Below are 121,896 nucleotides of genomic sequence, written 5' to 3'. Positions count from 1 at the left end.
AAATTTATGCAGTGGGTTGGAAGCTGTGTTGACGGGCAGAAACTTCTTCCTGTCATGAAAACTTGCGTTGCTTCTGCTTCACATAAAGCGTGGCTTGCCAACCAACCATATACTTCCTTTCAGTTTGGTTTGATTGACAGCTAAAGCTAGCCAATGACAATCGGGATGAGGGGGGGCGCAGATGCGCGTCCTTTGGCACACAAATCTACTTCCGGGTTAGCCAGCGAGCGCGCGCTCGCCCGCCGGCCGAATGACCGCCCACGTCATGTTTACGAAGCTTGCAAGCTCTGCGTCTGCCGCTGCCTTTTCGTGGATTAAAAAAAAAGTGATGCAAAGCGACGTATTTTAATGGGAGCCACCAAACGTCAAACATGGATCCAGGCGGACAGTTGACATCGCTGGAATTCCTGTCAGTCCTCACCTCACGTTACAACGTTGACAAGTGAGTGGGAAACTTTTATTTTAATAGTCGAGCAACACACACGGTGGACAAAATTGTAGAACAACACACACACACAGTGAAGCGGTTAAACACACCCACAATAGACACGCACTCAAACACAACAACAACTCATGTTGCAGGATAAAATTATTTATCACACTGCAGTACAATATGAGTTCAATTCTGTTTTTATTGCCAAGATTGTTAATGTTGATGACTGTCACCAAGTTCTAATAAACAATGCACATTAGACATAATCCTTTTTAGATATTAAATGAGATATTTTGCTTAGTTTTCACAGAAGCCATCGTTCTTTTATCATTATCACTCTTGCAGGAGAAGGCAAGTGAAGTGAAATAATACAAAATAAAATTAACATCACAAGTAGGTAGGTTTACAAGTAAATAAAGGTAATAATAATACATTATAATATTAAAACATTAATAAAAAATAAATAGGGACGTGAATACTTGTAAGCAAATAAGTATCAATAGATTCAATTGTGAAGGTTTCGGTACGTAAAGGGGCGGAATTTTCACTTTTCCATGAATGTCAAAAATGATGACGGAGTGCCTGTTTGGAAGCAAAATGGCTTCCTTGCGTCTTTTGGAGGACTGCTAGAAAAGCCGACCGACTTTCATGTTGCTAAGTGCAAGTGGCTTCGGGGGCGGAGTTTTCCCAAACCTCCAGCGGCTTGTGTCGTGCTCAAGCCCTAATGAGTCCAAGATGATTCCAGAGTGATGGCGTTCTGCAAACTCAAGCGCTTGACTCCAGTCCCGCAGCAAAGGCTTGTGGGTAAAGGGCTGTGGGGGTTTTAAACGGCTTGTAAATGCACAAGTCTTGTAGACGCATTAAAGATGCAGCGAAGCGGGCCAACTCGACACGACAGACATGATCTTAACCCGGCGGGACTCCGGCAGGAACAACAAGAAAACTAAGCGGCGAGAGGAATTCCCTCATGGACCGCCGCATGAAGAAGGAGAAGAAAAAGAAGACCTGCGGGGCCCTGGGGAACCCCGGACCTCCTGTCAAAAGGAAGGACGCATGCGGAACTCCCGGGAATCTCGTGCCGGTCTCGTGAGCACTTTGTCCACAACAATCTTCCCAAGTTCATAAGCACGACTTGGCAAACTTTGTACGCTGCATTCAGAAAAATGTATTGTTTCTGTTATTATTGTGTCTCGATTGTGTATCTTGTTTGTTGTTGTGACTTGTGCTCAATTGTGTACGTACAAAATGGCGACTGTCTTCACTGTGTCACTATTGTATCTGTAGGGAGCTTGAAATATCTCTACTGTGTCGTGCATTTCTTATTGCGTACACTCGAAATACAGTTGGGTCAAAAGTTGTTCATTTATGCTTCAAAAATGGACGGATCCAAGTTATCGCTCAATTTGACCCAACATTGTTGGTTGTTTTATACAAAATTACCCTTTTTTTTTTTAAATTTTTCAAAAACGACCCAGAATGTTGGGTCAAATTGACCCAAGTAGACGATCTGACCCAACTTTCTGGGTTTCTTCTTCGAAATGACCCAATTTTTGACCCAAATTTGGGTTAAATTAACCCAAATGGAAGATCTGACCAAAACATCATGGGTTGCTTTTTTAAAAAAAAATTTTTTTTTTAACAAAATAACCTTTTTTCTTATATATATTTTTTGGGTGGTGCAAAAACAAACAAACCAAACAAACCTGAAAGTTGGGTCAAATTGACCCAAGTAGAGGGTCGGACCCAACTTTCTGGGTTGTTCTTTAAAATGACCCCATTTTTGACCCCAAAGCAGGTCAAATTGAGCCAAGTAGACAATCTGGGCTGTTATATAGAAAATGACCCAAGTTTTGACTCATAGTTGGGTCAAATTGAGCCAAGTAGAGGATCAGTCCATTTTTGACCCATTCATTTTTGTGTGTGTACGAATAACCTCTATTGTGTTTTGTTGCGTTTACTGTGTTTCTATCGACGGCATTTTTCATTGTCTACTCTCTGTTGTGTCTGCGCTGTATTTCTATTTTGTCTGTTCTATGTCTCTATAGTGTTTCTACTGTGTGTCTATTGCTCCTCTGTCTCTACTGAATGGTCACTGTAACTCTATTGCGTCTTTACTCTTCTGTTTCTACGGGTTTCTTCAGTCGTTACCAGTTTTAATTGTATCTCAAATATGTCTGTAATGTGTTTTTATTTTGTCATTCGTGTCTCTCTATTGTGTTGCTACTGTTGTGTCCCCAACGCGTCTGTGGGGTCTCCACTGCGTGACAAGAGTGTCTCGACACTGATTCGGTGCCGTGTGTCTCTGTTGTGTCAATATTGCTTTCGAGTCTTTACTGTTTTTTGTTGTGTCTACTGAATCACTGGAGCTTCTCGATTGTGTCGATAATGTGAAACTACAATCGCCATTTTGTGTCTTTTGTGTCTGCAGTGTGTCTCTATTTTGTCTAATTTGTCTTCATTGTGTTGTTACTGTTTACCGTCTCCCGACAACTGCGGATCTATTGTGTCAATATTGTGTTTCTACTGTGTCTTTACTGCCCCCTGTTATCGATTGTACCATCTATTGTGTAGATACTCTAATGAGTGTATTGAGTGAGTGCGTGATGTCGCTATCGTGAATGTAAAATGTCGAGTGTGTCGTTGCTGTCTTTGGTGAGGACTTTTCGTTCTTCCTTTTGTCTTCGTTTGTCCCCAAGTTGCGCTAGCAGGCTAAGCAACCGTTGTTGCTCTTTCTCTCTGTTGATCACAATTATGACATTTTGCTTTCGTTTCTCTCTTCTGTCCTCGTTCTTCCTCAGATTTCTCAGCACGGTTGTAACAGACCTTGCGGCTGTTTATTTACTTGTGAATAGCGATTCTTTGATGGAGCTCTTGTACTCGAATGTATGCGATGGTGTACCCAATGGCAGATGAGTGTCCTCGTTTCTTATTGTCCAAGAAACATGAAGTGGAGAAAAACACATGTTGCAATTATGTAGCAATCATAAAATAAATGTACTCATCAAAAAGTGCAATTATAGCAAAATGATTGTTGTTTTTTAAATAGCGCAGACCTGCAACATTTTTTTTTATCTGAAGCTGTGTAGTGCAGTAGATGAAAGGATGTTGTGATGTTGTTGCCACTCACTAATTGCATTTTATGTTCCTGCAACATTTCCTCTGATGACTTTTGAGTGCTCATTATGTAAAAAAAAACATTTTTTAATAATAAGCTCCAGACCCCGCAGTAAGTACAAAGTGAGCTCAGGCTGACACCGACTAAAAGTCTTGCGTTCGATTGGTTGTGACTAGACGACGTGTTCTTTATTTGGTCTGCCAGGCGACGAGTGCAGAAGGAGGACAACGTTGAATCACATCTTAATCGGAATACAGTTTATCACAGTGAATGTATTGTGTTGTGACTGGAGCGACTCAAATCGATATTGAAGTGAATGCTGTGGCACTTCACTTGAAACGTATCGTAACTTTAAGTGAGTCGTATTGTAACTGGAATGGGTCGTATAGTAGCTGACAGGAAACTACCCATAATTTGAAGTAAATCGTATTCTAATTGCAGTCAATCATGTTGTCAATGAAACTCATTCTATCATAATTTCATTACAATTGTCACAATTGAAGGGAATCTTATTGTGATGTAAGTGAATCATATAATTTGAAAACAATTATGTCATAATGAAAGTATTGTAATTAAAGTGAATCGTCAAAATTGAAGTGAATTGTATTAGTTTTGGAAATTACAAAATTGTAATTGGAGTGAATTGTATCATTAAGTGACATGTAATAAGTGTATTTGGGAGTAAATCGTATTCTAATTGGAATGAATCATATTGTAACTGAAGTTAATCTTATCGTAAGTTGAGTACATTTTGTCACAATTGGCGTGAATCGTATCGTAATTGCAGCGAATTGTATCTTAACCGTATTGTAATTGGAGTGATTCATTGAAGTGGAAATCGTCATAATTGGGCCAATCATATTGCCCATGTTACATCGTAATTGGAGTGAATCGTATCACATCATAAATGCAATGCATAATATGGTGGTGGTGTTTTGTAATTGAATGCATTATCTGTAAATGTGAATGCATTGTTTCGCATCATAATTGTCCTGAGTCATTTTGAATCACAGTCCAAGTGAACTGACAAGGTTCGAACTGGGGAATCCAGCTGTTAGACAGCGCAAAAACGATTCCTAAATTTAACCTCCGTCAGTCTTCGGCTAAATCCATCAGATCGGATTGGATTTTCCCACTTGGACGTTTGTTATCTTTGGAACTCAGCGGGTCGTCTTTGTCGGCTCGCGTGTGTGCTTGCGCGTACGCGTTGGTGTGTTCCCACATGCGTGCTCACAACCGATAAGTGGTCGGCGCTGGCAGCAAAATGAAAACATCAAAGGCGGAGTCACGAGGCAGATTGTTGTGGAAATAACCGCTGACCGCCCACTCCAAAGTAGGTCGGCCAGGTTGGCGCACGTTTAATCGCGTCTGGTTTTTAATTGCGCCCACCACGCTACTCCTTAATTAGCCAGCGACAGCATCATCAGCACGTTCGGCAGGTCGCTCCTTAACTCTGCTGCCAAACGACCAACGATTATGCGGAGGCGCCAATTAAAGGAAGTCGTCCCTCCGACGAGGAACCACTTGAGAAAGTCAAAGATCTCTACAAACTTATTTGGACAAAGGATGTGGGAGAAAATTATCAATGTATTGTCTTAATTGACTACAGTGCGACTGATCGGTTTGGAAAAAGTGCCACAATTATTCACAGAATCGATAACTAATCAACTTGACAACTGTTTTGATCCCTGATGAATCATTTAGAGACATAGTTGGACTTAATATTGTCAAATATTTTCAGATTTGTGCAGTCTTCCATAGCATTTAGCATGACTCAAGCGCCGTTAAAATAACGGTGACGGACCAACAGACAGAGGTGACAAATCCAGGTCGAGAAAGTAGAAAGTAAAAACCCTGCCACAGTTTGGCTTTAGCCCCGGGTGCTAGCTAGCTAGCTCCCATGGCGCTCGTTTACCTGTTAGGGGGCTAGCTAGCACCCGGGGCTAAAGCCAAACTGTGGCAGGGTTTTTACTTTCTGGGCCGGGATTTGTCACCTCTGTCGACAGATTGACGATTACAGTTTGGTTCAGCTCGACGTTTGCTGAATAGCAGACACTCATAATTGATTGACGCGCCCATCCTGGTAATTGCAGTGAATGGGATTTGATCATATGCTGATCAGAGCAAAATGTAGCGATATTCCAACACTCGACCATTTCATCGTCTACTAACATTGAACACATCTGAACTTTTCAGACCTTTTTTTTTTTTTAAAGAGATATCTAGTTCTTAGTTTCTTTAATATATGTTTTTAATTTCTTCAATAGGTCACTGTAATAATACCAATAGGCAAAAAAAAAACAACAATAACAATTTTAAGGACTAATTCCAGCTGTGGGTGACTCAAATCTGTTGCTTTATGGCAAAAAAAATGACCCCCCCCTGTGTCCTCCCCTCACACCTGGCTCATAATGAGGTCACTTCCTGCTTCATCTTCTTCCACTCTGTCACGCTTTTAATCAGCGCGGCCGTGTTATGCTGCCGGAGCTCAGTGCTGCCGGAGCTCAGTGCTGCGACCCCCTCCAAAAAAAAAACACAACTTCACGGCTAGGATGTTCAGCGGCCGGTCCGGCGTTGGCGGCCATTAGCCATAATTCAGCTCTCAGCTTCCCATCACGCCGCGTTCGCTAACTGCACCTCCTGCCCCGCGGCTGGCAGCTAAAACAAACACTCCAGAAAGAGAAAATGAGCTGGAAAAAAAGCCAGCGCGGCTGTCGGTGGGAAGCGTCCTGCATGATGCACGCGGCCGGGAAGATGAATAATGAAAGGATGCTTGAAATGTTGTCTTCATCAATGCTAACAGGAAGTGTCAGGGGAGACAATCTCCTTGATGGAGAAACACGAGCAACAAGAACATTCACGTAAAGTTCCTCCGGTGCTTCGGGAACTGGAATCTCATCCTTTGATCTCGTTTCACACCTTTCTTTCGTTCTAGATTGACCTTCAAAACAGCGAATGAACACAATTTGATTGCAGCCCAGCAGAAATGAATGGAAGCCTGTCCACACCCACTTCCTGTCTTTCAAGAAAGTGGGTGTGGCTTGCCAGGCTTGGTATTTGTCGCAGGGCTTCATTAGCCAACACGAAAACCTTCTGTCATCCCAGACATTCCCACACCGTGTGAGAACACAACAATCCAAACTTCTATAATAGCCACACACTAACATTGCTCAAGAGTCGCCTTCGATTTCACACTTCAACTGCGGCGCCGGCGTGAAAATTCAGTTCACAGCGGATCATCAGTGGTGTCTAAACGGCCTTGGACAGCGGCACAGCAGCGAAGCCCAGTCGCTCCTTCCCTCCTTCCTTCCTTCCCTCCTTCCCTCCTTCCCTCTCTCCTTTCCCTTCCCTCCCACCCCAGCGTCACCCGTCAGAGTTGGAGAGTTTAACACGGCGGCAGAGGCCAGCCGGCGCTATTTGTTTGACAGGTACATGTCTCTATAGGCCACTGCCTTTCCAATTTAAGAGGCCCTTAAGCCGGCAGCAGCCGCCTTAAAATTACTCTGCGCAGAGACGAGACGGAAAAAAAGGAAAAGGTTTTCTCTTCTTCCGAGCCACTTTTAACACAAAGGCCCCGTCGACCCTTCAAGGACACCTCGCTGCAAGCCTTTCATCATTTTGCTTGAATTTTAATTATTTTCGCTGGCTTGTCAAGTCCCACCAGTGAGCGGAGCGGGGAAAGCGAGGTGACGCAAAAGGCAGGAGTGACGGGGATCCGGCGGGAGGACCCGCGCGGGACCACAAAATATTTCATTACCCTTCGAAAGCGTCAAGTCGCCTCGTGGGAAGTTTTGGCCAAGGCAGCGGACCTCGTCCTCGCGCTTGACATGTCAGCTGACGTTTTGTTTCTTCAAAACGGGCGGGGATGTGAACGTTAAGAGAGGAACGTCATGAATTTGGGTTCATTATTTCTGCATGTTTCCAAGGAAACAAGAACGTCACCTTCAGAGGCAAAAGCATCACTGCTGTCACATGCTGAATGTCTTTGATATAGACCTCTAACTAAAACCCTAACCCAGAGGTGGGCATTGAGGGCCGGAGTCCTACAGGTTTTGTATGTTGCCTTTCTCCAACACAGCTGATATATGATCAGCTCATCAGCATTCTCTGCCTAAGCCTGTAAACAATCCTGTTGATTGGAATCAGCTTGTGTTGGAACTGAGAAACCTCCAAAACCTACAGGACTCCGGCCCTCGAGGACCGAGATTGCCCACCGCTGCCCTAACCACTAAATCCTGACCCTACCCCATCCTTTACCTAACCCTAATCACGAAACCCTAACTGTAAACGTAACCTTCAACCCCTAAAACCACAACCCCCCTAACCCATGGTATTGAACAGAAAGTAGGTTAGGTTTATTTTGAGCTCCACAAAGCACAAGCACCGACTTCTGAACGTTCCCTTAATTGAACTTTAACCCAACCCAAATCCCTAAACTAACTTGGACTTTAACTATGACACTCATCCAAAGGTAATCCTAAATGTAAACTATATTTACAACCTCTACCCCGCTAACCAAAACACTGAACCCAACCCCAAATCGCACCCTGGTGCATTCTACGCCAAGCTTTATGCTAAACCTCTCACTAAGACAACCCAGCCTCAACCCAGTGGATGCAAAGGCTTGAAAGTCTTGTCGTGTAATTGATGTCATCTGCACATCACCGTGACCGTCCTCCATCTTGACCATGTGATCAACTACTTGCCACTTCAAATGCACATTCTCAATTGAGAGGTGACCAATCAGCATTCTGGGCACAAATGCTCATTTCGAAGCCCGCCATAACGGGACGCCTCACAATCTCCGAGCCAATTTGGCGTCATCTCCATCACGGTCGACCCCGTAAATCTGCATCGGCGGAATGGCTTTGGCAAGCAATTACCGCCGCGTAGGACATCGCTAATTTGATGAGAATCTGCTTTGACAAGTCTGGACCAAGAGGAGGGGCGGGGGGCGGCAACCCCGCGGGACAGAAGGGGGCGGAGCGGCGGCCGACATGGAAAAGCAGGAGGATCATTGCGGGAGGGTCAGCGATACATGCAAACGCTGAACCTCATGTCAAAACATGCTGCGGCGCGCCAGCTGAGCCCAGCGGGGGGGGGGGGGGGGGGCACTCCCACCCTCACCCCCACCCCTGCTTGCCGTGGTCACGCTCCTGCGAGACATCAGAGCAAGCCAGACAAACATGGGTTGGCTTTGTACGGTCAATACCTTTTACAAGATCTCATGCCACAGAGTTTCGGTTGTTGCTTTTTTGTGACCTATTAAATCCTTGTTTCAACCCCGGAGCTCGTGTGTTGTTGTTGTTCCCCAACCGGGTTCCAAACAAGCAACCAGGTGTTGCTGTCGCTATTTGTTAATAATAATAATAAGACATGAAACTTATTCAAAGGCACTTTACTCAAAAAAGAGATTAATCAACAAGGGATCAGTTCCCGAAGTGATCCCACTCGCTTTGTTTGAATCCATCTTTCGTTTGTGAACGACGCGGCACTGCAACCCGTGATGTTGTTGGTTTTCGCCATCAAGTTTGTTTTTGTTTTTTGCTTATCTAGCCATCCCAATCCGGTTGTTTTCTCAGCTTGTGGGTCCCTCAACCAGGTTCCAACAGGTGTTATCGTTTATTGCGTTATTGCTTTGGTCTCTGGTTTGCTCCCCAACCGCAGTCCAAGACATGTTGCTTTTGGCTTCCTCTTCTTTCCCAACTTCCCCATCCAAGTTCTTTGTAGTTTCTAGTTGCTCCCTCTACTTTTCTTGCCCCACAACCGGATTCCAACAGATGTCTTTTTTGTTGCATGTTCTTTTCTCTTTGCTTATGCTCGGGTTCCGATGGCATTGTTGTTTTCGCTTTTCTCAGTTCTTTGGCAGATATTCCAACCGTTTTATTGCTTTGGTCTCTCTTTTGCTCGCCAACCACAGTCCAACGCGTGGTGCATTCCATGTTCCCCATCCAGGCTAGATTTGATTTCTCCTCTCATTCATCCTCAGGTTACAAAGCCCGGTTCCAACAGGTTTTAGTCTCTTCTGTTTTTTCTTTTGTTCTTTATTTTCTCTGTCTGTCTGTAAGTTTTTCCAAAGTGTGTTGTTGCTTTTTGGTCTTTCTCATCTCCCTGTTTCCACCAGATTTCTCAACTAGGTACAAACAAACATACACTGTTGCTTTTTTTTTTTTTTTTTGCTTTCTGTTACGTTATGTTCCCTTGCCAATTTTCAAAAGGCAATCTTTTTTTTTTTTTGGGTCGTTTTCCGTCACTTCATTCTATTTTTCCTGTCCTGTCTTAAAAACGTGTTAATATTTTGATCATTTTCCTAATAAATAACCAAATAAAACTGATGAAGTGTTCTGCGCTCATCTGTCACCCAGCAAATAAAAGCAAACATCATGAAAGATTCTACATTGAATCTATTTGAACATTCCTGCATCCACCTGCTAAATGAGGCTTTTGACTCTCAGCTCTTTGCCGAAGGTCGCTCCAAAGTCAGAAATAATCACATTTTCAACGCTTTCAATTGAGCCCTTAATGAATTTCACTTAATTATGACTCGCCATTGCTCATCGTCAACACTTTGGAGCTTCCAAGGACACTTATGTGATCCTTTTTTTATGCTTTCATTTCTATTGCTGTTTATCTGCTTTGCACACAAACATGCAATGAATGAGAGGTCGCTCTGAAATTTATTTATCGTATATTTACGTATAATTTGCTCCAAATGAGTATCTACAAAAGTGGCCGACATCATATAAGTTCACTGTAGCAGGCATAAAGTGTGGAGGGTGAAGGGCAGATTGGGGTCCAATTGGGGTCAGAAGACGATCAGTGTAAATTGAGCCTTTTAAATGTAAATGTAATCACGGAGGAAGTGTCCTTTAAGGGTGTTGCAATTTCTTTACCGTCACGCCTGATGCCATCCATCACACGTCGACGCAACGGCTGAGACGTTTACGACTTCTGCCGTAGACCCTCGGCCTCACCTGCAAGAGGTCGAGATAGCACAGAAAGGACACCCGTAACCAAACTTCATTGGCTTTTTAAAAGATTTAACAGGGCCTCTCTCACTGTAGCTTTACATGAAAAAAAAAAGTCCTAATATTGATTCACGATGAACGCTCCTTCAGGTTCTGCTAGTCATGCAGTCATGTTTCCTGTTACTGGCAAAGACCTAACAGTCACTTGCAGGAGGATGAGTCATTGTTGAAATAGAAGGACGGGGAGGCCACCTGCAACTAAACCTCAGGTTTTTATACGGAGCATTTTCACTCCGTTTGGCCGTTGGGATTCATTGTAATCGTAATACGCGGTTCCATGTAAACCAGGCTATTGACTGACCACAAGTGCTCCTTCTGATACTGGTACTCGCGTGCATGCTTCTTGCTTCTTGAAATGCACTTTCTGACAACTAAAGCATGAATGACAGAAAGATGAGACATCACAGGCCCAGAAGCAACAGAAAGGCGGCCTGCAACCTAAACCCATTGCCATTTTAATCAATTCAACCGGGCATCATTCACCAAGGCCTCACATTGTCAAATATTGCAGCATGAATTCATGGCGAATGCTCGTTGGGGTTCTGCTAGCGGTGCGGCTGTATTTCCTACCTTCGGCCGACCAAAGAAGAAGAAGTTTCTGTGATGAAAGAAAAGAGAAGTTCAGCTGGTGCGGAGGAGACCCTGAGGACAGTATGTAGCCAACAGTTCCAAGTTTCTTTTTGGCTGAACATCTGCTGCATGTTTGTCAGCACAGTTGTTATTCGTCGCAACTTTGTGAAAAAGGCAGTTTTCCTTCGACCCTCCTGTTCATTGAAATCAAGTTGTGACGGCAAGAGAGCAGGTCGGGACGCTAAGCAGGTGGTGCTGTCCTCGTCCCCGGCTAAGTGCTGCCTCCTCCGCGTTCCCGCTTTTGCACGCTTGGGCGCCTTGACATTTCGTCGCAAGACGCCGACTCTTTTCAGGGCCTCGCCGGCGAAGGCTCCATTACTTTGTCGCGTGCCCCCCAAAAAATAGAAGGTAAAGGAAGGTGAAGTCAGGTCGACGAGGTTGTTTATTGAATTTACGGCGTCGTTATTTTGCCACTCAGCATGATTGTGTTCATATTACACCCATCACGCCAAGGTCGCCGCACGCCACCCGCCTGCCGACCTTGCGCCCCGTGCGGGCCCTCTGCGGAGGGCGGCGTAGCGTTAACTGGAGACCCTTCAGCTTTCAGCTTTGATGGACAGTGGAAATAAAGGCGGGAGCTCAATGACACAGCAATCTGCCGCTGTCAGCCGCCGCGTAAAACGTTTCCGGGCCGACAAAGGCCGACGCCCTCGCAAGGCGGCCCCTGGCCGAGGCCAGGCGGCGCCCAATAGACGCATTGATCAGACGCGAGGACGCCGCCACCCTCGCCAAGTTTGTCGTCGGCCACCGGCCACCAATCACTGATGAGAGAGAGGCTGTCTTCTCACGCTGAGGTCACGGCTGCCGTTTGGCTCGGTGGCCATGACACGGGGCGGGCGGGTCGCACTTTTCATCATATTGGATCCATATGTGATGTTAAGGTGGCGCAACGGAATGTCCTCATGTCACATTTGACCTTGTCTTTTCTTTCTCATGTTTTTCATATCACAATCTCAAATTAAATAATCGGTAGAAGTTTGTTCTGATCCAAAACGTGAGCCTTTAGTCCCCATCTGCTGCTTAAAATGGTAAAAAATAATTTAAAAAAGCTTATTTTACAGTGGAAGCTTGTAAATGTTTTTATGGAGTATATTTACTGTAGGCGGGACTGTGGCTGACTGGTTAGCACGTCCGCCTCCCAATGCAGAGGACGTGAGATCGAGTCCAGGCTTCGGCCTTCCCGGGTGGACTTTGCATGTTCTCCCCGTGCTTGCGTGGGTTTTCTCCGGGTACTCCGGTTTCTTCCCACATTCCAAAGACATGCATGTCAGGTTAATTGAACTCTCCAAGTTGTCCATAGGTGTGATTTGTTTGTCTCTGTGTGCCCTGCGATTGGCTGGCAACCAGTTGAGGGTGTACCCCACCTACTGCCTGAAGCCTGCCGGGATGGGCTCCAGCGCCCCCCGCGGCCCTTGTGAGGACTAGCGGTTAAGAAAACGGATGGATGGATATTTACTGTACGTACTCTAGAATTGATGTGGTGGATGTGTGCCTTAAACGGGCGTGATCTATTTAGTGTCATCGAGTCCTGGAGTCGAGATGTCGAGTCAGTTAGTCTGCCTGTGAGTGATTTGGGTGTCCTTAAAAGTGCTTTATAAGTTGTTCATTATTTGAACGTCATCTTGGCTTGGCAAATTTCAAAACTGACCGCTAAATCGAGTATGATTGCTCTACCATTGGGTGTGCTACTTGCTGATAAACACTTTCATCCAATAATAATTCAGCTCCACCTGTTGCCTGGTAAGATTTCTGACCTGCCCCAACGCTGCAGCCATCCCGAATGAATAACTACTGATGTGTAATGGCATCATGATTTTGAGTCATTTGATTGGACACCTTTAAACTAGTGCTAACGGACCAAGTATGACGTTTTGAAACTGTTGATTGACAAATGTACCACCCAGTCAGAATGTGTGTTTTTGTGCCTTTTGATTGGTCGGTGAGCTAAGAACAAGCTGGAAGCCATTTGCATTTACTTTTGATATATTTGGTGTTGAGTAAATAAAAGTTTGAATGAGAAATGCAGCAGATGGCTTCAGACTGTAGAAAGGAAACCAAATTGTGGATGTGACACATATTTATATACTCAAAAGAGCAATTGAAGTCTTCTCAAGAGGATGCGAGAAGGATGCAGGAGGGAGGCAGTCGCCAAATAATGTCCTCTTTCAGTGAGCATAATGAACTTTATTCATATTTGATGTGTCTTTGTCCCATTTGTCACTTATTAGTGCGGCTTGTGTTGGATTGTGGAGATGATGAGTGTGGCACAGCTGTGGCTGTGCTGCTCGGAAATGCCTTCAAGTGTGTGCTCATTTGTTGCATTGTTTTGTATTCTGTCTACGTGAGATGGCTGCTTGTGATGTAAGAGATTTGTTTTATACGATTGTTTTCGTAGTTGTGGTGAGGAACGATAATAAGGATGAAGTCCTGGAAGGTGAGGCTCATGCTAGGTAATGACATGTGGTTGATTATACTTAAATGCTCGGCTACTTGGCATCCCAACAAAATTGGCAAAAACTTTTTTTTTGTCGGGAAATGAATCAAGGGGCCACTTAGAGTGGTCAAAATACAACCTTAAACTAAAAGTGGCTGCCTGCCTGCCTGTCCATTACACAGCATACAGTAAGTTTGTATGCTGGATTTCATCTTAATATTCCATATTCCCTTTCGTGATTTGCATGCGTGCGAGATTATTTTGGGGTCGGGCGGTGGGGTCAACGCGCACAAGCCGCAGGTTGATTTTAGCGGGCACTCTCGCACCGGCGCCAAGCTAATGGATTTCATGGAGGAGAGATCTCGCTGCACACAACAGGCAGGAAGCTTCAAAGTGTTCTCCAAAATGAAGCCCCCCCCGACCCCCCCCCCCCCCAACAAATCACACCCTCGAGCCAACCCTTCTCTCCTTTCTGTAAAAGGCAATTACCAGTGGCAAAATGGCAGCTCCATCTGCGTCCATTTGCCACTCACATCACACGCGGAATAACATCTATGTTTGCTAATTATCCGAATTAGCATTTCTGCTGGCCGAGGTGCGTTCAAAGGCGAGCCCGTGTGTCGGCGATCATATGGCCAACGACAGATGATGTTCCAGCGAAATAAGATGATAACTTATTAAAGCAAAAGAAAAAGCAAAGGCCAACGATTTGACTGCTGCCATGAGTGAAATCGGTCGGACGAAGTCTCGTGAGATTTGAGGACGGCTGACGTGATTTTGCAGAGGTCTCCTGTGACGTCACGAGTTACAAATTGTGACCTTTTTTCTTGTGTGGAGTTGTTTGGTAGATTGCTGCAGCCAATTTTGGGTAGATAGTTGTACAGGATCCTCGTAGGAAAGAGGAGAAATTGTGCAGAGCAGCCGCTCAGAATGCAGCACACGACAAACAGGTGGGGGGGCGACCATTGACAGCAAAGGAGACGAGTGACGTTTGTGGCAAGCCGGCGACAGGATGTCGGAAAACACCACTTCCTGTTTGGTGGCAGGTTACATATCCTGGCAGTCCCCCGGCTCGACCCGTGGACCCTCCTCTGGCCTGACCCGTCACCTCCCGTCTATGGGCCGACGTACGACAACACTTGCTGTCGGAGCGTGACGTCGCCACGGCAACAGAGGGGTGTCATGTGGAGCGAGCAGGAAGCATTCAAAAGAGGAAACCGAGTCAATTAAAACTAATAGGAAACAAGAGGGCGCGCGGGGTCGTGTGTGTGTGCGCGCGTGCGCGTGTTGCTGTGTGCGACTGTGCGGGCGCCAATTACTGTTGGAGAGCGGCAGACATTTTGCGTGATTGTCACTTTTAAGCCTTCAGAGGACAAAGGAGCTCGTTTGATGTACAAAATGGAGGCCGCGCACCTGAGGCCGTGACTCACAAAAAGTAACATCGGATTACGAAATCCAGTTATGAAAAGTAGAAAGATAGAATTCAAGGATATGTAAATATGAATGCATTGAATGTTGATTACAAAATATACGATCAGATAATAGTATCGTTGTTGCTATTCTAATGACACCATGAAGGAAAAGTGTAGTCAATTATACGGAATGATTTACAGATTGTTGCGTAGATTTTAATGCAAATTGTTGTAACGGATGTTGAGTAGATTGTTGGGTCGATCGTTTTACAGAATGTTGTGTACATTGTGGTATAAAGATTGATGTATTGATTTTTGGCCAGATCGTTGTGCAAATCTTTTGTATCAATCAACATTGTTGTAAAGGATGTTGAGCATCTTGTAGACCAGGATGGTGGGAAGATTTTTGCATAGGTTGTTATATTGATTGCCGAGTAGATTGTTGGATCAAACACTGTTTGTTGAACAAACTGGCAGGTAGATTGTTGGATGGAATGTTGCTTGGATTTTTACACAAAGTCTTGTGAATAATGAGGCACAGATTATATTTGGATTTGTGGGTAGATTGTGGTTAAAAATGTTGTCGACTATCGTGCTGATTATGGATGGATAGAATATCGGGTGGATTGTTGCACTGAACGTGCGTTGGGGTTCAGGTGGTCAGAGATGTGATTTTTCCGCTAATTCGCGGAATTCCGCTTTTTTTATCCCCCCCCCAAAAAAAAAAAAATCTGTTTTTTTTTTGGTTTTTTTTAGTAGTAGTAGTTCATTGTGTATGCACATGACTCCGACAGATAACATCTTCTGCTATAACAAAGACATTTGTGGTATGCTCTAATATGAGTTACTTTTCATTTGGTCATGATACAATTATTTGTTCATGAAATTTGAACTCTTCAACATTATTTATGTGTTAACTTAGTAATCACATTAGTTAGATATGATGATATTCTCAGTGATAGTTTTTAAAAGCAAAGGCAGTCCAATGTTTTTGAATGTGACTGATTTTGAGTTGACTAAAACTGCCATTTTATATGGGATAGTTCAATATACATTGAAAATTTATGCTGTTGTTTTGTCTATTTCTTTGTCATGTGAGTGCATTGAAAGTACTTAAAAACACGGAAAACCCAGGAGCTCCCCCTTGTCCCCCCACCAGGGCACTGCCCTGGACCTAGCTGGGTGCCAGCGGCCCCCAGAACCCCGGCTAAATTTTCAGATAATTTCACTTTGGTCAAATCACATCCCTGGGTGGTTGTTCTAACGGAATATTGTTTTACATACCATTGGGTAGATTGTTGCATACAGTGTGTTGTAAGGATATCCCATACAGAATACCGTGTAAATTGTTCAACCACCAGCATTATTTGCAAGTTATTCATTTTCTTTTCACAACGTTTGTACGTGTGTGAGCGTCACTTTGGTTGACTTGATTGTGGAGTGGAAAAATGTTTGTCAATAGCGGCGGCGAGCAGCCGACTGCGATGAGACGACTGATAGGTAGAATCCAAATATTAGAGCTGGCGTGTGTGACGGTGCTGAAATGTTCATAGGAGGAGACGGCTCATCAATTATTCATGTTGCTTGTAGTCTTGTAGTTAAGGTTGGCGCGCTGCACTCGTCACACACACGCACACACAAAGTTGTGCAACTTTTCCTTTGCAGGCTAATGAGACTCGAGCGCTTTATGCCAAGGTTGCCGCCAAGATCGTGTGATGTTAAAAAACTAATTGTTTGCAAAGGCACACGACAGCAAATACAAACTGAACCCCAATGAATGAATTTGGTTTTGTTTTACTCCTTAATTCTTCTTTCTAAGGATTAAAGTTTGAGACAGATAGAAAGAAACTTTTTTTTTTTCTTGATAAACAAAGAGACTCTGAGCTTTTGGTATGTTCCATGTTTTTATAGCAATAGAACAGAATATTCTGTGGGCCTTGCAAAATTGGTCAAAATCCAGTAAAACAGTCGCTGGGGTTGCTTCGGTCAAAATGGCTGCGAGTCAATTAGTTCAAATAATGATTTGCTGGCCTCCTGTTCTACATTAGCATCCGGTGCTATACTGTGCAGTTAGCTAGCTCGCCATCTAGCTAACTGAGCATATGTCCCGAAAATGCACTTTTCTTTCATACAGTAATAATAATAATAGATTCTATTTGTAACACACTTTACATTAATAAAATAAATCTCAACATGCACAGTATAGGCAACAATAGAAGCACACAGTAAATTAATAACAGTTGATTAAAAATCAAGTAAAAAAGAAGTCAAGACTAAAAGTCAAAATAGAAATCAAGTCCACTGGCATGACTGCTTTAGAGTGCCTCATTGTCAGCCATGAGTGCATGCAAGAACAGGCTGTGGAGAATAGTTTTCATAATCGCAGACGGCTGTGGAACATTCACACACCTTTGGATCAAGTCAATATAGGACAACTAAAGGCTACTTTGATGATTTTGAGTTTTACATATCAAAGTTGCTATTTGCAAAGCCAGCGCGCAGTCAGCGGCGTCGCAGCTGAAGATAATGAAGTCTTGTTGGCAGCGGGGATGATGATGATGATGATGACGCTCCTCTCTGACTCCTGTGCCAGCGCACAGCTGAGTGACTGTATCCTTGTTACGTTAGCAGGGAGGTTCAACCTGGTTGGGGGGGGGGGGGTCGTGCAGGCAGGTGCCGGCGGAATTCCTAATAAGCACTTCATTTCCCCGCCTTGGCACGAGACCCACGGCGGCCGTCAGAACGACTCAGACGCTGACACTAATGAGGGGCTCCAGGAGGCCACCCAGACGGATTACAGACACGCCGCTCGCTCGCTCGCTCGCTCGCTCACTCGCTACCTTCCCTTTCCCTTCCTCAACCGCCTGCATTCCTTCCTTTCCTCCTTGACATTTCACAGAGATGGCAATTCAGACAAAACGGGCTTCTTTAGTAAACATCAGAGACAATTTAGTCATCATCGAACCTAACATACTGTTTGTGTTTTGTAAACATAAAAAAAAAAAGTCATGGTAAACATTGCTGACAGTTTTGAACCTTTCAACTAGAACAGCTTTGTCCATTTCAATTATTCAACATGAGTTTGTTTCGCCCCAAGTAAACATCAAGCACAATTTAGTCTTAAGCGGCCTAACGTACATATTTTGTAAACATCAAAAACAATGAAGTCATCAATGAATCTTTTTTTTTATTTTTATTTTTTATTGAGAGCTCAGTATTATTCAGTCGGCAACATGTCGCCATCATCGTTGCTCTTTTTTGTTGTTGGTGCATGCGTCTAATGGACACTTCAAAGTCCCACCAGAGGTTGTCAGGAGACAGGAGGAAGGATCAAAGGAAGGAAAGATGAAGCAAAATGGAATCCAACACCAACCAGGCATCACCCTCCACCCACAGCGTTACAAATCCAGAATTTTTCACCAACCCCAGATACATCTGAATTCCAACAGGATTAGGGTTAGGACATCAAGAGACCAGAGGAAGGACTAAAGGAAGGAAGGAAGGATAGATGAAGCAGAGTGAGATCCACAAACGCCAACCTCCACTGATCCAGTGACCAGTGTTAAGAGCAAATTCTTTTTGAGAACCTCCATCATAGAGGGGAGGCGTCGACCTTGGCCTTACAAGACGAGCACCGCCCCTCCAGGGTCCCCCAGGCCACGGCAGCACCAGGGCACAATCCGCCGGGCCCCGCAGGAGCCACCGGCCGGAGAGCCAACCCAGGAATCCGGAGCCCCCCCCACCACCGGTCATCAATGAATCTAAGAAACAGTTGTTAACGGCAAGGACAATTTATTCGTCAATCAACCTAAAAAAATTATTATTATTTGTTTTTTTAAACATCAAAGACTACAGGCGCTCCCCAACTTACGAACGAGTTACGTTCCGAGTGATCGTTCGTAAGGTGAATTTGTTCGTAAATTGCTTCAGTGCTATATTTTGTATTATAATTGATGTTTAAAGAGAATACGTACAGTACTGTACTACGTATGTTAGAGAGAGAGAGCGAGAGACACACACAGTATGTACATGTACGTAATAAGATAAATAAAATGAAGTTTAACTTACTTTTGGAAGATGTACTCGATGCTTAAGGATTTGATGGAGGAGGAGGAGGAGGAAGAGGAGCATTTTATATCATCGTCGCTGGAATGGGCTTCAAAAGTTGCTTCCTCCTCCGTAGCTTCAATGTGGGAAGAAGTTGCGGGTCGAGGAGAAGAAGATGAGGGTTGATGAGTATCTTCCTTGGAGGATTTACTAGAAACTGGCCGAAAGAAGCGATCTAACGACGATTGCACACTTTTCTTCTTTTTTCATCATAAACGATGCGGTAGCACCGTATGGCATCATTCAATTGATTTGCAACCTTTGTGCAACGTTCAATATTTGGGTCTTGCTGCTCGAAGAGTGCGATGGCTTTATCTATGAGCGACAGGCGTTTCTTCTTCTTCCTCCTCCTCGACACGTTGCTGAGCCTCCAATGCTGGGTGAGCTCTCACAGCGCCAAGCGTCGCTATTAGCGGCGGGAAGAAGCACTACTCGGAAAAAGGCGCGCAAATACAAAATCGAACTTACAGCATCTCTTTCCGAACATTTTTCGACATACGCGCAGACATGTTCGTATGTACCGTTGTTCGTAACTCGAATGTTCGTAAGTAGGGGAGCGTCTGTATTTAGATCAGGGTTCATCATCCTTTTGAGAGCTACTTCTTGGGTACTGATTAATATCAACATGTTTTTTGGGCAAATATCAAGGCAATCTTAACCAGACAAACGTACGTGCTTTTCTAAATATCAAACACAATTACTTGTCATTAACCAAAAGTAGGCCGTCATGTGTTGTAAACACCAAGGACAATTTATGCCTCTGTTTTTTTTTCTTCTTTCTGGCAAACATCAAAGCCAATTTGGATTCTTCGCCGACACGACATCCAGATTTTTTGGTAAACATGAAGGACAATTTATTCTTCAAGCCACCTTGTAAACATCAAAGACAATGTAGTCATCAGTGACTTCCTCGCCACTTCAGAGAGACGAGGAAGAGGAAGAGGAGTTTGCGTCTTATAAGGTATTCTGATGGCGTATCTCCTCCCCATCAGTCACGCGCGGCTGCTAATCCTCCACAAGGAGGAAAGAAAAAAAAAAGCCAGCCAGAAAGACGAGGGCGGAGGGCTAGTTAAAAAGATGTGACAGAGCGGATTTGCATTTGCCGGCAAGGCGGCGGGGGCAGCGACGAAAAGAAAAAAAAAAAAGAAAAAGTTGAGGAACGAGGGATGAATCCTCAATGGGGTCCACCATTATCCCCCCGGCAGAGAGCGGAACAGACCCACGCAGGCGAAGGTGAACGGTCGCCGCGGCCCATTAGCGACACTCTTTAACCTTCTTTTTCATTCGCTTTCATCGCAGACGCCACACAATTTTTTTTTTTTTCTTTCCGGGAGCCACAAAGAGGATTTTGGATTATTTAAAGATGTCTTTCGGATCCAGTCATTGGGATTTTGCCGTTGTCGTCACTCTGTTGCTGTTTTTGTAAACAGCAGAGACATTGCAGCTTCTCACCAACATATGTGACATCTTTTCCAAACGGCGATGACATTTTTGCATAACTGCACTTGGACAAATGCTAAATGGCCCTTAATGACACAAAAATGCTATGAATGGTCGCCCAAATACAAATGTGCATCTCTACTCAGGTCAACTTCAACCTCTGAAAATATCAAAAGTATTTTGGATTTTATGGCCATTGAACCTTTTTTCTCACCATGCAGTTAGCCCATAAGTTTATGCACAGTTTATGATGACTTCATTTCTGTTGGCAACTTATTTTATTTGCGTGCAGCCTTGAAGTTAAAAACTGCTTCACCATGTTTGCTTTAAAGCCTGGGATCCACAGTGGTCCCCAACCTTTTTTTCACCATGGACCGATTCATACATGTCCACAACTTTGGCGGACCGGCACCCCAGTGGGTTGGGGGGGGGGGGTGCTTGGCTGTTCGTCGGCTGATTAATAAAAGGCTACGACAACAAACGCAAGTCCACTACCATAACAAGGGTAACAAAACTGAGATAATTAGCATCTTGACATGTGTCAAGAGTCCGTCGTAAACAGCGAGAATCTGCTCACTTTTCAAAATAAAATATTTTTAAGCCTCGGCTAATCAATTAACCGGAAGTACAGTAAGTTTTTTTTATTCTTTCAACTGTGCGGCCCGACGCGGCCCGGTCCAAAGGTGTCCACGGCCCGGTGGTTGGGGACCACTGCACTAATTGACCCGAGTCTGTAGACCTCAGAGCCCTTGTGTGTGTGTGTGTGTGTGTGTTTTAAATTCAAGTAGCATTTCCCTTAAGTATTCAGGACTCAACATATTCTGTGATACATTGACAAGGGAACCAAACTTACCTTTTTTTTCTGAACATCAAAGACTCTTTAGTTGTCCTTCAACCTAGCATAATTGTTTTAGTCAACATCAAAGGCAATTTACAATAATCAATGAATGTAAAATGCATGTTTTTGTAAATGGTATAGAAAAATTATTTGTCAACAAACCTAATATATTTTTGTAAACATCGTCATCTTTAGTAAACCTAATTTTGGTAAACATCAAAGACATCGCCAATGGACCCAACATACCTTTTTGCAAATAACGACGATTGCTCTTCATCAACAAAAACGTAACGTAACGTTTTTTTTTGGGAAAGATCAAAGGCAAACAAGTTTGAATGAGGCTGATGTGTGCAATTTTGTAAACATCAAAGACAGTTTAGTCTTCAACGTACCACACATAAATATCAACAATGGTTCAGCATCAACAAAAATGCAACTCAAGATTGATGAGGCCCAACACATGCAATTTTGTAAACATCAAAGACAACTTGCTCTTCGGTTCGATTGGCGCACGTGTTTTTAAAGAAACACTAAATACAATTGGGAGTCTTCAGGGCATTTGTTGGATGGCGGGAGGGGAATGGACTTTTGCTGGTTCCGCGTTCGAATCCCGATATGCGCCTCACTCAGTGCAAAAAGACACCTTTGTTGTTTGTTGACGCCGCGTCAATGCGGCGTCCTGCCGTCCATTGGAGCGCCGGCTCACAAATTGGGATCACAACAGCCGAGCGCCGCCCGCTCTCGCCGTTTCTCGTGTTGTTCTCCCGTCCTCGCTCACCTCGGCGCAAACGCCGACCAGGACAATTAACCGCCACTCGGCCCCAGGGACAAAATGGATTCCGGGCCACTGCGAAGAATGCGCGCATGATGAAATTGGCAATAATTGCTGCGATATTCGGCACGGACAAATATCACAACACACTCAGAGAAAAGACTAAACAGACGAGGCAAAGCGCAATGCACAAAATGCAGGCTTAGGGATTCAAATGAGCTTTTCCAGCCTGGATTATGTCTTAAATTTAGGGTTGGGGTTTCAAATAAGGGTTTAAATCTCGCTTAGGGTTTCAAGCCAGGAAACAAGGTTTCCTAATGCAAGTGAACGCATCAAAATAAGGCTGCAAATCCGCATTAGGGTTCGAAGTGAACAAAAGGTGATCGTTTCTGTCTTACTATACATCTGGTAGATTTATTACCTAATCTAAGACAATTGTCTTTGACATTTCCAAAACTATATTTGTTCTTTTCAATAAAGACAAAATTGTGGTTATTTTATATTTGTCTACTGTGACTTTGATGTTAACATGCAAGTTAGCTTCAATGGCCGCTTGAATGGATTTGAAGTTCCCCCAAAAGTTCATTCGATCGTCTTAGGTTCTTAGCACAAATTGATCACGCCGTCTTTGATACTTTTCACAGCACGTGTGGTAGGTTTGTTGATTACTCTTGTCTTGGGTTACAAAACACGTTGTGAAAACCCGCATTTGCCTTTGATGCTGATTAAAAGGCCTACGTTAACTTCATTGACAACTTTGATATTTACAAAATCACTTTCATTGTTGACCACAACATTTTTGTTACGATGTTGTCGTTGAAGAATCAACCTTGGATTTGATCTTTGTAGAAAATATGCACATAAGCTTGATTGGCGACTAAATTGTCTTTGATGCTTCCAAAATCTCCTTTAAAGCCTAATTTGCGCTTGATGTTTATGAAAACATGTACATTATTGGCAACTTTGACTTGTCTTTGATGTTTACATTTGATGCTCCCCTTCTTCCATCTCTATCCACTGCACTGCACTCCGCCGCTAATTAAACGTGCTGCACCCTCATTACCCACAATTCCCTCTGCCACCCGGGACACTTCCTGTTCCCGACCTCCGATTTTCTTTCTTCTTCTTTTTTTTTTTTTTTTTTTTTTTAAGAATAATTGCCTCTCTGATGGGTGATGTGTTTTCATCTCTCTTCCGGGACAGCAGTTAAGCGACGCGCCATCGGCCGGCAGCTGCAGCAGGGCCGGCCGATGGCGCCGCCTTCGCATGACCCGCTGAGTCAGCAACACACGCGCTGAAAAGCCCCCCAGAGACGGACGTGTGTGACCCCATTCTAACGTCGCAAGAAGACTTGTCAGCTCGCGTCCCAATTTAAAGTAATGAGGACGTCTTGGTCAATTATTGATCTCTTGAATAATTGCTTGGCGTCTGCGATTACAACAGCTCTGAAGTTCTCCTCCGTGCGTTCCGTTTCTACGACATTCTCTTCATGTCTGCTGTTTTTATTTTATTTTTTCGTGAGGGGAGCCCCCCGAATGGCCTTAAAGCTCATTTTGCGCTTGCTGCAATTTGCACACAATGTGCAGTAATGTGCTGCCATCAAGTTCATCATCGCGCTCGTGTTTAGTCATCTAATTGCCTCGTTATTACCCTTTTACTGGAATATGACTACAACAGCACCACTGAAAGTGCCGTAATTGGACTTGTTGTTATTTTTCCCCACACGAAATGCGATGCCGAGTCTTCAGCAAAGCAAACACGCCGACGCTTTTATTGAAAGTCGAAGACAATTATGAGCTGTTTGGGGAAAGTGAAAAAATATTCACGTGGTCAAGACCCAAACACGTTGGTGAAGTCTGTACTTTTTAACTCTTTTTTTTTTTTTTTTTAACAGGAGTTTAAGGAGCTCCTTGTTGGAAAGCCAAAGCCTTCTTTGAAAACCTCACTTTAAAAACTCAAGGTCACACATTCTGACAGTTACATTTTAGCTCAAGATTCTAATAACTTAAAAACTGTGACCATACTTGGAAAGCCAAACCCTCCTTTGAAACCATACTTTAAATGCCTGACTCATTTCCTGTCATCGACAACAAAATTGTCTTTGATGCATACAAAAATGAGTACGTTACTTTGATGGAGGGCATAGTTGCCCTTGATGTAAAAACAAAACGTTGATTCAAAATGTTCTTTTGCCGTTTATACCAAATATGTACGTTAGCTTCATTGGTGGCTAAATTCTCATTGATTCCTATAAAATCAAGTATGCTAGGATGCTTTGAGACTGATTTGTCTTGTCTTGATGTTTTTGTAAACACTACATACAGTATGTTCGAAATTGTCCTTGATGTTTATGAAAAATATTTTCATTGGCCCCACTGACAACTACAATGACTTTGTTTATAACTCATTGACTCACAGCCATTTTCACTGAAGCAACCCCCTTCACCCCAGGCTGGTTTACTGGATTTTGACAGATTTTGCAATGCCCACACAATATTGTGTTCTATTGCTGCAAAAACTTAGAACCTACCAAAAGAAAGATTAGAGTCTCTTCTTTCGTCAGGAAAAAATATGTATTTGTATCTGTTTCCGTTTTGCAGCAATTAGCATTAATATATACCTAAGTTTCATCGTTATTCACTTTCCTGTTGAAAACACTGGCAAAAAGAGCTTGTTGCAACATGGCCCTGGTTGATCTCTTATACTCTGCTGCCACCTGCTGGCCGTTTTTTGTAATAACTACCATTGCTTTAAGCGTTTGTTTCAGTTCAGGGGCAAGCCTTCTGTATGCTCTAGCATAAAGAAACTTTTAAATACGTTTTTGGGACCATAGCAATATTTAACTCTTTGACTGCCAGACGTTTTCCGAAACAGGACGTCGCCAGTGCCAGCCGATTTAAGCATTTTGACTGATCTTTCAAGGTCCACAGAAAATGTTGTGTTTGGACTATGGAAACACACATACTACCAAATGAAAGATTGGACTCTCATCTTTCATCAGAAAGTTTGTTTCTACCTTATTCCGTTCTTCAGTAATCAACAATAGAAAATGGTTACTTTCACCGAAATTCAAAAATGCAAAATACGTTTATTTCCATTCAACAGTGTAACAATTTGACAAAACAATTTCGCAAACTATTTACAAATGTGTGCAACTTTGGTACTACTTACAATTATGTGGATGTTTCAAATACAGTTTTTCTTTTTGTAACGCTCTCCTGCGTGCAAGGAGACACCGCTGGACTCGCACAACAGTTTACTTTCACTTTCGCATTCTTGACCGCCTTTTTTTCCGGGGAATAAATAGCAAGTAGCAGACTGTACACACTCCTCCGATGAATATGCATTGGACTCGGGGCACTCTCCGTCGTCCGATCGAACGTCCGCCTGTGCAGAAGAGCTCGGTTGTGCTGCGCGTTATGACGCCGTCATAGCCGCCGCGTCAGCGGATTCACCTTCATCATCATCGATGATGATCATGGTCGTCATCAATGTGCTCTTTTAGCGTTGGTCGATGCCTTTCGTCTTGTAAGTGTAGAGCTGCTTTGCAAACGGGAACCACTTCCTCCTCAGCCATCTAGCTCCCCCCCACGTCTCCTACTGCCGCGTCAATGCTTTCCATCCACGGAGTCATCACCCTCATCTTCATCATCGATGATGATCATCGTCGTCATCAATGTGCTCTTTATGCTTTTGGTCTTTGAAAAAAACGGCTCGGGCGTGAGCTCCTCGCAACCGGTCGCCATTTTTCCTTTGTTTTCCATTCTCATCTCCTGCTCGACGCTCTAGCTCCGCCTCTACTGACGCCCACCCGATCTTGTCAAAAGACAGTCATCGCTGCCCTCTAGGGGCCAAAAATAGTCCTTAGGCACAACAGACCCAATTGAAACTTTCACCACAGATGCGGAAGGCTTCCCCCCACCCGTTTAAAAAAAAATAAAAATAATTGGATGACGTCTTTTGACGTCATTGGCAGCCCTCCGTAGGTTTTTACCTGACGTCTTTAAACGTCAGTGGCAGTGAAAGAGTTAAAATAGAATGTTTTTTTTATATATATTTTTGGGAGCAAGTGAGTTAGACTGATTAATAAAAAAATATATATTTTCATATTTTCATTAGCATGTTAGCTCTTTTGATGACCACAAACCCAGTCAGTCCTAAACCTAACAACAATTTTTTTTATTTTTTTTTATACATACATGTTTTTGACATTTTGAGTCAAGTAATCAACTTTCTGTGTTAAGGTTGGGGAAAACGAGGTTTTACTTCTTTGAATCGTTTCTCAACCTTTGCCCCTCATCTGATTGTCAATCAAACGCGTCAGTCGGTGCTGATGACGAGCTCCGAGAGGCCGGAAACCTCGGCGGGGGCGTCGGTCAAGGCGGGCCGGGCCGCCGAAAGCGCCGATGCCACCGGCGCATCCGTCTGCCTCCGGGGAAATCAGTGCATGCGTAATTACCGAGCGACCGCTCGCCCGCTCGCTCGCTTTCTGCTGATTGATGCCTCTTGATGAAGTGGCGACGTGATTGAAGAGTGAAGACGCTTTGGGAAAAATCCAGGAGAGCCCTTTAACTGGCGGCCGAGTGGACAGGAGCTTTGGGATTGGTCGCCGTCCTTGTTTGTCCCCTTGGCGTGACTGGAGAGACGCCTTATCAATTAGATCCATCAAAACATTTTAGTCTTTAACACCACAGACATTTTGTAGTCTTTCATCGTGTTTTCCTTGCGGCAGTTTGTTTTCAAATTTGTGGCTGATGTTAGGCAAAATCATTTGTTTTGACTTTTCATAATTGGCAGTTCTTACCTATTTCACCTCTCAGTTAAAATGTTTTGCCGGTAACAAAACTGCCAACGAGTTTCAGCAAATGCAGCAAATTCAAGTTATTTTTAATCTGTTTGAAGAATTCACGCTGGCGTCTCGCCTTCACTTGACTTTCTTAATCAAGAAGGCAGCTGCGGTCCCGACTCGAGCACCCGCCACCCGCCACCCTCACCCCCCCCCACCACCATCCTGCCCGCCTTCCCTAATCGCACGCAAGCTGCCATGACAGGTAGGAATTTGCTCCAGATTACGGCTGTAATATTTTGGCATTAAGGTGAATTAATGCTGCGGTGAATGCGGCAAAATGCGGGTAATTACTCAATCTGTGGCGCTCTTAAGACATTTTCGGGACACCTCAGCGGATTTTCTCCCCCCCAGAAGGCGCCGTCCCTCCCCTGCTGTCATCTTTAGCTTCCGCTCAAATGTCGCACGGATTTGTCGCGTCCTTCCTTCCAGAGTGTTCAAAAATCACTCATCACTGGAACTAACTTTTTTTCTCTAAACAGCTCAGACTAATGTGTTGTCCTAAGTATATGTTTTGATAAACATCTAAGACACATTGTGTGTTTTGAGCAACATTAAAGACAATTTACTGTAAGTCTTTAAGCATCCTAAAGTACGTGTTATAATTTGGCTACCACTACAAACTAAAACTGAATTAAATCAAAGATGATTTCAATTTGAAAGAAACTCACGCACGTTTTTGAAAACATCAAAGACAATTTGATCTTAAATCAACCTTAAATCTCAACTGACCTGTTTTTACAAATGTCAAAAGTTCACTGATGATTACTTGAGTCGTCAAAAACAAACCTTAAGTTTTTTTGTTTGTTTGTTTTTTAAACATCAGACAATTTAGTCATCCCAGAACCCAACAAACATGCTTTTGTGTCTTCAGTCGACTTCAATTTTGTCTTTTGGCGAAGATTTTTTATTTATTTTTGCAACCTCAGACATTTTAGTCTGTATGCTTTTGAAAGCATCATATGACCCGAAAGACACAATCGCCTCTTGGGAGAGAACCGCACTCTTGCGGACACATTAAATCAAACTCGATATCATTCAGTTGACCTACCAAACTTGTTTTTGGAAATCAATTTTTGGGCAAAAGAAGCGCGGGCACACTGAACTGGTCACTGGTCAATCGCGGGTCTCATATTAAGTGAAGGAGGACTTTAGTGTAATTGATTACACTTTGTGGATTTTGACCCAAGAGTGTCATCTTTGATTTCGGGGCTGGTGAGATTCTTTGATTTGAGAATGGAATGAATAAGTCTCCTTTTAGAGAGTTTTTAGAGAGCTTTTAAGGACCAAAAACAACGTTTACATGAGCAAGAAAGGCCAAGTCGCTTCGAAAAATCTGCCTTTTGGAACATATCTGACCATGTGGGGGTTCATGGTGTACACGGTGAAGGTGAAATAAGCCTTGCTGTCAGGCCCGATGCTTCCCAGGTGTTTTTTTTTTTTTTTTTTAATTCAATAAAAGTGGATATCAGCTGCCAGGCATTCGCTCGGAGTCACGGCTGCTACACCTGAAAGTGGATTACTGCGCTTCCTCCTTCCTATCTCGTCTTCCATCTTGTATTCCGACTCTGCATTCACTCAAGGGCCAGCAACATTTTGACACCTCCCAGCGCTAGCATACTTCCAAGTGACCTGATCTGAAACAATGATAATAAAACTTGTGTTTGAGGTTGCGCAGCCACAAATACTTCAACGTTTTCATTGGCAAGATCCCACACTAAGGTGGTATTTATAAAATGTTTGGTTAGCTTGTTGTATTGCGTTAAAAAGGTAACGTGAAGTAAAAATGGAAGTAGTTGTACTGCCACTGGATGGCATTAGCGTTTCATGTTGGCGAAAGAAAAAGCACAGCATGCTCCCACTGAACCACACTTTCCACTGTCACCCTCTCCTCTTCCTCTTCCTCCTCCTCCTCTTCCTCGTCTCTTGTCTCCTGTCTGCTTTGAAGGCCCGGAGGTATGGGCTCGGCCTGCTGGGACGTCGCGGATGAATATTAAAGCGGGAGTCTCAACGGGAGGACACTCTCTGGCTGCAGATGCAGGCAAATGTATTCCCTACAAAAAGGAACAGACATTTTGTGACATGGCGGCTGTGTGTTTGGAATCATGTTGCTCCATGTTTTAAGGAGGCCTAGTACATTTTGACACAAATTAAAGCAGTTCCCAAGTGTCTTGCGGGTCAGGATCGAGAACCACAGCCTCCTTTTTTCAGCGTTTCTAAACGTTCTCTTCACACCTGCAGCTGTTTTTTGGAGGCTTGCGCTGTCTCAAGCAATGGAGTCACCACCCTCCCTAAGTCAGGGTTCCCGCTAGGTTTCCGCTACGTTCGCAAGCATTCCTTGTGATACCAGCTTTATCTTTACCTTCAGATTCATAAAAAGACCGATGGCGATATTTGTCAAAATGCCAAATATCGGCACCAATAATCGGCATGGCTGATAATCGCTCTATCCTTTCTCTCCCCCCATCGACTGTGGGGTGTCCCAATAGCTTTACAATGATGACTCCAGAGCCGCAATGCTGGAGAAAATGATGGAAATTGGAAAAAGTTCGCCATAGAGGACGCAGAGCCAAGAGGGAAGCCCAAACAAATCAGACATGATGGAGCATCTCAAAAGTCACTTTTCTATCACGTCGCTTTGAAACAATCCTATTGCTTTACTTGGACTTTGTTCTCCTTTTCGAACCTTTTTGAGCATCTTACAACTTGGTGACTGGCACCGTAACTGCTGCTATTTTTTTTTTAGCTTTTCTGTACCTACTTCCTGAGATCTGTCCTTTTAGCTGACATTTGCGCAAATGCTAAAGGGTCTGGGGCTGTTTGCCTTCCCCCTCCCCGCCTACCTCCCACGCCCCCCATGACGGAGGACGAGGAGTCTGGCTCGAAGCGCTCGGCATATGAATTCAGCTCGGCCCTAATTCATGCCGGGGGATGAAATCCATCTCTGTGTGATGAGACAATGATTTGCCCGGCTCCATTGTGGCGGCGGAGGGCTGAATTTGCATGTAAATGTGTCGGGGAAATGATTTGGCGAGATGTTGTTGCCCCGCGCTCACCTCACGGCGAGTTTTTCCGCGTCGGATAAAACACATTTACATTTTAGATTTCAATTGAAGCACAGGTGAGGCTCGCACAAGCACAGATGATGAGGGCGATGCAGATGGGAATGAAAGGGAGGATTTCATTTTCAAAGGAAGCTGCATTGAAGGATATTTGTTGTTTATGTCGCCTTCCTGTCAAGCAGCTGCTACCAAGTTTTGCTTACTGGGAAAATGATTATAAAGCCTTCAAGCCCTTCTGAAATGGGTTCCCTTCTTTGTTTGGCGAATGGTTTCACTTACTCAAAAAATAAAAAAAAAAATGGCTTCTCAGCAAATTCATCCTGGTGAAAATGTAGCTACTTTTGTTGAAAATTTTGTCTTGGCAACAAGAAATGTGGTCGGTTTCGAGTATACCAACAAAACGTCTCTAAACACCATGCCTGAAACCATTTTGATTTAAAGCTCTCATTTCGGCTCTTTTGGCTCAGTTGCACCCGTGTTTTATTTTCCCATGTTTTAAACGACGCGACACAGGAGCTCTTTTGGGATCACTTTCACAATTTTCAGGGTCCTTTCAAAGATGAAGTCATCTAGTGTCCGATTGTTACCAGTTCTCAACCTTGCATACGAGACAGACGAGTGCCGCTATTTTTTTTTTTTATTTCCGTGTGGCCAGTGAGTGAATGGCAACAAGTTAGGTATGATCACTTGCCGAGAGCGCCAGATTTTCATTAGTTGAATTTGAAAATACAGCCCCCCGAAGCCAGTTGCCCAATTTGATATTTGCTAGTCGTGTCTATCATGCATAGACACCCCAAAAATTCTCCAGAAGGCGTAGCCCACAATACCTGCATTAAAGCTGCCATTTTAGGCTTAATTTGCACCCTCATTGATTTTCACTTGAAAAGATTTCACATCTGGCATAGGATCCTTCCAGTCATTTCATTTTTTAGGACAAAAATGTCAAAACAACAAATGAGAAATTATAACAATGTTAAGTTTTTTAAGGAAGCGTTTGTGTGCGTGTGTGTGTGTGTTTTTTTTGGGGGGGGGGGGGGGGGCACAAAACAGGTTAGCCTTGCAGCGGAAGCACTCCAATAATGCAGCAGATGGATGCATGATGCTAACATAATTAGCCTGATCAGCTCCCAGCCGCCCTGATTTGAGTCGGATCGATTGAGGTTGGATCAATAACAAGCCGCGAGATCTTGTTAGCCTCAGATGTGCTGATCCTCCATTTATGGGCACGTTAATTATCTGGTTTCTGGCGCAGGAGTTTAGCTCATGTCTCTGGACGCTTGTCATTTTCATTTGAGGCTGTTATTTACGCTAAGATTAGAAATTAGCCTCAATCAAAGGCACTCTTCAGGCTCAACAATCAAACATTGGTGCTTAAGCAGTAAATAAAAAAAATCGGTTCCCATCCACTCCTTCAGTAAAAGCTCTTGTTTTCTGGTGATAATGTTAATTAGCACCTGACTAATTGCTGGACTAGCCATGCTAACTTTACAGCATAACACCACTCACAGCTGTAGCTATTTGTTTTCATCATCTTAGTGTCATACATTTGCATGCTAAGATGCTAAGACTTAATTGAAGTTGCTGTCAAACTGCAATTCATTGGCTGCTGTACTACATTTTTTGTAGTACAAAAATTACAGTCACTGTTGTCACATGATAATGTTGATTACATCTTTGCAGACTGCTAATGGCTATGCTAACTGGCTACCTTGTTTACTCGAGGATTTTAGTACAAAATGACATTTTACAGTCACCGGTCGCTGACTAGTAATAATTGCTGTCTACTAATGTTTGTTGGTGGCTTCGTCACCTACAGTATGTCAAGGTACAAATTAAAACCATGTCACTGATTGTTCAGTAATGCTGCGTTTAACTGCTAACCATGCTAACTAGTCAGCTGGTTTTCCCTGCACACAGCTGAGGTTCTTTGCCTTTTTCATCCTATTGAACATGTTAGCGTGCTAACATGTCTTTTGAGCAGCTATCGAACGACAACTTAAAATATGTACTTGTTGACATTTTTGTGCAGGTTTTGAATAGTGCAAAAACAAAGTCACTTGTTAAATGAGAGTTGTTGATGTCAGGTTACAATATTGATTACTATGCTATGCTAACTTAATCATTTGAAAGGATTTCATAGTGCAAAAGTCACAGTTGCTGATTGTAAAATAATTCTATGCTAAGTTGCTAACCATGCTAACTTATCATCCGAATATCCCCCTCAGCACGAATCACGTATCAAACATGTTTGCAAGCTAAGATGCTAAAAAGTCATTGAAACTGCGAGCAAATGACAAAACAATGACAAGGAGGGAATCGTGACCACGGAACATCGTAGACTTCTTCCTCTGGCGTCGTCTGTGGACTTTGCAGCAGCAGCACTTTGACTTTGCCAAAGCGTTCCCGCGAGGAAGCAGCACTGGAGCGGGAAGGCCGTAAAAGGAAGCGTCAAAAGGACATTTCTGTAATTCACCGGCGAGGTTACGATTCCCGGCTGAGTCCGAGGGAGCTTGCGTTAAGTGTTGCGTCCTGGCTCTCTGACTTGGAGCCCGTTGGCTTAGCGCGGCCTGCCTCGAAATGGAAATGTGGGGAATGATCACGTTTTACGGCAAGGAGACGACGCACTTGACGAGGGAATTCTCCGGGAAATGAGGAGGCTTCTCGAGGGAGGACTTTCACCGGAACACACTCGTCGGAAGAGATCATCATAATGATGTCCTTCTTGAGAAAAATAAGTCATAAATCTACCAAAAGTGTGAACCTGTGATTAGAAAAGATGTCTTGGTAGCATCCACTTGAAGTATTTGAAAATTCAAAAACATCTCAAGGAAACATGCTTGAAAAGACACTAGAAGTCTGGAAGTCTAGAGGTCTGGCTTTGTCTGTTCAGGGTTGGCTTCTTGAGACTTGTTGTTGTTGTTGTAGTTTCGACTTGTAGGCATGTCTATCGTGTTGACCAAAAAAAGAAAAAAGTCATAAGACGCTTTGCATGAAAAGACCACCATTTTGGTTTAGCAGCAATTCTTATGTTCATTTATGGCACTTTCCAGTGATGAACTCCTCCTAGAAAAGTCCTTTTTGTGTTGGCAAAGTTTAGTGACTCGGCTCCACAAGGTCAGAACAGACAATGTGACCAAACTGCCATATTTTTCACAAACCTTTTGGATCTACTCCAAATTGTACAACATTTGGCACCATTTTTTGTACTCCTGTAATGAACAGCAGGGGTCAAACCTTTTTAAACTGTCGATTGCAGTCAAATGTGTGCAATTTTCTGCAGTTCCCATGCGGACGACTTTGTTTTCTTTGACTTTTCCATCAAAGACGGTCTAAATAATCAAATCTCGCCGTCGTCAACTTGCTGGCAATTGCGCCTTAACTCGGCAGGACAGGTGTCAGCTCCCCCCCGCGACAGGCACTGCACAAAAAAATACCTTCCTCCCTCCGAAAAAAGTCCCATTTTGGCGTCAATGCGGATGAATATAGATGTGCGGCGCCTTCTGTCGCCGGCTGCCTCGTCCATTTGTCTCCATTAGAGGTCTGCGGGGTGAATTAGGCTGCGCATCTGTTGCAGGTCATGTCTGCAACCGTCACCGGCAGCGTTACAAGAGGGGATTGTTGTTTGTGGTTGCCAGCCAAGTGGTGCGCCGCCGCCGCCATTTACACCTGCGTAGTCTTCGGGATGTCCTTCCCTCGCACCTTTCGTCTTCGGTCATGACTTTCTTCCGGTTTACGTCAGCATTGGATCTGCTTATTCACAGAGTGTCGTTGATCTGCTACACAAGCACAAAAACATCCCATGTCTTTATCTTATTAAAAGAAAAACTGCCTAATATACAGTAAAATGTTAACTACCTACTTGTATGCTATTTACTTTTTAATGTTTTCATTATTCCATACAATCTGATTTGTGCAGTCGCTGCTTCACTCTGTACTACTTTAACACTTGAAATTCCCCTCAAGGGATCAGTAAAGAATTCACTTGTCTTATCATAAAATAAGGCCACTGATTAGATTTTTTTTTTGTCCGACTTTAATTTTATTGGCTTATATTTTCCCCATTTTTACTTTACATCAACTTCCGCAGCACAGAATTAAAACAAACGTATACAAACAAAGCAACTACAGGTCATGTGAAATGAATGGCTTCCTCTTGGGAATATGTTCCTTTTGTGCATCAAAACAAACCTTGATAAATTCACATTTTTAATCTTCAACAATTCAATATCATAAGCCGGGCTGACTAATCGCATAACTTCCACCAAACCCCAGCTCAGTTGAGTCTGAGTCTGTTTGTTTTCTGTGCCTTGTCTACATAAAGTTTGCGGTAATAACCTCACTGAGTGAAAAATGCACATTTTCCCATATGCTCTCCAGTTTAGTCAACAGAACCCTTGATGAGTCCCTCTTATTTATGACGCCGTCAAAGTGTGCTGGGATGTTGTTGCAAAGTACTCTCTTATTGCTTAGTCAGTGCAGTCGATAAGCTAGTGCAGCGTGGCAATAAAAAGTAGTAAATCATCCACATAATTAACTCAAGTCGAGCCCCTTGAAGTCGTTAAAGCTCAGACTGCTTTCACACCGCCGAGTATTGGACCGGCGACGTGGTCCAAATCTCCTTTCACGGATTCCATTTCAAATTCCGCCCGATTCACTGAGCAACACGGAATGTGATGAACGGGTCTCTCAAGTGGACAAACAAAAATCGTTGCAAGAAATCATGCCTGGATAGAGAAAGCAGACATTTTGAGTCATTTCTTGATATCTTTTTTGGGGGGGGAAACAAAAACAATTCTGAAGTTGGTCATGTGTAGACCGACAGACAAAGGTCTCAAAAAGCTCCAAAACACGCAAGAAGTCTGCCATTTTCAAGCACCCATTAAAGGTTAGAGCTGTTTATTGATTATGTATTATTGCTTTAATTGGAACCACCTGTAGTTTTTGATTTAGGCCCCGTCCACACGAAAGCCTGTTTCAATCAGGGATGTGATTTTTCCGCTAATTCGCGGAATTCCGCTTTTTTTATCTCCCCCCCAAAAAAAAAAAATATATATATATATATATATTTTTTTTAGTAGTTCATTGTGTATGCACATGACTCAGATAACATCTTCTGCTATAACAAAGACATTTGTGGTATGCTCTAATATGAGTTACTTTTCATTTGGTCATGATACAATTATTTGTTCATGAAATTTGAACTCTTCAACATTATTTATGTGTTAACTTAGTAATCACATTAGTTAGATATGATGATATTCTCAGTGATAGTTTTTAAAAGCAAAGGCAGTCCAATGTTTTTGAATGTGACTGATTTTGAGTTGACTAAAACTGCCATTTTATATGGGATAGTTCAATATACATTGAAAATTTATGCTGTTGTTTTGTGTATTTCTTTGTCATGTGAGTGCATTGAAAGTACTTAAAAACACAGAAAACCCATGAGCTCCAGGGGGCTTTGCCCCCCCCGTGTCCCCCCACCAGGGCACTGCCCTGGACCTAGCTGGGTGCCAGCGGCCCCCAGACACCCGGCTAAATTTTCAGATAATTTCACTTTGGTCAAATCACATCCCTGTTCAATGTATCCGCACAAGTTTTTTTTTACCGTTTGGGCAGTTCGTCCACACGGCGGCGCCGTTTCCGAGCTTGAAACCGATCACTTTCGAAACCGGGCTCCAGAGTGAAAAGATTTCAAAATGCGTTCCAATGTGGACACCATATGCAGGACACTCCTCCATTTTGATGACGTATGCTCTAACCGCCAGTCTGTCAATAATGGTGGAAAGCCGTGTTGTCGTCATTTTGCGCAACCTTCTTGGCTTTTACAGCAAAATGTTTTGTGTGATGTTGTACTGGAATCACGTCTCGCTGATCTGTATATACGACTGAATAGCCGATAGCCCACACACGTCCGTCCGTGCAAGGCGTTGAAGCGACAGGGCGGCCATCTTACTCCTCCCATCTCGCGAGCAGATGATAAATGACACGTACACGTACCGATTAGACATGTACAGCTCGTAGGCTAGTACTGTAAATGTATAGGATCGTATGCCGAGAAACGTTTCTTGGGAGGAGTAATATGGCGGCCTTGCGGCTTCATCAGTCTTGGCCTATCAGAACAAAAACAGAACAGTGGATCGTCTTCTTCGCTGATTTTTCTTCTCGGCTTTCCGTTAACTTCCTGTGGCTGCGCTACAGCGCCACTCCAGACTTGGCATATACATTACAGCCATTAAATGTCATTAACTCTTTGACTGCCAAAAACGTTAAATAACGTTTCGTAAAATCCTATGGAGGAGTGCCAAAGACGTTAAAAGACATTTTTTTTTCAAAACAGAGGTGAAACTAACCATTTTCTATTGTTGATTACTGAAAAACAGAATAAGGTAGAAACAAACTTTTTTTTCTGATGAAAGATGAGAGTCCAATCTTTCATTTGGTAGTATGTGTGTTTCCATAGTCCAAACACATAATTTTCTGTGGACCTTGAAAGATCAGTCAAAATGCTTAAAATCGGCTGGCACCCACGGCATCCCTTTTCTGAAAACGTCTGGCAGTCAAAGAGTTAACGTCTTCTTTTGGACACACGCATGTTTTAAAACGTTTCTGTGTGTACAAGATTCTTTTGAGCAACGAAGCCAGCTTTGCTTCCGGGAAAACAGAGTTTTTTTCTTTTTTCTTTTCTTTTTTTCCCTTATTTTTCTTTGAAGTGGCCATTTTAGAGTCACTTGATGCATGGGAAGTCTCGCTTCTCGCTCAACCATCGGTTTGGTAGATTCTGCCGTTGACCAATTCAGGAAAAAAACATGTTTGTACAAGCGAGTTCACAGTGGCCAGCGTCTATTTTATGCAAACAATTGAAGTGGCTCATATTTACTCTGCAGAAAGCCATCAATGACTAACGTCTGAGAGCCAAATTGTGCACTACTATGACCATATTGGACACCTTAAATAACAAAACCTTTCGTTTCTGCCTCAGCCGAGTTCATCTCCTCTGAGCTTTGGCTTTGTCTTGGCTCCTCGTTCGATACTTTTGACGCGGACGAGCTTTCCTTCCCGTATGGATCGGAGGCAACGATGCAGAGGGAGGAAACGCCGCAATGAACTCTGAGAGCTTGTCGCTGGAGAAAGGTGGGAGTCGTCGGGCGAGTCGTTCCGCTTCGACTGGAAGGAAATGCCACCGAGCTGCCAGGCGGCTCATAAATACTCTCAAGGACCGCCGCTTTACGACAAGTCAATAGTTGCTGTTATTAACGCACGCGCAAGCGCACGCGCGCAGGCTTAAGTCAATAAAAGTGGTCCGTCAGCACAATATGCAGATGTCTGCTGTCAAAATCGAAATCACCGATGGTGGCACAACATCAACGCGAGTGCCAGGCCAGCAGAAAATGTGAGGCGGTGGCCGGCAAACGCAATCTTCATTCGAAAGAAACAAGACTCCAGCAGCGCTTCTTGAAAACGTCACTCCGTCAGGCGCCGCGGCGTCTTCCCTGGCGTGCTCGCTGAAGCGTGAGGCCGAGCTGGACTCTATTTGCTGTGACATCATCATTCTTCTTCACACTGCTTGCTACGAGCTGTTGACCACTTCACAACTGCTGCAAGCAAACATTTATGAAAGCATAAATGAGAAGGACATTTTTCACCCTGTAAAATGACATTTGGGAGGAGTTTGAAAATTCAGCCCTTGAGGCCAATTCAAATCAAATATTAGCTCTTTGACTGCCAAAAACGTTAAATAACGTTTAGTAAAATCCTATGGAGGAGTGCCAAAGACGTTAAAATACGTTTTTTTCAAAATAGGTGAAACTAACTATTTTCTATTGTTGATTACTGAAAAACGGAATAAGGTAGAAACAAACTTTTTTTTCTGATGAAAGATGAGAGTCCAATCTTTCATTTGGTAGTATGTGTGTTTCCATAGTCCAAACACATAATTTTCTGTGGGCCTTGAAAGATCAGTCAAAAATGCTTAAATCGGCTGGCACCCACGGCATCCCTTTTCTGAAAACGTCTGGCAGTCAAAGAGTTAACATTCAGCAGAATATTGGGTTCTATTGCTATAAAAACATGGGGGGGGGGGTATATTTCTATCTGTTTCCATTTAGCATTAGAATATAGCTAAGTTGAATCATTATTCACAAATCAGTTTAAAATACTGAGGAAAAGAGCCTTTTGTGACATGACTCTGGTTGATCTCTTATACTTTACTGCCACCTCCTGGCCGTTTTTGTAATCATTTTCTCTTCAGGTCAAAGGCTGCATCAAAGCCTGTTTCTGTTTGCTCTAGCACTTGGATGGCAAGATCCGGTCCTCGGGGGCCGGCGTCTTGCAGCTCTTGGATAGTTCCCTTCTTCAACACAGCTGATTCATGATCAGCTCATCAACGAGCTCTGCATAAGCCTGATAACGATCCTGCTAATTGGAATCAGCTGCACGTCGAGTAGGAAAACCTCTAAAACCTGCAGGACTGCCATCCCTTCTTTAGCGTTAAAACAAACAAACGTATAAATACGTCTTTGGGACCATACTAGATATTTATGTTTTTGTGAGCAAATGAGCTAAAGCTAATGTGATCAAATGTGTTATTTCAGCAGTGTGTATCAACCTGGAATGATTTGCCATAAAAGAGAAAACTCTTAATAGCGTGAGTTTGAAAATTCGGCCATTTTGCAGTCTTTTTCCCATTTCCAGGGGTCCTTCCAAGATAAACTTCCTCGCGTCCTCGCATTTGTCCAGCTGCTTTCAGCTTATAATGTTGCCTGTGTGTGTGCGCGCACGTGCGCGTGTGCGCGCACGTGTGTGTTTATGCCAGTGTTTTATATTCATCTTCCCTCCACCTGTGGAGAAGACGCCTCCTCCTCACCTCGCCTCCATTTTTAATCTGCTACACTTACTCATTATTAATGCAACAACTGTGGGGAAACACACAAAGCACACACACACAGCACAAAGTTATAGCCACACACAAACACGTACACTTGCTGTATAGCAAAGTCTGTAAAAACAAACGTTGACTTTTTACTCCTGACTCATTTTCAAGTTACAGTTTTAAAGTGAGGGACAGTTTCAGCTTCAATCTGCATATTTTAGAGGATTTGGGTTTCACTTTCAAGTTTCAGGTATAAATTTGAAACCAAGGTTAGGGTTGCCAATTAGGGTTTCAAGCTTGGATTAGAATTGCAAAGGGAAGGTTTGGGTTTCAAATGAGCTTTTTAAAAATGAAGATAGGGTTTCAAACGTGTTAGGGTTTGAAATTTGGATTTGAAGCAAGGGCGAGTTTTTTTGCTCGTCCCTGTGAAATGAATCCAAGCTCCTTTTTCGAGTCTCTTGTGTGTTGTGTTGTGCACTTAACTCTTTCACTGCCACTGACGTTTAAAGACGTCAAGTAAAAACCTACGCTTCACTGCCAATGACGTCAAAAGACGTCATCCAATGATTTTTTTTTTTTTTTTTGAAACGGGTAGAGGAAACCCTTCCGCATGTCTGGTGAAAGTTTCCAGTCTGTCTGTTGTGCCTAATGACTATTTTTGGCCCCTAGAGGGCAGCGATGACTCTCTTTTGACAAGATCGGGTGGGCGTCAGTAGAGGCGGAGCTAGAGCGTCGAGCAGGAGATGAGAATGGAAGACAAAGGAAAAATGGCGGCCAGTCGCGAGGAGCTCACGCCCGAGACGTTTTTTTCAAAGACCAAAAGCATCGCTGAAAAAGCACATTGTTGACGACGATGATCATCATCGATGATGAAGATGAGGGTGGTGACTCCGTGGTTGGAAAGCATTGACGCGGCAGTAGAAGACGTTAGATGGAGCTCGATGGAGGAGGGAACGGGCAATGGCGAGCGTTTGCAAGCAGCTCTACACTTACAAGACGAAAGGCATCGACCAACGCTAAAAGAGTACATTGATGACGATGATGATGAAGGTGAATCCGAGCTTGACGGCGAAATTGGAACCGCTGACGCGGCGGCTATGACGGTGTCGTAACGCGGAGCGCAACCGAGCACGCGCAGGCGGACGTTCGATCGGACGACGGAGAGTGCCCCGAGTCCAATGCATATTCATCGGAGGAAGTGTGTACAGTCTGCTACTTGCTTTTTATTCCCCGGAAAAAAAGGCCGTCAAGAAAGTGTAACGTTTGCACGCAAAACGGACCAAAGTGAAAGTAAAGTGTTGTGCGAGTCCTGGCGTCTCCTTGCACGCAGGAGAGCGTTACAAAAGGAAAAACTGTATTTGAAACATCCACATAATTGTAAGTAGTACCACAGTTGCACACATTTGTAAATAGTTTGCGAAATTGTTTTGTCAAATTGTTACACTGTTGAATGGAAATAAACATATTTTGCAACCAAAAAACACAATTTTTCATTGTTCGTGGTAGCGTTTTATAGAAGTAAAGCACTATTTAGGTGTTTGTGGCATCATTCATGGACAAAAAGAAGTGTACAATTCACTAGAGTGCATGAAATAACATCGTTTCACAAAAAGCTCTTTTTCTCCGTTTTTTGTTTCAAAACAGAGCATTTCGGTGAAAGTAACCATTTTCTATTGTTGATTACTGAAGAACGGAATAAGGTAGAAACAAACTTTTTTTTTCTGATGAAAGCTGAGAGTCCAATCTTTCATTTGGTAGTATGTGTGTTTCCATAGTCCAAACACAACATTTTCTGTGCACCTTGAAAGATCAGTCAAAATGCTTAAATCGGCTGGCAGTGGCGACGTCCCGTTTCTGAAAACGTCTGGCAGTCAAAGAGTTAAGACAACATATAGACATGATAACGACATCCGATGTCCTCCCTGACTGAGGTCACTCCTTCTTCTTATCACCTCTCGCATCTCCCAGCAGCTGATTTTGAAAGGCTGGGCTTTTATTTGAGCTTTTTCTACGTGAGACGGACGAGGACGGCCACGCCCGCGTCTGAGATGAGGACGACACGGACCGCGTCTGAGTGCTCCGCGAGCGCTAATGTGATTTGGACGTCACGGCCGGTCCATCCGCCGCCACTACATTTCCTGGCTGCAAATGGAGGCTAATGGGGAGAAGGTCTGCGTAATTGGCTCTCCATTAGCCACTGCGCTCGCACCTAATTGGCCGGACAGGCCCGGACAATTTGGTTAGCCGTTGCCGGGGTAATTACGCCGGCTTTTGGATAAGAATAACAGCTGCCCTTGTTTTTCCATTTTTTGTTCACGGGCCGAAGCGTGTCGCCGTGGCAACAGCGGTCTTGTTTCATCCGGACCGTCACTTGAGTGAGATCTTACAATTACAAGTGCAAACTGCAGCTGTTTGTTCACACCTCAAATTTCCGTTTCAAGCCAGGCTTAGACTTTCAAATGAAGGTTTCGAGCGTGGCTCATGGTTCCAAATAAAGAGTTAGAGTGCGGCACCAAGTTTAGGCTTTCACATTTTGGTTTTGAGCCAGGGTTAGGGTTTCTAGTGAGAGCCATGTTAATTGAAATTAAGGTTTCAAATCTGCTTTATGGTTTCAAATTTGGCTTTGAAGCCAAGTTTAGGGTTTGAAAATTGGCTACGAAGTTAGAGTTAAGGTTTCTAATTAGGATTTAAAACTAAGATTAGGGGCTCAAATGAGCACTTTGTAACACTGGGTTAGTGTTTGGAACAAGACTTCAGATTTTAAATGAGGGTTTCAAGCTTTATACAGAAAAAAATAGTAAAAGTACAATTGCATTATTATCATCAACCCTGGATTTTGCCCCTTTGATGGCACCCGTGGGTCCGAAGCGTGTCACCGTGGCAACTGTGATGATGTATTTTGTTTTGATGCTTCACGCCTGCGAGATTTACAATTAGATTGAAACAAGTGCAAACAGCATCTGTCGGCTCTCACCTGCCTCGCGGCCGATTCTGCTTCCGTTGACACACAAAACATTCAAATAGATGCCAGATTCCCCATCAAGAGACCAATTGGACTCATTTGCGCATCCGGATTCCTCAGACGGCAAATAAAATCCAATGCAAAACATATCAAACATTCTACCTTTACAAAGATTTCTTGACTGCGTCGTCAGGTGCTGCAATCGTGTACATTTTCATTTGCTAACTTTGCAAACCACGATACTCGGATGAGTAATGCGAGTTTTATTTGTTGCAGAGTTTTGCAGTCCTTTGGGCAGAAAATTGAAAAGATGTTGGAGCAAAAGGTCTTTGGAAATGATGACGCCGATAAAAGTGCGGGTGGTGGTATGCATGGTGAGCAGAGAGGCAAGATCAGACCAGTGATGCGACGTGTTGCAACTCCTGGAGCTTCTTCTTTTTTGAAGGTTTGTCAAAAGTTGTCCTAAATGAAGACTTTTGTGGGATATTGCACACCATCGGTATCAAGGAGAGATTAAAATAAAAGTACATAGCAAAAAAAAAATAATTACTCCACTTTTCCTAACCGGCATTAATGCGTGGCGGCAAGTATTGCTGACGTAAGTCTCTCGCGTAAAATTACTATTTTCCGAAGACAAAAACTAAGTTGGTGTATTTATTTCCATCGTTCCGGTGCTTTACAAATCTGAATATCACAGCTGAGCTGAGGCTACCTGTTGAATAATGTTCTTGAAAAAAAAAAAACCTATATATATATTTGTTGGTGAGATTCCATTTGACGAATATAAACGTCCATGGCAATGAATGATTTAAATGTGACGGTGTCACTTATGGGTTTTGAAAATACTTTGTCGGTGGCTTGCTGCTTTAAATGCCGTTGCCGTAAAGGATTATGGGTAAGATCCTTTGGTAAAGGTTGGCGGTTAGGAGAAACCCAGTAAGTATTTTTAGAATCCTAGCAACCTTTCTGCCAACTACTTCCGGGTCAACTGACTTGGATATGAAAGGAAAGAAAAGTTGCAAAGCAAAAGCCACAATCCGAAGAGGTCTGATAAGTCCAAACTCCTCCTGAGGGGACACGTTGAAGATAATACGTAACAATGCCATCTAATGTAATAATTTAAAGCATCACTGAATCAAATAATTAAAGGTTAAAAAATACCAAAAAAAAACTTGATTTGAATGCTTTGGGGTATGTTTTGGGACAAGAGCCGCACAGCTCTTCTGTTTTTCGTTCTTCTTCTCTAAATGAAGCATTAATATGCGAAATGCATAATCGACCAGCCGTCACTTTGAGTGCTCTTCAAGAAACTGGCGGCAAGGTACGAGAGTAAACAAACAGGAGGGAAAAAATACATTTTTATTGAATTAGCTCAACCTTTTTCAACCTGTTTTAATTCATCTTTACCCACTGAGTGAGTTTTTTTTCTTTTCTCGTGGTGATTGATTTGTACTAAAAAAGTAATTAATAACGTCTGATGGATACCACGGAAATGAACACATCAATGGAAGCTAAGGTTTTGGGTTACAATTTCATGTCAGGGTTAAAGTGTAAAATTAAAAATTGCAATATGGGTTAAGGTTTCAATCAAAGAGTTGAAATCGCATTTTGAACCAGGTTTGAGTTTTCAAATGAATTTTTAAAGGAAGGATTAGGCTTTCAAATGAGTTTTATGGCAGGCTGGGGTTTTAAATAGGGTTTGCGTTCAAAGCTTTGTTCGATTTCTCCATTTGTTCATCATTCCCACCAAACACAACCAACCTCTCCCCAAAAAAAGGACAACCCACAACTCCTATAACGCTTTGCAACCCTACCGGCCTCTCACATCGTCTTGCGATTGGCTGCCCAAGTGCAGCCAAGTTGCCAGTACGACCACAAAGCGCTCTGGGAATTGCCAATTCACCTGCCACCCTTCTTCTCCTCACCTCTGCCTTGCATCCCCCCATCTTCACCCTCCTCATCCTCGCCCAACCGCTTCACTCTCGCTGCTGCTGGCGGAGAAGCCGTGTTAAATTTTACATGGATTCTCTTTCAAGTGTCAAGAGATAAAAAGAAAGCTGCCTTGTGTTTTTTTCCCCCTTACGTGTTCACTGAAGAAGAAGAAGATGAGGAAGAAGAAGAGTATGAAAAAGAGGAGGAGGAAAAGGGGGCCAGGTAAGACAAGATGATGATGTAAGAACAGCGAGATGAAGCGCCAACAAGTGAACTATCAAAGTGGCTCATGTGACGGATGTGTCATCACTCATTAGCGGGTCAACTTTGACCCCAAGTCCTGAAATAACCCTTGGTGTTAAAGCATTCAAAAGCATTCGGATTCTTGCTGTGACGTCTGAGAATTTGTTCCAGACAGTTGCGGAGAGGCTCCGCTGAGAATTGTGACAAGTACAAACAGAATCGCTACCAAAAAGTAAGAAATCGGGTCATAAATCATTCAAGATCAACAGGATTCTTGCTGTGCCGCAAAATAATTAATTCCAGCCTGTTGTCGAGATTTTAGGCTGAGAACTGTGACATGTAAAAACTGAAATTCTCTTTAAAAAAAGATATACTTGTATATTAATAAATAAACAGATTAGGGGGTCAAACATCTTTCAAAGACTGTATGATTCTATTTGTGACTTTTAAGAAATAATTGCAGACTGTTTAAGAGCTGGCACACAAAGAATTGCAAACAGGATTGCTGCTCAAGAGCGGGAAAGAATCATCCAAGAATTTACTCCAGACCACTGTGAAGATGGCACATTGAGAATTGTGACGACTGCAATCAAAAAGGCTAATAAACAGTAAGAGTTACAAAAAAAAAGGGGGGGGGGGGTCATAAATCATTTTGAATCAATAGGACTCTTATTGTGACATCTGAGAAATATTTCCGAACAAATGTGAAGATGAGCCATTAAGATAAATATCATTTGCAAACAATTGTTCCAGAAAAGTCTACGGTCATAAATCATTCAAAATCAATAGAACTCATACTGTGATGTATGAAAAATAATTTCTGACACTGGGGAGTTGATCCACAAAAAAGTGGTAACAAAAGTGGTGGCAAACAAATTGCTACCAAAATGTAAAACAAGTGTCAGAAATTATTCCAAATCAATACAATTCTTTATTGACGTCTGAGAAATTGGTCTCAAAAGAAAAAGAAAGAAAGATGATCATTCTGTGGTCATAAATCTTTTTTTTAAATACATTTTTATCATGTCTGAGAAATATTTCCAGAATATTTTGGAATTTATTGACTGACAGTTGTGACAAATACAAATTGCTCCCCAGAGGTAAAAATAAAAATAAAAATCTGGGGGTCATATACATACGTATGATTTAGATATTTAGTATGAAAAATAATTCCAGGCAATTGTGGATTTACAAAAAGTAAAATAAAAATCAGGGGCATAAATGATTTCAAATCAATCCAACTCTTCATGTGAGTTTGAATGAATCGGATCCTTGCCCAAATGTCTGTTTGCGTACCTTTGCATGTTGAATAACAAGCCCCGCCTCCGTATTTCCTTTCTAATGTGCACTGGGTCCAATGTTACTATTGTAGCGACTCCATCCAGCGCAAAAGTGACACACTGTTCAATATTTATTTGAAGCACCCACCGTTTTCTTGAACTTAAAAGCATCCTCCACATGATATTTCCTGACAATTGTGTTTTTCTGTCCGTTCATGGAGCAGGAACTTCACCGGAAACTCATATGCAGATTAATAGCGAGAGCGGAACTGTCATGAATCTGGTAGTAGTCGAGAGGGACCCGCACACAATTGACATGCGGAATTCACTTTTAAAACTAAATCATGAAAAAAAAAAAAAAATAAGAGCCTTGAATTTAACAAAATCAATAGAATCCTTTGCATGACTCAGTTTGAAACACTCGGAAGACTCTCCATTGTCGTCTTGAACGGCTCATCTTGGCCTCGGGGTTCGGTTTTGACAGGAGGAGGAAGTGGCGGTGGCGTCACGACATCCCGTGGAGAAGAAGACGATGATCCGCCCCCTAACTTCCCAGGCCGGGGCTCCCCACCTGAACCCTCGCAGGGTTTGCCTTCCTGTTGATGGATCGCTAACGGCTTCTCGCGCTCAGCTAGCGCTCAGCTAGCGCTCAGCTGGCGCTCTGCTAGCGCTCGTCTTGCCCGCCGCTTGCATCATCGCCTCGGCGGCGGTCGGCCTTTTCCTCGTCTTTTCCTCTCCTGCATCGCATGCAGATGATCCTCAGCGGGAGAATGAAAAGAGGCTTGAAGGAGTTGACCCTGACCCAGATACAATCGCACCGGGCCCTTGACCTCCTTGATGAAGTCAAGCAGGGAGGATTACGGCACACTTTGATGAAAGCCGCCAAAAGGAAAAGTCATTATTGTGCGCACGCGCGATCAAAGAAACAATGTCAACGCTAATTCAAGGTCGCAAGCAAACATCAACATGTGTTTATACATAAATGACGCTCACCCGCTTTTGTCCCAAGATTCCAGTGATGAACAAAACAGGAGTTTAGCGAGTTTGGAGGAGGAGGACAAAAAAAAAAAAGATCTTTGTCATGTAGCCGGTGCGATGGTGGAGCCAACAAGTCGAAATGATATTCAAATGAGGGGGCGGTCCTAAGCGTGTCTTGGGTTAGGCTTGCATTTGAATTTTGAATTACATATACATTTTTATATGTTTTTCTTTTCACTTTTATTCATTCATTTATTTAGTCATTTATTATTTTGGCCGTTTTGGTCCTCCATCGTCAATAACTCTTTCATGTAAAGGCGCAAAACCCAGAATATGCTCTTATTGAAAGTTGGCGGTTTTAGCCAAGCGGTACTTCTTGTCTGCTTTCACCAGCGTCCTAACGTCTCATGGGAAGATTCGTGAAGATTCTCATGTCCTCATTTCACACAAGAAGTGTCCACTAAGGATCTTTGCAGACCGCCAGTGCTTGATTAGCTTAATTCCTTCCGCAAGTCTTTTGTTGATCTTGCACAGAAAGTCAAAGCGGTGCCGCGTTTTTTTTTGCTTTCCTGAAAGTCGGCTTGGAATCATGAAGTCAGTCAAGGTTCTTCTTGACGTAACTGACAGGAGTAGACCCAGGTCGCTGGTCCAGATCCACTAGGACTTGGTCCGTGTCGGCATCCTGTCAATCAAAAGCTGCGTTATATTCTGCTCCTGTCAGCCATTTTGTTTTAACACCCAAGGTGATGGCTGACTGAGATGATGTGAACCCGAACACTGAGAAGGATTTTCTTCAACGGTCAATGTTGGAGAGTTGCATTTTTCCACTCACTTGACATATTTTGCTTTTAATGGGACCTCTTCATCTTTTAAATTGCTGTAGATGTTCTAATACAGACATATAACAGTTTTTGTTTAGAAAAAAATACAATAAAAATGGTGACCCCATTTGAGGTGCGAATGCCCGTTGGCAAATCTGCTTTGTGTTGATTTGTCCACATTTTCTTTTCACTTCCTGAATGTTTCTCAAGACTTTTGTCTTATACTTCGACGCATTTGATCAAATGGAGCATATTTCCTTTTTGCTCACATTTTCTCACTCGTGTGACCCAAAACATTTGTCTGATATTTGGCCATATTTTCTTCACGTTAGACATTTTTGTCATTAAAGCAATGCCTTTGTTCAAACGCCACATTTCTTTTCACTTTTCACTTCCTTCCTGTATGTCCCAATAATTGGGTCTACATTTTCTGTACGCTTAACTTTTTTGTAGTTGTCCCAAAAATGTTTCCACATTTTCCTCACATTTCACTTTCCGGTATTTTTGTCAAAACTCCACATTTTCACATCGTCCCAATACTTTTGTCTCCTTTTCAGTTCCTGTTGGTGTCCCAATACTTTTGATACTGCCATGTACTTTTGGCCACATTATTCTTTGGTGTCCCAATACTTTTGTCTCCACTTTCACTTGCAAAGCATTTGTCCACATTTTCTTCAACTTTTTACCTTCTTGTGGGTGTCCCAATACTTTTGTCTCTGCAACTCACTTCCCCTCAAATCTTCCCAAACTTTGTATTTGCAACTTTTCTCCACATCTCCTTCCCATTACACTTCCTGTATGTTTTTCCCCCAATCCTGCTTCCTGGCCCAGTGTGGAATCCGGCGTTCCTCCTCCGGGGTCCGGCGGGCGTCCAAACGCGGGCGCCCAAACGCGGGCGCCCAAACGCGGGCGCCCAAACGCGGGCGCCGGTCCGATGGCGAGGCGGATCACAGACGAGACGAGCGAAGCCAAAGAGGCCGCCGGCGCCGGCGTAGCGACGGATGGCAGCAACTTGTTCAAAGGCGGCCGATGAAAAATGGATGCTAAATGGTGTGGAGAGCCGTCGGGGCGCTCCGACGGTCGCGGGCACATCAAACACCTCTGCTGTATCTGCGTCTTTTTGAAAAGTGCTGGCAAATCCTTTCGAGGCGAGCCACACAGACGCATTAAAAGCACTTTGAACTGCTAAATTGTTCCCAGCGACGTGGACCGAGCGAAACATTTCTTTTTCTTCTCCTCGGCGTTTGAGAATAGATAAACAGCGGCGATGTTAAATTCATGTCTTGTTTTACTTTTTGAAAGGGAGCCGCATCAAAGGCAGCGCGTCCCTGCAGCGGGAAGCAAATTAGTGTGGAGAAGAACGCGCTGTGCAGACATTTTATATCCGTCACCAGAGAATCCAGGCTTTGACCCTCTCGTAACACGGTCCAAATATTACAAACGTTCACAGAGCGACAAGAACGACAAGAAGCGCAACGTTAAAATGACGTTCGCACGGATAAGTCCGCTTCATTATGGTTGTTGTTAAAGTGGAATGTAGTTTGAGGAGCTAAAACAAGGCCAAAAATGCAAACCATTTAGTGTTACCACATTTTGTGTCCTGGACAGATGGACGAGGCCAAAGGGCAAAACATGAGCATTTTGGTCATTGCATGCAAGGTGGAGCATTTCAACGTGTGACGTCTGATGAGACTTGGGAGCACTTCCTGGATTTTATTATTTTTTTAAATTCAACCCCGAAAGCCAATTTCACTCCGCAACATGACATTTGGCAGGCAGGCTTATAGAGCAGACTCTCAAGAAGTCTCAAGAAGTCTCAAGAAGTCTCAAGAAGTCGTGCATGGAAATGCACAGGAAGTCGGCCATTTGGTTTCAAGCGACTTCAAGATCCTTTACAGGGAATTTTTTCTTTCTCTTTTTTAAATTCAGCCCCAAAATCCAGTTTGACTGAGCACTGTAAGATGTGCTTGTCATGTTTATCATGAGCAGCATAATTTGGTATTTGGAGTGTTGAAAAGTATGACTTGACAAACAGAAATAGAATCTGTTTCCAAAGTCTTCACGTAACGAGTTTACGAAAAAAAAACAGACAGGGGAAAAGAGCATTTTAGTGTGAAGCAGCAAAAACCTCTCCAATGTCAACTCGCCAAGATCCCATCTTGGCCAAATGTCTTACGTGGGCTGGAGTTTGACGGAGACGGAATTTCTCGGCTCCCGAATCTCCGGCTTCCCTCAAACTTGCTTGAAAATCCTCCGTCTGTCGCCCCTCCGAAAGTCAGCTTGTGGCCACACTTGCGTCTCGTTTGATTGGCTGTGAAAGCCGGCCATTTCTTCTCCACTGATCACGCCAAGTGGCCAAGTGGCGCTTGCGAAAGCCCCGCGTGGCGTTTGCGAAAGCCCCGCGTGGCGCTTGCGAAAGCCCCGCGTGGCGCTTGCGAAAGCCCCGCGTGGCGCCCGCGAAAGCCCCGCCGGGTCACCGCAGCCTAACTGAGACCCCAGCTGAGACGGGAGAGGCTGCAAAATGCCTAAAAGCTTCTAATCTCCTAAGAAGTCTGCTGCATGCCGACTAGAGAGCAAGCGAGTGAGAGAGGGAAGGCGAGCGAGCGCTGCAACTCCAAAGAAAACTTTTCTTCTTCTTCTTCTTCTTGTGCTGCCGCGTCTTTATCGCAGACGGGCCACGCGCTCCAGGCTGAGCGTTTCCTGGCAGGAGAGCCCAGTGGAATCATGGGAGGCAGGAAGAAAGCGTGTGTGTGTGCGTGTTAAATAAAACAATACTAAATATTTCATGTGCGGAATTTTCTGTGGAATAAAGCAGCTTTTGTTTTCATGCGTTCTCCCGCACAAGCCGCACCCGCAGCCCTTGTTAATATTGAAAGAGTCCGGATGGAGGCGGCACGCAGGCCGCCCGGCGCCCAGCAGCCTTCACTCCCGCTGACTTTTAAGAAATGTTTTAATGGCAATTTTCTTCCATTGATGGCACGCAGCAGTCCGAGGCTGCGTACGACTTTTTCAAAAACAAACTTGTTGACTGGCTGTCAATTGATTTGCTGCGCAGAACAAGGCATCACAAAGTGATGAGGATTCTGGCTAAGTAGAAAAAAAGAATCATTTGCCCCCAGCGCCATTTTCAGTCGGCAAAGTCTCAAGGACCAATGCCGGAAAAGGAATGAAAAGTCGGCCATTTTGATCATAAGCAGCCATCTTAGGATACATTTCAACATTCATCTGGATTGAAAAAGTGGCCCAGGCATCGGCGTCTCCAATCATCAAGAAATTTGGTGGACATGTCCATCATCCCGTTTGCATTCAGAGGTCTCAGGGACACAATTGAAGAGTAAGTCAGCCATTGTGGTCCGTCGCAGCCATTTTGGGGGTCAGTTTGGCAATCAATCAACATGAAATTGGATAGACATGATGATTGCGGTTCCTTGATTCGATTCTGGTTCCTAATGATTCTTAATTTGGATTCTTAAACAAGTTTGCATAGTTTAAAATATTCAAACTTCTTTTTTTTTTAAATCATGATTTTTTTAAATGAACTTTACTTAAACCAGCATATTAGTATCAAGCCTAATTTACTCAAGACGGCTTTATTTTAGAGAACAAAAAAAAAAAAAAGCAACACTAAGAAACTTTCAGTTTATGTTGATTATGGCGGCGCCATATGGACAAAAGTGGTAATGTTATGCCTAAAGGAAGATCACATTTCCCAAGAGGGCATTGAGTCGTTTTTTAGCTCAAATTGACTTCCGTCTTTGTAACGAATGGTGAAAGGGGGAAGTGACGTACGCCATCAAGCAGTCAGCACGTTTGTCGTTTTTTGGTGTTCCTACCAACCACATCAAAGTTGTTTCGTGCCAGTAACAATGATACAAACCCCGTCAGGCCATGGCAAAGGCACCATTCAGCTAGTTTGAAGTTGTTTCATCAGAACAGTTATGGAAATGTTTTATTAAGGTTGAAAAGTTCTTTAGTGCGACTTCAATGAGTGAATTTATGGGCTAAACTGTCGTTTTTCCGTCAATACAGAGAAAGATGTTTGATCATTTTTTGAATTGCAACCTCCGTATATACAGTATATTATTCAAAGTGCCGTCCACTGTAAGTCAGCCATATTGGTTTGAAACAACCATTCGAGGGCCATTTGGCAAATTTGAGAATTGAGCCTCCAAAACAGTTGATGGCATTTTGTGGACCAAAAAGTGGGCTATTTGAGTTGGAAATATACTATTTATTGTCGGTTTTAGTCAGGACATTCAAGAGAATACAAATTTCAACACGAAACTGCGAGGATATTTCTAATCATGAAAAAAAAAAGTCTCAAGGACGCGTGCGACGATTGAACAGGAAGTGAGTCATTGCCGTTTTGCCATTTTACTGGAATTTGGCCCTGAATGCGAAATAAAAATACAACAAACAACAAATTGCCCCTGGAAGCGGTCACCCATTGACTGTAAATTAGGAAGACATGTCTCATAACGGGTTGCCCGAAAAAAGTCCCAAGAGCAAAATTGTACGAGATTTGGGCCATTTTGGTTTGAGCACATTTTTGTTTGGTCCAAAGTTGCTGGTGGCTTCCTCCGGAGATTCGCCGCCTTCGTTTTCTTCTCCTCCTTCATCTGGCAGCCTCTCGACGAGCTTCTCATCTGCTTCTTTTGCCCCACTTGACTGCGATGATGATGATGATGAGATTACGGTCGCCGTGGCAACCGGCGGGACTCTCGCAAGCCTCTAATTCGGTCCGCGTTCATTTGCATAGAAATAACATTTGGGGGATGAATGAGCGATCCCCCTCCGGTGCCGACACTTGTCTCCCGCCCCCCGTCAACGGCGCCGTTTAGCTCGTGACGGGAATGATGAAGATGACAACGCCGGCCATGTGATGCCGTCTCCGCCGGCGCACAGCGCTTCCTTTTAATACGACTTTTATTGCGCTCATATTTCATCAAACAATCTCCACAACAAGCGGCTGACGGTGTAATTAGCCTGCGGGGGAGGGAGGGGCTTGGGGGGGGGGGAGATGCGGATTTTATCCCGGTTAATTGAGGATGCTTGAAAGCTGAGAAACGGCTGAAGTGGCGAGAAGGCAGGAGGGAATCGGCTGCTAACATGGCCGTGCTCACGCACTACAAATTGTCTGCTTTAATGCGGATTCTTCTTCTTGAGAAGCACTTTTTCACTTTTTGCGTTCAGTTCAAACAACTTAAGTCATGGTTTACACTTTATAGTCATGAGTGGGGTTTCCATCCGATGATTTTGAATTTTTAAGCAAATTGACTGACTCCATCTGTTCTTCTTTTGCGAATATCGAGAGGGGACTCCGCCGCTGTAGGTGGCGCAATACACCACAGAGATGTGATCCACCAGTCATTTAAAAGAAGAAGAAGAAAAACAGGAAGTGAATATCCATGCGATGACGTCGTACGAGCTTGTTTTTGTCATCCTTGAGACACCGAAGCGTTTCTTTGCGGTTTTCCATCTAAAATTGCATTCATATTTGCTTCTTTCATTGATTCCCCCCCAAAACATGTATATAAAGAAAAAAACAAATTGATTATAAAAGTACATGTGCAAAGACAAAATCTATCAAACAAAACAACCGACACAACATTCAAGCAACGAAAGCAACATAAGAAAGTTCCGCCGTGTTTGAGCCAGTCAGTCGTGAGCGACACGTTTACACCGACATGTTCCGAAAGGAGGGGGAAGAAGCATCAGGTCCGAACCCTTTTAACATACGGCACACAATAAATAAAGAAAAACTGCTAGTATACAGAAGACTAGTTTGCAGACTAGTGAAAAAGCCGAAGCGCGATTGTTCTTGACAAATTCTTGCTTGATTTTCAGTTCAAGCAAAACCTTTTAATGCGGAACATTTCAGTCTTGAGGCCAATCAGCAAAAGTCCATCCGGGCCTTTTGTTCTGATGAAAATGCAGATGATCTTTCGTGGAAAACATTTGTGTTGTGTTGAGCCACTCGTCAAAAGTCGCAGTTTTTGTTGTTTTTGCCAACTTTGATGTGGATTATTCTTGAATCCGTTTTATGTTGAGTTCAAACAAGTTGAAAGTCATTGATTGCTTAAATGAAACGAAGCTCATATTGTAGAAACCGTCTGCTTTAATGCGCATTCTTCTTCAGTACAATCCTATTTTACTACCTTGTCTCCTAAAGGATTTTCATTGATGAAAGTCGTTTCCTTGTTCAAGAGAAACGTTTGTCATTTTAGAAGGTTCAAATATTCTTGAGCTCAGTTTGACTGCTTTCACTTTTTCCCTGTGAACAAATTCATCGCATGGATTTAGAACAGGATGACCTCATTGTGAGAGGAAGTGGTCATGGCGTCATGATCGTCCCGTGACGTCATCAAATATGCACACGCACGTCAGGCTTTCAAACTGCCGCGCGGGTCAGAGCCGCCATCAAGAGAATTGAATCCCGCCAAGAAGGGTCTCGCCGAGAGGACATCAATTGTCCATTATCTTCCCGCTCGGTCGCCGCCAGTCTTTCAGCCGCTCTCGCTTAGCCCGACGACCGATCTGCGGGAGACGCTCAACGTCCCGCTGGGATGAAAATGGAGTCGGTGTGAACGACGTCCTCTTATTTTTTACTCCGCGGCCTTTTTGTTCAAAAAGAAGCGAGCGGCGCAATCAAGCGGCGGTCGGCGGGGAAGCGACGTGACTGACGCGCGTCTTGTTTTTCTATTTGCCGCAGGTTTGCGTTAAGCTCTGAAACGTCACACTTGACTCCACCATAATGACGTGCGCGGCCGTTAAAAGGTAAGCGGATTGTGGACAATTCTCACTTGGAAAGTCATCAATAAAGGTTCAAGTCTCATGAAATATCCAAAACTTCTTTCATACACGATGCCATATTTGTGGGGGTGGCGTGGAGGGGGTGTTTCTAGGGTATTGCCAAAATTCACATCACGGTTTAAACGCCATCCCTTCACAATAACAATATACATCCCGTTATAGAATTAAGTTGAAAAATAATAATAATTTGCTGACTGGTTTACGTAGACCTTTATAGGAGCTAAATGGATTTTTAAAAAACTATGAAAGAATAAATTCACTTTAGATAACAATTTTTTTGGTGCAAATCTCAAATCCAAATGATGCATTTGCAGTATAGCTTGCGGCGTGCAGGCGAGCTGGATTTGATCAAAAACAAAAGTGTTGCGTTTATATTTTTGTTGAGTATAGTTTCAAATCAAGCTAGCGTTAGCGGGTTCAAAGCAAGGTTATTTTAGTTAGCAATAACTAACAAAACAACTAAAAACAAACCACCCCAAAAGTTCGTCTGTGTGTGTTCTGTTTTGTGACATCTTGCGAGGACCATATTCTGGGTTTTAACTATCATTGTGGGGACCCTCAGCTGCTTTGCGGGGAGATTTTGGCCAGTCAGTCTTCAGAACGCAAGACCTTTTTTTAAAGGTTAAAACTTTTTAGATTTGGTTTTAGAGTTTAGATTTGAATTGAGTTCTGATTGTTAAGGTTCGGGTAAGGGGCTCGGAAATGCATTATTCCCCACTAGGAATTGTGTGTGTGTGTGTGTGTGTGTGTGGCGGTCTGTGAGGAGCACGCACAGATGTTTTTGTCGTATTTCCGTTCAGTTGCGCTCCCACTTGGCTCGGCGGTGGCGATAAACACGGCAGATGCATGCTGGGAGAATTTAGCACAGCTGCCACGCCGACGCCATCTGCGTCCGTGCCTTTTCATTATTCATCCTCCATTTTGAGAAGTGTGGCGCGGGAAGCCCAAAAAAAAAAAAAACCAAACTCTTCCATCATATGCCCCACGTGAACGCTCGCGCATACGGCGTCAGCTTTCCTCAACTCGGCGACGACGCCACGCGTCGGGGGGGGACGCCTGTCAGGTTGGCACGTTTTACACAACAAGAACAAGATCATATGCAGCAATAACAACACAACATGAACACAAGACATTAGCAAATAATAACTTGATTGGACATCTTTTTGAACGTACGCTCGTTTCGAGATCATTGAGAAAATCCATCTTTCTCAAAAATGTGTTCCTTTGCCCTGGCGCATCTTCCCAGTTTGTCAAATTTGGCAACATTTCTAAAAACGAAAGCGCACAAAGCCAGTCGCGTCCTGTCGCCGATCACGTCGTCCATGTTGAGCAAATGCGATCAATGGTCGTCTCCAGATGGCCGTATGATCGGCCGCCACCAAATTTGTACTCGGTGGCATCGACAAGAGCACTTTTGGCGGGCGGCGGGCTGGCGTTTTCTGCGTTTCTCGTGCTTCCTCTGGTCTGTGTTGAAATGAACAAACAAAAAAGGAAGAAGAAGAAGAAGAAGCACCTGCGAGCTGGCGGCCAAACACTCATCGACGACTCGAAACGCTCGCCAAACTTCCCACTTGCCGTGTGTGCTTGTAATTACACGTGCGTGCGTGCGCGTGCGTGTTTGTGTTGACCCTTTAAATGTGTGCATATGGACAAATTGCTTTTTATGTTTAATTGTACAAGAACGTCGCCAAATCAATGCTGTGCAGTCTGCCAACATTGGACCAACAGATGCAGTTGGCGCGTTGATATGCTGACGTAAACACAGGGAGCTTCTCACGTTGATTTTTCAAATCATATATTTATATATATTCCGATGATCTAAGCATTTTTACTGAAATGTTTCCTTTTTTTCTCTAGTAAATTCTATTTTGCTCTCCAAATCTGCTGTCTTTTTCCCATGGACAAAAAGTCCAAAGTGGAGCCCAAGAGGTTATCCGCTTTTGATCTTTATATGCGGCGAGTGTTTTTTCCCGGATGACGTCACGTGATAATCATCAGCAACTAATAGGAATTCCCGTCTTTGCTTCTTTCGGCGATAAGGCCAGTGGCCGGCGTGATGGATGGCGCCGCAACAAGCGGCTGGTTGGCGCACGTCCGCCCGGGAGGACGTTCTCGGGTTGCGGCGCTGCCGGCGGACGCGCGGTTGAATGCTGGCTCGTTTGTCGTCTTTTTGTAGACGGGTCGGTCCTCATGAAATGCGCAGCTGTCTCCTTTTACCCAATCTGACCTTTGACTTCTGTCATTGTCTCGTTCATAAAGCCAGTAACCTGAAATAACCCTAAAAGCAACCCGAAAGCCTGATCTTCTACCAAACCTTAAGCCCGTTAGCCTCCCTGACCCAAATCCTTTGCAGCTGTATTCAAAACAGAGAAAGTATATTTTTGTTTTTGTAATACAGCGTTCCCTCGTTTTCCGCAGGGTTGAGGTTCCAAAAAATACCCGCAATTCATGAAATCCACGAAGAAGTTAGCTTAATGTTTTATATTTATTATAAATCTTTTATTATGATCTATTATTATAAATCATAAGGTTCTAAAATCCCTCACCACACAGATTATACACTTTTCTCATCGAGGCGTTTACATTTTCTCACATTTCTCAAACATTGTCAATGTTCAAACCTTCATCAATTTGATCAAATATGCACATTACTGTAAAAAAAAAATCCATGCCAAATTGCACCCAAAAAATCTGCAAAACAGCGCGGCCGTGAAAAGTGAACTGCGTCTTTTTTCCTGAAAAAAAAACAACAATATTTATTTGTATAAAATATATTTATTATAGTTTTTACTATAATGATAATTTTTTTATTATTATGAAATTAGTTTTTTTTAGATCATTTAGAATTAAAATTTCCCCCCCAAAAATTACATTCGCCCTTTAAAAATCGACAATTTTACTTTTTTGTTGGTAAAATACACGATTGATCCTATTATAACATTTTTCTTCAAAAAAAGTTCTTGTAATGTTACTTCCCCACCCAAATTTTGACTATAAATGTAATATTGTCCCCTTTTGTCTAGAAAAAAGGAGGACTTTAGCAATATTATGCATGTTGTAACATTTCACCTAAAAAAAATACTTTTCTTATGTATTACCATTTTTTATCTTGAAATACACATCAAATTTCAAATCTAAACTTTAACTTTAATAAAAATGATGTTCTAGATTATTTTTTTTTGCATTTTAATGGTTGTCAATTATTCATGTATTTTTGCAATTTGCATGTCTGGCCGGCCTGTCGCAATACGTTACAAAGATTCGTAATCCCTTATTAAAAAGGCGTTTGTCTGTAATGCCCTGTTTCGGTCACCTGTTGCTAGGCAGACTTTTTCTGGTAAAAGCTTTTTAAATAAATGACAAGCAGGCAATTTGTGCTGATGCGTGGACATGGTCGTGTTTTCACGTGCTTGCTTGGCTTCTTACGCTCGACTTGCTGAAAGTTTTTTGTTGTTGCTCGCTTGTTTTCCCGCCCGTCCAGAACCCCCGCCCGGGCCCCCGCGTCCCCACGTTGTCCTTTCCTAGCTCATACAGCGCAGTGATCGGACATACATTTGCTTTTATGGTAATGTCAAAGGTTCCCCCACGGGACGGGACGGCCGCGCACGCCAGCAAAGACGATCGAAAGCGAGCCGCTCGGGCGTCGACGGCGTCATGCGGATGCCGCACATTTCATGGCAGCGGCACATGAATTATTTGTGTTTTGGGGAGCTCGGCAGATGCGAAAGGGCTTGATGAAAGGAAATAAATCAGGCGGCGACGGCACTGAGTCATCATCCCCGCTGACTGAGCCAATCAGCGACAAATAACTCTGCGCTGGTGAGTTTGTCGCGCGTGTTCCCCCACCGGGCCAATCACAAGTCTTTCACATTCGCCCCACGCGGGATACAGTCACGCACAAAACTTCATTTATACTTGCTATCTTTTGGATTTGATCTCAAAAACCAAACAGCTTCATTCGAATAATAAGTGATGTTTGTTGTTGTATTTGTACAACTTATTCCTCAAAATACAATCGTATTGCAGCGGACCCTCGGAATTCGTTGGAGTTCGGTGCTGTCGTAGTTCTCCAGTTCAGTCTCGGCTCTCAAAATCAAAGGTATTTTTACTGGGTCTCGGACAGGGCGAACTCAGGATTTTTGATCAAGAGGGGGACAACCAACATCAAAAGGCAACCCAGCAAATGTTGGGGAGGAAAAAAACTGCCATTATGGGAAAAACACATGTTCTCATTATACATTTGTTCCTAGAATAAATATTCTTGACTATTCTTACATGACTATATCATTTTATTTAAAAAAAAAATTGTAAAACACTTTTTCTAGAGTAAATGTGCACGTATTCCTGTAACGTATGCTTTATTCCCCTCCTCAAAAAGAAGTTTTTAAAAAATCGACCTTATTTTTTTTAAAGGGTAGAAAAATACATATTTATTCTCAAACTTTGTACTTGATAAATACTTTTTCTTTCTTTTGTTGAACTTGTTTTTCTCAAAAAAGTGTGACTACCTTGTGGTTTTCTAGCTCTAAAAAAAGATAGTGTTTTTGAAAATCCTTATCCAATTGCTTTGATGTAGCAGCATATTTATCGACTCCCTCAACTTGTCGGAACACTAAATCGCTTTGTTGACAACGTGGAGAAAGAAAATAAAAAAATCCGTCAAGTCAATTTGAGGCCTCAATGGCCTGTTTGTGTGCGAGCACGTCACGCGGTGAAAATGATTTGATCCCGTCGGAGACGTTTGTGTCGACGTCCTCTAAGGAGAGCTGTCAGCTCGTTCCCGCGCCAATGAAGAGAAATGAAGCCTCGCCGTTAAACGCCGGCCTGGAAAATTGCGGGTGACAGACGGACAAACAAGGCTAAATTTGCTGTCTTTCAACGTGTTTCATCACGCCGCCGCCAAAGCCGCCGCCAGAGCCGCCGCCAAAGCCGCCTTCTCCACGCCGACAGCATCCATGTTGACTTTTACTTTGTGCGCTGCAACGACCCCATTTGGAAAGGATTTAATTTTTTTTAAATCCCTGCATTCAAATGAAAGGAAAAACACATGAGCACAAATATTCCTGAATATTCCTTTATTCCAAAGAGTTTTCTTCCTTATGTTTCAAGGATCCGCTCCACGACTAAGACCCAATCTAAGCCTTAACCCGAACCACAAGCTCTTATCTGCCACCCTAACCGCTAAACCCGAACTACAAAATTACTTCATAAAGACTATCCCGATCCTCCCCCTGAATACTAAACAGCAACACTAAGCAAAACCCTAAAGCTATCCCTAAAGCCCAAATCTTGAACCATAACCCCAAACCCTAAACTCATCCCTCCACCCTCAACCTATCGCTATTTTAAAACGATCACAAATACTTTGACCCTAAACCCCAACCTCATACTGAAAACCCAGATTAAACTCTACCGCTTCAACGCTTATCCACTACTAAGCACCAAAGCCGAACTTTAACCCCCAAATACTGGCTGAAATCCAAACCCATCCCGTTCCTCCACCTGAATTGCAAACAATGTTAATTACGTAACCATCAATCAACCCCGAACCCCAAATCATCACGTACTGATGTCAATCCAAATCAATCTTAAACCCTGAACGCTTCCTTAACCCCGAAATCTGAAATCTTTGTCAATTGGTGCTGGAAATCCATTTTCCTAAAGTCGAGGTTTTATGACAGAAATTCCATTTTGACACACGAGACAACACTTCAATTGAATGTGAAAGATTGTGTTGTTGAGCAGGAGAGCGGAAGGTCGTTGTCCATCTTCAGGCCGCTCTTTAATGTTCGCGTCTATGATTTGGTTGTTAACAAAGTGGAACAATTGAGGACAAAAGGAAATGTTGTTGCGCTGCTGTAAACAAATCAGCGCAAAGGTCAGAGGGTGTAATTGGTCAGATTTGTCTTGGGGATAACAAACACTGACATTTGTTAAGATTGGTTACAGATGCCGATTAACGACGTTGGCATTTGGCCCTCGCCAATACGCAGCAGGGGGCGTGTTCGCATCGCCCCGTGAGCAACATTTAGCGCTTTGCGTTTTTAAACATAAAGCCGAGCCAAATTAACGGAGCGACGTGAACATTGTACATTACGAGTTGACCCACAAAATAGCTCAAGAAGTCACGCCTGAAGAGACTTCTTCCATTTTAGTGTAAAGAAGCCATTTTAGGGTTCACATTTCTTGTCAATTTCAAACTCTAAAGCCAGAGTCATGAAATTTGGTAGATGTGTATATGACAAGCCAACCCACAAAAAACATCGCAGTCATGCCTGAAAAGGCACACATAGTCTGACATTTTAGTGTAGAGAAGCCATTTTACTCTAAATTGATGACGGCAGGCAGGAAAAGACACAGGAAGTCTGCCATTTGGGTTGAAGGCCACCATTTTGTGATTCTTTCTAAGAATCCTTAGCCACATTATTTTTCCTTGAAAATTCAGACCCCTCATACAATTTTCCTGATCAAAATTACATTTGGTTGCCCATCACGAGTAGACCGAGAAAAAACTCTATTTTAGTGTAAAGATGCCGTTTTATGCGCATTAGCTCGGTTGTGAACCCAAAAATATCTTTTGAATTCATCTCCTAAAGCCAGTTTGATGTTTCCTTCAAGATCACATGAGGTACAACTTGAATCCTGTAGGGGGCGCTCTAGTTGTCACAGGTGTCAGTCTATTCCAGATGTCTGCAAATAATCACCCTCACAACTCTTGTCGTAAAACCAAAGACGACATTTGAGTGTTTTGGGGTAGCCGTGCATGAAGCGGCTGGGGAAAGACCACAATCCCGACTCCTTGATAAATCCCAGCGGCAGGAATGTGCTTCCAGGGTTGCCTTTCTCACCGCGGGGACGCTTAAAAAGCCGACAGCGTCCCTCCCGCAGCGCAGAAGAGAAGAAGAAGAAGAAGAAGTCAACACGTGATGGACGTCGTGTGTAAATGCGTGTGCGTGTTTGTGTGTATCGAGCCCCCATCCCCAAATAATCCAATTCCACGGAGGCTGACTCAAACCGTCTTTGAGCTCGGGAGTCGAGCAGCATGAAAACGAGCCGGAGAGTCCGAGGCGCTGAGGTGAGACCTCCCCCAGGGAGCGAGCCCACCCGTCCCTTCCGGCTGAATTCACCACTATTTCTTCTTCTTCTTCTTCTTGCCGGTCCATCTGCTAGCCGGCATTAAGATTCCCAGCGAGTGCGAGAAAAGTGATGCAAGTGCGCAGAGCGTCTCCAAGTCGTCTTTGAAAAACCTGAAAGTCTTTTCGGACTCTTTCATCCCCACCATTTCTCAGCCTGTTTTTTTTTTTTTTGCTATTGTTTAACTCACTTGCTGCTCTCAATTAGTCGCAAAGGTTGAAGGCAAAAAGCTTTCGCGGCGCATCGCAAAACTCGGCCAGACAAACGAGGAAGTGACCCGGCGGCGGAAAGCGGCATTCGTCATCTTCACCCCCCCCAGAAAAAAAGTTTTCAACTCGGAATGCGACAAACACAAGAAAAGAAGAACTGAAAGAAAAAGCCCAGTTGCTCACAGCTCGTTTAGAAAAAAGCCTACTTTTCAAAAACAGCCTTGGATTGAAACCACAATTTCGAACCCAACCTGTTTGTCGCTTCAAACCCTAATTTGAGGTATTTATCCCGTATTGAAACTGAGATCTGAAACAGTCTTGAAACCCAAAATTGAATTAGAAACCCTGAAAACAACTTGAAATCCTAACAATGGTTTGAAAAAGTCATTTGAAAAAAAAAAAAAGCATAAACCTGACCTGACACTCATAAAATCTCCTTTTAAACCCTAATCTGATAACTATTACTGAAGCCCTTTTTTGAAACCTTGGACCAAGTGTTACGCTACCCTCAAACCCGAACCTTTTCCCAGAGTGAAAGCCGTGTAGCAGCTGTTTTAATGGACTTCAATGATGTCGCTGTCAGTTATTGTAGAAGAGAAAATCAACTTCTGGGTTTTTGTCACACAAACAGCAGTTAAACAAAAATGTGTGTGTGTGTGTGGGGGGGGGGGGGGGGGGTGCCACCATGTACCCTTGTTTTTTGGTGGCTGACAGTGGCGTAACCGGGCCTCATTTGCATATCTATTCCAACTCATTTGCTTCTTCTTCTTTGCACTTGATTGGGCCTCATTTGCTGTCTTTTCACCACCATTGGCCCCAGTGTTTGTTTGATGATGATGATGATGACGATGAAGACGACTATGAAGACGACACTCCCCTTTCGTAAGTCTTGAAGGGGTGACGACTTCTAATTCGAAACCTAAAGCCTGGTTTAAAGGCCTACTTTTAAACCCGAGCCTTGCCTACTTTCACTCTTGAAACCTTAATGAAAACCTTAACAGCCTTAAAGCCCTAATTTGCTCAGCAAGACCGTAATCAAACCTCTTTCAAAACCCTCTCTGTTATCTGAAACCCTGAATCTGATTTTAAACCCGAACCTGCCAAATGAACCTTCATTTGGAACCCTAACTGTTTTGAAATCTGAATTTTAAAAATGAGCTTTAACCTTTCAAACAAAACAGCGAGAAAGTCTTAAGAGCTCCTGATCTGGCCTCATCCAGGATGAGTCATCCTTCATCTCCGAGGGTTCGGCGCGAGGACAGTTGCCCGCCGTTGCGCTCTTCGTCCCTTCACCTCACTTTGATGTTTTTCCAAGCCACTCTGGTTTCAGACGCCTCAGCCAAACTCTCCCCCTCAATTACGCTCGTTCTTCTTCTTGCCTGTCGGGGCTCGCCGGCCCAACACGTCCGGCGCATTACGGCCGACAAGCGGGCGGAGGCGGCGGCCACCTGCCGGAGCCAATTAAGACGGCCGGTGCCAGCGGCGGCCGGTGCCAGCGGCGGCAGGTGCCGACGTTGCAGCGATGCGACCCGACTGGCTTCTCTCAGAATCAACACAAGAAGGATATCAGTGAAGATCAAATCCTTGCTGCACACACTCAGGGCCACCAATGAGGCTCCTTGAGCAGCCACGCCTGTGGACTGTTTTAGCCACGCCCCCAAAAAATCAGAAAAACTGAAATGACGAAAAATAGCTTCACGTTATATCTCTACAATTCCGTTTTCTTCGTGGTTCTCTGTCTTGGCACATTTTCAGCAAATTTGTTTACAAACAAATCTGTGAATTGTCTTGACAGGGTCTGTTTGTCTCCCCAAAACTGCTCCTAACAATAACCTTCTGACTCCAAACCAGAGATGGGAACTCACAACTTGTTGTTTTTTTTGACAATTGTAACTCGACTCATACACATCCACTAAAGTCTTCTTTTGGGCCTCGTGAACATCACGAGTCTCTACGGTGTGGCTTGCTCTCGTTTTCTCTCCTTTCCCCAAATGTCCGCGTGTGTGCGTCTGCCGACTCGTAAGTTGTCCGTCTCTCTCCTTACCGTTCCCGTCCACCCAAGCAACGTCCAACGCTAATGCGAGAGAAGAGACAAATGCGACAACAAATAATCACCAGCATGACAAACTGGCTGCTGCAGCGCCGCCGTTTGTTATAGCTTTTGCTTTTGAAGATTTTATCCAGCGAGACGGGGACTTGGACTTGGACCTGACTTGGACTTGGACCTGACTTGGAACTTAAAAACTTGGGCTAGACTTGGACATGTGGGTCAAAGACTTGAGACGTGACTTGGACTTGGCCTTTGAGACTCCTGCCCATCTCTGCTTGGACGCATTTCTGACCCTAACACGAACCTTACCTTTGACCCTTGAACCGCAATGTATAACTGGCTTACCCCGAACACTCACTCCATAACGCCAACACTAAATGTAACCTTTTGAACCTTCCAATTCTAACCCTTACGTCAGAACCCCAAATTCCGAAACCCGAACTCTATGCCCATAAAAGCCATCCCCGCTGATACTTTTTGTCAGCAAGTGTCATTCAAGCTAGTTTTCACTTTCTCGCACAGCGCTTGACAGCACATTTCCACATTTTGTGTTTGGAAAAGTGAAGGTATCACACATCGACGACACAACAATCGCGATGCAGCTTCGAGACTGCTTTTGATTGACGGATGTTTGGACACGCGGTACAACATTCCTGGGCGGTTGTCAGTCGTAAAGTTGCGCTTTTCATCCTACAAGCAGCTGTCGGCATTTGTTTGCGGGTGAGAGAAACTGAAAAACATTTGCCGATCGTTTGCAAAAGGCCCAAAAACTCCTTCTCGGGTCGGCCTTGGACCCGGCTGGATACGAGGATTGCGATTGTGCCAAAATGTGCTGCTGAGCATTCACACTTCTTTGCGAGTTTAAAAACCATTTGACTTGTTTCGTCTATGAAAGAAAAGATGTGGTGCAGAAAAGCATCAAAGAGGTCAAAGCTTGACTTGTCGAGTGCCACTCGCATGATTCGATTATGAACATTCGGAGGAGGCTGAAGGTTCAAAGAGACAACTCTCTCCTGAATCTTGTGTCTTTGAAAATAATAACTAGCTTTGCTCTACTCGCAAATTTTCACCGCAGTCATCTAACCCGGACATTAATTCCTAACCCTAATCATGTCCCGGATTCAAAGACCCCTAACATTAACCCCTTAAGCCAAAACCTTTTTTCTTCAATCCAACCTTTGCCACCCTAAATCTAATCCCAAACACTTCTTAGTACTTACCCTAACCCATTATCGAACCTCCTCAAACCCTCAAAAATCCAAAATCGACCCCACTTACCCCAACCCGAACCTTTCCTAACCTAACCCCTCCCATTGATGTTCCCTTCTCAAGGCTTTCCCCCCAAATGTCCGTTCTGAAAGTTGTTCTGGTTTAGATCAGGGGGTGTCATTAATCTCTGCGAACCGTGAGCTCGTGAAGCCATTTGAGACTCTTTTGTGATTAAGGGCTGCATAAATACTGTAAACCTGACATGACTTGGCTAACCCATAATCATATTCAGATTAAATCATGCACTTGGAGGTGGGATTGTTCAAAGATACTAGTTTCTTTGTTTCCCTAATTTTCTCCCTGGGAAAAAAAAAAGCAACCGGATCAAAGACGCTCTGCAGTTGTTCTCCCGGCTGGATAATTGATGCACCTGCGACTTTTAATCAGCCGTCTCATCTGTTATTAACGCCATCAGCGTAAACATGACGCTAGTAAGTGACTTCGCCGGCGACCGGTCGCCTCACAGCGACAGCACATCTTGTTCGGGCGAGACGTCGACATCTGGCGGTGAAGCCGAAGGCGGGGTACCGAGTGGCGGTTTGGGGGGGGGGGGGGGGGGTTGAGATGTCCCGTGACAATACATGACGGTGAGATCCAGCGCAGCCATATGCTGCCTTTTAAAAGCCGTCTCTTTTGCCCACTTTGCTTGTTTAAAGAGAGCTGGCAAGCGACTTAAGGAAGCGCTCGTTAGCCAGCGTGCTCGGGGGGGCTGCGGGGGGCTTTTTGCTGTCTTATTTCTTTTTTTCTGGCTCTCAAACTGCTGACCAGACGCTTCCTTTGCTCTCTTCTGGTGGATTTAGTGTTTGCTTGGCAGTCAGATTATGCAATCCTATCACGCCATCTTCATCTTGTGTACGATTGTCGTTAACGCTAACCTAAGCGTGACCCTAAATCCAAAACCCCAAACCCAACAATGCCGCCAATCCTAACAAGCAGTTTAAAGCCTAATCTAATCCATAAATTGAAGTCCAATCCCAATCATCTATCGAAATCTCGATGAAATCCCCTGACCGCCACCTAATCCTTTAATCTAACCCCTTCATCTCAACCCAAACCCTAAAACCCGAACCTCAACACTATCTAAATTCTAATATAAACCCATTAACTGAACACAACATCTGATGATCTATCTTGACATTTAGGTCAAACCTCCTGTCCACAACCCTAATCCTTAATCATTCTGGAATTAATCCTAACCCTAATCCCAACTCTTTTTTGTGTCCACTTTGCCAGGCAGGGAATGAGATTTTTAAAGAGCGCTGGCAGGCTACTTAAAGTGCTCGTTAGTGAGCGTGTTTTTGGGGGGGGCGGTGCTCTCAAACTGCTGACCAGAGGCTCCCTCCCACTTTTTTTCCTCCCCGGCGACAGTTTGAAGACTCGGGTTTGAAGAGTCTCTCCGCCGCCGCTGCGCAATGCTTCCAACCAAAGATGCTACATCTGCAGAAAAGTAACAAGAGCCAATTGTCGTTAGCGTCTGGATGGAAGCCAGCTCTGAATTAAGTGAGGCTGACGGCAGCGAGATCGCACAAACCCCCCAGAGAAGTCGTGCTGATGGATGTCGAGAGGAGGCTGCGGGGTGGTGGGTGTAGGTGGGGTTGTGGGGGGGGTTGCGCTGGTAATCAGACCCTCCAGAGGCTTTCCCCCCTTAAAATATAAGAAAGTTGTCTCTACTCCTAATTCCTTCAAAAACACCCAAACCCTAACCCTTAAATATGAACCCCCTACTCCCTATTGCCTCAAATCTTAACACAATAGGCTCGGCCTAAACTCTCATCTCATAATCTCAAATTCTAACCCTATCCTCCGACTACAAAAGCCTTGAATTTGACCTTAAATCTATCCCTGAACCACATAATCCCTAACTGTAGCCCTATTTTCTTTTCTGTAATCTCCTAATCCCTAAATCTGCATCCAAACTCCAACTCCCTAATCTGTAACTCTAGGTCTCTCTAATGAATACTAAGCATTAATCCTACTTCCAAACCCCAAATCTTCACCCTAACCTGAGCGCCAACTACATAATCTCTGACACAAACCATGTTCCTCACCACCTGCTTCCCAAATCTTAATCTTAAATCTACCGCCTAACCTGACTTTTAACCAAATAATACCTAACTCTATTTTCCTAATCCTTTTTTCTAACTCCCTTTGCCCTGAATCTAGCCATAAATCTCCACACGTACAATTTATAGCCCAGCTTCTAACTCCCGCACCCAAAACTGAAACCTCAAATCCTACCCACGAACCTCAACTCAAACATTCCCTAGTCCTGATTTCCTTATCGCTTACCACTAATCAAACCCAGACCACCATTGCTCACCTTAACCCAAATTGCGATCCCTCAACCCAACTCTACGATGGCAATCGTGCCCCGGCGGCGTTTCCCGCCATTCCGTGAAGAAAAAGAAAGACGGGCCCTCTCATCGTTGGAAGGATCCGTCGGCCGCCGAGTGGTGCGAAGTGATGTTCCTTTTTTTTTTCGGGGACGACGGCGCGGAGTGCTTATGAGACGGATGGAAATAAAAAGGAGACTTGAGAAGTGCTCCGGCAGCAAAACGAGCCTCGGCGCCGCAATCGTCCTCACAGCCACACGTGACACTTCCATCACATTTAGGCTCATACGTGTCAAATGAAAGATATTCTTCATCATGTTTAACGGACGTGCCATTATTGACCAGATTTAACATTCCATGTACTGGATTACGTTATGTTTAGTGTCTATGCAGCCTATCAGCGTATCATATTTATTTTCTCCCCTTTAATGAAGCCTGTGCACGTAGCATTTCATATTTGTGCACCTTATGTAGCAGATCTACGTCATATCGAATGTCGTACACTAAGAATGTAGCATATTTGCATCGGTACGCTACTAATACTCCATATTCAAATTGTATATAATGTATCATAATTACATCACAGTTCATAATTTCTTTGCATCATATGCATCTTTACAGTATAAATGAACATTTGTTGCTGTACCTCTAATGTGTACAAATCACATCATATGTCTATATAACTCTCATTTACGTCAAATGAAAATTGTACACCTCTAATGTTCCATACTTGCATCATACTTAATGTGCGTATTTCTTTCATTTACAATATATACGTCATATTCATGTATATCTAATGTAGGATTTTTACATGATATTTAATTTCAATCCACCTCAAATGTACAATATGTAGATCATATATAGTGTGTAATGAAGTTAGAATATTTGCAACATATGTGATTTATTCTCATTATTATTGAGGTCATGTTATCCATTGAAATGAATGGAAACGCAATTAATCTGTTCCAGCCCAAAAAGTGTGTCCTTGAGCCGGTAAGAGCCGTCAGAAATGAATAATGCAAGATAGAAACAAGACAAAAGTCATTTGTTGCCAACGCAGCGCAAGAAGAAGCACAACGTTGATCCATCTGCTCATCTGTGCCGTGACCGTTCATATCAAAAACGTATATCGAAAATAGTACATGAATAGAGATTTTTTTTATATATTTTTTGGAGTGAACATTTTGTTGGTAAACAGGAACATTGGGAACATCGAAATTCCACCGTAACTCTAATGGAGCATATTTACATCAGATTTATATTTAAGATATTATGCACCTGTTCTATATTATCTATATATGTGTAGATATTATATTACTATAAATGTTCTATATTACATCATTTTAAATTCATACCTTAATACCTCTAACACCGCAAATATTTATGTCCATCAACTTAAACATATTTACATTATGTATTATATACATCATATAATATTTAATGGAGTATTTTCAAATGATATTTTATGCATTAATAGTTGTGATGTACCATTTATTTCTCGTAACAGCAATGTAGCGTATGTACTTAACATCTACTCACCTCTTAATGCAACGTATTTCAGCAACAATTCCAAAAAAAAAAATCTTTGTTGAGTTTTCTGGACGTCTTGTCACAGCCCAACATGTCACATCAGTTCAGCCTTAAAGCAAACATGTCAAGTGGGAAAAAAAACAACAGCAGCTGCCTGTTGCCTCTCCAGCGACGGTGAGCAGCCATTGCTTAGCAACGTGAAGTGAGAGGCAGCTCGGCGGCCGTCCTCCTTGCGGGTACGCCAGCGCACGTCCCACAAAACGCTCGCACCTGCGTCACTTCGCCGCATGAAATAAAGTCTCAGCTTTAACATCTGTTTAGGTTTGCGCTGGCGAGGAAGATCGGTGCAGGCGGGCGCAACAAACTGCGGGAAGGCAGCCATAGCAAAGCAGCAAGTGGAGAGGGGGGGGGACGCGCGGGGGGGGGGGGGGGGGATCAACATAGAAGGGAACAGCACGAGGACGACAAAACAGGAGTTTCAAAAACAGTCAAGTGAACAGAAAGCGGGTGTTCCTCCGTCTCAGCAACGCGCACGCATCAGCAGGCAAGCATTGGATAGTCGCCGGGTAAACAAAGTTGTAGTTCAGATGTCAAGGTCACAGCGAGGTCATATACAATATTTATCTGATCGTCTCCAAACCATGTAGTTGGCAGTTAGTTAGGATTTCGGGTGGTTTTAACACACAGAGAACAAAAATACATTTGCAAACAAATCACTTGAGTAAAATATTCAATTAAAGGCCACGCTGTGTCCTTGTTTGAGGAAAAAACACGTTTTGTTTCTTTGGCTTGAAATTGCTTATGATTTAAACAAAAAAAAAAAAACGGTGCAAATGGCAGAATGTGTGACCTGGTTAGTATGTGCTACATCCACCATATAACTAACGTGTTTTCTCACTTGATAACACATTGACCAAAAACCGATGTGGACACCCTGGACTGGTCGCCAATCATGGCGATTTTGTTTTTCTGTTTGAGAATTATTATTTTTTGGACTACAATTTATTAATTTATTAATTACAGCAAAACTTTTTTTTATGTTTTAGCTTATTTATTATAAAATAAATCGATAAAGCAATTATTTCACGAGAAACATAAATAAAAATACAAATGAGTACAGTTTATTAAATGACGTTTAAAAAACTGGCAAAAATCACATTTTAATGGAAAAAATATCTGCCTCAAATAAAAACCAAATATCAAAATTTATAGAAACATGGTCTACGTATATAGAATTTTTTAACCTAATTCTGGTTACTTAATTCTGCCTGTTAGCGAGAGCCACCACATCGTGATAACTTACATTGATGTTTCTGCATTTGGCAATTTATTATTATATTATATTATTAGTATGGGATTTTTTTTAATGGGCTTTAGGTGAACTGATGAATACACACACGCTCGCACGCACACACACGCACATACACATACACATACTCACCCACATACAAAAAAAAAAGTATATATATATATATATATATATGTGTGTATATGTATTTAAAAAAAAAAAAACATTTATTAAATTTTTTTTAATTGATTTGTTGGGTTTTTTTTTTTTAAAAAAAAGGAGAGCAATGATGATGTCAAATCAAATGAACAATACTGAGCTCTGAGAGAAAAAAAAATAAATAAAAAAAATAAAAAAAATAAAATAAAATAAAAAATAAAAAACTGGCAAAATAATTCCAACAAAAGTAACAGGACTCTTGATAATGTAAATGCTTGGTTGGCTGGATTATAGAACGGAGCAGGCCATGCTTGGCCCACCCCTGCTTTACACCCAGCATGAGGTTTTTATATAAGGAAGTGATTATGTCTAAAGCCATAAACACTCTCCGGATGGACCTCAATCCAAAGCAGGCGAGCGGCTGCAGAGAACGTCAGAAGCCAAAAGAATGTTGCTGCTCTTAACACGCTGGCACAAAACTGCAATTTCACTCGAAAAAATGAATTCCCAGCTCTCCATTCAAGCCTTTTCAGTTTCCATTCCACTTTGGCCGGCCCCTTCTCGCCGCTTAATAGTGCTCACCGAACGCTTTGTGGGCCAAAACACTTTTGGTGGAGCGCTTCATCGCCTCGGCTCGCTTCTTCCCATCAATTGGAAATCTGCGGGCATCGCACCTCAGACACCCAATCCCGGCCAGACAACTCCAGAGGGTATTAAACAAACATAAGGCGCCGATGGAGTGGCGGGCTGGAGTGCGAGATGGCCGGCGTGATAGGATTGCCGGGCGGAGGGAGACCACAATCTCAAGCGCTGCCGAACTGACATCAAGTGGAGGAGAGAGAAAAAAAAGAGACAACTTTAACACATTGACACTGAAACGCTGAGACAAAAGGAAATAAAGGCTGCAGACAGAACATTAAAAAAGCCCAAGAACAGGACCTTGACCAAGATGTGATTGACTGGACTTTTTTGGACTCAATCATGAGAATAATATGGATATTTATTTGTAGTCATTATTACTACTACTACTTCTTACTGTCCCAGGTAAATATTACTGATAACACGACTTTGAGGGGGTCAAGATCAAGACTTTAAAAGGGTCAGACCAGAACTTTAATGACCAAAAACCAAGACTTAAAGGATCAGAGAATAATTCAAGACCACACTCGGGCTTTGAGAGGATGCAACTAAATCATGCCAGTCTTTTGGGAGCCAAAACCAAGATTTGGAGTAATGTAAGACTGAGGCAAGAAAGACAGGATGGAATTGTAAAGGAACGCTATTTGCCAGGTGGCACCAAGATAACCTTTAACCCTCAAACCTAACGCTAACTGCAATTGCCGTGCCCCCTAAAACCTACCATTTTAGCCTTAACCCTTGACTTGAACCCAAATCCCCAAACCTGAATGACCAAACGATCCCAAAAAGACCGGGTCCAAACAAACATTTTGTTGGGTTCGAGTCTGAGACAGAAACTGGAGGGAGAAAAAAAAGACAAGAACAAGACATGGGACTGGAGTCCAATGAACTCGATGATGAAAAGAATTAGAGACATTCCTGGGGTGTCGGCGTCTGATGAAAGCCTTTCAGTGAGATGACATCATCGCAGTTGCGACTCCCCCCGGCAACCCGTCGGATTTACCCTCAGACGAGCTCGGCCCGGCCCAATCCTGCAACGGGGGCCCGGCATGGGCGCATCAAAGGCGGGCGGCGTGTAAATAATGAAGACGGCAAAGTGTGAAATGTGTTGATGAAAGTGTTGTGCGGCGCCGGGCAAAGTGCGGCAGACGTTGGCCTTTTAGAGCGCGCCGAGATGCGCGAGCTCCAGGGAGCGTTTTTCCTCTCCGGGCTGCCGCTGCGGAGGCTCGCTTCGGATTTTAGGGGGCCTGAAAAGGCTTCAGAAAGCCTTAAAGAACACAGACGCGCACATATTTGTGAAGACTTTTATTTTTTCTACACCTTGACGCAAGCAGCATCAAGGAAATGTAACGTTTGAAAGAAACTATTTCACTTTACCCTCATTGCGCTTACAATATGATGTAAATGTGCCACATTAGAGTTGCATAAACATGAACTATGATTCATCAGAGGTGGGTAACATTCCATAGGATTTAAATATGGTACATTAGAGGTACATAAAAAAAGTACATAGAATGCATTACAAGCAATATTGAATATGATGTGAATATGATACATTGGTGTTACAATCATTACATCGAATGCAAATATGGTGCTTGAGAGACGTGTACAATTTGACATATGTCGCAAGTGACATACTTCCAAAATGCTCACTTTTCAGGAGACCCCAAAGAACAGCATGTTTTTGTTCAACCGTTAACGAGAGCAAGCCAATTTCTACACTTCTAATTGGTCTACAATTTGTCCCAAGAAACATATTTGTGTGAACTGACCACAGTATAGATCCGCCCCCCCCCCGCCCCCCCAAAAAAAAAAACAATACAGACGCTCCCCTACTTACGAACATTCGAGTTACGAACAACGGTACATACGAACATGTCTGCGCGCATGTCGAAAAATGTTCGGAAAGAGATGCTGTAAGTTCGATTTTTTATTGCGCGCCTTTTTCCGAGTAGTGCTTCTTTCCGCCGCTAATAGCGACGCTTGGCGCTGTGAGAGCTCACCCAGCATTGGAGGCTCAGCAACGTGTCGAGGAGGAGGAAGAAGAAGAAGAAACGCCCGTCGCTCATAGATAAAGCCAGATAAAGCAGCAAGACCCAAATATTGAACGTTGCACAAAGGTTGCAAATCAATTGAATGATGCCATACGGTGCTACCGCATCGTTTATGATGAAAAAAGAAGAAAAGTGTGCAATCGTCGTTAGGTCGCTTCTTTCGGCCAGTTTCTAGTAAATCCTCCAAGGAAGATACTCATCAACCCTCATCTTCTTCTCCTCGACCCTCAACTTCTTCCCACATTGAAGCTACGGAGGAGGAAGTAACTTTCGAAGCCCATTCCGGCGACGACGAAGAACCTCTCATGATATAAAATCCTCCTCTTCCTCCTCCTCCATCAAATCCTTAAGCATCGAGTACATCTTCCAAAAGTAAGTTAAACTTCATTTTATTTATCTTATTACGTACATGTACATACTGCGTGTGTCTCTCGCTCTCTCTCTCTAACATACGTAGTACAGTACTGTACGTATTCTCTTTAACTCTTTCACTGCCAGACGTTTTCAGAAACGGGTCGTCGCCAGTGCCAGCCGATTTAAGCATTTTGAGTGATCTTTCAAGGTCCACAGAAAATGTTGTGTTTGGACTATGGAAAAAAAAATGAAAAAAAATTGGATGACGTCTTTAGACGTCATTGGCAGTGCTCCGTAGGTTTTTACTTGACGTCTATAAACGTCAATGGCAGTGAAAGAGTTAAACATAAATTATAATACAAAATATAGCACTGAAGCAACTTACGAACAAATTCACCTTACGAACGATCGCTCGGAACGTAACTCGTTCGTAAGTTGGGGAGCGTCTGTACATCGACATATAGGAAGTTGCAGACGAATGGCAGTTATATGTATTTTATACTTCAGTAGAGGTGTATAAACAATGAACATGTAAAATGAGTGGTACAATAAATATGACGTATTGCACATATTAGTGGTACATTCATATGCTCCCTTCGAGATGCATACGCCATCAAATAGCCCATAAAGCAGCATAAACAATACATATGTCAATATGGTACATTCTTGATGTTTGTATACGCTTAAGTGTGATGCAAATATTTGTAGAACGATAAATGTGATATGCTGGCGACCAGTTTAGGGTGTAGTGCCCGAAGACAGCTGGGATAGGCTCCAGCACGCCCGCGGCCCTCGTGAGGTTCAGATCATTGACGGATGACGGGATATCTTACATAAATTTCCATACCTAACATGTGATCATATATATGAGTTATACACGCGACACATAATGTAAACATGCTGTAATTGGACGGTGACCAATCCCGGATGTGCAGCGCCTCTTGTCTGAAGTCAGGTGGGATAGGTTCCAGCACGCCTACAAAATAAAAAGTCTTCTTGAAAACGGATGGATGTAAAATGTAAATATGGTACAGTCGAGGTGTATAGGACGTTAAATATAATGTCTGTATTTAAAATGACATTTGTGTAAAATATGAAGAGCATGTTTGGTCACAATCATTAAAAGTTGATGTTCAGTTCGATGAAGAGTCTTTAGTCGGTGTGTAAATATTTGATGACGTCGTCGTGAGCTCGTCTTGGCGCGCCGCCGCCGCCGCCGCCGCCGAGCTCCGCTGATGCCGCGTACGCGACAGCCAGAGATTTTCCAGCCATGTGCCTCCATTTTCTGGTTGACGTCAAGTTAGCGCCGTGTTCAAATTGGGTTCGTTTGGGTGTGACAGAACCTCCCAACGCCAGCCGGCGCAGGTAGAAGAACACCCGTGCTGGTCCGCCGAGCAGCCCAAGCTGCCGTGTTGCGCTTCACGTTATCGATCCAATTCGCCGGGATGAAAGAAATCTTTGCCAGCGGCGTCATTCCCTGAAAGAGGTCAACCGCAGCCAGCGCACTGATGCAATTTAGCAGTTTTGTTGACAGATTTAGCAGCTTTTTGGATGAGCGTAGTTGCTACGCAATCACATCCTCACGCAACGTCATTTAGCACATTTGAGATCCGTCTTCAGCAACATTCCCGGAAAATGAGTCGCTAACGCTGACTCAGATGGCGCAAAGGGCTGCGTTTCCCTCCTCATTGTCTGCATACGCTTCGCTAAGTCATTTTGGGCTCCGATTCCAGGCCAGACTTGAATGTTTTATGAGTTCAAAGCATCTCGCCTCTGCCCGATTGGGCGTTGCTTTGGAGCTGTGCCACTTAAGCTCCCACAAGGTCTCACGCCAAAGGCTGGGAAGACGCTGTGACAACAGTCTGAATCCAGCTCATGTTCAGTCATTCCATCCAATTTGGAGAGCGCCAGGATATGTTTAGTTGCAATTCTGCTGAGAGAAACAGCAGCACACGCCTGCTGGCCACATCGCAACAAAACACTCAAACACAACGATACCACGACTCCAAAATTCCGTTTAAAAACCTGAAGGGTTGGAGACCAAGACAAGACTGAGATTCAGTCAAGAAATTCTTTGGCAGCATGGAAGCAAGTCAAAAACAAGACTTTGTGGAGTTAAGACCAGGTCAAGATGAAGACCAAGACAAAACAAAACTTTGAGGGGTTTCAACCTCTCCAGTTCAGGCCAAAATTTTGAGGGGTAAAGACCAACCAAGATGACAACAAAGTCAACACCAGGGCTTTAAGGGGTTGAGACCCTGTCGAGACCAGTACTTTAAGGGATTAAGACCAAATAAAGACTAAGACTAGATCAAGACAAAGCCCAAGGGACACAAGCAACCATGTCATAACCACGATTCAGAGGTCGTGACGGGAGGGAATAAGGCTGATTCAAGACTAAGACCAAGTCCAGCCTAAGACTGCGAGGGGTTCAAACTAAGTCATGACTGAGGTCAAGTCCAGAACAAGACTTTGAGTGGTACGGACTTTATTAAGACACACCGATTTCACAATCACTGCTTTATTGCCCATACACAAAAGATAGATATTAAAAAAAAAGAATAAGTTGTGCCATCTCCGTTAAATTTCCACTTCCTCCCTGCCGGTATGAATCATTGTTATTATAATGACTTTGAGGCAGTTCTTGTATGTTGCTGGATGGTGTGCCTAATTAAATGTCCCATAAATGTATGCAATAAAGAGTATTTATATGATTTTATCACCAGTTATTTCTTGGATGTTCACAGGACTTCTATTATAGAAAAATAAATGCAAGAATATTTTATGAACCTGTCTGGCTTTTATAAAAAATATAATATTTATGACTTCATTATGGGCTAAATTGATTTATTTTTTTCATTGGTATTTTTTATTTTTTTGTAGCTGCTGATCTTCAGCCAGCCTCACTGACGCATCACAAAGAGGAAGTGCAGCGTTGGTTAATTTACACCGAGATCAATCTACAATCAGAACCTCCGTGGAGGTAATCACACGAATATTCTACCGTACCACAAACGAACTGATTGGTTTTTGAATATGTCAAGAATGCAATTATTTTGCCAGCATGCGCAAACGAAGGTTAGACTGGCACAATTTCAAATGTACAAACAGGTTCCCATCACTTTAATCGGTGAGAACGAGTCAAATCTAAGATTCTCAGGATTTAAGACTCCGACTAAGAGTTAGAAATAACACCAAGTCAGACCAAGACTTTGAGGGGTTGCGATACTACCGCTACATCCAAATCAAATCCAGGAGTGGAAGGAGCAGAGAGAGAGTCAAATCAAGACTTTGAGGGGTTACGATACATTCAAGAATAAGTCATCAAGAGAACAAGTATAGACCAACACTTTAGGGATTCGAGATCAAGTCAAACCAAGACATTGTTGGATCAAGATCAAGTAAAGGCCAGAACTTTGAGGAGTTGAGGCCGGCTCAAAATCAAGGAATTTAAACCAATTGAAGACTTTAAGGAGCCGAAAACCATGAAGAACCTGAAGAGTCTGAAACTAAGTCTAAGCCAGAACTTTGAGGGGTTTGCTCCAAGGCCAGTTGATACCAAGACCAGCGTAAGGCTTGTAGAACTGTTGTTGAATCTTCATAATGTCGGCGATGGCAGAAATAATGACATATTTATCCGAGACTGAGTTCATTTTAAGTAATTATGACAAATGATCTCACGAATCCCAATGATTTAAAATGTCATCCAAAAGGTAGCTTGTCCTACATTCGGCAAATCAACTAAGAGTACTCGGTTCCAAGCTGACGTGATCTTGCGGGGCGGGGGTAAAAAAGCAAAAGCTCGTAAAAAGATGAAAAAAGTTTATTGCTGGTGTAGCTCATAAAGAAACACACGACGGAGACTTTACAAGCCAAACTGGGCAGTGAAGCCCTGCTGATAATTATACCGCACAGGACGCATCATTAAAACAACTCACTGAAAGCCAATAACATTTGTGCCACTCGGCACCCTACCTCAATAAAAAGCAGTGGCGGGCCGTTCATTTTCTTCCTGGTCCTTCAGTGGGTCTTATCTGACGTAATCCGCCACCATCGCATCGACAAAATTAAACAAACCATCAATACGATACAAAAACGCAATATAGCAGCACGGAATGAAAGTCTGCCATGTGAATCATCTAGAAAAGTTTGCAATATTTGTCCAATGACATGACAAAAACATGCTTAAATCTTACATAAAATGTCACACTCCTAAATTCTGATTATTAAATGTATTCATGTGTGGAGATAGCTTCAAATATGTTTTTCGAGTCCAACTTGCCTCTAGCAGGTTTGTGAGCAAACCATTCAGATGATGGAAAAATGTGGACATTAATTGTGGAAAGTTTGAAATCTGGTTCAAGAAAGAGAACAGTTTAAGCGAGATGAGCCACTGATTGAGAAATGATACGGAAAGCCTCAAATCTGATTGGACCAAAAAAGTTTAGATCCACATGCACATACTTTTAAGAAGTGAAGAGAAACACTACCAAATATCACCACTGGTAAAAACCTCACCCGAGACACAAGAGTCCAAAAAGAATTGAGGAATGTTCCGGATCCTGCGCTCATTAGGCCTGTCACTCGTTTCTCAAACACCAGAAGACTACGGGGTTGCTGAATTAGAGATGACGCTGGTGACAGTCGGCCCAGGGTTCCGCCAGTTAATAATAGCGGCCAAACAGGAAATCGGAAGGGGGCTCGCATGCCCAGCTAGCAGGCTGCAGGTTTTCAAGTTCTCAAATGTCCTCAAGAAAAGGACAACAAACAGCAGCACTAAATAAAAATGGACAGGACACGAGATTGTCAGCAGAGTTGACTTTAGACGCACATATTTATGCCGTTGTGTGCCGTCAATTCATTATGCAAGTTTCCTGAGTATCAGGTTATTTGCAGAGGTGGCTAATCCAGGTCCAGAAAGTAAAACCTTGCCACAGTTTGGCTTTAGCCCCAGATGCTAGCTCACTAGCTAGCTAGCTCTCTAGCAGGTAAACAAGCACCATGAGAGCTCGCTAGGGACTCAAAGCTAGCTAGCTAGCGCCTGGGGCCAAACTGTGGCAGGATTTTTACGTTCTGGACCTGGATTTGCTACTTCTGGTTATTTGTAGTCATTTATTTCTAATGTCCAACACATTTTATTTTTACCAAGCAAAGAAATTACCAATAAGTATTTGTTGCATTATCAGGACCTCTTTACGCTCTCTGTCTTGGCCGGCGGGTACCACTTGAAAAAGAGATTTGTAATCTCAGTGGGACCAACATTCCAAAATACAATTATCTATGACAACTGGACGGAGCAATCAATTACGACAACTGTGACAAGTGTACCGAAGTTGTGTGAGCCATCATGCTAGTCCTCTGCCATGCAAAGTGAACCAAAGTGGAGTATGTCTACATTCCTCACACTAAGCGGTCATTTTGGACTCGAGGAGTCAAGCATGTTCGATTCTTGTCGTTTGTCAAGCGCGGTGAATTCCGTGGGGCCAACAGTGCTTTTCATAAAAATCACGGGGAGAGTCAATGATTTCCTTCATTGACAAAAAGGTGCGAGGCTCTCAATCACTGTCGGCATGCTCAAAGCGTCGCCGCCGATGACAAATGTAAGTGAAAAGCCTCCTGACACCAGCGTCTGATGGCTTTGCCGCTTTGCCGCCTGTTGGGAATTCATCCCAATCAATCCTGACAAGTTGGCTCCTTCAAAGTTGCCGTGGTTACGCACCTCTGAGCCGGATAGCGTTTTGTTATGTTAGCTTGCAGCAGCGTAGCGCATCAGTGATTAGCAGCTCTGCCTCGCATTTTGGAGTTCCTGGGATGGTTTGCGTTTTCTCACCGTGCTTGCCTTGGTTTTATTCCGCTACTCTGGCTTCCTCCCACATCCTTAAAAATGAAGGCTCTAAATTGTCCACGGGTGTGAAGGTGAGTCTGAATGTTTATATGCTCCCTGTGATTAGGGTTGCAAACCCCCTGAAAAATAAATAAGGGACACCACTGGCGTAACATCATGTTGAGCGATCCGGTGCAAAAAAAATAAAGAAATGGATCAATATTTTTCTCGCACTTTCTCGACCCATGTGTTTTGCTTCCCAGTTCTCTCAGTACTTTTCTGCTTTTTTTCGACGTGGTACCCTTCTGCAGGTTGGATTGCCGCTCTGCTACGGACTGTATTTCCGCAAGCAACATTACGTCGACCAATAAGATGAGCGGATTCTTTATTGTCCTACTCGTGAATGATTAATTCCATTGACATATTATTTTTGACTCACAATATTACGGGACAAAGTGCGTCCGTTGACAACTCAATACAGGACGTGTACTTATAGTTCTAAATATGGACCAAGTCCGTATTTCAAGGGACGGTTGGCAACCTTACCTGTGATTAGCTGATGACCAGTCCGTTGTTTGTCTTTATGTGCCCTGCGTATCATGTGATTGACATGAAAAGAAATGCGACATTTGCCACCCGAAGAGGGACGTGCGGTCTCGCTCCGTTTTGATTGACACGTCGCAATGACTGAAGAGTCTATCGAGCGGTTGCGGTTTGTCTTTTTCTCATCATCACCGGGAACATCAGTAATTTCCATCAGGACCACGCCGGTGTCCCCTGACAGTCTCCGTGCGTGAGCCGACATCCATCAGGGGAAATGATGGAATTAGGCGGGAGGCCCACTCCCGGGTGTCTCACTGTGATGAGAGCGCGGGGGTGCGAGATGTGTGGGTGTGTGTGTGGGGGGGGATGTTAGCTAATTAGCCTTTTATTTCTGGGGACCCAACCCGCCGTCCCACAGGGCCTCGGAGGGCTTTTTTTCTACTGGTGAGCACTCTAATGTGTGCTGGATGGTCTTCCTTCAATGACACCTGTCACATTTGCAGCCGCCGGCTGCCATCAGGTCGGCACTCGACCACGTTCTGTCGTGCTCAACTACGCTCAGGAGACTGCTGCTACAAAACGACAAAGTGTTTGAAGGTGCCCAGACCTCCTACAAGGTCTTTCCACACTGCGCTGCTGTGTGTTTGATGCTCGGTTAGCTTTCGAGAGTCTCTCGCTATGGTTGGGAGAATGCGGCAAAGGCAAAACCAAAGAGCTGACTCCAGCACGGAACTCCTCCACGTGTTTCGTTGAACACTCTGCCACTGAGAGCTTGACTTGGAGTCATGGATTTGACACATGGTCAAAGTTCTCCTTAAAGTTTGCCCTCAGAATTTTTGCGACGGCTTAGTCTTGGATCCGTAAAATCTCTGTCAAGACAAGTCTTTGATTGTGTGCCGTTAACTGGCTCTCAAGCCCTCAAAGTCGTGGTCTGTTTTGATTTTGTCTCTGCCCTTTAAAATTTTAGTCTCAGCATCTTGAAGACTTTGTCTTGATTTGGTCCTAGTTCATCAAGGTATTTGTCCAGGCTTAATCTTAGCTCCTTGAAGTCTTGGTCTCGACTTGGTCTCAGCCTTGTTTTGACCATAACCGTAATCACGCTTCACCTCCCTTAACCCCCTAAATGTTTGGTATTGGTTTTGACCTGATCTCAGATTGTGTAGCCATAACGGGGTCATAACCTCAAAAATCTTGGTCTTGATTTTACAGCCTCCTAAATATTGGTCTTGACTTGAAGTGCTGAAGTATTTGCCACTATTTGGTCCGAGCCCTTCAGAGTCTTGGTCTTAACTCGTTCTCAACTTCTAAAGTCTTGGTAGGATTTGGCTCAGGCTCAACCTTTCAAAGTCCTCAAAGACTTGCCCTCAGCGTCATAAAGTCTTGGTCTTGACTCGGTCGTAACCAAAGTCTTGGAATTTGATTTATTTTTGGGGATTGACAAAAATGAATAGCTTACCATCCCCAACAAGATGCACACTTCGGTGCTAACCAGTACTTCGGCATTGATCTGACCCAGCACTGACACAAAGAGCTTCAGTGTCCCAGTGAAAAGATTGTCTTGTCTTTTCATACGGCGAGTGAAAATGATGAGTCAGCGTTGTCAGATCACAACACTCATGCGAGCCCCCCATTGTGCTGTTTGCTCCCCGACACATGAAATGATTTCATCAAACGACGTGTCGTCCATGTGTGTAAACGCGGATCTGCGTTCAATCGAAAACACAGCAACACTGGATGATTTTTTATTATTATTTTTTTTTTATTTAATTTTTTTTTTTGCGGTTTCAGCCAGAGATGGGCGGCTGATGCAATTTGAGGGAGGCGGAGGATGTTGGGAGGCTTTGTGGGAGTTGTTATCGAGGGCAAGAGCCGACACGACGCAGGAAAACTCGATAAATCAGAGGAAGCAAAAGGAATTAGCCAGTACGAGAGGCAGACTTTGTATCTGGAGGCGAAGAGAGCACTCGTCTCACGCTACATCTCAGACTCAATCTGCACCCGAAACGATGCCATTGCATCGTGTATGTGGGTGGATGGGGCGGGGGGGGGGGGGGGGTAGTGAGGAGGCAGTTGCCCCAGGCGCCAACTTTTGTGGGGAGCAACATTTCAAGAGAGACTGATAAAAAATTATAAATTGTAGTAGAAGTAGAGGATGTAGTGGCTAGGAGGAGTGCAAATGGGTTGAATTCCTGAAAAATGGTAGCTTCAAACCAAAATGGCTGACTTTCTATAAAAGTAATGTTTTGGAATTGGCGTAAATAGCCAAATGGACCAAACAAATGCTTGCTCCAAACCAAAATGTCCGCCGTCCTGTCCCATTCCATGCATGCTCTACACTGTTTTGTTCTCGGCCATTTGCTCCGTTGGCAGCGGGTCAAATTGACCCGTTAACATTTTGGGTTGACAATAGAAGCAAACATAACAGGAGTGTTGAAAGTAGCGAGTGCGCATTTCCAATCATTTGCCGAAGCCATTTAAGGAGAATCATTCAGACCCCAAACATCCAAATTAAAATCGATGAGTTATTTTGTGACGCTATCATATTCCAGGGTCAGTTTGCCCCCGGGCTCGCGTAATGTTCGGAGTCTGAAAGAAATCCCAATAAACACGTTGTTTGTTCCTGAGCATTTGAATCAATATTTAGTGTATTACCTCTCACATGTTGTGCTACGAGGATAATTCATTAATGTCGACATTTTACAAATGTACAAATATATATTTCATTGCATATGTTGTATTTACACTTATTAAGCCAAACCGATGTTTGACACTGAAAAATGACCTGATTTATAATAGCTCTGGGTCAGTTTGACCCAAGGTGAGTGCTGGCAACAAACCGTGTTTATATTTATGACTCTATTCATAATTAGAATAGCACCTCTCACTTTGACGTATTTGTTTCCTTTTTCAGGGTCAACTGGCCACATAACAAGAGGGGCTGAATATAAGATATAATGTATAGAGGTTGCTTGAGTTGAAAACATTCACATTAAAGCCGACACTGAGATATGGATGTTAAACATTTACTGAGTTAAAATGTAAAACAAGCCGGCTGGTTGGCATTGACAGTGAATCAGCACCCAAGTGGACCCTCATGCATTAATGCATTTATGCATAAATGCATGCATACGGAGGTAACGCTACGCCACGACGCCGGCTCTTGAGTACATACAAACACGCGCGTGATGCTACATTAGCATGCAGCCGGCCCGCAGAGCCGCTCAGACGTGTCAACCCCCCCGCCTCCGCCCCCGCCCCCGCCCCCGCCCCGCCTCCAGCCTTTCAAGCTGCTTCAATTTCATCTGATCTCAAAGATTTATGAATTTGGAATTGAGCAGATAAGGCGTCCGCTCATATCGCCGCTAAGCCTGTCACGCCGCAGCGTTTTAGGGGCCGGGCGGGGTTGCCATGAGCTGAGAGCGACGGCCAATCAGGAGCCGGCGTTGCCGCCAACCTCTTTTCCACCTGCATGGATGTAGCACATCGCTACAACTTCGTAAGTCACCATTTGGTACACTTCAAAAATGTTTCATATTGCTCAGTCCATAATGGTAGCATCATGTTTTATTCATGTCCCTCTAATATAGCATATGACATACCCGGTTTTCCTCTAATGCAGCTTATTTGCATTGTATTGAATGTCTAGACTTGATCGAATTCTAAGCGGCAACAGCACAACATCTCCGCTGTCGTTCCTTCACACTAAACATTGGACGGGTTTTTATTGGTACTTTCTCTTCTGTTACGACATTATTTACACTTTTAGCCACCATTTTGTATTTATTCATTTTTTAGGGAACATCAACACAATTGGACCGCTGTGCTTCATTTACAATGACGTTGTGATGACAAATGCAGCATGCCGATGCCGTCTTTATCATCTTCCTCTCATCCGTGACCAACTTTTAAGAACATGTCGCCATTTTTAAATTTAATCTCAGTTTTAGTCCAGTCTCAATCTAGCATTTTACTCTTTATTCTTGTCCAAGAAAACAATTGTATTCATCTAATTTAAGTCAACAAAAACTGGAGACAGGACAATCATTTGACTCCTGTATTTATTTATTTTTTTTCCCAGCAGATTGTGCTGAACATTTCGGATTTAAAAATATTCCACATCAATTTTTCTCTTATTATTTTTATGAAAAACAAATTGACACACAATTACAGTACATCAAGAAGTGGCTACTATGGTTCCATGCTATGAGCTAGTAAGTTAGCTAGCATTGGTTAGCGGTCGGATTAACATTATTGTTGGAACGTTTTAGCCGTTGGATTAATGTTATGTTATAACTATAATTGATTTCTTATTTTTTAACCTTTCACGGTGAATCCGCCTTCTGTCGGTCCCATGTGTTTGTGCATGTTGCACTCGCTAGCTGCAGATTTGAAAGGGGGCGTGTCACTGTGTGTCACATGACAATTAGCAGACAATATTTTACCAAATCATATAATTTTCATCTCGTTTTTGTTCATGAACCAAAATGTCCATAAAATTTGACTCCAGTTTTTAATAATTGAACTCAGTACATTTTCGTCTCGTCTTCACTAGTCGACGAAAATGCAAACTGATTTGGTCTACTTATTTATATGGCGCTTTTCCACCTTCCAAGGCCCTCGGAGCGCTTTACATCCGACGACATTCACCTGCTGATGACGCAGCATCAGAAGCAACTCAGCGTTCAGTATCTTACTCAAGGATACTTCGATGTGACCACAATGGCATCGGATCGAACCCACAACCTGTGGATTGGGAGGCGAATACCGTACCACTGAGCCACGCCGCCGCGATCTGGTCCCCGTTATTGTTTATTAATGAGGGTTTTAGTCCAGTCTAGTTTTAGTACGGTGAAAAATTTGTGTTGGCGAAATGATTTGGTTTAGTTTTCGTTGCCAAAATTAACACACGCCACCACTGCAGTCTTGTTGGCACTCGCTCTGTCTGCCAGTACGGCAAACCTTTGCGGCCCACCCAACCGCACAAGGTCCCGCCAGCTCCCGAGCGGAATCACGACAGCGTTGGGTTCCTCCCGGCCCGCCTCAAGGTTTGCCGCCGCTTTGATGGCGGTCTGATGGCTGTCAAAGCGGCGAAAGGCTCTGCTCCGGGAAGCTGTCAGCGCCGCCCCAGCTCTACTGCGGCCGGCACCGCTTTGACCCGCCGATGTTTTGACACTTCAAAAGCATCCCGGCTGCTTGTTCTGCGCTCCACAGGCCTCCTCACCTTGTCTCTTCCCCCGCGCTCGCCTTTGATTCCTGCTCAGATTTACAGCAGCTCATCTCCCCGAGACCAGATTTGCGCTTTGTCTGCACGCCGCGCCATCAAATATAAATGGCCACCGTACAATGGGGCGGCGTGACGTTCTGCAGGAGAAAACTTTGTTCAGACCATTTCTTTAAAAATACATTTAAAAAAATCTACGTTTTGTGCATCTGAAAATGTGTTCAATAAATATGTCAGCAAAGTTAAGAATTGGAGTTTTGTAACATTTGAATGCCAAAATTCTCCCTTTTAAAGAAATGTCATATTGGATCCAAATAGTTTGGCCACTAATCTGTATCGTGTCGGCCCTGACAAAACCATAGTACACACCTACAGTATGTCCAACCATTTCAGGTTCTGGGGTGGTTAGGACAGTTTTTATTTTCAGGACAAATTTGGTTTTCAATTCAAGGCTACTGTAAGGACTGATGATGTCAAATGAATATGATTCAAGGCAGATTTTGTTCAGACTTGATGTTGTTCAGAACCCTTGTGATTTAGGATTGATTTTATTCCGGGCGTATGTTTTTCTGGACTCAGGTGGTTCAGGACTGATCCATTTGGGAGTGATGTCTCAGGGCCGGTATTTGTGGGATGTTTGTGGCTCAGAACTGATGTTGTCGTGCACCGATGTGACGCATGGTTGAAGTGTTTTGGGGCTCATTTCAATGGATCCTGATCAGGACTAATTTGGTTTAGCGTCGATCATTTTTAAGGACTTGATGAAGAACGTGATTTAGGATCAATTTGCATGTTCATATATTTCAATTTTTTGAAGAATCAGTAGGTTGGCCTACACGTCATTCTGTCCTCTTCCTGTCAGCCCACCCGTTGGTAACATCTGGAAAACAAGGTGGTAGCGAGCCCTGACTTTTGGCATAGGCACTTATAATTCAGGCAGGGTGTGTTTATAAAGATGAACTCATGCATTTATAATGAGGTCATAGTGCACTTCATCAATTATTTAATGACTTTTACGTCACTGCCAAATAAATAACAAGCACAGGACTGTCACATGGCACCTTTGCAACACTGAGCACATCTGTCAAGCTTGGTCCAAGCGTCACAGTAACTTATGTCCAATGAGTGTGAACGATGGCTGGCGACCAATCCGCGGTGTACCCTCGGCTCACCGCAGCCCAAAAGAACAGGAAATGGGCAAATGGTGTATTCTTTCCAATTTGGGTTCTTTTTGACTCAACTGATTTTAGAGTTGTTGTTGTAGGTTAACTTTCAACAGTAATAAATACAACTTGCATGTAAACGTGCTTGCGGACATATTTGCGTAAAATGTTGTCACCAACTTTTGCCGCGCGAAGCCACCACCGGCTGATTTCAGCAGACATCTGCGCTGTTGCTAAAACACGCGACTGGCAATTGATCCAACTGAAGCGATAACCGTTGTTGTGGAGTCGTCAAATCCACCAGATGACTAGTTGATTCAACCACTCGTATACTGGTTTATTTGCGATATTAAATAAGCCGAGATAAAAATCGGTGTCCTCAAAAGTTGTGGAAATCAACCCCAGGCCACTCTTCTATTTTGGTTTGATTATACTCGTTTGACAAAATGGGCCAGCTCTGACTCCGCGTACAGCGAAGAAAGGGAAGGATGGCAAGCGGGACGCGTGACAGCAAGGACATTCTGTTCACCGCCGCCGCTAATGGCTTTACTGCCGCTGAATAATTACAGTCGTACCTTGCTAATGGACACGCACAAACACACAATTAAAGACACAACATCTCACTAAATGAGATGTCGGACAAACACACACGTAAGCACACAATCAATCGAGTGCTTAACTAATGTTTTAGACCAGACCGACCCAGTCTTGTAAGCTTACAGCATCGCTAATGACTAAAATATCCGCATTAAAGCACTTTGCAACACTGAATGCGTTAAAGACAGGTGGCCTCATAAACGTGTTGAACACACACACACACACACACACACACACACACACACACACACACACACACACGCACACACAGGTTTGTTTTACTGTCTTTGTGGGGCCATCTCATTGACATAATGCATTTCCTATCCACTTCCCCTAACCCCAATCATCAAAAAGGATTGCCTAACCCTGTTCCTTACCCTAACCTCAACCACAAACCAATTCAAACCTAAACTCTAAAACCAAGTCTTGACCCTCAAAAAGAGGTCTAAACTTGTGGGGCCCAGCAAAATGGCCCAACATGAACGGGTGAGCCCCACAACTCTGTGAAATCCCGACATGTTGGCCCCACCATGTGACGAAAACAAGACCACACACACACACACACACACACACACACACACACACACACACATAAAATATATTGGAGCAAAACACAGTGTAAGGTTAAAAATTGGGCATTACTCAAATGATGGTAATTAAAGCAATTCATGATGCTTCTTGTTTTTGATGGCAGGTGGTCTAATAAATGTGTTAAGCGCTGCATGTGGAATCTTGCACACACGCACACACCGGCATGTGCTTTGCTTAACCACTAATATAATTACCAAAATCATCCGCATTAAATCCCTTCATGATGCTTCTGTTTTTTAATGACAGGTGGTCTCATAAATGTGCAAGCTCTATATACTGTATGGCGACACACACTAACATATACAGTAGTTAACAAATGTATTAGTTGAGCACCACACAGTGTAATTAACTAAATCAGTCGCATTAGAGCACGTCATGATCCTTCTCATTTCTTTAATGACAGGTGGTCTCATAAATGTGTTAAAAGCACACTCGCTCACGCACACACAGAGTGCTCAACAAAAGTATTAGACCACCACCCTGTGTAATTGCCAAAATCATCCGCATTAGAGCACGTCATGATGCGTCTCCTTTTTTTAATGACAGTCGGTCTACTAAATTTGTTAAGCACTGCATAAGGAGTCTCTCTCTCACACACACACACACACACACAGTGCTGAACAAAAGTATTAGACCAGCGTTCTGTGTAATTACCGAAATCATCCGCATTAAAGCACTTGACAAAGCTTTCACTCTTGTTCTCTTTTTTAATGACAGGAAGTCTCGTAAATGTGTTCATCACCGTATATGGAGTCATACACACAGCAGCCGGTGTAAGGTTACATTATTGGTAATTGGCAAAAGTCATCCACATTAAAGCACTTGACAATGCCGAATGCTCATCCTCAGTTTTAATAGAAGGAGCTCTCGTAAATGTGTTACGTGGCGAATATGGAGTCCCGCACACACATTGCATGTCTATAAAAGTGAGGCTTAAATGAGATTTCTCCCTCTTTCACTCCATCGCACGCAAGAACGCGCACAAACACACACGCACACACACACACACACGCACACACTTCCTGTCGGCGAGCGAAGTGTCAGGTTAAGCAGAATGAATGGACTGGCTGTGAAAACACAAATTGCAGAGTAAACAGATTAGAGTGAAAACAGACTCCTCCGCCTCCCTAAAACCGGAGCGCCTCGCCATCATTCACCGCCCCCACCCACCTTCCCCAACACGGCCCCTCCTTCATACCACACGCACACACATGCACTCTCACGTTACCCCAACATCAACTCCCCCCCCCCCCCACCACCACCACCCTCCATCTCACTCTTCCTATCCTTGTTATCTCCCCCCGGAAGCCACGGCAGCGTTTATGAAGTGCAGCGTTTCAGAGCACAAATGCATCCATCACCTATAACGACCAAACGTACGCGCACGACTACACCGCCACACACACACACACACACACACACACATATATATATATATATCCACACACTGTGGGCCTTGAAAAATGAGTCAAAATGTTGTAAAACTGCTCTCAACACGGGGAACTCTGTTTTGGAAAAGGCTAACAGTCAATGAGTTCAGAAAAACTGAGGTGGTTCTGGAGTCATGCCATTCAGTACCACTTCAGCTCAGATCTAAAATGATTCAAGGCTGACGTGGTGATGGAGCCGATGCGATTCCTGACCGATGTGCTGTGTGGAACTGCTGTGGTTTGAGACACAAATGAGTATATCCAGTAAATGAAGAAAATGCTAAAATGCTTTGTGTCTTCACACACCACTTCCCTGACTACATAGGCCGGTGGGTTCTGGTGTTGGGAGTCCACAGTGCCACGTAATACAGCGTTCACACGGGCCAAAGATTCTGTGTCACATCCAGGACAACAGGTGGAGTGAAACAAAAGAGTCGCTAAGACACAATAGCACAATGCTAACCGCAGCTGCCAAGCATTTATGCTAATGCGCATTCAGCAGACGAATGGCGGATTAGCGCGCTAGCGTGTTAGCTGGACACCATCCATACCCGTCCAGCTTTCAGCGGGAGGGGCCGAGGACACGGGGGTCACGTTGTGCTGGGATTTATGCAACATACTAATTAGTGACAATCGTCTTCTTGGATTGAAACAATAGTTTTAGTTTATAAAGGTTCATTTTCGGTTGTCACTTTAATTGTGCTCATAATTGTCTGGGCAAAAACCTTTTTTTCTTTTTTTCGCACATCACCGCATGCCATAGGAGTCTTCCGACACCACGCCAAGTGGTCTAGTACAAGTAAGGACCTTGGAGCAATCTTATTGGATGATGTAGTTCCAGACTGATGTGATCCAGGACTGCTGTTGCTCAGGACTGAATGTGGTTTAGGACGGACGTGGTTGATATGGACCGGTATGGTTCATGACCATTGAAGACTGACGGGATTTGCAACTGATATGGTTGAGGATGAATGTGGTTTGCGACACTCCAGACACTTTTGTGTTTCAAGACTGGTCCTAGGAAGACACAGTTCCAGACTGACGGGACTCAGGACTGATGTGATTGATGAGGATGTCATTTGGGACAAATATGATCAAGGTCTTGTGTGATTGATTTATGACCGTTGAGGACTAATGTGGCTTGCAGCTGATGTGATTCAGGACCGATGTGTTTCAAGACTACCGTGTTGAAGGACAGCTGAAGTGCAGGACGGAGGCCCTTGACAGACTTGAGGGAATTGCTCCCATTTGAATTAGAATCTAAACCACGTCCAAATAATGCTAAACAAACAAAGAAACGATGAGGTCACAGCCAGCGTCTGCATGGCGCCATTACGCAATCTTTTACGAGGCGGCTGTTTTATTTTCCTGCTCATTTTCCCGGCGAGGCGGACAGATTGTCACTCTGCCGCTCCCCAACTATCCGCTCGCTCTTTGTTCAACAAGGCACAAACGCAATTACAAAGCGCTACACGCTGACACTTTATTAGCATCATCGCCACCAGAGAGGCGGCGGCGGCGCCGCGCATGTGCTTGCTGTTTGAAGAGCCGGGGATGAAAGATTGTCCTTCTCCAAGCCGGCGTGGCAGGTCATCACTTACACTTCACATATTGGGCGTCGGGTTTGAGGGGTAAACAAGCTAAATGCCGCGGGTCAGAGTCTAATGGCGTCATATTTCAGCGCGTCGCATCTGTGCCTGTGATCTCTTCATTAAGGTGGAGGTTGATGAATGCGCAAAGTCAAACCATGCGTCTTAATCCCGCCGCCGCCGCCGCCGCCGCGCAGGGAAAGAAGAGGAAGAAGAAGAAGTTGGTGCACTCAGTCAGTCACTTCTCGGCTGCCTTCATCCGGCGTGTAATGAGATCCGACGCTACGCTACGCACGAGGACGAGCGATTAGCTTAGCCACCGCCTCTTCCTTCATTTGGACCCCGGCAGCATCCTGCTAATGCGGAAGCCTGACTTCTACAGCCACAAAATGATAAACACGGCTGACTAACTAAATAGCTTTCTAACTAATTGACTTACTGACTGACTAACTTATGAACAACACAACTACCTACCTAATACAATAGTAAACTAACCTGAATAACTCAACATCATTGACTGATTGCCTGACTTGAACAGTTCCTGACTGGCTGACTAACTGTTTGATTAGCCTACTGTCAATCTGACATATTGAACTCTAACTAACCCTAACTGACCGACTGACTCAATCACTTACTGACAAGTAACGGACTGAATGGTTTTAGTAGCCTGCTGTCGATCTGACTTATTGAACCCTATCTAACGCCAACTTTAACAAACTAGTTAACTAACTGACTGGATAGCATACTTACTAAATAACCAACTAATTGACTTGCTATCTTACTAACTAACTGAGTGACCAATTGACTTACTTATTCACTGACCCACTGACTGACTGACTCGCTGACTGCCTGACTGACTAAAGAGCATACTAATGATCTGACTTACTGAATAATGTAATAGTAAATTAAAGAATGAACTAGCTAACTAACGAACTAACTAACTGAATCACTCACTACTAAAGTAACCGAATGGATACCTAACACACTGACTGACTGGATAGCTCACTTGCTATCTCTTACTTGCTCACTCACTCATGCGCTCGCTTACTCACTTGTTAACAATCTGACCTACTGAATGAGAAAACTAGCTAAATAACTAACTCACTGAAGCACTAACCAGCTAACTAGAATCAATTTGCTACTGCTCTTGTATATTGTACATTATCTGTGAGTGTAAAATAAAAAAAAACAGCCAAGCTGTGACAGAATGATGAATGAACCACAGTCGGATTTGTTGCATCTCCAGCAAAGCATTCTGGGAGAATCCACGTTTACCTCCTGGCCGACGGACAGCTTGCTTGGGAGACTTTAGCGTCGTGCTGCCAGAACCGGAACCAGAACCACGGGGGCAAATGCGCGCCATAAATCAGGCATCTGGCACGCCGGCGGCGGCCCGCGGCTTTACAGCCACCCCAGGGGGTCCCGAGGGGCGGGGGCGATTGTTACCTTGTGGGCTGGGCCAGTCATTAAAATGGGCCACATGCTATTAGAGTGGACACACTCGGCCATAATGTCGTATCATTTCCTTGCAGACATTCATTATTCATCCGCCCTCCTGCAGGACAACCGTGAACATCAGGGGCGAACTACACACCGCAGGAAGCTGATAGCGAAGTGTGTGCGCGCAGTTCAGTCACCCATCCAAACGGTCAAAAATGGCAATAAGTTAACTGAGAATAATGAAAACACTGGCCAAGGACTCCATTCATGAGGAGATCCCGATGGACAAGGTTCAGGTCTGCTTAGCATCTTTGCTGGAAAGACAAGGATGAACAGTCGCCATTCCAGCTCAGGCACGGGATCCCACTTCTGACACCAAGTTTGTTCTGGAAATTCCTCTTAGGGGATCCCAAGGTCGGTCTTGGATCCTGAGAGAGTGGCCTTCAGTGTATTTGCTGGAATCCTAAGTCCAAGGACTGCCACCATTCAGTCTCAATTAAGGACTAAATATTCCTTCTCAAATGTCTACATTTTATTATATTGTTACCAAGCTTCTGATCATTTTTCTGCATTAATATTCAACTTAATGTCAAAATTCTCAAGGCATTATGTTCCATGTCACAATTTTACCTCCTCTCAAGCTTCTTGGTCGAGAGCGTTCATTTTTCTTCAAACTTTCAGGAATGATCATCATCATTCCATGCTGGAGCAACAATTGGTAGATTCCAATTGTTAAAAAAAGAAAAATATTTTTATCATCTGATTGAAGTTTCTTTAGGTAGCTTGTAACATCTGATCTTTCCAGCCACGTTCATACATTGATATGTTTTTTTTTTCCTATTTGTGAAGTGAAGGTAGGCACTTCGTCGGACGCATTTCTACCGTTACCAAGTCATACTTAAAGTACAAAAAAAATCTTCGGGATTGATTGTGAGTGTTATTTTCCGTCGGTCCTGCTTTAATCTTCCTGGGAAGAGAAGACGGAATGTGCTGGATGAAACGCCCCCCCGCCCGTGTCGGACCGCCACAACAAGGCAGCAGTGTGTTTTGGGGGAAACACGGGTAACCCGAGCGGCCACTTTCCATCAACCGGATCCTTTTTCCCACCTTGTCCCGCGCTAAACGGCCGCCGTGTAATTAGCCCGGCCCGCACAAAAGGGCCCGGCCGCCCCCACTAGCCCCGCATGGTGGGGGCATTTGTCCTGACGACTCATTAGGAGACCACCGATTAGCTAACGAAGGTTTAGTGTGTCGCTCGTTCCACGTCTCGCTGCCCACCTGCTCGCCTCTCCTGTTACCCGACGGGTTCGAAGTTCACGGAGTCTCCCACGGGATCTCCTCATGGAGCGGACCGATGAAAAGCTTCCAAACACTCGACTTTCGGGAAGAAGTCGAAGGATCTGGACTGCTTCCGGTGCCTCGGGACGACATGTTCCTACTTCTAATTGATCATGACAGATGTTTTGTAAACGTCGCATTGTTCAACATTCATTTGAATGCGTCAGTTTACATCAAGTCCTGATTTCAAATTGTTCTCGCATTTTGTAATTTTCCTACATTTCAAGGCGCTTTGGTGAACCAGGATCACATTTCTTATGAATGAACATCATGTTCCATGTTGGAGCAAGAACATTTCCTACTTTGACTTCCTCGTGACGCTTTAGGTGACTGATGTCATCAACATTTCAGGGATTTTGGATTTGGAGCAAGAACCTTAATCATTTTGGAATGTATTTGACACGCGATTGTTTCGGGGGGACAAAATCGAATTGATACATCACGTTCCTGGTCAGAACAGAACTCTATGGGTTATTAAAATAAGCTGCTTCTGGTACGGACTGGCTTCCGCCGACCAGCGATTCTTGTTCCACGTTATAGCAAGAGTCGGACTGATTTTCAACAGTCTGATCTCAAGTTGCTTTAGGAAGTTGGTGTCAACTATTCGCACGCTCTAAACATTCTGCTGAGCTTCTGCAAACTTTCAAGGATCCTGTTGAGTTTCAGTCAAATGTGTCATTAGCTAGTATAAAAATTGAAACGGAATCAACATTCCTTGCTTACTTCACAATTCAATTCAAAATTCCTAACCCTAAAACTTGTTGCCTACTTCCAATTGTCAACACACCTCTAAATATTTCAGGCCATCTTCTCATCATCTTCAACCTTTCTGGGATTATTCTTCCATTTGGAGCAAGATCCCTTTTAATTCAAAATAGTATTTGAACCCCAAATTTGTTGCCGTAAATGCAATGTCAAAATATTCCAATCAAAATCATGACATGTCTGAAAACGAGCCAAAACGAAGCAATCAACTTTAAAAAAAAAGTTTGCTTTGCTTCCCTTGAATGACCCTGCAGTTTGCACTCGGTTTGGCCCCTCCCAGATTTATGCAAATGTATGCACATTGAATCAATTCCTTACATCAGCATATGTTTAAAAAAAAAAATGGAAGGGCTTTTTCCGGTGGCTTTTCCTGTCCGCTGCATCTGTGACACTTAAAATATTGAGTTTAATCCGCCCGGCAACGGCGGCACAAGTCGAGGGGGCTCGTTTAAAACTTGTGCTGGCTTGAGAATTAACGGAGCGTCTCGCCAAGAAAGGGCCGTTAGCAAAATGTGCCGGCATAAGCGAGCGCCAATTCCACGGCTGAGACGATAGTGGCGAGCGAAGAGACAACGCGTTAGCTCTCATATTCTCTTTGGTTCTCATTTGAGCTGTTTTGAATTTGGACAGCAGAAAAATATTCTGCATTTATTTGCTTCATTCTTGTACATCATTTCATTACTTTTGGATTCTTTTGATCAGGTTCAGTTTTCTTTCTGTTTGGTCTCGCTTGCATGTTTTCTACTCATTAGCTTTCCGCCTCCACCGGTTATATCTGACCTGTTCCTTGTGTCGACCAATCAGCTCCCTCCAGACACTTGTGTCATGTCAAGGTGTGCCTTGTTGTCTTGTCAACTTGTTTACATTTCCTTATTCAGTTTCCTTCGGTCTGTCTCAGGTTATTGATCCTGTAGTTTGTAATCGGATCTTGAGAATTTATATTTTTGGCTTGGAAACTGAACGGTGTGTTCATGTTAGGGTACATTGTGGGGTATGCAGTATCAGGGGGTCAATCAAATAAAATTGGGTCTCGTGTCAGGTTCCAGCAGAGTGTCGCCCGCTAATTAGCCTTAGCAAACGTGTTTAGCGGGAAAGCAACCTGATCAAAAATGCCTGCGTTGGGATCACGTTGTTGAATTCCTGTCTGATAAGTGGAGCGGGGGGCGGCGGGGGGCGTCGTCCTTATCGAGCGCCGGCAGACTTGATTTGGAACGAGCAAAGAGAGGCTGTGGAGGGGGTGGGGGGGGGGGGGGGGTAGATTTGTTTTATCGGCAGTTTTGCACGCGGCTGCAGAACGCAGCCGTTTCACTTCAGCCTTTAATGGCCAAGCCAGTCAAATAAATAAATATTTCAAATATATCATAGCTGACAAATGACACCAGCGCCATATCTTTCCGAAACAACAACCTTGGAGCATCAATGGAAAGTTTTCAAGAGATGACAGGTAATATATGTATACAAGTACATTAGTTGCGCATCAGTCACTACAGCGGACAAGAATGCAAAAGATGTTTCTTTTTAGATTCATATGAGTCAACGTGAACGTTGCGTATCAGTCACTACAGTTGATAGCAACTCAAAATCGGATTTTGAGCGTCACATCAGTCGCGACGGTAGACGGAGGCGTTCAAAACACCTCCCGGACGATATTACAGGAATCGTCTCGCTGGGCTAGTTGAGCAATGAGCTTGTCTGGGTCGTTATTGATCACCCGGCGTCCGTTCACCTAACAGGCGGCGCCCACTTCATTAGTCGGAGGGAGAGCAGCTAATTACGCCTCACTTGAAGCGCCTGCTTTATTGCCGTCGTCTTATAGCCAGATCGATGCTAAGCGGCGGTTAGCACACGACCCACGCATCTTATACATGCTATTGTTTACGCACCTGTATTGATTGATAACCCATTTGAAGGGTACAGTCCGGACCGGTCGCCGCTCAATGCCAAGACACGTAGATACCAAAAAACAGACTTGGGAGCCTTCAATGAATTTAACATGCTAACATGTTTTGGGATGGAAAATCACAACATGGAATCTCCAATCATAAAGTTCGAACCCTGAACCTTGACTGTGATGCATATGTGCCAACCACTAGGCCACCATGCAGCCAAATGAACGGATCAAGTTCAGCAGTACAAGAAAACGACTTGTTTTTCTGGTGCGTGTGAGGTCAGAGCGACCCGCGGGAACATCCTCTACCTTGCCACCATCTTCTCAACTTCTCACGCCGGCAGCAAAGACGCACGGATGGACAGACGGATGATTCTTTTTTTTCCCCCTACTTCTTCTTTTTCTTCCTCCTCCTCGAGACCCGTCAAGAGGAAAAGGGAGCTGCTGTCCGAGGCCGAGGCAGGGTTGATATTTCACCAGAGAGGAAAAAGAAGAAAATTGATGCCAGGAAAGCAGCGAGATCACAAAGACTGCTTTTGCTCCGTCACAAATGAAAATCCAATGTAACCAAAAAAAAAAAGGTCTGAGGAATGAAGGAAGACATACTATATATATATATATATATATATATATATATATATCTCGTGTGTGTGTGCATGTGTAGATGAGACTTTGGGAATCCTGCAGGCCCTCGCGGAGACAATGATCTTCAATTATCAAATGTTCTTTCCCGAACTCCAGACGGCGCCGGGAGAAGCGAAGAAGACAGCGGGCAGATATTAGTGGCAAAATGGAGAAGTAGATGAAAGATGAACATTTTATTCATCAGCGTCCATTAGGGCGCTCGCCGCCTCAGCTTCCTGGATGCGTCTTGACAATTTTGCAGATGGTACGCTTTGTAAACACGCCTTCCCACCGTCACTCCGCTTTCCCCCGCTTCTTCCGCCCCCTCGTCTTTATTCCCCGGGAGGGAAGCAGCGCCAAGCCACAAGAAACATGGAAGCTTCTGGCATTCTACTCATCCGCTCCAAAATGGTGTCGGATGTGAGATACCGTCCAATTCACCAAAGTGAGTAAATACATCCACAAAATAGTTTGAAGATCAGAAGAGAATTCAAAGTGGTAAAAGGAGCTTCGCGTCAAGCTTTTGCTTTATACTTTGTCAAGTTCTTCAACAAAACGTTGTCATAAGAACCACAAAAAAGTATCAGGAAGAAGTCATGCCAAAAAGACATAGAAAGGCTGACATTGTGATTCCTTTCCAGCGATCGTTTTATTCGTTTTAAAAATGTAGCCCCTGTAACCAGATTTGTTTAACAACATAAAACACGAGTAAGACCCACAAAAAAGTATCAAGAATAAAAAAAATGAATAAAACAAAACAGGAAGTCGGCCATCTGTGTTTGAAGCAGCTCAATTTGACCCTTTCCTATTTTCAAAATTGAACTCTTTTTTTTCTCCACATTTTTTTTAATTTATTTCTCTTCCAATTGTTACTAAATTTGAACCTAGTTTAATGACCAGGTGAACGACCATAAATTTCCAAATATTTGGAAACTTGATGACTCACTGTAAAATGCAAAACAGTAGCAGATCTTGGAGGGTTTGTTTTCTTTTTTTTCTTCTTCTTTTTTTCGGAAGGCGGGACCCAACCCTAAAGTCATGAAATTGTGTGGGCGTGTCTCATGAAGCCAAGGACAAAAAGCCACAGCAAGGCTACCATTTTGGTTCAAAGTGTCCATTTTAGGCTCAATTGGTTGAATCGCACCTAAAAGGAATCCAGTCGAACCTGGCAACACCAACTTTGGTAGAAATGTCCGTCTTTGGTAGATGCACGAAAAAGTCAAGTGCAGTTGAGAACGTGTCTTCAGTGTGTTTTTGTGTGTGTGTGCAACAAAAGGCGGGCGGCATGAAAGCGTGTTTACCCCCCTGAAAGGCGGGTGGGGTCATCACCGCCCTAATTAAGCCGCTGAGTATTTTTAGCTTCCCGATCTGCTGTCAGCCGCTCGGCGTGTTTATCCGAGCGGCGGAACAAACGCATTCATCGCCAACTGTCATGTTAGCGCCCCTCCTGTCGGCCGCGTGGAAGGCGGTCCTGCCGGGAAGCGTTACATCAAACGCACCCCCCCCCCCCCCCTCACCACTAGGAGCACCTTTAATTACTCGCCGCCTCTCAAGTCCTGTCGGCTCTTCTCGCTTTTTTGGCCGCGTTTCAAGCAGCTTCCTCACGCGAGTCGTCGGCTTCCTCGCGTACGCCAACGTGAGCTTCGACGAGCGCCAAAGTGAATTCATGTGTCACCTTCACTTCTATTAAGTCTTCTGATTGCTAACGATCCATCAGCGCCAATAGTGGGCTTAGTTTCAGGGTATTTTTATGAATGGTTGTTACTCAGCATTGTCAAACGATAACAAGATGCGAGCAGTGATCAAAGGGCAACTTAATGTAATGCAAGTTGACCGTCACGCGCCATCCTCACGCTTTGACCAAAACGCAAATGACGATCAGCTATCCGTCTCGTAAACATGGTCCACATTTGGAAGCAATCAGGTACAATTTGGATGGACCTTTGGACAAAATGAGTGTAAAAGGCCCTCAAATTCATTTTTTTTATTTTATTTTATTTTATTTTTTTTTTTCTGGGAGATCTCAGTATTGATCATTTGACATGTCATCATCATTGTTCTCCCTTTTTTTTTTGTATGTGTGTTTGTGCGTGTGTGTGTGCGTGCGTGCGTGCGTGAGAAAGAAAAAAAAAAAAGAATTCCCATACCGTTCACCTAAACCGAACACTTCCAAATCCAGCCAGAGTCGTGGGGCCGCCAGGAGACCCGAAGGGAGACCAAAGAAAAGAAAGAAAAGCGAAGCCCTCAAATTCAAATGGCAGGCGTCATGTTTCTTTTCAGGAGAAGAGAGGCTTCTTGAGACTTTTTTTTTTGTGTTTGTATCCTTGTGACAGGCATGCCTACCGAAATCCAAGTTGCCAAGGCGGAATTTTCAAAGAAAATCGGTTTGGGCAAAATTGAGCAAACTGAGAATACGATGGCCACTTCAAGCCAAAATGGCCGCCCTCCTGCACCTTTTCAATGGTGACTTTGTGAGACTTTTTGATGCGTCTCCATGTGATAGACATGCCCACCTAATTCCACCTCGCCAAAGCAAACTGGCTGTGGGGGATGAATTTTCAATAAAAAGGTTTGGCAACATTGAGTAAACCAAGCCTACAATGGCCACTAACATTACAGCCATCTTGTGTGTTTTCAGTCATGACCTTTTGAGACTTTTTTTTTTCATGCGTCTCCCTGTGATAGACACGCCTACCAAATTACACGTTAGCAAGTTGAGCTGGCATTGCGGGATGACTTTTGAAAGAAAATTGACTTCAGCAAAACGGATTCAATTGAGCTTACAAAGGCCACTTATCAAAAATGGCAGCCCTTCAGTATCTTTTCAGGCATGGCTTCTTGAGGCTTTTCTTTGTGTGCGTCTCCATGTGATGGACGTGCCTATCAAATTTCATGTTGCCAAATGGCTTTGGGGGCTGAAATTTTCTGTAAAAATAAGGTTCAGCAAAATGAAGTATATTAAGCCTGCAATGTCCACTTCATAGCAAAATGACAGCCCGATGGCTTCTTCCGTCTTTTTTGTGCGTCTCCAAGTGACAAGCTTATGCACAGAAGTTGATGTTGCCAAATTGAACTGGTTCCTGGATTCGGTTTCTTAGACATGACATACATTCCAACTATACATGTTTTGGCAACATTTAAGGTGCGTATTCCTTGAGGCAGTGATTGGAATTGTTTAGTGGATTCGGGTGTGAAGTGGCTCGGGGAGGATGGTGGCCAATGTAACATGATTGTTTGTTTTGAGGCGATATTTTTCATCTTCAAATGTCTGCTGCGTCTTTTTGCGCGCCTCCGCCTTCCCGCCGCTTCGTTTCCGTTCGAGAAGATTTCCCGAGCGGTCGTGTTTTTCAAGCCGCGTCTGCCATCATTGACTTTTTATGGACTCCAACCCGCTGGCATGTTTTTCGCAAGGAGCGGCTCCCCGAGCAGTTCTTAGCCGGCCCACTTTTGATTTGCGCGTATTTAAAGCACACCGGCAAAATGTTTCCCCCCAGAAGCTCCGTGGCCATTTTTACCAGATGTTTTCACGCCATTTGCCTTTTATTGTTATCATCATTCCCTTTCTGGGAATATTTTCCATTTTTCACCTCTCGCTTGAAATACTTTCTCTTCCTCATTAAAGTTTCCCCCCCTCTTATTAAGCTTTTATTTCTCCCGTTTGGTGATAAATGTTACAGATCACTTGTGCAAAGCAGACATTGCTAATTAAGATTATATTACAAGCACATCAAAGGGAAAAACTTCATCCAAAAATGTCAGGAATTATTTCCCAGCTTTTAACTCACTTTTTTTTCTTCTTTTTTCCCCCCAATCTCGCTACCTTTTTGCAGCAATTCCGCGCTGCTCAGTGGACCAGGTGACCCAAGAGACGCAGCTCCTTATAATGGATTCTTTTTTTCTTTTAGGGCCTGAGCATGTAGCGAAATCATTTCCTTTATTCAGTTTCTTTCTTAGTTGCTATTCTGAGGCCAATTTTATTGCCTTTGGTACTTTTAAGGCTCACCGGATTTTTCCAACCCTGGTGAAACTTCTACCAATCTGCATTTGTTAGATGTAAACGCCAACACGTGGCTTACTATTCGCCCCAGATGTGTCTGATGTGCCTGAAATTTGCTAGTCATGCCTAGCGTGAGTTCGACCCACGGAAAAGTATGCAGGAGCCATCCTCAAAAAGTCTCCTGCTATTTCAGTTTAAAGAAAACATTTTATGTTCATTTTAGCCTTTCATGCAAATTTGAAAATTGAGCCCAAAACGGCAGTTTTATTTAGCAATATGAAATTCGCTAGACAAGTCGGCAGGCCCACAGAAAAGTCTCAAGATGCCATGCCTGATAGGAAGTCAGCCATTTTGGTTTGAAGCAGCCATTTTATTGGCATTTGGGAAATCGGCATGAATTTGAAATTGTGAAATTTGCTTGACAAATCTAGCACACAAAAAATATCTCGAAAAGCAATGCCTAAAAAGAGACGGGAAGTCAGCCATTTTGGTTTGAAGCATCCATTTTAGGCTCATTTTGTCCATTTCTAGGGATGCTTCAATGACAAAGCCCTCCTGCAAATGTTGTCTGTTTGCTATCAAATTTGAGGCTTGTATACAAAGCGTATGGCAAAGGCCCATCCATCTTTATTTTATTTCCATTCCTCTTTTTTTTCATTTCCACATCAAATTGAAACAAATCCCAAAGCGCTTAAAAGCTCAAACTGCCACCTGACTTCCCAGAGAGGAGCAGCGGAATGATGGGAGGCTGGAAGAGGGATCGGGGGGTGCAACAGGAGGAAAGGGGTTGAGGTAGGTGGGGGCGGGGGGTATGGGGGGGGGGGGGCGTCCTCTCACACAATGAAGCGACAGAGTTGGTTTCGTCTCGGGAGGATTTGGTAAATCCGTAACTGTGTCGAGCAGCTTTGGACAGAAAGGAAAGGTCTGCCTGAGCGTGACAACCGGCTTTATTTTATGTCATTGTATTCAAATTTAACACCTCCCCAACACTTATCGCCCCCCGCGCACTCCCCGCCATCGCGGCACGCACTTTGAAGACGGCTCACCGTGGAGAAGGACACATTTTCCCCTTTTTCCAAAGTCGCCTTGTCGTGAATCCAAGCGGAGAAAGTTATTTTTTTGTGACGCTTGACACGCTGTAAAAAATGCTCACTTAACCCACAAAGTCGAGAAATCCCGTCCCGCTCGTCCCGTCTTGCCTTTTATACGGAAAAGGTCGTAACATCAGCAAGCGGCAGGAAGGAAGGCTTTTTCATGTCGCCACTCACGCACACCTGGAGGACGTTTCTTTGCTCTGACAACATGTCAAAAGACACTTCCTGTAAAAGCAGACTAGGACAGTAAAAAGTGTGTGTGTTTTGGAGCCAATTATCACACTTCCTGGTTGGGATGCAAATATTCCACATTTTCTTAATCCTTTTCCTAATCCAGAATCTTCTATCCACGTAGAGCGACGTTAAGAACAATGAAATATTCCTCCACTAGATGGCAAAAGGTACCTACCGTGAGTCCTCACCTTCCTTCCTGCCAAAGCAAAATGGAAAATGTCTGTTTCAAACCAAAATGGCAGACTTTGGGAATGGTGTTTTGAGACTTTTTTTTTTGGTGTGTGGATCTGCTCATGACCAAATGTATTGTTGCTAAATGAAACTGGCTCCAGCGGCTCAATTTTCAAAAATGGCATTAATAATGATGGCCGCTTAAAAACAATGCAGCAGACTTACTGTGTCTTGCTGGTTCTGGAGGCTTTTTTTGTGGGTCGAATCATAACAGACGGTCCTAGCAAATTGCATGTGGCTCAATGAAACTTCCTCCATTTTCAAAATTTGCATTATTGGCTAAAATGATTGTAAAATGGCCACTTCAGACTTAAACATAAGACTTTTTCTTTGAGACTTTTCTTGTGGGTCTAATCATGATAGACAAACCTACCAAATGTCATGTCGTTCAATGAAACTGGCTTCAGGGGCAGAATTTTCAAATTTGCATGAAAGGCACCACTTGTACGTATGAGAGCAGCCTGAGCCGCATGCTGCTTCACCACGGCTTTATAATGTGATGGCACGTCGCGGGATTTCCCACTGGAGGAGTGAAATTCCTCCTCCCGTTCTCGTTCTTCTTCATTACTCACGAGTCAAACCGTCGGTCATCACGGGACGGGACGGAGTCTCCACGGACGCCATTTAAGCGCTAAGCGCGGCTTTAATGAAGCCCGCCGGGACCCCCGTGCGAGCGGGCGGGCGGCAGGATCTTGCGGCGGGAGGTCGGGGGAATCTATCGCGCGGCTGTGTAGCGGCACGCGAGAGTGTGGAGGCGGACGTCCCACAGCGGCAGGCTGGCAACACTGTCGCAGCGACACCTTGACTGCATTAGCAGCGCTTTCCAACAGTTTGTGTGAGATCGAAAGTGTGTGAGAGTGAGCGTGTGAAATAGACACGTGGAGAGAGTGTGTGTGCAGGGGATTTGGTGCCATTGACTGTTGTGATGGTACGTCGTTTGATTTTTTTTATTAATGTAATCACTTCATGCTAGTTAGCAAAAAAAGGGGGGGGAAAAGATAGTCGTCCAATTGTGCAACATCAATTCGCATGTATAACGTTCACGTATGGTATTCCACAAGGTTCAATTCCAGGGCCTCTGCTCTTTTCATTATATCTGCTTTTCCGGGATTCCATCTTAAATTCGTCTCAAGTTCTCGTCCAGCACAACTAGCTATCAATAGCAAAACTAAATTAACACTTCATTGTGTTGAGTTTGATCTGGCAGCTGTTTTTAACTTATTTTTGATTGCGGAATCCAAAACTGATCTCAGTTTTTCTCAATCCGTCTTTTTTTTTTTTTTGCCATATTCCTTAAAAAAAAAGTTGAGAATATGGTTGTATGTAAATTGAACACCAATACGGAATACAAGCTTACAAGTTACAAGCTTTGAAAACGTAAAAAAAACGTATGTATGCTAATTGGCACAAGGTCAAGAGTTCAGCCAGCATGAATTATTTTCATTGCTTCCATGCTAGCTTTGTGTTTGCATTTTGTCAGTGCACGATTGTGACTTGACAATCAAGTTTCCACGTAGCCGCCGTCCAATCGTATAATCAGCAATCTTCTTACTACAGTCTTACTACAGCTGATCAGCACATAATTGTGCTGGTCTGCTGGCTAAATTGTTTAGATTAAACCACATCAGCATGCACATTTTTGTTTTAGTCAGCATAAATATGAAACTGAACTGATTTTTTCAAAAAGTACAAAGCAACATTTAGAATAGAATTTTAAGGCCTTCCACAGTCGGCATGAAATGATTGAATCTTAATTCCATCAATCACAGTATGCAAAATGCCGTCGTTGACAATTGCTCACTCCGATTGGCTGTTAGCTAGCAAATGCTAACCAGCGCATGAGAGTACACAAAAGCAAAGCAATTCTTGAGTCAACAAAGCTGAGCAAAACGTTGCTTCGTTCCTCGACTTGGATGACGAGTGTGTTGGCCAACATGCTGGAAATGCCTCCATTTTGTTTTTTTTGTCATGGAACCATGACATGCATAGAATGACAAATATAATATGAGTCGGGTGTGTGTACACATGCATGCGTCTGTGTTTGGCATGGAGATAATGTGTGCGCGCTTGTGCGTGTTTAGAGGAAGTGCCGTCTTGTTGTCCTGCGCTCCAAATCAAGCCACCTTAATCGTGCGCTGTTGCCTCTTGACTGATGTCTGAATCATGATCAAGCTTCCTAAGCCGCACTGACACCACATGAAGGGCGGCTTTTATTCTCCGCTCTCTGTCTGTGTGTGTGTGTGTGTGTGTGTGTGTGTGTGAGAATCCAGTCTACTAATCTCTCGCAGCTTGTTTTCAACCAGTTCAGCAAATAGCAACTGAATGTGACATGCGCACACACATTGTATCTGACACACACACACACACCAAGGAGAAATCTTTTTAGTACATGGAGGGACTGCATACATGCTGCGCTATTGTTTAGCATGCCTGCCTCGCGGCTTGAGGTTCTGGGTTGGAGTCCCGGCCGGCAGTTGACTCTCGGCCAATCCGTAGCGATGAGTCGCAGTCGTGTTCTGACGTCGACAAGGAAAGTGCTTTTGATTTGCTGTCAGTGTGACATCACAGCTCATTTGCATACAGAAGAAAATAACTTTTGAAATGTAGACACCGAAAAAGACAAGTTTGCCAGGGTCTCTCTAAACCAGGGACCCCCCTGTTTTTAATGGAAAAATATAGAGAGAATGTTTTTCTTGACCTATTATCTATTTATGGTGAATCATTTTGGGGGCTTTGTGAAAAAGAAAATATCTCATTTTTAAAAAGTTACAATCATTGTCACTGCTGTCAGCTTCTGAGGAAGGTGGTAGCGAATGTAAATTAAATCCAAACCTTATTATCTTACAAAGGAGAAAAAAAAAACAAATATCAGCTGTCCATCCCTGCCGAAAACGTGGGCTGGCCAGAGAGTGGCCAGGGTTGGCCACGGCCACCCCTGGCCCCCACGTCGCTCCGCCACTGTGAATGCTAGCAACTTTGATTAGCCGCCGATGCCTGCAACTTTTCATATCTGTTGTTGTTTGTTGTCATTTCCGGCGATGATCAAGTTGCTTCCAAGTCAAATAAATGTTAGCGTCACCCACAACATGCTGAAAAATGAAACATGAAAGAAAGCATTGATCCATTCCAAATGTTTGGGACAAAGAACATCTGGCCGTCGGTGCGACAGCAAGAAAAAAACAACGTTGAAAGTGTCTGATTGTCAAAAGCTTGCCGGCAAAAAGCGTACGGCGCAGTTGAAAAGTGGAGGAAGTGATGAAACGCTGATTAGAGGAAACGTTTGTTGTGCCGCGTTAAAGGCACACAAACACACAATTGTTTTTCTCCGCTTGTTAAATGTGTCAATCATGCGAGCCACGTCGTGCCGGCACAAAATGGATGCGCCGAGATTTTGATTGATTTGTGTGATTGTGTGTGTGTGTGGTGTTTGTTAGCAACCAAGAAACATAAATACAAATGAGGGAAATGAGGTAGAAATTGCTCCGGCTTAAAAGAAGAAGGAACAAGAAAACATTTGACTCCTTTTGTGGCACCTTTTAGCTCAGGTGGCCGGCAAACGCAATTGCACTCTTGCTAAGGTGATGGGGTGGGGGGGGGGGGGGGCAATCCTCAAAATGGGACTCACTATAAGAGCTAACCTAATGTTCAGCTTTCTTCTGACTTGCTTTAATTTTTTTATTTTTTTTTTAATTAGATTTGATTTAATTATTTTAAAAAATAGATTTAATATCATTTGTAATTTTTAACTGGATTTAATTTAATATATGTTTTTAATTTCCTTTTATTTGATTTTTGATACATTTATTTTATTTACTTTAATTGATATATTAACTTTTTTTTTAAATGTAATCTTATCTTTAGTTTTATTTTTGCTTTATTTGAATGATTGATTGATTGATATTTGAATTGTCATTTCTTTTGTTTATTTTAATTATGTGTGATTCTACTTTATTTTATTTCGGCACCTAGTTGTGATTTCATTTTAATCTATTTTAATTAGGCATAATTTCATGTTATTAAAAAATCCATTTCATTTCAAGCATCGTTGACTGATATAACAATCCTCATCCATTAAGTACGTGGTTTCTTAATTAATGTATTTTGAAAATGTATTGTCCGTCGATATTCATCCAAAATGGAGAAATGTGCTTTTGACAGTCAGCAAATGCGCTTTTGTAGAGTTTCTCGCCATGTTGACAATTCGTTAAAACGTCGCTCGCGGCCTAGCAAAGCGTCGCAGGTGCTTCAAAGTGCCGCCTCATCGTCGCCGATGCGGCGGCGGCGAAAGTTCACAAAGAAGAAAGTGCGCTGACTTTGGCTGCAGATTAAAACGGCTCGATTAGAAGCAGCGCCGGGGACGGGCGGGCGGGCGATCAGGCGGGCCGGGTGTGGTTCTGCGCTTCTATTAGTTTTTAAATGAAGTGCTGGCTTGATTTATGTGCGCGGCTGCTTTTGTGGGTGCGGCGCACAAATGAAAGGAAGTGGTGGGAGCGGCGCCACGGCCGTAAAACCCGCTCAGTTCTCATCAGTGATGACTGATCGTTCCTTATTAGCATCATATTGTTTGCTCTTAATTGAATGCCTTCCTGTCAACACAACACGGCGGTTGGAAAAGCATTCTTTGCGCTTGTAAAATTCTCTCCCGTCAACCGAAAGGTCGTCGGTTTTTGCGTGAGGTCGTGGAGATGTTTGTAGAAATCATGGATAGACCAGACGATTATCGCTGCCCATATTTGGCATTTTGACAAATATCGCCATCGACCTTTTTACAAATCTGAAGGCCGATAAAGCCGATATCTCACCGAGCGGTGAATGCTGGTGAACGCGTAGCGAATTTAGGCTTTCCCTCAAGATTCGTAAGACGTTCACCGACAGTTTTTACTTTTACCCGAAAAAGACATTTTGAGCATATTCAGACCATTTTTGACTGTCTGTGAAGATCTTTTGAAACATTTTACAAACGAAAACTTCAAATTAGCTACATTCGCATGCATTTGTTGCTCAGTGAGATACTGGGAACTTTTCATTTATGGATTTGTTTAACTTCCCACGATACAAAAATGATGCTGACACTGGGACAGTCCCAACACTTTGTATTTTTTAAGCTTGCAATCCTTTATATGTTTAAAATTATTCTAAAAGAAAGCGTTGTTTTTTAAATTTTGATGCTATTTTCTCTTTTACTCCAATTGAATATCGTCTTGAAATATCCGTCTTCTTCACTACTGATAATCGTTCTCGGCCTTGAAAAAAACATATCGGTCTGGCACTAGTCTGGAACTTAAGAAAAATAGTTCAGCAGCCTGCTTGCATTCCGGCATATTAATATGTTCAAATGTACATTCGTACGTACTTGCCTTTCAAAAATGTTTACGCCACGCTGGCGTCCATACTGACAAACAGCGTCAAAACAAAAAATGGTAACCGACCGGGTCGAATCTCAAAGCTTGCAGTGAAGTGATGTGAAGACGACTCAAAAAAAGAAGGCGGATTGTAAACGTGACGTCCACGAAGCCGTTTGGGATTTACAGCTGAAAAACGCGAGATGGCGCTGACGTTCGTTTCGCACTCAGTCGCGCTTTGCCACCCAAAAAGCAGCGGCGGAATTTACAGTTTAATTTGCTTAATATAGAAGGGGGGGGGGGGGATGTGTGTGTGTCTGTAAATTTACAGCGGCCCTCAATTAGAGGAGGCTGCGGGGACCGGTTAGTGCGAGGAGATGGCGGCTAATGCAAATGCGCCGCTCGATATTGCTGTGTTTGCCTTTCTGCGCAAGGCCTTGTTTACCCTGGCGTGCGCGTGCGCGCGCGTGTGCGTGCGCGTGTGCGTGCGCGTGCGCGTGCGCGTGCGCGTGCTAATGGCTCACAGTCGAATGTAAAAGCAAATGTAGAAGCATATTGAGCACATTGCAGGCCGCTTTGCCGAGGCGCGGCTTGTTAGCGAGGCTAAACGAATACACGAGCGGCCCGGAGTGTTCAGTCAATAGCGGCAACTTTTCCGTCTTCTCCTCCTCGTTGCAAATTCAGCGAGGAAGGTCAGCTTTGTTGTGTGTGCGCGGCAGCCAGATGAGAAGCACTGAGTGCGCCGCTTTTGCGCAGCTTAACCCTGAGACGTTGCTCCGCTGTGAATATAAATATGATTAAATGAAGTGTCAGGGTCGAAGCGGCGGCGTTAAATAAAAAGAGCCAGACCGGGCCGGGCCTTTTACTGCATCCTCTGGTGGCCCCGAAAGCCCCGCAGCGCTGGCTTGGCGCGCTCTGATCTCGCCTGGGTCGGAACCGCGTCGCTGTCGGAGGAGAGCGCGGGCGGAATACTGATTGCGATCATGTGAGCGTTTTGGTTAACAAATTCAACTTCACGTTGGCTCCTCGTGCCAAAAAACAACCGCACCGAGAAAAAGTAAATAACGGTACGACGCTAGTTGAAAATCAAAACCTAAAATGCTGAGTCAGCGTTTGCGAGCTGCACTCGCAGCTTAAATCATCCAGGCGGACGCAAGTCCTCCTGGGAATTTATTCATCCGCAAACACGTCGTCAAATTTGGGGAAATAAAGTATCGGCAGAACCGGATTAACATACGCTAATCGAGAAAAACATCCCCCGAACATTAGGGGGAAAATCCCTAATCTCCCGTCAGCAGAAGCCGAAAGGCGCCAAAGCGCAGCGCTGACGAATGGCCTCTCTGATTGAACCCAGACATCATCAATCACACGCCGAGCCGCTCGTGCGCCGCCACGACGTCCCCGCCGCTTTATTGGCGACGTCCGGGGAGACTCCTCGCGTCCGGCTTGATGGGGAGGGGATTCCTCGGACCGCCGCTGCCGTTTCCTGTCGGGATTGCCCAGCGGTTTTTACCCCCGCGTGTCGTTTGATTCTTTTTCCGACAAGGCGTACCGTTTCAAGCCTGGGGTCGGGTTTCAAACAAGGGTTCCAGTTTTAAATGTTCAATTGTCTAAATCGTTCATAAAAACACAAAAAGTACAAAGATGTGCGCTGCAATGTACTTCCAGGTGAGCTCACAATGAGCACTTGCTTCTTCTTGGCTTTTTTTCTCAGCAGTCTGGATGCACCGCACTGCCTCTCACAGGTCGGTGCAAGTACTACAACAGACATCTGCATTACAACTAGCACAAAAACAAGAATAGTAATCATCAATAGACAGGACAATATAGATGATGTATGATATAGTTGAAGTGAAGTCAACTTTTTTGTGGTGTAAAGTTGTGCAAAGTTGTTGCGTGCCTCCGAGTGTCTATTTTTGCCTCGAGGGCGTTTGTGTGTTTCCAGTAGCGAGGTCCGACCAAAGGCGCCCTCAGCAGCTCCGCAGCTCCGCAGCCCTCAACGGCGCACCCCCACTCCGGGGCTGCAGTAATATCCACAATAATGACTCAGCCAAGCAAACAATATTGAGAGCTTCTTTTCTCGTCCGCAGCCGTTATTTCCCGGTGGAGGCGCTTGGAATTAAAAATGAAATGTATCTCTCTTTTTTTCCCGTCTTCTTTCAGCCCATCAACACTTTTATGTATTTTCATCTCGGTTTGGGCATCAAGAGGAGACTGGAAGGGATGGTCAGACTCAGATTTACGTTTTCACGACAGGGTGACACTTTCAACACAAAATGTCGTTGAAAGTCAGGGTTTGAAATGAGGATTTCCGGTTTGTGTTGGCGTTTCAAGCCAGAGTTGGGTTTCAATGAGCGCCTCGGGTTTTAAATGAGACAGGATTAAGTCTAAAAGAATGCTTTCAAAGCTGGGTTAGTGCTCGAAATATGGTGAAGAGTATCAATAAAACAGGTTTAAGGAATTTAAAAAAGGATTCGGGTTTCAGTCCAGGGTTTGGCTTTTAAATAAGGATGCCAAGACGGACAAGAAAAAGAAAAAAGAAGTAAGCTTAATCATCTTCTGCCAAGTTTTATGTTGCTGCGTAAAACTGACTTTGGGGGGCTTCATTTTCAAAAGCGGACAGTAATACTTTTTCCCAAGCTTGAGCTTTCCTTGGTGTTCCCCGAGTGAACACTCGAGTCTGTTGAGCGTCCGTCAGTCAATCGCAGCCCAGCGAGTCTCTCCATCACGCTCGGCTGATCAATGGACTGAGGAGCGTTTGGCACCTGAACATCATCGGCCTTCCGTCGGAAGAGGGAAAAGAACGCCCGGGAAGCCGAAAGGCGGCGAGGGCGATCCATGCGAGAAGCGGCCAACGTTCAAAGGCGAGCGCGAGACCCGTCGCGCTCGGCCCGTCGCGCTCGGCCCGTCGCGCTCGGCCCGTCGCGCTCGGCCCGTCGCGCTCGGCCCGTCGCGCTCGGCCCGTCGCCGTAATTGAACGCTCCCGTGTGCCCGAGGCCAATCGGACGAGAAGCGCAAGACGTGAAGCGAGACAGCTGCTGGATGACGGCCAATCAGGAGCCGGTCCAACCTCGCCAGGCACAAAATGAACATCCTGTTGTTTCTTGTACTTTGGATTTGGATCGATGACTGTTGCCGGGCGGTTTTGCATGAGCAAAACTAAATGGGGTTCGGGTTTAATCATTTCAAAAATGATTTTCAAATACAATTTCTTTCTTTCTTTCTTTCTGTGTCTTTTTTTTGGGGGTTCTAAAAATGTCAGACTCAAATCGTCCACTTTAAACACATATGGCTGACTTCCTGTGTCTTTTCACATATGATTTTGTGAAACTTTGTTTTTTTTGTGGGTCTATTCAAGATACAAATGGTTATTAAATTTCATGATGCTAAGTGACAACTGGCTAATTTAGGTTTGGAAAACTAAGCTTATTTAGCTCAAAATTTTCACTTGGAATCAAAATGGCTGACTTGCTGTTTCTTTTCAGTCGTGATTTCTTGAGAACGCCTACCAAATTTCATGATGCTAAGTGACAACTGGCTAATTTATGAAGAAAAAAAAAGTTGGAGCGCAACTTAACTCATGTTTGCTTCAGACCAAAATGGCTGATTTCATGTGTTTTGTTTTTTTAAAGTCATGATTTCTTGCTAAGCAAAATCCATAAACGCTGAGTGAAATTGACTTCGGGGTCTGAATTCTTAAAACCTTGCCGAGCCGGACGCGGACGCCGAGCGTCAGCGCGAAGGAGAAACGTTAGCCGGAGGCGACGGCGGCGACGGCGGCCGCTCATGAATCGTCCATCGATGGTTTACTAAGTGTGTTGATTAAAGGCCGCTTGACTGCCGTCTTTTCCAGCGAGCCTCTAAAAGCCTCTGCCGGAACAAGAAGAAATATCGCAAGCGAGCGCGCAAAAGCACTCAAGGCAGCTCAAGGAAAAGGCGGCAAACTCCTGAGTCAGCCTCCGCCTGCGACCTGCATTGATTTGAAGAATGCGTGAATTATGATTATGAAAGCGGCGCCGTTGCGTGCGGCGCCGTTGCGTGCGGCAGGCAGATACGACACGCCGGCCAGCTAAGGAGCTCTGAAAGATGAAGTTATCACGTCGGATGTGACGACGAGCGCATCCGCCCGCCGATAAGGACTGGCCGGATACGATAACGTCTATTTGGTCGCTTGGGAGGAAAATATGAATATGAATTCATTACATTTTCCGTTGGGCTTCATTTACATTCGGATTGATTTATCAAGAGTGAAATGAGACATTTTACTGATGAAACTTCAAATGCTAACCCTGACATGAAACAAAAACCCTAAACCGGTCTTGAAACCCTAACACAGGATAATAATCTTGACTTCTTGAAACTCTACTCTTAAACCCTAACTAACTCTTGTTTCAAAACCCCAATGATGTCTTAAAACCTAAACTTGAATCCCCAACCCAGGCTTGCCACTCTCAGTCTGGAGACTCTAATTTGAAACCCTAACCTTGGTTTTGAAGCCTGTTTATTGTTAGCTTTCAAATCTTAACTTGAAATGCAAAGTTGAAGCCCAAATTTGCAAGCGTAACGATGGCTTGAAAGCCGAACCCTTTCTTGAAACCGTCATTTGCAACCCTAACCTTCTGTTTCCGAACTGTGTTTGTGTCCGATAATGAAGTTGGGAGCTCCATGGTGCAGTTGTTTTAAAAGAAACTCATTTTCCCATATTTGTCGGGTTCCTAATGGGGTGAAATTCAGTTTGAAGCGTCTGGCGCGCGTCCAGCGCCGCACACAGAAGTGACATCACACAATCTTGCCGAAACAAGTCAACAAAACAACAAACTTTGTGCCAACAAATAATTACATTGTCACTCTTTTATCAAGTTCCCTCCAACTCTTTTTTTTTTTTTTTTTTGCCTCTTCAAACCGTGTTCCTCCTCCGTCCCAAACTTTGCTGTCGGCGTGCCCTCCTCGTTTGCGGGGCCGCCACCGGCCAATCAGTGCCGGCTTTGAAAGATGGCATTACGCCGCAGTGGCCTCTGTTTACCATCATAAACCGAGCCGTCGCCTTTGTGTCGACCGAGCGCCGCCCGCGCCCGCGGCTCGCCCGCCGACTTGTAATTACCCCATTAACTGTTTATTTTCTCTGGCTAACCGCAACATTTGGAGTCCAATCATCCGTCCAGCTCGCCGGCGTAATCGTCGGCCGCCATTGTTTGCGACGCATCCGCGGGGTACAAACGGGGATCGGCCTTCGCTGCCGGCAATTATGTGGCGAGCCAGACAGGCGGCTAACGAGACGGGACTGGACGACGGGCGGTCGGGTGACGGCGAGGCCACCGCGGTAACGAGGCCGTCATGCGACTCTGAAGCCGGCGTTGACCTGCAAAGTTGCCGCATACGCTGACTTGATTTTTTTCGCAGGTATGGAAATGGGAAAGTTCCATCAACAACGGACATGTAGTGATTATAATGTTTGCTGCTGCGCCCCTTTCACGCTGCGCTGGTGTTGGCGCTGGTTTCTCCAAGGTCACGTCTGCAGCGCGCGAGACTTTGCGATGTCCTCGCGGCAGTCGGGCTGGTGGGGGCCCAAGTGGTCTTCGGGGGAGCGTCGCGCGGGTTGGACGACAGCGAGAAGGGGGTGTCTGAGTGCGGCGGTGCAGCCATGCGCTAAATGATGTTGCTTTAAGGCTCCGTGTCGCATCCTCCTCCGCTTCCTCATGCGACGAGGCACACATGCTCATGAATAAATCACGCCAAAAGCAACTGCAAAATGGCGGAAAAATGAATGCAAAAAAGAATACCAAGAGTCAAGAAAAAACAAGTTCTTGAAGAACAACATCCACAACCAATTTACCAAGCAAGTCAACAACTAAATTAAGAACCATGTAAAAAAAAATGTAGCCAAAACACAAAAAACAGTCAAGAAACCTTCCAAAAAGCAACAAAAACAAGTCAAAGAGAAAAATTGTAAGAAAAACGTCATCAAGAAGCAAAGAAAAGCAAGATCAACTCAAAAAGAAGTTACTTTTTTGGGTTGGGGTTTTCAATTTGGATTTGTAGCTCGAGTTTTGTGCTTCAAGCTTTAGTCTAAAATCTTAACTTTCAGGCCTAACCTTGGCTTGAAACCCACATTTGAAACCTTGACACTCGAACCCGAACTCAAGCTGGAAAACCTCCTTCCAAACCCTGACTTGAACCCTCACCCTAATGTAGGTTTAAAAGCCTCATTGCAAACGCCTACGCAAGCAACCCGAACCCTAAATGACTTCAACTCTTATTTGAAATCACAGGTTGAAGGGCTAAGGGTCTCAGACGGGAGGACCCTGACCCTAATCTGAACAATGGTTACAAGCCAGGTCCAGTTTTAAATCACAGCTTCAAATGAGGGTTTCAAGCCAGTGTTGGGGTCCTAAATGAGTTTATGGTTTCAAAGTAAGAAAAGCATTTTTGTTCTAAAATGCGGCTTTAATCCAACATTCGATTTTGAACCAGGTTCAGGATTTCATGTAAAAAGGTTAGGGTTTGAACCCCAATGAGTCTGCTCCTCCATCTTGAGCCTGACCTTGCAATACTCAGGCTGCATCCGGGAGGCGCTGCAGGGCCGGTCAGCGCCAACCGGCAAATCTGAAATAATGAAGTCATGAATATTCAATTGGCAAATGATTAATATTAAATATCAAGTGATGAATATTAAAGGCTACCAGTTCATTAATGTAATTTCCCAATCAGGCTCTGATTACACTTGCGCATTCAGCAAGCGCATAAACACAAAATACAAAGTCGTCATTGTGGCAAATACGACATTAAAAATACATGAAAGCGGCAAAATTAACACATGGAAGGGAAGCGGTGTGTAAAAATGTGTGTGCGTGCCGTGTCCCAGAATTCCTGTGGCTGGTGCTGATATTGAGGGAGGGGGTGCGCGCTGGGGGGACTTCACATTTCCTCTAATAGAATGTAACTAGCATCATTACTTTTTCATCACAGCCCTCCCACTGCTGTCGTGCACATCGAGGAACATCACTTTACGCCGTGCGCCGCCCACCCGCTCCATGCCCCCCCCCCCACACCCACCCAATTCATCGGGCCCGCAATTAAAGTGCCCCGCTTCTCGAAAGGAAAAGAACAAAAAAAAAAGGAGGGAGAAAAGGCGAGCTCCGAAGGCGGACGGCGGCGGCGGCGGCGGCGGCGGCGGCGGCGGCTCTTTCTGAGACTCCGAGACACTCGGCTTCTCCGCGGGCTGACATCTTGGATTTGCTGCAGATAAAAGCACTAAAGAAGAAGAAGAAAGGATAGGAAGAGAAAAAGGCTGGGCGGGATTGAAGACTTGAAGAGGCTCGGGGACGCATTAAGAGCTGGACTACTTTCAAAGGCCGCAGAAGGCCGAGGGGACGCCGCCATGCCGGGAAACGACACGCGTCGCTACGGCAACAAACACACACAAAAGCCCAATGAGGCAAAAATCAAGGAGGAGGACACGCAAACGTTTTGGTCCAGAACCTTCGTCGTGTTCTGAATGAAGCCAAGGAATTTTTGTGGGAACTTGATTTGGGAAAATGATAATGATTATTATTATTATCATTGTATTGTTATTGGAACGCTGTAAATATGTATAAATGTGTCATTGGGAATGAACCCTCAACAACCTTTGGGGGGAAACCCTGAATGACGGGAATTTTCTGAATATATTGAAATTCTAATGAAAAATGCAAAAGCAGTTTAAGGACAAAAAGGAGGTCGTAGTAATTGTAAAGAATTGGAATAACATACGATGATTGCTTTATAAAATCAAGTCAATGCTCGGAAATAACGATACATAAACGCACGAGGTTTGCTGCTCCAGCGTCTTTCAGTTAGGGTTGGGATAGGGTTAACCAGGGTCGGCTTTAGGTTCGAGTCAGGTCACGTATCAGCGCGTTGATGAGATTTGTACATGTTGACGTGTAATAAATGCAGCTGTTAGTTAGCGGGCTGGATTCTATTTTGGTCACGCAAACGCAAGCGTGCCGAAACCCTCCTATCAAATAAAAGCTCTTACGTAAGACGTCTTATTTTATTCATGCACTTATTTATTTATTCTGAGCCCGTATCAGGCCTCAGGTTATACAACTGGGAGGGAAAAAAAAGCATTTTCAGCTCGGCGTTCCTAAATTTTTGTGTGCATGTTTGTGTGTTTAGTGGCATCAACGCGGCGGCGCTAACAACGCGGCGGCGCTAACAACGCGGCGGCGCTAACAACGCGGCGGCGCTAACAACGCGGCGACGCTCGGCTGGCCGGCGCTAACTGAAACTGTTGTTTCGTCAATGTGCTGGTTGCGCTAACGAGACGTGATTAGCGAGCCTGGCGGAAGCCTTGAGTGTGCACGTGTTAGCGCATGCGAGCGAGCGGGCTTAATAAAGTTTGTGTGCCTCGTCGTCTTCATCTCCTCTTTAACCTACATAAGGAAATTAAAATCCTATAATTATCTTCAATTAACAGAAAGAGGGACATGCAGTGATTAAGGAAATCAAGTTCAGGGACTCTTTTCATTATCTCCTTCACCCACCCCATCCTTGTAACCCCCCCCCCCCCCCTCCACACACACACACACACACATTGCTAGAGCTCCCCCCCTCCCTTCGCTTTCATTCACCTTTAAGATGACTGCTTTGCTTTTAATTAACTTTTTTTTCATGACTTTGAGACTTTCTGACCGCTTGTTTCATGTTTGAACAAGTTCATAGCTTCTCATTAGCTGGACAAAAGTAGCATTTGTTAGCATATGTGAAGATCACGCTTGCGTTTTATGACAGGGCGGAGTTTAAAACCATGATTTTATTGTTGTTGCCGGCACCGTCTGACTCTTTGGATCATAAATGCTCATCAAGTGAAGGGAGTCATTTCTTCCATGTTGGGTTCAAGGTTTGGATCTGGATTCGGGCAGCGGTCCTTAACCTCGTTTCCAAACGACTGCTTTGTGTATTCAGCCAACCTTTCTTTATTGAGCAATAAAGTTTTGTTTCGTTTTTTTAAATTGAAGAGCGAGGCGTGTGGGGGGTTTAGTGGTGAACAGCAGGAACCCTTTTTGTCCAATCCGGCTCTTTTCTCGTTGTGTTCTTGTTCACTCTTGGAAAAAAGATCTCATTTGATTGACAGCCGCTGGCCAATCAACATTTTTTTTTTTTTTTACGTTTGCGTTGTAAATAATATTGCCAATGTTTTGTTTTGCTAAATGAAGTCAGTAAATCTCAGCATCCTTAATGAAACTTTGTATGCATCAAATGTTCATTTTATGGACACAAAGCCATAAAATATGTACTTCAAAAAAGATTGTATTTACAAATATTCAAATGAAGTGTAAAAAGTTATCACGGTTGAACTGAAGGTTTTACTTGCATCTTAGAAACCTTTCTATTGGTAAATGGGTTCAACTTTGCTGTGATGAAACACACGTTTATTGCTTCCTTCTTCACGAGATGCAATAAAAATACAAATCAAATTAAAAATATAATCCCACGCAATGAAGAGAAAATAAAGACTTTAGGGAAATAAGCTTTTTCACTTTCAACAATCAATGCTTTGTTTATCACTCTCTCTCTCGTGTGTGTGTGTGTGTGTGTGTGTGTGCGTGTGTGTGTGTGTGTGTGTGTGTGTGTGCGCGCGCGCGCATTGGCGTGCGTGAGCGCGTGCACACTCATGCTCACGTGTGCTGAAGATACAACATGCAGGTTAAACATTTTTGAGGTTGAAAAAGTCAAACTGCTTGTGGATGAGAATGTAAATAAGCCAAAGCAAGGTTTGTGCGCGTGCGTGCGTGCGTGCGTGCGTGCGTGCATGCGTGCGTGCGTGTGTGTGTGTGTGTGTGTGTGTGTGCGTGTGTGTGTGTGTGTGTGTGTGTGTGTGTTGGACGGGCTGGACCGCCTGCAGCAACGCCAGGAGGACTTTGCTTGGCGAAAGCCAGAAATTCTCCCGCGCACACTGCGGTCGGTCAGTTTAGAAATTAGCGGTAGGGACGTGTGGGCGACCCCCCCACGCTCCCAAGCCCCTCAGGTGGATGCCCCCCCCCCCCATCCACCTTAGGGGGGCATCCACAGCACAGGCATGAAGAAGCGCCGTCCATCTGAGATTGACGGCTATCAAGTTCCATCCGCTGCACCCGCACGTGCTTTCAAAGTAGGATTAAGGATTCCAAGTAGGGTTTCAAATTTATGGTTTTACAGTAGGGTTAGGATTTCAAAGTAAGGTTTGAAATTTGTGACAAGGTTTCAAAGAAGTGGTCTAAACTTGGGTTAGCGTTTGAAAGCTGGCTTTCAAAGTCATTTTAGGGATTCAAAGTTGTGTTTGAAACTACATTTAAAGTTTCAATTTAGACTTCCAAAGTAGTATTTTAAACTAGTGTGGAGGTTTCAAAGCAAGGTTTCAAACTCGGCTTTGGGTTTTTCCAAATAATTTAGTATTTCATTTATGGTTGTTGACCTCACCTGTGTTGTCATGGTGGCAAGTGTAATCGGGGCTGCTATGCTAATGTTGCTGGTTTAGCTAAGAGGCCCCCGTTTAGTGCCGGAATATTCATGAGGTGGCCCGTGCATCTCATTAGCATATTAATGAGTCGTCTAATGGCCTCGGAGTGATTCCCAATGTGTTGACAAGACATCCCGGCGGGATCTTCACTTTTGCTTTCTGCAAGAAAAGCTAAACCTTCATTAGCATGGACACGCTAACAAAACATTCGCCGATGCTTGAAAGCGCCGTGCGCGGCCTTGGTGGAGGTCTCCGGGCCGACACGGGGAGTCTTTTTATTAGATTCTTCTTTTTTTCCTTTTTTTTTTGCAGTCAGTCACGAGCTTCAGAGTCATTGCAAAAGTTTTCCTCAGTCAACTTTGTGGCCAATATGGTTGCTGTTTATTTTTCATATTTCCTGCAGGCAAGTTTACTTGAGATGATGTCGTCTGGATCTTTATTGCAACGTCGCGCGCCTTTTCCTGTGAGGTAATCGGCAAGCGAGCTCACGTCGTCGACCCGCCAATCATTTTAAGTGCATTCATTATATTCTATTTTGCCTTTATTTTAATGTACGTTACATATTTTATTTGTTTTTAAGTTGGAATATTTTTGTCAATTAAGTAGCTATGTTTTAATATATATTTTAAGTGGTTATTGTTACAAATAATTGAATTTATTTAAAAAAAATGTTTCAATTGATTCAAAAATATATTTTTAATATTGTATTTAATTTATAATGTATTAGCTAATTATTAGTTTCCTTATTTATTTAAAATTTAATAGTTACTATTCGAATATTAATTTAACATTGTTTGCTTTTGATTATTATTATTTTTTATATAGATTATAATTAAATTTGATTGTATTTATTGAATATATTTTATTTAAATTTTATGTTGTTCATTTTTTATTATTAGTTAATTGTTTCAACTATGTTTTGTTATTATTATTTCTATTATTATTAATATTGTGTGATGAGCCACATGCTGCTTCACCACAGACACAATCTGCTCTGTAAAATGCCAAAAAGAAAAAAAATGTGTTGAATGTGACTCAAGTTTTTGAAGGTTTTGTGTCGTGTTGAGTGGGAAGCGGACAAGGCGGTCGGTCACGCGTGATCCTCGTCACGTCACGTCACGTCACGTCACGTCACGTCACGTCACGTCACGTCACGTCACGTCACGTCACGTCACGCCACGTCACGTCATGACACGTCACGTCACGTCACGTCACTCGCTGCAACTGTTTTCCAAGACAGTCACTAATTAGCAGCATGCTAATTAGCATGGACGATGGCATGCGACCTCGCGCCTTGATGACCGCTTTGTGTCATCAAGTGCCATTGTTGTTGTCAACAATCAAATAGTCTGGTGTGTGTGTGTGTGTGCGTGCTAAGCCGATCAATAATTGTATTGATTTTGGCTGAGATGATGTGATGGGCTTCAAGTACATTTTCTTCTTCACTCTATCAAAGAAAGAACGTGTGTGTGTGTGTGTGCGTGCGCGCGCGCGCGCGCGTTGAATGTTCCTTGAAGAAGACGAAGCCCACTTGAAGAAAATAAAAGTCAGGAATGATGATTTATTTTCTTTTTTTCGTGCAGTGATGGAAGGATAAACAGATGAAAAGATTCCAAAGGTGGAAAGAAAGACAAAAAAATGATGAGGAAAGATGGAGGGATGAAATGATGGCCAGATGAAAAAAATGGATTGAAGACAAAAAGATGAATGGATGAAAAGATGCTCGATGAAACGATGGACAGAATTAAAGATGGCGTGATGGACGGATGAGGACAAAGGTGAAGGAGCGTTCCTGTGATGATGTCATGACTTCTCCTTCCCTCAAGTGTTGGTCCGCAGGCTCATGGTCAAAGGTCATCAGACCCTTTCCTCTCCTTCATCCATCCATCCATCCATTCTGGCGGCTCCCCGACTGGGAGAACGGAAGTGAAAGAAATAATGTCAAAAGTAAGAGCGAAGAAGGTCATGCCTGTCCCCGAATCAGACACAAGGTGGCGCCACAGTTGGACTGAATGTATTTTATTGTAAAGCTATGAGGAAGAAGTCATTAATTACAAGTCATCATTTCTTTGATTTGCTCAGCAAAACAAACAAACAAAAAAATGCACTGACATTGATTCCAAAGTCAAACATGCGGATGAGAGAAAAAAAAAAGGAGGAGAGAGAAAGCAACAGCAAAAAAAGAAAAAAAAAACATCCCACGTCACATTCGTTCGCTATAACGTTATGAAAAAAAAAACGGAGAAAAACATTGAAATGAAAAGTGTACGAGCGGCGCGAGCAGCCTACACGAGCCTACCAACTTCCGACAAACCGACGCGCCACAATTTCCATCACACGCTTCGAGTATACATACAAGATAGTAGATATATATTTATATATATATGTATATATATATATTGGTCATCTCATCAGAAAACAAAAAAACTACAATTGCATGTACATAAAACTGTACAAAAAACAAGGCATGACTAGCATTGTTTCGATAGAAATATAAGCAACCCACAGCAAGTCTACAAACATGGACAGGCTTCTTCTCAACAATTAAAAAAAAGAGAAAAAACGTTTCACTTCCAAATCGGGAAGCTCGCACGCGCTAATTTTTGTCTTTCCTTTCATTAGCTTTGTTATGTGCGTCACAAGGTTACAAAAGTTTTTCTTTACAAACTCCTCATGCTAGCCTAAAAACTTCCACCGGATACGAAACAATTACGCTTAAAAAAAAAAAAAACGGCTAGTTTGTGGCTTTTGAAAAATATCGCCTTTTTTTTTCCAAATGAAGAAAATTTAGATCTTTTTTTAAAAGTACGATTACCTGGAGAGATTGTTACAAATTGATTGTTAACATTCATTTGCGCTTTTCGCAAGCTTTGTTTTTACATTACAGCAATGCCGACTTGATTTGAGCAGCTTGAATCATTCAGATGTGATCAACAACAAAAAAGATCGGAACAAACTGACAAGAAATCACATTTGAGAGTTAATTTAACATTTACATTATAATAAATATAGGAAATTGTTGGGGTGTTTGTTGACCAGTTTGTCACATTAGAAAAATAATGCACCTTTTTAAAAGTTATTTTTTCAATATTAAATGAAAAAAAAACTGAATAACAAAAACATTTTTAACGTTCATTTGCCCATTTCTTAAATTAAGTAGAGAGATGATTTCAAATCAACATCGTCATTTCCATTTGTCAACTTTGACCAATTTTTGACCAAAGTTTCTGAAAGTTCGCAAGTTTGTCAATTTTGCTCTGATGGCATCAACTTGCGATTTTCGTCATTTGACACGTTTGAAGTGACACGACTGACGAGTTGTTGTTGTGGTGTGCAGATGGCGATGGCGATGGCGTTGGACGGAATAAAAAAAACAACAACAACAGCGTGTCGGCTCACTAAAGTTCGGTTTAAAAGGAAAAACAAACATAATAAATAAGAACTTCTTGATACAGGAAAGAAGTGATTGACTGAAAGTAAATGGAGACAACAACAAAAACTTCCTATTTATAGTCTGCTTGTTTCATGCTCACAATTATAATACACAATTGAAAAAACTAACAAGTGCATTGTGGGAAATGTCGGCCCCAACGCTCGTCACTCGATTCAATCAAAACGTTGAAAATTTGAGTGTCAAATTGTACGTTATTTGCTTTGGAATTCAAAATGCTCGTACATGAACTTGAAAGATATTTTTGATGTCATCATTTGCACAACCTGCTTTTTCTCCTCAAACTCGACGAGCCGTTTTGGGACACAAAAAGATTGGAACTCTCGCCACTCGTGCTCGACGCGCTACACAAGGCACCCTGCGGCGTGAATGTAAGACGTGCTCAGTGTTAGCGTTAGCGTGTAGCATGTGGCAGAGGGAGGAGCTTGGATGACTTTAGCTTGAATTTGTGGAAAATGTCACCTTCGTGTTTGGACGACAGCTGAAGGAATCAACTTTGTGGACTTTGAACAAGACAGTTTACAGGTTTATTTTTTTGGGGGGAAAGAAACAAATTCATCAACTTTCCAGGCTAAATATTAGCAAGTGATGCAAGGATGGAAAGCAAACAACTTGTTAGCCAAATAGCACGGTAGCCTAAGTAAAAAAAAAAAAACGAATTTTATCAGCCTGTGTTTTTTATATTTGAATATTTTTATAAATCAAAAGACCTGATTCAAGTTAAAACGGACTTTATCAAATATGCAATTAGGCTACCGAGCTGTTTTTACCTTCGGGGAGCCAGAAATGTTGCAATGTTGGTGAAAAACAGAAAGCTGTGAAACATGGTCACCAATAAAAAAAAACAAAAAAAAAACAAGCATTTTTAACCGTAAGAAGTTTAGTGTACAATGTTCGAATTTAGCAGCAATTGGAAAAACATTCCAGGAGTTTGTTTTTGAAGGACATATGTATTGAAAAAAAATAAGCCTCAACTATTTTGCCACTTCCAAACACAATGGCGGACTTCTTGAGGCTTTT

The 121,896-nt window shown here is 43.7% G+C and overlaps 2 protein-coding genes across 2 annotated transcripts in view; one reads left to right on the top strand and one right to left on the bottom strand.

Moving 5' to 3' along the window:
* The first annotated feature begins 251 nt into the window (after positions 1–251).
* LOC144056537 (uncharacterized) lies at positions 252–109,918 on the top strand. Its single transcript, XM_077573451.1, has 6 exons — positions 252–442; positions 42,225–42,393; positions 44,045–44,102; positions 75,918–76,017; positions 90,120–90,258; positions 109,739–109,918. Exons 1-6 carry the CDS (start codon positions 372–374, stop codon positions 109,916–109,918), a joined length of 717 nt encoding a protein of 238 aa, XP_077429577.1. The 5' UTR covers positions 252–371.
* A 9,510-nt stretch (positions 109,919–119,428) lies between these two features.
* LOC144056061 (protocadherin-1-like) overlaps positions 119,429–121,896 on the bottom strand; it is a 97,720-nt gene continuing 95,252 nt past the window's right edge. The window contains exon 6 of the mRNA XM_077572440.1: positions 119,429–121,896. This exon is cut by the window's right edge and continues 3,605 nt beyond it. The gene's annotated coding sequence lies outside the window, so the exon portion shown is untranslated.

This window comes from Vanacampus margaritifer, chromosome 8, assembly GCF_051991255.1.
Source record: "Vanacampus margaritifer isolate UIUO_Vmar chromosome 8, RoL_Vmar_1.0, whole genome shotgun sequence".
Classification (NCBI taxonomy): Eukaryota; Metazoa; Chordata; class Actinopteri; order Syngnathiformes; family Syngnathidae; genus Vanacampus; species Vanacampus margaritifer.
The sequence above is the reverse complement of the archived record's forward strand: the minus strand, read 5'-3'. Positions and strand labels throughout refer to the sequence as shown.

Bases quoted from the DNA above. Each gene is read 5' to 3' on its own strand.
- LOC144056537 (XM_077573451.1), top strand. From the start codon at position 372: ATGGATCCAGGCGGACAGTTGACATCGCTGGAATTCCTGTCAGTCCTC. The intron at 42,394-44,044 runs GTTTGTCAAAAG...TGTTCACTGAAG, and splicing joins GAGCTTCTTCTTTTTTGAAG to AAGAAGAAGATGAGGAAGAA. The intron at 90,259-109,738 runs GTAATGAGATCC...TTCCGTCGGAAG, and splicing joins CGGCTGCCTTCATCCGGCGT to AGGGAAAAGAACGCCCGGGA.